This window comes from Petaurus breviceps, unplaced genomic scaffold, assembly GCF_028583685.1.
Source record: "Petaurus breviceps papuanus isolate PSGF00001 unplaced genomic scaffold, PetGlider_PUasm1.0 175, whole genome shotgun sequence".
In the NCBI taxonomy this organism is placed as follows: Eukaryota; Metazoa; Chordata; class Mammalia; order Diprotodontia; family Petauridae; genus Petaurus; species Petaurus breviceps.
The window spans coordinates 23,299,583-23,443,761 of NW_027185764.1; the positions used below are offsets into that span (position 1 = coordinate 23,299,583).

The following is a 144,179-nucleotide window of genomic DNA, read 5'->3' on the forward strand; positions in this document are numbered from 1 at the left end:
AACCAGAGCTATCCAGGCCAGTCTGGTGGTTCAACTCTAAACTTGGAATGAAATGAGATACTCATAGGTCATTCAACAATTAACAAAAGAAGGTTTACTTAGCCATAGCAGGGGAAAGACTTTGAGAACAGGGAAGTAACAGTCACTAAGAACATACATAGCCTTAATTCATCTAGGCTTAGCTCTCCAGTTCTGGTGTTACTGGTCGTTCTGATGGTATGTGGTTAGAATTCTAAGGGAGGAGCTCTAGCCCCTCTTGGATGTTTTTGTACTCAGGTGACCCGGAAGCTACATCAACAAGCCTGAGCCTTAGCCCCTTGAGCCAATTAAATCTTGAAGACAGTCTCAATATTTTTTAAGGAAAAATTAGACTAATCTGCATGGAGTGGGGTCATAGTATATTGTTCCCATCACATCCTACTCCTAGGTGGTAAGGTCCTAAAAGTCTTCTAGAGGATGTTCTACCACATAAATGACTTTAAAACTGTTGTTACTGGACAAATTTGACCTTGGAAATGCAAGAAGCCTAACATTGGTAGCACTGAAGAAGGAAAAGAAAAGCTAAAATAGAACAGCAACGAAAACAAATTCTTCAAGAGGCTTTTGAAGAGGAAATGACCAAATATGGAGGAATGAAGACCAGAGATCCCAGACTTAACCTCCCCCTTTTGAAAGGCTAGAGTCAAATCTTAACAATCTGGTGTGACTAATGTCAAACTTTGCAATTAATAGCGAGTTTCTCAATGTAAAGAGATGATGAGCAGGAGCAAAGTTCGCACATCAAAAATATAGCTCTGATGATGATACTTATGCAAAGTCACCACTTATTATCATGAGTCAGAGTCACCTGTAGGACGGTAGCAGACAAATCATTACCCCCTTGTATGAGGCTTGTCCCAGTACGAACCATTCTGTGGCCTCTGGGGTCGAAGTTGCACCCCCTTGTGCATGAACATGGCGACTACAGGGGCTGCTACTGTCTCTGTGCCAGGTTCTGCCACTGCTGAGACTTGACTCTGTCCCTATGCTGGAGTTAAGCATTGCCCAGGGCCTGACTCTGTCTAGAGTTTTATATAAATATATATGTATGTATATGTGTCTGTCTGTCTGTGTATATACACATATATTATATATGTGTAGATGTATATATACATACATACATACATATATCTGCATATATACACAACATATAAATCTATTTATCTATTATTATTGCTGAGTTGTTTCCGTCATGTTCAACTCTTTGTGACCCCATTTGGGGTTTTCTTGGCAAAGAAACTGGAGTGATTTGCCATTTCCTTCTCTAGCTCATTTTATAAATAAGGAAACTGAGGCAAGCAGGATTAAGTGACTTGCCCAGGGTCACACAGCTAGTAAGCATCTGAAGTCAGATTTTAACACAGGAAGATGAGTCTTCCTGACTCTAGATCTGGCACTCTATCCCCTACACCACCTAGCTGCTCTTATATAGCTATAGCCATAACTATACCTGTTCTTCTGAACTTGCCAGGGCATATAAGAAAGGCCACTTCTTCATGTGAGACAGCACTAAAAGAGGAGCCATCAGCAAGAGGCATCTTGGTGATATGAAATGAGGAGGGGAGGAAAGAGAGCTCATGGAAAATAGCCTTGGCCTTGTTTTGTTTTTTTTTTTTCAGTAAAACCTGAGGCAAGGGGGCGGCCAGGTAGCACAGCCAGTAAGAGCACCGTCTCCAGTGTCAGGGACGACCTGGGGGATAAAATCCGGGCTCAGACACTTAGCACCCAGCCAGAAACACCTGGCCGTGTAACCTTGAGCAAGTTACTTAACCCCGATTGCTTTAAAAAAAAAAAAAACATGAGGCAAGGTTCTTAGGGGAGAGAATGGGAGAGGGGGAAACATGGGAAGTCAAAGGAGGGATGAAAAGGTTTGGAAAAACCACTATGTGAGTAGGACAGTGAGTTAAAAAGATGTAAAAGGATTGCTTTACAAAGTGAGGGCCCAGTTTAGGTTATGTAACATAAGTTTGTAGTGGTCCCAGTCAACATGATTTTGAGATTTTCTCCAGATTCATTCAGCAACACATATGTAACAGCAAAGGCAGCACATGATGAGAATGATCCAAGCTGAGACTTTACAGGGTAAGATCAATAACATGATAAGAGGGCAAAGGATTCAAAAGAAGAGGACAGTGTAGAGTTAAACTGGTTTACCAAAGAGTCAGGATGGGGAAGGGAGGATAGTGTTAACTAGTGCAGGAATGATGACCTGAGAAAGAAGGAAGGGTTAAGGGACACAGCATCCCAATGTGGACAAAGAACAAATTTTGGGATTGCAAGGCAGAAGAAGTAGAGGTAGAATGACAACATATTGTGATCAGATACAGGAAGTTCATGAATGTGGAAGTGGTGAATTTGTGGGTGATGGCAAGATCAAGAGTGTGAATATCTTTGTGTATATCTGAGGTTGGGTGGAAGAATTGGTCATGTGAAATGAATTAGTTGAGAAACTGTGAGGTTAGGGTATTTGAAGGAGTGTCAATATGTAGTGTAGACACACTCCAGTGCCTAGCACATAGTAGGTGCTTAATAAATGTTTGCTGGATGACTGACTGAAGCCTCCTAGTATGAGAGCAGTAGCTGGGGAGGAGAGAAAGAGTGTGAGCCTGACACTGAATTCATTGAGGAAAGAAGGGGAATGATACACAATAGCTTCCAGAATAAGCAGTACTCTTACTGACCAATAAAGGCTGCAAAAGCTAAGCCACTATGCATAGTCAGGAAGTATGGGAGGACGTGACAAGGAAAGAAGAGAGGAGTGAAGAAAGAAGAAAAAATTAGGAAAGAAGGAAGCAGTAGCAAAAAGGGGGTTGGGGGGCAGAGTTCAGAAGCACTAATAGGGGACAGTGGAGAAGATGAAAGCTATAACCTCTCTGAGGCAACTAGGGGGTGTAGTGCACAGAGCATCAGGTCTGAAGTCAGGAAGACTCATCCTCTGGAGTTCAGATCAGGTCTCAGTAACTTACTAACAGACTAGTAATTGCTCTTCTCTTGGCCAGAAACAACCCTAAGGGTCTCCCCCTCCCAGTTTGATTTTTTTTTTTTATTTAAAGGGGCCATTCCTTGACTCACTACTTAAACAGCCCTAATCACCAAATGGGCATTGCCCATTAAAAGTGAGAACTCAAAAAAAATTAGTTAAAAAAGGTTAAGGTCTCCTACTACATCCTGGGCCATCTCTAGTTTTCCTGATCTATATCTGGCCACTGGACCCAGATGGCTCTGGAGGAGAAAGTGAGGCTGGTGACTTTGCACAGCCCCTCCCTCACTGTAATGCAAGTAACTTGCAAATAATGGCATCCTCTTCCCGATGTCATTGTCCTCTTCAAGAGCAAAGGACAAACCACACAACCAGTGACCCTGGGCAAATCACTTAATACTGCTTGCCTCAGTTTCCTCATTTGTAAAACTGAACTGGAGAAGGAAATGGCAAACCACTCCAGTATCTTTGCCAAGAAAACTCCAAATAGAGTCACAAGGCGTTGGACACAACTGAAACACCACAATAACTTCTCTATGGTTTATGGGAAGAAAATTATATTACTGTGATTCATCACAGCATGAAAGGGACCCTAGAGTATGGATTGGCAGTGAACGGTATTCCACCGTCTAAAGAGATGTATCCTTGGGTCTGTATTCAGAATTTTTCCAGCAGAGGACATAGGACAGCTTGACTCAACAAGCACTTCCCTTTGAAAACCCAGGGCAAAGCAATGGCTTTACCTAAGGCTGATGGGATTATGCCCTAGTTCTCGTTATGGGGGCTGAGAGGGTGACACTGTCTCCCCAGGAGGTGCCCTTCTCTCCAGCGCTGACCCACATAATTCTTTACTAGTCTGTGCAGCCATGAGGACTATAGAGCTCCTGGAGGGTCTTGACACAGTAGTCATTCCTCTCTCTGGCCCACCTTCAAAACCCAAACCCCACAAGGGTGAGAACCAAACTATTCCTCTCTTCTGATGTGACTACACTTCTCAGAGAACTGTCTCTGAGCACTCCTGCTGCCCCTTTACTGTTTTCACTCCAGCTAAAAACAATTCTAGTTACAGCTCTAACCTAGGGTTACCTCCATAACCGAGTAAGGAAAAAGAAAAAGACTTAGAAACAAATATATTTAACAAGGATCTGACATCCAAAATCTTAAGAAATTTATGCAAATTTATTAAAATAAGTTCCATTCCCTAAAGGATAAAGGGTCAAAAGATATGCATAGGTAGTTCTCAAATAAGGAAATACAACTTGTCAATAATCACCTTGAAGACTATTCAGCTCATTAATAATCAGAGAAATGCAAAGGAAAAGAACTCTTTGGTCCACCAATTTAATTGGCTAGGATGGTTAAAAAGGATAAAATTCAAAGTTAATGGGATGATGGAGAAATAGGCATACTATTTATTACATTGCTGCTGGAAGTATGAATGAGTACAATCTCTTATTTTAGTAAACAATAAGAATTATAAAACTGATCCCTTAGACCAGGCCACATGTATCATCAACTTGGGCCCTTTGACTGAATCTAAACTTCACAGAACAGATCTTCTTAATAAAAAGATTTGTTCTGTAAAACTTGGACTCAGTCAAAAGGCTGGCACCTGAGAATCTAGAAAATTGCATATGACCTTGAAACTGCAGGTTCCCCACCCTATCCTTAAATCTTGTGATCCTTCTAGTACAAAGTTTCTTAATCCGGAGTTCATTGATTTTTTTAATATATGTGTTATTTTAATAACTATATTTCTACATAATTGGTTTCCTTTGTAACCCTATGTATTTTATTTTATGCTCTTAAAAACATTCTTGTAATAAGGGGTCCATAGGTTCTACCACTGCCCAAGGAATTTGTGATGCAAAAAAGGTCAAGAAGCCCTGTTCTAGTCAAGATATTCCCTCACATTGTTATAAAAAAAGGAAAATAAAGATCTTTCTGAACAAAAGCAGATTTATATGTAATAGAAAAAATCTAGAAACAACATACATGTCCAAAGTATGGAGAGTAGCTGAAAAAGTTATGAAATATTCACATTACAAAATATGATTACACTAAAGGAAATAACAAATATGGAGGATACAAATACATATTAATGGATTTACATGAAACAATGTAGATTAAGAAAGAATCAGAACAAAGACTATGACTACATAAAGAATAACAAAAATTAGACAAAATATACCAAAAAAAGAATCAGAAAGCAACATGGATACATTTTGTTATGATTTAGCAAAATTGAATAGAGACATTTTGTAAATAAACTAAACTGAAACTTAGAGCTTTACATACTATTTCATTTTTGTTTTGCTTGTATGTGTTTTTCTTGTTTACTAAATTTAAGATGACATTTTAATAAGAAAAAGAAAATATGAGATGCTTTCCAAATGAAAATGATTAAAATTGATGCTCAAAATGACCCTGAGTCACCGACAAAAAGTTGAATTGTGGTCAAAATATGCAGTTTAAGAAGATAGAAGGGAATATGTTTTAGAATGATTTTCTTCCCCCAAAAATGTTAAAAATGGAAAGGACTGGTAAAGTGTTAAATTTCAGTTACATTAAAAATCCAGCTAATTCACTGATGGCACAGAACAATTAAGAATGTTGTACTATCACACATATATATGACAGTTATCCTTTTTCTTCCTCCATCCTTGTTCACCACCATCACAGTGTACCTTCTGTTCAAATATTGGTAAAAAACATAAGGGAAGCCAGGACATTCTATGATGACACATGCTCATGTCATGGCAGATTAGCTAGGAAATAACATCCTAATCTTGTGTTATCTGTCAGGGGCAGCTATTAGTCCTGGTAGAAAGAGCTTGTGTGTCTGAGTGCCTAAGTAGAGAGAATAAAAAAGATAACAACTTATATTTATAAGTGCTTCGTGGTTGTTTAGTCATGTCCAACTCTTTGTGACCCAATTTGGGGTTCTCTTAGCAAGTCATTTAACCTCTACTTGCCTTAGTTTTTCTCAAGTGTAAAATGGAGTTGATAGCACCTACTTCACAGGACTGTTGTGAGGATCAAAACGGATATTTGTAAAGCATGCTGAGCGTAGTCCCTGGCCTATATTAGGTGCTACTTAAATGCTAGCTAGCTAGCCTTATTGGTGCAATTTAAATTCTTGATGACATCAGTAGCAGTTAGCTAACCACCCTCTCTAAAAGTCTCATACATGTTTTACATTTAGAGTTATAGAATTTTAGAGGTAATAATAGTTTAACCCTTTTGTTTTCCAGACAAGGAAGCCCTAAGTATAAGGGTTAAAACTTCTCAGGGGAACTCAAAGTAAATTAATGGCAGTCCTGGAATTGACTTTGACCTCCCAACTCCTCATCCAATGTTCTTCTGTTCTCCAGAAAAGAAAATTGACAGAGTCTTCTCCATTCAGTTTAAACTTGTCTTTGGTTTGTGTTTTGATTTGTCTTTGATTAACTTTGTGTTGATTTGAATATATTGAACATGTCTTACATTATTATTTTATACTATTTTCACATTCATAAGCTATGTTTCCTCAACAAGATTACAGATGTCTCAGTGGCTGGGACCTATGTCTTATTATTCTGGGTATCTCCTAACCACTTTGCAGATATCTCAATAAATATTTGTGCACTGGATTAACAACTGAATAGACATATTTGTTAGTCTGCTAACTGTTTAAAGGACTAATGACCTGATCCTTTTCATTGGTTGGTTGGGTAATTTATTTCCTGAGGCTGGGGCTGAATACTCTGCTCCATGACCACAGAACACATTTCACGTAATTTACTAGGCAAACTCATCACTTAATCTACTGTACTTGACAGCATCAGGAGGGAGACCTGGGTTTAAATCTTAGTTTCCCCACTTACTGGTTGTATAACCTATGGGAAATGGCTTAAAGTCTCTGACCCTCACTTTTTCTCATTTGCAAAATGGGGATGATATTTATTTTACCTCAAAGGTTTGTTGTTAAGATTAAATGAGTTAATAGATGTGAAAAGACAAATATGTACAGACACTTTAGATAGGTCAGTGAAAACTTGTGACCACAAATGGAAAAACTCAAATGGTACATTCTACCGATGCTATCTTTACATATAAAGGACCATGTTGTAGATTATATCCATGAAGACTTCTTCTATAGCCCTGGGTGGATTTGTATCATTACTTTAGGGAATGAATCACCTGACCTGCTACATGTTGTATGCTGGAATAATATGTCTATGGTTACTTTTTTTAAACCATTCATAATCATATTTACCAATCATAACTTAGAGGTATAATCAATCAACCAACACACATTTATTAACTACCTATTATGTACAAGCCATTTTACTGTTAGGGACATAAAGATTAAAATGACATAGTTCTTGTTTTCAAAGATTTATTGGAGGGAAACATGTATGCATACAGAACATCTCCAAAGTCAGTGTAGTTTTAAGTTTTTAACAGAATAACAGAAAACTGCACTGTTTTGGGACATTCTATAAATATGCACCAAATAACAAGATGATTTTTGATGGGGTGTATTCCCTGGGGGAATCAGGAAAAGTCTAGTGTATGCTCTTCTTGAGAGCAGGAACTATTTTTCTTTTTGCTTATATCCCAAGCATTCAGCACAGTGTTTCACAGATAGTGTGGACTTAATAAGTGCTTAATTCCTCCCTTCCTCTTTTCCTCCCTCTCTCCCTTCTTTCCTTCTTTCATTCATTCTTTCCTTCCCTCCTTCCTTTCTTTCCTCCTTTTCTCCTTTTCTTCCTTATGAGATAGCCCTTGACTTGAACTTTGAGGAAAACTAGGGATTCTTTTTTTTTTTTGGAGGGGGAAATCAAGGCAATTGAGGTTGTGACTTGTTATAGGTCACAAACCTAGTGTGTTAAGTGTCTGAGGCCGAATTTGAACTCAGGTCCCCCTGATTCCAGGGCCAGTGCTCTATTCACTAAAACTAGAGATTCTTAAAGGGATAAGGGAGTGAGGAAGGAGTGCATTCCAGGCATAGAGGGCAACCTATACAAGGCATGGAGACAGGAGATGGCATAAGGAAAGGCAAGAAGGCCAGCTTGTCTGGAACATACAATTTGTGAATTGGGGTAAAATACAGGGTGCCCCATTGTTGTTGCTGTTTAGGCATTCAGTCATGTTCAACTCTTCATGACCCCATAGACTATTCAATGCCAGGCCCTTCTGTTCTCCACTATGTCTTAAAGTCTGTCCAAGTTCATGTTCATTGTTTCCATGACACTAACTATCTCTTCCTCTGCCATTCCCTTTTCCTTTTGCCTTTCAATCTTTCCCAACATCAGGGGCTTTTTCAATCAGTTCCATCATCTCATTATGTGCAAGCTATTATATGCAAGCCTATGTGATCTACTATGTGACCAAAGTATTTAAACTTCAGCATTAGTATTTGACCTTCCTGTGAATAGCCTGAATTAATTTCTTTAAATACCGACTGATTTGATCTCCTTGGTATTCAAGGGGCTCTCAGATGTTTTCTCCAGCACCACAATTTGAAAGCGTAAACTCTGTAGCACTCCATTTTCTTTATAGTCCAATTCTCACAGCCATACATTGCTACTGGAAAAAAAAAACAACAAACCATAGCTTTGACTATAGGCACCTTGCTGACACCTCTGCTTTTAAGTATGCTGTCCAGATTTGCCATAGCTTTCCTTTCCAAGGACCAAACATCCTTTATATTCATGGCTACAGTTGCCATCTGCAGTGATTTTTAAGCCCAAGAATATAAAAGCTGACACTGCTTCTCTATTTGCCAGGAAGTAATGGGACCAGTTTCAAAAAACTTAGGTGTTTTTTTTTTTTATGTTAAGCTTCAAGCCAGCTTTTACATTCTCTTCTTTTACCCTCATCAAGAGGCTTACTTCCTCTTCATTTTCTGCGATCAGAGTGGTACCACTTACATATCTGAGACTGTTGATATTTCTCATGGAAACTATAATTCCAGTTTTCGATTCATCCAGCCTGGCTTTTCACATGCTGTAGTCTGAATGTAAGTTAAACAAATAAGGTGACAATATACAGTCTTACCATACTCCTTTCCCAAATTAAACCAATTGGTTGTTCCATGTTTAGTTCTAACTGCTGCTTCTTGAACCACATACAGGTTCTTCAGGAGATACAAGTAAGGTGATGTGGTACTCCCATCTCTTTAAAGACTTGCCACATTTTGTGATGCACACAGTCAGAGGTTTTAATGAAGTCAATGAAGTAGAAGTAGATGACTTTCTGGAACTCCCTTGCTTTCTCCATAATCTAGTGAATGTTGGCAATTTCGTCCCTAATTCCTCTGCCTCCCTAAAAACCAGCCTGCTCCTCTACTAGTCCTTGGTTCACATATTGCTGTTGTCAACCTTGCAGAATCTATTTTTTTTAAAGCAGTTGGGGTTAAGTAACTTGCTCAAGGTTACACGGCCAGTTTTTGTGTGTGTGTGTGGGTAACCTTGCAGAATCTTAAGCATAACCTTGCTGGTATATGAAATAAGGGCAATTTGAACATTCCTTGGCATTGCCTTTCCTTAGGATTGGGATGTAGACAGATCTTTTCCAATCCAGTGGTCACTGTTGAGTTTTCCAAATTTGCTTGGCATAATGAGTGCAACACTTTAACATTATCATCTTTTAGTATTTTGAATAGCTCAGCTGGAATTCCATTACCTCCATTAGCCTTATTGTTAGCCATGCTTCCAAAAACCCACTTAATTTCATTTGCCAGGATATCTGGCTTTAGACCAACAACCACACCATGTATGTGTATTTTGTGTATTCTTGCCACTTTTTCTTAATCTCTTCTGTTTCTGTTAAGTCCCTACCATTTTTGTCTTTTATCATGCCCATTCTTCATGAAATTTTCCCTTCATATCCCTAATTTTCTTGAGGAGATCTCTTGTCTTTCTCATCCTATAGCTTTCTTCTTATTTCTTTGCATTTCCCATTTAAGAAAATCTTTTTATCTCTCCTTGCTATTCTCTGAAATTCTGCATTCAGTTGAGTATATCTTTCCTTTTCTCCTTTATCTCTTACTTTCCATCTTTCCTCAGCTATTTGTAAAGCCTCATCAGACAGACATCTTCTTCTTTTTCTTCTTCTTCTCCTCCTCCTCCTTCTCCTTTTCCTCCTCCTCCTCCTTCGAAATGTTTTTTATTGATGTCCTCTGTACAATATTGCAGACCTCTGTCAATAGTTCTTCAGGCACTCAATCTGCTAGATCTAATCCCTTAAATCTATTCATCACCTCTACTTCATAGTCATCAGGGATGTTATTTAGGTCACATCTATGTGGTTTTCCCTATTTTCTTCAATTTAAATCTGAATTTTGCAATAAGAAGCTCATGACCTGAACCACAGTCAGCTCCAGGTCTTGTTTTAACTGATTGTATAGAGCTTTCTCTACCCTTGGTTTTAAAGTATATAGTCAATATAATTTCTATATTGACTGTCTAGTGATGTCATGTTCAGAGTTGCCTTTTTGGCTCTTGAAAAAGTGTTTGCAGGGCGGCTAGGTGGCACAGTGAATTGAGCATCAGCTCTGGAGTCAGGAGGACCTGAGTTCAAATCTGGCCTCAGACACTTGACACTTATTAGCCGTGTGACTTTGGGCAAGTCACTTAACCCCAACTGCCCTCCAAAAAGCAAAAAAAAAAAAAGTGTTTGCTATGACCAGCAAGTTATCCTGACAAAATTTATTTGCCTTGCTTCATTTTGAACTCCAAGGCCAAGCTTGCCTGTTATTCCAATTATCTTTTGATTTCCTGCTTTAGCATTCCAAACCCCAATGATGAATGTGACGGGTTTTTTTTTTTTTGGTGTTATTTCTAGATGTTTTAGGTCTTCATAGAACTGATGGACTTTGACTTCTTCAGCATCAGCAGTTGGAGCATTGACTTGTATTACTGTGATGCTGAACGGTTTGCCTTGGATTTGAACTGATATCATTCTGTCATTTTAAATTTATATCCCAGTGCTGCTTTTCCCATTCTTGTATTGACTATAAGGGTTACTCCCTTTCTTCTAAGGGATTCTTCCCCACAGTAATATATGTATTGATCATATGAATTAAAATCAGCCATTCCTGTCCATTTAAGTTCACTGACACCCAAGATATCAATATTTAATCTTTTCATGTCCTGATTGACCACATCCACCTTACCTTGGTTCATAGATTATACATTCTAGGTTCCTATGTGATGCTATGTTTGCAGCACAGGACTTTCCTTTCATCACCAGATGCATTTGCAGCTAAGGTTCCTTTTGGCTTTGGCTTGGCAGCTTTGTTAATACTGGAGCTACTTGTAATTGTCCTTCACTCCCCAGTAGTGTATTGAATACCTTCTGACCTGAAGGGCTCATATTCTAATGTCATCTCTTTTATTATGTTAGTTATGTCCATGGTGTTTTCTAGGCAAAGACACTGGAGTGATGATTAAGCTATTAAAGCTTAAAACTACACTAAGACTTTTGGGACATCCTATATAATTGGGCTAGTGACGTAGGTTGAAGCCAGGTTGCAAATGATTTTAAATTCCAAACAGAGGAGTTTGTATATGATCCTAGAAGTAATAGGCAACCATGGGATCTTATTGATCAGTGGAATAATATAGACATGCTTTAGGACTGAATATTACCCTGTGTGGGATAGATTGGATGCAGAGGGAGAAGAACAATTACAGTGATCCCAGTTAGAAGTAATGAAGGCCTGAATGAGGGTGGTGGCCATGTTTTTAGGAGAGAAGTATGTGAGGAATGTGGATACAGAATCTATAAGACTTAATACTGGATTTGATGTGGGGGTGAGGTGAGAGTGGGAGAGGAACCAACCATTGTGGTATTCACTGAGGGGAAACACAAAGGAATTTAATATGAGGTCTCTGCCCTCAAAGAGGTCACCACCTAGATAGAGAAGCTATGGCTGGAAATGACAATTGAGTAAATCATAGAGAGTTTCATTGGATCAGTCCTTGACAATGTCTCACTTCAGCTAGACCAATTAAGTAGATACTTGAGATATCTTTCCTCAGAAAACTTTCAATTTTCTTCAGATCTTTAAAATGGTCTTGAGATTTTTTTTTAATGTGAACTCCCTTTCTGAAGAGATTTTTGGAGAGGATTTTGAGTCTCCTCCATAAAGTTAATGAGATACTCAACTGTTTTTCCAGTTTCTGCAAAGGGAAGGAAGTACTTTGTTTGCCAAGAGAAGCTCATTATGTCAACTCCATTGATCCTAGCTCAACTTGCCTATAGCAATGTAAAAATTTAGAAATGAGTTTTTATTTTCTAATTTCAAATGACTCATCTTGTATTTATGGTTTCCTGTTGATGGGGTGCTTGTGTGCCTGTGCTTGGACCCCAACTCCAAGATCACATTGCTTCAAAACACTATTCCTGACAGTTTCCTCCCCAGCCCAAGGACACTATGCTTAGCAATAACTCATGAGTGGGTCCCAGTAAGACAAACTATCTTTTCCCATTATAAGAACAAGCTGACCTCTTAAGAAACTCTCTTGTAAAAACAGGAATATCTTGTAACCATAGAATTATCATGTATTGATTCCCAAAGTTATCATATTTAATCCAAAGGTCAAGCTATAGACATCAATTCTCAAAGCAGAGGTCAAGCTATAGACATCAACTCTCAAAACTATCTTGCTACTGATGTAACAGACCAAAAATACACCCCTGAAAAACCACTTCCCCTGGTTTTCACTAGTGAATGATGCCTGTGACCAAGGTTGTGAGTTATCACCTAATTAGCATCTCTGTCAGATAATCCACTACTTTTCCTTTATAAGCTTTAGCATCATTCCTATTGAGTTGCAAGTTTCTTATGAAATACAAGTTCCCTAAGGAGCTTTGCCCACTATATTGGCATTACAATAAACTTGTACCTGCCACCTTGTCTTAAGGAATGTTTGAGTCTGTCCATGGATCATGAATTCATTCTAGATGACCCTCTCTTGTACTCTGGTCTTGGGAAGGGGGGTTCTTTGAACCCCTCAAATGGCATCACTTTTAAGAGTAGGAGTGACCCCATGGTTAGTTGACTCCATCTTCAGATCAGGTTACTCAGCTATTCACATTTTGCTATGAATAGGGTAGTATAATGGACTTTTAAAAAGCAACCCCTAAGAATGAATGAATGGATAAGCATTTATTAAATACCTGATACATGTCAGTCACTGTACTAAGTGCTAGGGATACAAATACAAAAAAATGAGATAGCTCTCTCCAAAAAAGGAAATTACATTTGAATGGAGGTGATATATATATATATACATACGTGGTATATCACATATATGTATGTATATATACACATATATACATATATAGTGATATGTATACCAAATATATACATATAAAAGAGGTGATATGTATACTATGATGTGTGTATGTGTGTGTGTGTAAAAAGAATTTTGGTCTGAGAAGTTACAGGGATTGTGAGTCATTACATTCTTTCATTCTTGTAGTAAAAGCAAGAAGTGAAAGGGATGGGGGAGGGGAAGAAAGGAAAATTGATTAGATGCCGGAATGGAGTAGGTTCTGCTTGGCGGTAGGACTGCTGGATGGGATGAGATAGATACAGAGGGGCCAGCTAGATACAGAGGATTAAGTCAGTTTTTACTCACCCAACCAAACAAGAGAGCTCAGCCTCAAGGCTGAATACCAAAGCTGAGTGGATTAATTCCCCAGTTTAGTTGGGTTTGGACCCCTCTGGAGGGTACCAGTTTCTGGTGAAGGGAGAAGAGGAGCAGAAATAGGTTAGACAGCAAGTCCATATTGGGTCGGCCCTGGTTTCCTGATGGATGGCTAGATGGGATATGAATACGGTCTAGGGTTAGCGAAATACAGTGTAAAGAGGCATTAGATACAACAACGATAATAATCCTCTTAGGTAAAAAGTTATTTGATACAAAAATAATGTGCTTTATATTTTAAATAAGATGAAGTTTATTTTTCCCCCATTGGTAGGGATGAATTGTGCTGAGACAGCAACACTTTCTCTCACCTAACTTGGCTTTGTAATCAGTGGAACTTACATACAAGAAGGCCAAAATAAGAGTCAAAAATGGACCCATTCAAAAACTGAATGGGTGCTCTGATGAAAGGGATGATTTACCTTTTTAGCTGAGCAGCCAAAAACGTATTTGACTTTTTAAAAACTGTTCTTCCCTAAAATCTACATGTTCAGGTCTAGCCCCCCACGATTTCTCTACAACCATGGAGGCAACTTGGAACTTACCATCTGTCAAAGAAGCAGTGAAATGGGGTGAAAGAATATTAGAAGGGGATTCTAGAGACCTGTTCAAGCAAGGGCTGTTTTCTCATTGAGTAAATAAGGGAATTGACCTAAGATGGCAGTTATAAGGCTAGAATGGACTTTGGAGGTCAGCTAGTATATTGGCTGTCAGAATGATCTGGGAACAGATAGGAGACCTCAATACCCTTTCAGGGGGTCCTTTAGTCCAAAACTATTTTCATAATAATATTAAGATATTTCAGTTTCTAATGTCTTAAATATCAAGAGCTATAACAAGGGGTGTGCAGTGCTAGCATTTACACTTTGGAAATTGGCAAACATTATAAATTGGGGCTTGCTTTATTTGTTTTGTTGAATGTTTAGAAGAAAGTTATGAAGAAAATTAAGATTAAAATTTATGGTAAGCATACATTCTTTTTGGGGGTTAAAGCAGGTTATTAAACATTTATCAGCATATTCATAGTTATAAAATAAAAGCCCTTTGGAGGAGGAAGTCCTCATTTATTTTTAAGAATGTAAAGAAGTAGATGATGTCTATGTTTCCATCTCAGTTTGCGGCTCTGAGACATATTTATGTCGAAAATGGAACTAAATTGAATTCCTGCCCAATTTGAAAAATATTGTGGACCTTCCCCTGGTCCTATAATTCTTCTACTCCCCTGGGCTCACAATTTTTAAATTATTTAGGTTTATTTTTTTAATTGTTCCTTTTCCTCTCTTCACCTTCCTTTCTTCCAAAATTATATGAGATTCTGCTTCTTTCACATCTTTTGGATTAACCCGTTTCCTTTCCTGAATTTATAGAGCCTCTTTATTTTCAAAGAACATAGACAATTTCTCTACATATTAATCTCTTTAAACATCTCACAGCATCAATCAGAGGTCCTTAAGGAGCAAGCATTTTACATTCCCAGAGAACTCTTTGACTCATGACTCACATTAGCCAATGACAGTTTATGAGATAATAACAAAAAGGCTAAAAAAAAGATGGACAAAAGTCTGTTCCTGTTTCGGGAATCTGGGATTCTAGCAATAGTCCAAGTCTGCCAAGACTGACAAATGTCTGTGCCTTCAGAAAAAAGATCAGTGAAAAGCAGAAAGCAAACTTGCAAAAAAAAAAAAAATTAAGTTAAAAGATAGATAGCAGGTATCCAGGCCAGCATCCAGCTCTCCTTTCCTTCTTACCTCTGGGATATTTCAGGAGAAAAAAATGTCTCCTTAAAGGAAAAAGAAGCCAGTTAATTCCAGAGCTCTTAAATCTTCAGAAAAGAAACCTCCGACCCAGAACAAGAGGGTTACAGTGTTTAATACACTATGGAAAAGTCTGGCATGGAGACTCAAGTTTCCTTTTCCTCCCTTATGAAGCTAGGTGGCACAATGGATAGAGTTCTGGCCCTGGAGTCAGGAAAAACTGAGTTCAAATCTAGCTTGTGACTTATACTAGCAGTGTGACCCTGGGCAAATTACTGTCTTCCTCAATTTCCTCAACTGTAAAATGGGGATAATAATAGAACCCACCTTCCAGGGCTTTTGTGAGGATAAAATGAGATAACATTTGTAAGGTAATTAGTACAGTGCCTGGCACATAGATGCTTAATAAATGTTTCTTTCTTCCCTATAAAATGAGGGGGTTGTACTAGGTCAGGGGTTCTTAACCTGGGATATGTAGGTTTATTTAAAAAATATTTTGATAACTATATTTCAATAGAATTATTTTCCTTTGCAAGTCTACATAGTTTATGTATTTAAAAATATTACTTGGTTAAGGGCTCCTCCACAGGTTTCGCCAGACTGCCAAAGGGGTCCATGACATAATAAGGCTAAGGACTCCTTCCTAACCTGGGTGATGGAGAAGGTTTGAAAGTTTGTTAAAAAGTCTATGATCCTATGATGGTCACCCTAAGTGCTACACTCAGGAGTTTTAGGTGTCCGTGAGCCACGTGATGCTTGCAGCTTCTACAGTTTCTGAGCCTGGTTATTTCCCTCCTCCCTCCCTTTTTTTCTGGATTCATTATCCTGAGTGGGGCAGGGCCACCTACCCTCAGTTCAAAGAAGGGGACATTTGATTAAGAAAGCAACACTTGAAGGGAACAGAGCACCAGCCCTGGAGTCAGGAGGACCTGAGTTCAAATCCAGCCTCAGACACTTTTCACTTACTAGCTGTGTGACCTTGGGCAAGTCACTTAACCCTAATTGTCCTGCCTTCTCCCCCCCAGAAATAAAAAAAAAAGAAAGCGACACTTGCCAGAGAATCGAAGTGATAGACTCAATATGTGACACGCAATTTTTACACATGTCCAAAGGGGGATTTTGTTTTGCTTGACTATGCATATTTGTTTACAGGGGTTTCATTTTTCATGTTTTTCTTCTCAGTGGAGAGGGTGGGATGGAAGAAGTGGAATGGAGGGAAAAGAAATACTTGTTAACTGAAAAAAAATTAATTATTTTTAAAAGAAAGCAACACAGTAAATCTGATGAAATTCCCCCAAAAGAGTGAACATCAGAGAATGCACTGGGATGTATTCACTTTTTCTTGCTCTGATTGCTTATGGAGGACCTTTCCCAACCCGGGGCCCCTCTCCCCTTCTTCCCAAACTCTGGTCTCCTCCCCTCTTCCAGCTTTAGCTTCCTTCCCTCTCTTCTTTTCCAAGCTCCAGCCTCCTCCTCCTTCCCCCTCCCTCAGCTCTGGCCCCTCCCCCTTTCTCAGCTATGTTCCCCGCCCCCCCTCCTCTCTCTCTCGGTCTCTCCCAGCGGTGGCCTTTCCCCCTCTCCCAGTTCCCGCCCTTTCTCCAGCTCTCCCAGGTCTGGCCCCGCCCCCTCCCCTGTTGTGACTCTCTCCCCTACTTCGCTCCCCCCCTCCCCGCAGTGCTCTGCTATCTCCCTCCCCTCCCCTCCCTCCGGGAGGCGGGGCGCTCGCGTTCCAAATGTTCCTCTTTGACGCAGCCTCCAGCTGAGCCAATCGCCTCGCACTTGCGGGCTGCGCCGGAGCGGAGGGCGACCAATCCGAGGGCCTCTAGGTCTCCTGCGGCTTCTTCTGCGAGCGGGGCCGGGCCTTTGCGTCGGGTCGGCGGCCGCGGGAGGGGAGGGTCCGAGGTCTGCGCCTGGGCGAGAACGGAGGGAGGGAGGGGGATCCTGACGGTCCCCGGAGTCGCCCCCGCCCCAGACCCTCCTTCGCCGCCCACCTCTGGATGGGCCGCGCAACGCTCGCAGCCTCTACTGAGGTGAATCCCGGGGTAGCACATCTGTTGGGGTGGGGGTGGGGAGGGGCGGCGGGGGCGGGGGCCTGATGAACATCTGGAAGGGGGCGGGACTCCCAAGCAGCTCCAGAGTCAGGTGTGTTGGTGCTGGGGAAGTCCGGGGAGGGGGCCTAGGGCAGCGTTCCGAGCACTGCAAGCACAGGTTTAGATGGAAGGGGTGGGGAGTGGAGCCGGGAGCTGAAGACATTCCCGTCTTCTGTGCTTCTGGATGACTTTGAAGAGGTAGGACTGGGGCTGGGGGGATGGAGAGGAGAGGGAGGGGGATGCTTGAGCTTTTTCACAACCGTCCCCATTTGCAGAGGACCTGGACCTGGTGCACGCAGGACTTTTTTTTTCTTCTTCAGTGATGGCTTTTCGGACTCTGAATTGGCTTCTTGGGAGGGGGGGGGGGGTAAGGGGCAGGGAGTACAGAACGAAGAGAAAGACGTCCCCTTTCCTTTTTTTCTGTGCATTCGGAGTCAGGGAATAGGATCACTCTCGTTCAGCTCCCACCTTCGGAGAGTGAAATGGCATTTACTAAACACCCATCATATGCCAGGCGCTCTCGGATGGGCAGCTGCAGCCGCAAGACCAGCTTATGAGTGACTCACATAAGTATTTGGACCTGGCATTTTACGTGCCATCTTGATAGAACCAGACATTTATTAAAGAATTGTGAGGATTTGGAGACATCTAACTCTTCAGTAACAGCGTGTTTCCTAGTCAGTCATGAGAAGTGGGTGTCAGGCACACCAGAATAAACCTGTTTGCAATGGGATTTACCATGGGCAGATGGTCAGGGGGCTGGGAGCTTTTCACATATGTTGCTTGTGACAATGCCATAAAACATACTGGTTCTCTCTCAGAGTGGCTGCAAACACATGTTGCCAAAGGAGAAAGAAACTTAATTAGAAACTTGGACTAACTTGTCTGTGATAGGAATAAGAGTTTATTTTAATTTGGCTGGTTGGTGCAGTCCTCAGTGTAGGGCAATTTTTACAGAAATAAGGTCAATTTTTAAAAGGAAATTTGAGTCACCCGTCAGTCAGGTTTAGTTTTCATTGTAACTGTTAACCTAAGGATCCTTAGTACCTAAAATGTAACTGCCTAATTATGCTTGGGCTTTTTACATAATAGATAGTAAATGTTGCATTGAATTCCAGGCAATAATTGGAATTGGCTGTGTTGTCCTAGAGTTCCCATGGTGTTTTCTGTACGTATATCTTAGGCTGAATGATGTATAATCTGTAGGCTTTTGATTGACAGATTGTATAAAGACTGAAGTGTCTTTTCATGCAACACTGCCCTAAGCAGAATTTAGCAGAAATGAATCCTGGGAAGTTCAGTTTAGCTAATCTTCTCTCCCTTTCCCCTACCCCCACCCCAATTCCATTTCCTGAGAGTCTGAAGCATCTTTTGACTTCTGAAAAGATTTGTGATTATAGTGGAAGAAGTTGTAATAGTGCTTATGAGTGTATGGCTTTCAGAGTGGCCACCAGAACACTCTTAATGGAATGATGGAAGGACTAAATGTTTTGCTGTGTACGTTTTTGGTTGTTTAGAGAGTAAAACTGTTCAGTTGTCCTGATTCTTCTGAGGAAGACTATTCCTTGGTGGTACCAATTCTTGTCCTCTCAAGGTGAAATAGGGAAAAGTAATGATTTATAAGACCTACTTTGAGAGGTGAGGGTTGTGGAAGAAAACTCTGTACTCTGAATTTTAAGCACAAGTTTTCTAGAAAAAAATTTGTTTATTTTTGATTACTCTGATCTAAGCATTTTTCTGCTTAGGAAGAAATAAACCCAAACTAGCAGTGTCTTCTGTCCTTAGAAATGTCTCCAACACAAGCCATTTCAAAGTCAAGGATTTATGGCATATCCAAGAAAAGGAAATTTTACTATTAATCTTGAGGAAGGGTCCAGTTGTTTAGATAACAGTTCAGTTCATTTAACACTTTGCTTCTTCAAACCAAAGAATAGTCATTTAAAATGTCTGGTATGTCCTAAAGGAATCATTTTGTGGCGCTTAAACTGGTTGGAGAGATATTTCTGGGTAATTTAATAGTTTTATTAATAAGGCCAGCATGTTTATTAATAAAATAGACCATCTCTCTTAGACCAAAGACCCCTAATTGGTAGTGGACTCACAGTTTACATGCCCTTCGAAGAGCAGGTGATGCTCAGGGTGGCAATCAACACTGTATTGGTTAACAGTTTATGAGAAAATTAATATTACAATGAGAGGGTGAGCTATATTACAACAAGATTTTTGGAGTATGTGACTTGGGTCACTCAAATCTTGGTCAGAGACACTTAACAATTTCCATATCACCTGTCTGACAAAAGGAGAATCTATACTTCCCAGACCTGTCTGAGCAAACACAAAGAACAGGAATGCACCCATTAGCCCAAACTTAGAATTTCTTTTTACTGTCTGATTAAAACTTGACCTGGGTAAATATTTACCCACACTGGTTGATTTCTAGATCAGGAAGTAGATAAGAGGAAAAACCTTAGTCATAATACAGTAATTAGTTATTAAATACAAGTGAAAAATAATTAATTTTTGACAATTTCTTAAATCATTTGATTCATCTAGAGTAGAGATAAATGACATTATGTTAAAATATTTCCAATTCTAAGTCTGATTACCACCCTTGATCCATTTTTCAGAACCTTAGAGTTTTCTTTAATAGTTTTCTGACAGAAAGTGTTTAGGCTTTGGAAAAGGGATTTTGTGGAAGGCATTGTTTTTAGAAGTTTATGTATTTGATAAAGGTTTCCTTCATTCTATTAAGTCTGGAAGGGAACTTTAGACTGCAGAATATTTTCATTAAGGAAATATTTTCATTTTCATTAAGGAAAAAGGAGACCTTAAAATGCTTGTAAGTAAGAATATATATATATAGTCAGCTAATGCTTGAAAGAATGTCTTGTAGGAACTGGGTGTTGAGTTATTTAATAGGGTAATTCTGTTTTCTTTCCATACAGACTTTCTTCCTTTCCAGTTTTCTCTTGTAGTATTGGGAATCCCTACAGCTCTAGGGATTCCTCTGTAGTCATTCTAAACATTTCATTGTTTTTACATGGTGATTACTGCTTATTTGTTTCCCCAAATGAGGTTTTATCAAATACTTGTAAAAATAGAAACCCAATCATAGACTATAGTACTACTTCACCAAGAAACACATAATTAGTTGCTTGCACAGTTAATAGTGAAGTAGGAGAGATATTGGAAGGCTCATTTATATAAAAATAACAGAAGTTGTTTCCTGGGAAAAACATTCTACAGATAATTTACACATTTGTAATTCTCTGTAATCTGTTTTCATTCAAATGATAACATCTATTTAGCCATTCCTTAGAAATAGGTTTAGCTATTTTTAGGTTTAGTCTTTTTTCTGCATTCTGAAATTTATCATCTACCCACAAGACTTGTGCAGATTTTCTAATCAGAGAGAAAGGATTATTTCACTTTATCCATCCATCTAGCTGTGTTCCCCTGTCTCTTCTCCATTTTTCCTTTCTTCCCATTCTTTTAACTTTCTATAGTCTGGTTGACGCTTCAGTATTCAACTGAACTGCTCTCTCCAGAGTTACGGATGATCTCTTATTTGCCAAACCTTGTGACCTCTTCTCAGTTCTCACACTTTACCTCTCCGAAGATTTTGACACTGTTTCCAGCCTCTTTTTGATACTTCCTTCAGGATTCCATGACCTTATTCTTTCCTGGTTCTCCTCCCTGATTCTTTTCACTCTCTTTTGCTGGATGTTCATCTAGGCTCATTAACTTGGGGGTTGTTCCTCTCTCTCCCTACCTCCCACCCCATCCTGGTCCTCTTCTCTTCCTCCTCTGGGGTATTTTGCTTGGTGTTCTCATCAGCTTTCATTAATTCAATTATCATCTCTATGCTAATGATTCTCAGATATACTTATCCAGCCCTAATCTCTCTCCTAACCTCCAGACTCCCATCTCCAGTTACTTATTGGACATCTCACATTGGATGTCCTATAGATATCTTAAATTTAACATTTCCAAAACTGAACTAATTTTTTCCCCCAACATCTCCCCTCTACCACACATCCTTATTACTATTTTACCATTCTCCCAGTCACCAAAGTTCACAATCTAGATGTCATCTGTGGCTTTTCACTCTTTTTTAAAGCACAGAGATTTTTTTGTTCTTCTTTTTTTTTTTTTTAGTTCCAAATTATCGCCCTTCCCCCATTCCCCCTTGGAAGAGGCAAGAAAAAAAATTGATTGCAAATATGTATAGTTATGCAAAACAGATTTCTGCATTTGTCATGTTCCAAAAAAGAAAGAAAACGAAAGAGAAAACAGATGCTTCAGTCTTTACTCTTGAGTTCATCAGTTCTCTATCAGGAGGTAGATAGCATGTTTCATCTTAAGTCTTTTGAGATTGTGTTGATCAGTTACTAAATTTTTCAGAGTTGACTGTCTTTATAATATTACTGTTACTGTGAAAATTATTCTTCTGGTTCTGTTCTCTTCACTTTGCATCATTTCATATAAATCTTCCCAGGTTTTACTGAAACTATCCTTTTTTATCACTTCTCACAGCACAGTGGTATTCCATTGCTTTCATATACCATCAGTTATTCAGTCATTTCTCAACCAATGGATCTCTTCCCAGTTTCAAAATCTTTGCCACCACAAAAAGATCTCTTTGAGGTATCGCCCTTGCACTTCACTCTTTCAAGCCCTCATTTATAATCTCTTGCTAAGTCTGTTGATTTTACCTTTATAATATCTCATGTTATATGATATGATGTGTATAATATTCCCTTCTCTTTTCTGACACTATGGCCATTCAGTTGTAGGCCCACCTCATCACAGAGCTGGACTGTTATAATAGCCTACTAACTTGTCTCTGCCTCAGTCTCTCTCCACTTCAGTCTGTTCTTCACTCAGATGTCAAAGTGTCACACACACTCCCAACACCCTCAGTAAACTCTTTTTTTAAAAAAAACAGTTATTTATTTATTTTTAGTTTTCAACATTCAAGATTTTGAATTCCCCCTCCCTCCTCTCCATAAGATGGCATGCAGTCTGATATAGGCTATGCATATACAGTCTTATTAAACATATTTCCACATTAGTCATGTTGTGAAAGAAAAATCAGAACAGAAGGGAAAAACCATGAGAAAAGAAAAAAAGAGAAAATATTTGTATGCTTCAATCTACATTCAGATTCCATAGTTCTTTCTCTGAATATGGATAATATTTTCCATCGTGAGTCTTTTGAAGTTGTCTTAGATCATTGCATTGCTCAGAAGACCTAAATCTGTCCAAGTTGGTCATTGCACAATGTTGCTGTTACTGTGTACAGTGTTTTCCTGGTTCTGCCCCCTTTACTCAGCATCAGTTCATGTAAATCTTTCCAGGTGTTTCTGAAGTCTGGCTGCTCACCATTTCTCATGGAACGATAGTATTCCATTACATTCACATACCATAACTTATTCAAGCCATTCCCCAGTTGATGGGCATCTCTTCAGTTTCCAATTCTTTACCACCACAAAAAGAGCTGCTATACGTATTTTTCTATATGTGGGTCCTTTTCCCTTTTTTATGGTCTCTTTGGGATACAGACCTAGTAGTGATATTGCTGGATCAAAGGGTATGCATAGTTTTATAGCCCTTTAGGTAGGTATACTTCCAAATTGCTCTCCAGAATGGTTGGATCACTTCATAATTCCACCAGTAATGCATTTGTGTTCCAGTTTTCCCACAGCTTCCGCAACATTTATCATTTCCCTTTTTTGTCAATTTAGCCAATCTGATAGGTGTGAGGTGGTATCTCAGAGTTGTTTTACTTTGCATCTCTCTAATCAGTAGTGATTTAGAGCATTTTTTCATAGAGTATAGATAGCTTTAATTTCTTTATTTGAAAACTCCCTGTTTACCTTTGACCATTTATCACTTAGGAAATGACTTGTATTCTTACAAATTTCACTCAGTTCTCTATATATTTTAGAATTAGGCCTTTATCAGAGACAATGGCTATAAAAATTGTTTCCTGGCTGAAAGCCCTTCTTAGTCTGGTTCTTTCCTACCTTTCTGGTGACACCCTACTACTCTCATGTATTGTGTGATACAATGACACTGGCTTCTTAATTGTTCCCTAAACAGGACACCCTTCCTTACTCCCTGGCTGTCTTAGTCCTTAGGACTTTTCCCCTCTTCCTCCCTACCTCCTGACCTCCTTGGGTTCTTTCATGTCCTAGTTGAAGTTCTACCTTCTACAAGAAATCTTTTCAGTCCCCTGTAATATTAGTGCCTTTCCTGTTGATTATTTCCAGTTAATCCTGTCTGTATCTTGTTTATACAGTTATTTTCATACCATCTCCTCCAGTAGACTGAGCTCCTTAAGAGCAGGGGCTGTTGTTTTTGCCTTTCTTTGAGATAATATTTCTAAAGTACTTTACATTGTAACTGGCACGTAATAAATACTGCTTTACCTAACTTGACAGATGTGTGTATATAAAAGCATTTATATATATATATATAGTTAGTTAGTTAGTTAGATAGTTAGTTAGAGATAAACAGTCAGCGCAAGGAAGCTGTAGCGGCAAGCACCCCAAGCGTCCTCAGGGTTGCTTCCACCACAGGTTCTTGGATCTACTTTGTTAAAGGAAAGCAACTCAAAATGGGTTAACAAGCTTACTTTAATCAGTCAGACATATATTGTTTACCTTGTTCAGGGGAAAAGGTCAGCACCCCGAACTTCAGAGTATACAGGCAGAATTATCAAGACAGAAACAGATCAAGTAGACAGATTTCCAAACTGTCCGACCCATTACATCCATACCCAGTCAACATCTGGGTTTCCACATCTGGGTTTTTCAAAGCGGGGGGGTGGGGGCTCCAGACAACGGCTTCCCAGAATCCATATCAAATCACAGAACACTTCTCAAAGTGAGCCCCCAAAACAAAGCCTCACATCAAGGCTTATATAGCCTTCTCCTGGCTCAGAGAATGTAACAACCTTATTGACCCACTAGCCAATCAAAAAGTATCTACTGAAAAACCAGCCTCCTACCCCAGGCTTCAGGTGCACTTTAGCCTAGGGGCAGGGAAGATCTTCCAAATTTGCATTCCCATTACAGAAGCAGTATGCTAGGTCTCAAATGAGTGATCTGTACAATAAATCAACACCTTCCCAATAAACAAAAAAGCAAAGGGGAAAGGGTTGCCAAATGCAGAATCAATAATTCCTTTCCCAAATAAATTCATAATTCCTTGCATCACTCTCATTTCTTTCCCCAGTTGTTGTTTTTTTTTCCTATCTCTCTTACATGATTTTTAGACTCCTTTTTGAGCTCTTCCATGAGATCTTTCTGGACTTGAAATCACTTCCTATTTTTCGTTGAGATTTTGCCCATAGGTGTTTTGACATTGGGCTTCCCTGTCACTATAATAACTTTCTATGGTCATATTCTTTTTTTGTTGTTTTCTACACATCCTTTTTTTTTTCTTTTTTTAAAATTTGAACTCTGCTCTCAGGCTGGCAGGAGTACTGTCTCCAGCTTCTTGTGTTAGTGACTGCAGGCCCTGACTGCCTAGTGCTGCTCTGATGTTTCCCTCTTGTCTGGTGCTGCACTGAAGACTTGGGTGAGGGTTGACTGGCTGGAGGCCGTAGGGGTCTGACAGCTTACCTGGTGCTAAGCTGGTGTCCTAGCGTCTGTGTCTGGTGTGTGCTGAGGCCCAGTGGGGTGTTTCTGTGTTCCATCCCCTGGCTGCACTGAAGCACATGGTGGTCAGGCTCTGGAGGCTACCTGTTTGCCCAGGGCTATGCTGAAACTTGGCAGGGTGGTGGCTGGCGCCTGCCTGTTTGTTTAGGCACCTGTAGAGTTGGCATCTACCTGTTTGCCTGGGACTGTACTGAAGCACCTGGAGATCTGGCCTCTGGAGGCAGCCTGTTTGCCTAGGGCTATGCTGAAGTGTGTATGCTAGCTGGCAGCTGCTTGTTTATTTAGGCATCTACCTGTTTACTGGGGGCTACACTGAAGTACATGGTGGTTCTCAGAGCTAGAGTCAGCTAATCTACTAGCAGATAAATGCCAACACCGGCCCCTCCCACCCACCGCTGTGTCCCTTGGCTATGCTAAGACACGTGTGTGGGGGGGCGGGGGGGGGTCCTAGTGTTGCCTGCTCCACCATGCTAGGGCTCAGGATTTCCTGCTGGTTTGCTGAGGTGGGGCTTGCTGCTGGCTCATTGGGATGCTTCCCATCCTGGGCTGTGTTCTCCTTTCATCCGTGTGAGATGGACCTTTCTTGTGGATCCTCCAAGTTTTTGGGGCTAAAAAATTGTTTCACCATGTCTTTTTGCTCATTCTGCTGTTCCAGGATTTGTATTGGGGCTCTATTTTATGATTGTTTGGAGGCGAGTATGGAGCAGTGGCAACAGTTTACTACTTACCCTGCCATCTTGGCTCCTAGAAGTCACTCCCCAAATGAATTTGACTTATCATTTTGACCTGTTGGTTGCTACTTAAGGAACTGTCATTCTTAGATTTGTTTCAAGGATGCTAGCTCATGGGACAGCTAGATGGTGCAATGAATAGAGCACTGGCTCTGGAGTCAGGAGGACCTGAGTTCAAATGCAGCCTCAGACACTTGACACACTTAATAGCTGTGTAAGCTTGGGCAAGTCACATAACTCTAATTGTCTTGCCTTCCCCCCTCCAAAAAAAAAAAAAAAAAGCCAAAACAAAACACAAGGATACTAGCCCAGAACTTGAAAGTAGATATCACCTTTCTAAAATACATCAAGAAAAATAGCATTTTTATTACTGACAGTTTTGAGTAAATGATCATGGAAATTTCAGAATGTAAATAAAGGTCTTTTTGTAAACTAGACGTTTTCATCTTTGGTATCTTTCCCCCGTGTTTTTTTTTTTGTGTGTGTGTGTTCTGCTTTTAATTTTCTCCTCCATTTCATTTCCTACATCCTCTTCTCTGTACATCTCCCACAGATTGACTCTTGATTTTATTAAGTTCCCTTGTTTCCTTCTTAATATGTCTCCCACCTTCGGGCATTTTAAAGACCTTTATTTTATGGAAAGATCTCTTTTACCAGCCTCTCAGGTTTTGAAAGACTTGAATTCCCGAAGTTTATTGAGTGGGGTGACACGGTAAGACCTAAGCATTAGAAAGATCACTTGAACAACTGAGTAAAGGATTAACTGGAGTGGGAAGAGATTTGAAGCAGGGAAACCAATGAGCAGGCTGTTGTAATAGTCCACGTGTGAGGTAAGGAGGGTATGCATCTTATCCCCTAAACTGGAACTGGCCTCTAACCTGTGGGTGGTCAAAGCCAAACAAACAGGACTGGCTAGAGACGGGAGAGTCAGGATACAAACAGAAGTTTAATTGATTTCATAGTGAGGAAAATGATGTATGCACAGAGTTCTGTGATGGGAACAGGAGTGTAGTACCTGTCAATGATGAGGAAGAGGGATTGTGAATATGTGATGGATGGCCCTGGGACATAGGGGGAACTAAATCCCTCAGTGAACACCTGGTTCTGGTCCCAGCAATACACTTTGCCAGAGGGTGATATCCTGAGTGCAAAGGATTATTGTTATGCCAAGCTCAGGACACAGCCTTCTTGGTGGACCTTAGCTCTGGAAAACTGGGTAACTTCAAAATATTTTGACAGTCTAGGTGGCTACAATGTCAGAAGAGAGAAGGGGATATATATGTGAGATATCTTAATTCCATAGTGTTCATAATTATTATTAAGCATATGCAAGTTTATACTTAGGCAGAATGGTCAGTTTCTCAGTAGGGTCAGCCTTCAGAAAAAAGGTAAACACAGAATTTTACTTACAGAATCACAGCCTCTAATAGTTGGAAGTAACCTTAGAGGCATCTAGTCCATTGTGTCCTTGAACAAAAATAGCTTCTATAGCAGATTCAGCACATAATCTGTAATTCCACTTTGGCTGAAAGAGTTCCAGTCAGGAGGATCCCAGTCTGTCCCCTTTGCCCCCCACTGTTCCCCTTCCCTCCATACCCTATATCATTTTGGGGTAGTCTGATTCATAGGATCTTTGGAAAGACTTCAGAGGCCATCTAGTAGTTGAACTGGCTCCTTTTGTAGAAGAAGAAACTTAACTTAAGTGATTTGCCCAAGGTGCCTTCCACAGGCACGGGACCAGAGTAAGCATCTGAGGCAGGATTTGAGCCCAAGTTCTCCGACTCCAGAGCAATTTTCATTTTCAAATTCCCCAAGTTTTTAGGGAGTTTTTCCTTACCTCAAGTCTGAATTTGTTTCCTTACAACTTCACAGCTTACTCCCAGTTTTGCCTTCTGGGGCCAACCAGAAGGATTCCCTCTGTCCAAGGACAGCCTTTGAAATCCTTAAAGATAATCTACTTTCCTCATGGCTGAATATCCCCAGTTCCTTCAGCTGATCCTCATTTGGCATGATTTTTGTAGCCAAAGCCTCGCATGGTACCTGGCACACAGTAGGCACTTAATAAGTGCCCACTGAATGAATCACCCTGATTGCCCTTCTCTGGATACTTTTTAGTTTATTGATATCTTTCCTTGAATGTAGTGTCTAAATTCTAGAAGGAAACACTTTATTCTAGATGTGGTTTGGTCAGGGCAGAGTACTGTAGGAATATCTGTTATCTTGCTTGCCCTCGATAATATTCAGTTGCAACTTGTCCATGCTGGTCCTTCCTATAGGAGTTTTTGTCTGTGTTTTCCCTAAAGTTTGGCATAAGAGATCTACTCAACATGGGGGTGGCCTTCCTCGCTTTCATCTGATATCCCAAGTAGACCAGTGGAGGACCTTACCTTTCCTTCTATCATCACTTTACAAGTGAACAGCTCGTCTTCTTTTCTTATCACACATTACCCTCATAACTTGTTTTACATCCTCAGGCTTCCTCATTAGTTATTGTTGAGGCCTGTGCTTTTCCATTGTCCACTATGATTTTTTTCTTTTCTTTTTGCTTCTCTCATTTCCCTTTTCCCTTTCTAAAATTTCTGTTGACAGCTTTTCAAAACATCACCTTCATTTCCCAATATATTCCTTCCTCCTTCCCTTTCCAGAAAGTTGTTGTGTGCAAAGAATAAAAAAAAATTCAACAAAACTGACCAGCATGGCCACCATGTCTGACATTGTACTTGGTGCTCTGCTATGAAGAGAATGAGGTACATCTTTTAAAAAATTATTATTTAATTTTTAGCATTTTTTTTCTTTTTAATTTTGAGTTCCAAATTCTCTCCCATTCTTCTACCCACTGAAAAGGCAAGCAACATACATGTGAAATCATGCAAAATATATTTCCCTGTTAGCCATATTTTTTTTTTTAAGTAAGAAAAATAAAGAAAATTTGCATTTAGAGTTCATCAATTCTCTGTGAAGGTGGATTACATTTTTCATCATGAGTCTTTTGGAATTATCTTGGATCATTGTATTGATCAGAGTACCGTGTTTCCCCGATAATAAGACACTGTCTTATTAATTTTTTGGACAGAAAAACACCAGAGGGCTTATTTTCAGGGGAGGGCTTATTTTAATGAACATTGACAGCAATTTTAATAAACAGGTAAATGTGAACAAAAAAATGTACCTTTATTCAATAATGATCATGTCATCTTCTTCAACAACATCGTCATAAGTGTCCATACCCTAATTCTGTCCTAGATGTCTTGCGCCTCCATTTCCTTCAGAAGAAGTGGACCCAATCTGTCATGTCCAGCAATATAGCTCTCTTTAAATGAATATGTCTTGTCCAGGTAACCTGCTCATAGTGCCTTGGCGACACAGCTGTCAGTAATTTTATCCCATGACTTCTTCACCCAAGTCACGACTTCTTGCAGACAGGGCTTCACAAAGTTTCCACGCTGATTTCTTTCCATTCTATTTTCAATGTAGTCATTGACTTCCATGCGCAAATGGTCCTTGAATGGCTTGTTTATTGCAATATCAAGGGTCTGGAGATAGGCAGTCATTCCTGCAGGAATCATTACTTGATCTACCGGTATTCTTCTCTCTGCAAGGAAGTTCTTCATTTCTTTAGTGCGGTGAGTGCTGGCTGAATCCCAGACTATCAGACCTCTTTAGTTACCTTGCATAACAAGTGGCAGCATTAAATCAACCCACTTTCTTATAACGGCTTGTGTACACCAGGCTTTTTCAGTTTCAAGAACGTAAATGCCAGATACACGTTCAATCTTATCTTTCTTGCCCTTACTGATGATTAGAGGTGTGGCTTTCTTTCCATCCAAACGAATTGCCAAAACACAGGTGACCCGTGCACTTTCATAGCCAGTGGTGGGAATGTAGGTTGACGTTGCACCCCTGTGATGAATTGTTGTTTGAGATCCTTGTCCCATAAACACTGCAGTTTCATCCATAGCAATCATATTGCAGGTTTGGTACTTGGAAATGTCGATCCTATCAATAAAGGACTTGAATGCAAGTGCACGTTTAATAACTTCAGCATCTTCCAGCTTAAACAGTGTTGTTGATCTTCTTAGGGACAGTTCATACCGTTGAAGGAAACCGTCCAACCAGTGTTGTGATGCTTTGAATCCTTCTGAGACCATTTCAAACTCTGGTGCCATTGAAAGGGCAAATGCTTGAGTATCAGCCCTGAGCACAACCAAGGCCTTTGCTCTCCTGTCAGCAATCCATTCACCAATGAGGATCTCCAAGTCAGGATATAAGGGCTGCCGACCTGATCCAGACCTGCGCTTTTTCCCTTTTCCCTCATCCACCTGTTGATTGAGGTTATTATAATCTGCTCTCCATTTTCTGACCATTCGAAGATCCAAAAGTTTTTCTTTACAGAAAACTGCAAGATTCTTGCCATGTGACTCCTCTACAATTGCTTTCTTATACTCAACAGTATAGCTCTTCCATTTTGTACTCATGTCTGGGGGTCAAAACAGACAGAATAATAAAATTATGACCATCAGTCCTTCTTTTCACTCCATCATGCCCCCTGAGTTCTTCTTTTTTCCTCCATCATGCCCTTTTTATCCTCCATCATGCCCCCTCACTCCCGCTTACATACCGGGTTTTTATGTTGTCCTGCCTCAGCTCTCCTCCGTGGCACTGCTCTCAATGGCGCCAGCAAGCAAATCACTGGGGAAGAACAGGATGACGCGCTCACTGCTGCAGCTCTGATTGGATGCAGCTCGGAGCGTGGTGTGCGTTTCACCCGGGGGAGGGGGGACGGTGCATACAGAGGGTACCGTAATGTAGCGTGTAGTGCAGGGGATCACCTTCACTACAGTAGCAATCTCAATAGGGCTTATTTTCGGGGGAGGGCTTATTTTAGAGGAATCTTATACAGTAAGGGGAGGGCTTATTTTCGGGAGAGGTCTTATTATCGGGGAAACACGGTAACAGTTGCTGTTACTGTGCACAATGATCTCCTGGTTCTTCTCACTTCACTTTGCATCAGCTAATACAACCATCCAGCTTGCCATTTCTTATAGCAAAATAGTACTCCACCACAGTCATATGCCCCAGCTTATTCAGCCATTACCCAATTGATGAGCCTACTTGATTTCCAGTTCTTTGCCACCACAGAAAGAGCTGCTATAGATGTTTTTTTGTACGTTTAGTTCCTTTTTCCTTGATCTCTTTGAGATACAGACCTAGAAATGATACTGCTGGGTCAGAGGATTTGCACAGTTTTATAGCTTTATGGGCATAGATTGTTCTCCAAGCTGATTGGACTAGTTCACTACACTATCAGCTTTTCATTACAGTAGCTGGTTTTCCTTCATCTTCTCCAACACTTGTTATTTCTGATAGGTGTGAGGTGATACCTCAGAGCTGTTTTAATTTCTCTAAATCAGTAGTGATTTAGAGCATTTTTTCGTATGACTTTGATTTTTTTCTTCTAAAAACTATTTCTATCCTTTGACCATTTCTCAATTGGGGAATGGCTTTTATTTTTGTAAATTTGACTGCATTCTATACATAGTATATATTTGAAAAATGAGACCTTTATCAGAGGAACTTCCTGTAAAATTTTTTGATATTACTTCATTATCTATGTTATCTTTTAGAATAATATAGTTTCCCTGGTTATCTCTCTTTTTTTGTTTGCTTTTTTGGAGGGCAGTTGGAGTTCAGTGACTTGCCCAAGGTCATGCGGCTAGCTGGTTATCTCTTTTAATTAGGTATGTTTTAAGTATGTTAAAAAAATCAGTTTTATTAATATCTTGTTTTTTAAAAATCACTTGTCACATTGAAAAAAGTCTGACATAGGGAGTGTTCCTTGATCCTCATGATCCTTGCCCCTGTAATGAAGTAATAAACAATGCCTTTTCCTTCCTTGGGTCAGACTTAATCATTGGGATGCTAAAGCATTCAATCTCAGTTTCTTTGTTGTGTCATTTACCTTGTGTATGTTGTTTTCCAGTTTCTTTTTATTTCACTTTGTATAAATTCACATAAGTCTTCCTGTGATAGAAAGAAATACCATATACACTTAAATATTTATTATACCTTTTGGTGTATGTGGAAGTCTTATTTTCCCCCATGGGAAGATTTATTGATGTCCATCAACTGTAGAATAGCTAAACAAGTTGTTGTTTTTTTTACCTGAAAGTAATTAAATATTATGGGGCGGTAAGAAATTATGGATATTATGAATGTGGAAAAATTTAGGAAATTCATATGAATTCATGCAAAGTGAAATAAGTAGAACCAGGAAAACAACATATGCAGCTGCAACATTATGAATGGAAAAAAACCAATAAAACAATTTGAACTGAATATGGTGGAGTAGTAACAACCAGGCTTAATCTATAAAAAGAAATATGAGAGGTCCTCTCTCCTGAGGTAGGGGACTATGGGTAGGGAACTGACTATAATGTCAGACTTTTTTGATATGTTGATTAGTTTTGCATAGCTTTCTTCCTCTTTATATTCTTTGTTCTAAGGGATAGCTCTCTGGGAAGGGAGAGGGGGTAGTATGTTGGGAAATGTAGGGAAAAGTAAAAGATATCAGTGTACTTTTAAAAAATAGAATATACTATTCATTCCTTCCTTTATTTATTTTGCTTTTTGGAGGGGGGAGGGCAGGGCAATTGGGGTTAAGTGACTTGCCCAAGGTCACACGGCTAGTACGTGTTAAGTATCTGAGGTCTGATTTGAACTCAGGTCCTCCTCCACTGTGCGACCTAGCCGCCCCCAGCATACTTAAAAAAAAAATCGTTCTATAATTCTCTGTATTCATCACTGTACTTGATTTTTATAATATAGTAATGTTCCATTATATTCAGGTTTGTTTAGCTAACTTCCAACTCATGAGCATCCATTTTGTTTTCAGTTCTTTGCCAGTACAAAATGCTACTTTAATATTTTATGTATGTAAGACCTGTATTTTTCATCTTTGACCTCCTTGGCGTCTGTGCCTCCTAGAAGGATTTCTAGGCCAAAGAGTATGAATAGTGTACTTTCTTAGCACAATTCCAAATTGCTTTTTAAATTCATTGGACCAGTTCACCGTTCAGCTAACAGTGAGCTAGTGTACCTTTCTTTCCACAGCTCTTCCAGCATTGACTCCTCCCATCTCTTGCTGGATTTGCCAGTTTTCTGGGTATGCAGCGGAACCTCAGAATTGTTTTGATCTGCATTTCTCTTATTATTAGTGTAGTCTTCAGTGCAGAGTAGTCTTTCATATTGTTGTTAATAGTGTTCTTCATTTGGGAACTGCTCATTGCCTTTGACCATTCGGGAATAATTTTTGGGTTTTGGGTTTGTTTTCATTCTCTTTGTATTTTGGATAACAGGTCCTTATCAGAAATACCTATTTTCTTTTTTTACCCCCTTAAATGACCACTTCCTTTCTTTATCCTGATTGCATTTGTTTTTTGTTTTTACAAAAGCTTTTCAGTTTCAGGTCATTGAAATGACCTATTTCATCTTCTGTGATTATCTTCATCTGTTGTTTGGTTAAGAACTCACTATCTAGCCTCAACTGTTAAAGATACTTGATCTGGGCCTCTTCTGGTTGTTTTTATGGTGTGGTTTTTGGTATTTAGGTCATGTGTTCATCTTGAGCTCATTAAATCAGGAGTTCTTAACCTGACATCAATGGACTTGTTTAAAAAAAAGAATAATTATATTTGTGTAGAATTTGGTTTTGTTTGCAGTGTTTCATGTTTCATTTTATGCATTTAAAAACATTCTGAATAGGGATCGACATACAGGCTTCACCAAATTGTTGAAGGAATTCATGTCACCAAAAATCTTAAGAACTCTTTGTCTCAGTCTAATTTCTACCCAATTGTTTTCCCATTTCCTAGAAATTTTTGTGATACTCATTTTCAGTTCTTTGGAACTGTTGTATTTCTTGCCTTACTCAATATAGCAACTCAGGTAGAGCGTTGGTCTTAAAAAAGACAGACCTTTATTTTCAGAGGAGTATTGGTATCTCTAAAAAGAGATTACTAGTTTCACAGAGGCAATCTAACCGTCTTTTCTTCTGTTCAACTCTGGGTAAAACTCCTTGTCCATTTGTAATTTTTGTCCCAGATGTACGTATTGATGGGCATAATCTGGGTGGTAGACATTCTTCATTCTGCTCTTTCCTACACAGATGGCCAGGGAAGCTTGTTTGAATGGTTATGGATCTTTTCCAGGAGACTCTGCAGAGTTTCAGGTCTTAATGAACTAGCATAATATCATGCTCCAGCTGGAGTACCTGGAGGTCCTTACCATCCATTTCTCCAGCTTGGACTCTGGGCTGCATCTCCTCCTTCACAGTGGAGATCACCTTTGGCAACCATTTCTCTGTTTTACCTCCTGATGTCTGTAATCAGAGAGTCATTGAGCAGGGTTATCTCTGTTGTTTCTTTCAAGGAAATTTGAATAATTTTGATGTATCAGTAGGAGATAATTTGTTGGAAGAGAGACTGTAAAGTGGAGTTTTATTATACTTTTTAAATACTTAACAAATATATGCAGTGAGATCCTGTGTTCTCAGCATCTTTGAGTCAGTTGTGAAATGGTAAAGATATAGTCCACTGCTGAATATTGCTAGCAAAAGCTTGTTTTCTTTTAGTATTGTCTTTGTGGATACCCTTGATTTATATGTTAATTAGGCGCAAGGAGTTTTTTTGTAGAAGTAGACATATAAGTTGATAGTAGTTTTCTTGTTTTCCCCCTATACCTTGAGTCTCCTCTTCTCGTGTGAATCAATGTCTTCACCATTCTGTCACTTCCAGGACAATCATCTCTGTATAGTCCGATGTGACTCCCCCTGTAGCCATCTTTATTTTCTTTAGTACCTCGCCTTCTAGGGACTGTGAGATTAGAACTCAAATGTGGTGATTCTGCTGTCCTTGATGGCAAAAACAGTTTGTTATTGTAATTTTTGCAAATATTTTCCATTTTTCTGTTTGTTGTTGTTTTCTTCCTTCTGTTTTTTTCCTTGAAATGACTTGACTTAATTGGATGTTTTGTCAAGCTTTTTCTGAACTGGTTTTATCCTCCACTGTTTATCTCTGCTTTATGAGATTATCATATTGAAATCATCCGTCATCCTTTTTAGTAAGATTTCAAACATAAGTTTATATTCTAAATTGATATTTGCCTTTGTTCATCATCCTTTCTCTGCTTGACAAATAAGTTGACAAATTGACAAATACTGACTAGTGTTTGGTCTTCCTGTGTTAATTAATTTATACCAATTAAATTTCCATATGAAATTATTATAATGGGTGTCTGTGTCATTTCTGTTACTTATTTAAATAGTTCAAGATTGAGTTGTTTTAATTGTATGCCATGTCTTTTTTTCATTATTATTCATTTTTCTAACTTTTTACTATTCTGATCTTTAATAAGTTGGTGGTCTGACTATACACAGATAACTGATTCAGGATAGACCCGCACAATAATAACATATCTTTACTTGTCTGTTAAAATGTAATCAAAGTCACCAAATATCATGTATGTGACACAGCATAAAGCCAAATATAAATTCCCAAGGACAGAGTCCATTGAATACCTTTATTCATTTAATAAGCATATATTAAGTACCTACCTTATGCTTTGTTATAGGGGATTCAGAGACAAAAAAAATAAAGTCTTTATCGTCATGGAGTTTACATTCCCTTGGAGCTCTTATATAGATAAGAAAACACTAAATATATGCAAAATAAATATTTTGGTGGCAAGGGTACTAACTGTCAAGGATATGTGTCTTGTAGAGAAAGTACCTCTTGAGCAGAGCCTTGAAGGAAGTGAGAGGTTAATGAGGCAGAAGGGAGAGAGTGAATTCCAGGCATGTGAGGAACAGCATGTAAGCCACTTTGTCTTAAAGTGTGTGAAGGGAAGTCATAAGTAATAAGTCTGCAGAAGTAGGCTGAAGCCCAATTGCAAAGGGCTTTATGTGTCATACAGAGGGTTTTGTATTTTTATCTTAAATGCAGTGGGGGGAGGGAGAGAGAGGCTGTGAGGTGGTGCAGTGAGTGGATAGAACACAGGCCCTGAAGTCAGGGGGACCTGAATGCAAATCAGGCCTCAGACACTTACTAGCTATGTGACCCTGGGCAAGTCACTTAACTTCAGTTGCCTCCCACAAACAAACAAATAAATAAATAAATGCAATAAGGAATCACTGGAGCTTCTTGAATGAATGAATGAATGGAAAAAGCATTGTGCTTACCATGAACCAGGCATAGTGCTACAAATAGAAATACAAATAAAAAAGCAACTAGGTGATTCAGATTTAGTGTATGGAATGCTAGAGTTGGAGTCAGAAAGAACTGAGATCAAATTCTATCTCAGACATTTACTAGCTGTGTGGCCCTGGGCAAGTCACTTAACTTTTGTCTCCCTCAGTTTTCTCATCTGTAAAATGGGGTTAATAGTACACCTTACTCACTAGGTTGTTTTGAGGATAAAATGAGATTGTATTTGTAAAGTGCTTTTTGGGGGTGGCCAGGTGGCTCAGCGAGTAAGAGCACTGGCCCCAATGTCGGAATGACCTGGGGATCAAATCCGGGCTCAGATACTTAGCACCACACCCAGAAATAACTGGCCGTGTAACCTTGAGCAAGTTACTTAACCCCAATTGCTTTAAAAAAAAAAGAAAAAGAAAAAAAGTGCTTTTTAAACCTTAAAGTACTACAAAAATGCTAGTGATGATGATGATGACGACAGTGATTGCCATGAAGATGATGATGCCAACAGTCCTTGCCCTCAAGTAACTTATGTTCTAATAAGATAAAACATACAGGGGAGATGTGGTCCTGGAGTGGTGTTTTGGTCTGGAGTGTAGCAGGAATGGAGAATAGAGAACCCAAAGGACAATTAATTGATTTGTTCTTTCCAGAAATGGTAGTGTTGATTGGATTATTGCGCATAGAGCTAGAGGGAAATTCAGTGGAGAGACTGCTGGAAAGATGTGTACGGTGGCATAGGATGAAGATGTCTGGGTCTAGGCTAGAACACAGGAGGAATTGGTTTGAAATGTAATGAGTTAGTTGATATTGAAACATTAATAGATATTCTTGGGTCTTAATCTCCCCTGCTGGATTATGATTTGGTCCATAACTTTCCATTGTTTTTGCAAAAATTAGTGACTTAGTCAAATGCTTTACTAAAACCTAAGTAAACTCTGACTACTTCATCCTCCTGGTCTTTCATTCTAGTGATTCTGTCAAGAAAGGAAATAAAGTCAGTTTGGCATGACCTGTTCTTGATGAAGTCTCTTTGTGATCAGTTTCCTGGTCGTTAGCTGTCCCTTGAATAATAATGTGTACTAGAATTTTTGAAGAAATGAAAGTTAGACTCACTGGTCTTTAGTCACTTTGGGCTTGTTCAGCCTTTTGATGCTTTCTTCGTTGAAGTTGAATTTAGTAGTAAGAATGTAGGTATTTCCCTCTGTATGAATGAATGAGCATCATTTATTAATTATTTATTAAAGCCTGCCTTCCACCTCTGAGTAATTCAGACTTTTTCACATGTAGGAGTTATTTAGCTGGATCCACAGTGAGGTGGGGAAGGCTCTGGAGGCACTGACTACCTTCTAATTTGGTGTTTCTTTTTCCCAGCTGCTGCCCAGCCATGCCAAATTCCTTACTGTGGGCTGTGGATATTTTTGGGAGAGTGTACACACTTGCCACAGCTGGCCAGTACTGGGAACTCTGCAAGGATGCCCATCTAGAGTTCAAGCGTGTCAGTGCAGTAAAGCAGTGCTGCTGGGGGATTGCTTGTGACAATCAAGTCTATGTGTACGTGTGCTCCAGTGATGTCCCCATTCGGCACCGGGAGGAGACCTACGAGAACCAGGTAGGGGCTTCCCAGAGTTCCATCCCTTCCATCCTCAGGGAGAGCCCAGAGCTATGTTAAAATTCACTTGCCTTCTGTATGATTAAATCGAACTTGGTTTGATTAAAAGTTAAAAAGGAAAAAAATGCAAGAGGAGGGGCATGGTGTAATGGAAAGATCCCTGGACTCCAAATCAGGAATAAGAGTCATGGTGTTGGGTGAATTTGGGCAAATCACTTCATCTTTCTAGACTTTAGATTCCTTCTCTGTAAAATGTGGGGGTTGGACTCCTTAATTGCTAAGGTTCCTTCCAGTACTAACAGTCTGTTTCTATGAAAAGCAGAATTGAGCAATAAATAATCCTTTATACTTTTGGCAGACAGAGAAAACAGTTCTTTCTTTTCTCTCTTCCTGTCTCCCTCTTTCTCCACTAGACCAAAGTTTAATTTCCTCTTTTATGTCCCAGGCTAAATAAATAAGAATCAAAATATCAGAAGGTAGAGTTTCTCATCAATCAATCTGTAGGTTTTATTAAAGCCTTACTATTTTCCAAACACTTTCTTAAGTGCCAGGGATACAAGGAAAGGCGAGTTAGATGTTTGAGGACTGGTCAGTTTCCTTTTTTTTTTTTTTGGCTGGTCAGTTTTCAAAAATGTTTGGAGCTGAGATTTAATTGTAAATGTAAACATTTCCTCTACTGGGACACGGCCAGAGAGAGACAGTCTCTGTGGAGCATCAAGTCCCTCTGTGCTCAGGCATAAGACTTGATCATTAGGATAGCTGGGTTCTAGTTCCAGCTCTGCTACCCACCAGTTGTGTGATTCTAGACAAGGTCCTTAATCTCTCGTTTATTCAGAATGTTATCTATCAAATGAGAGAAAACCTGTCCCACCTGCCTCACTCATAGAACTTTTGTGAGGATAAAGAGTTGCCACTAGGTAGCATAGTGGATAGAGTGCTTGACTTGGCATTGAGATGATCTGAATTAAAATTCTGCTTTAGACACTTAGTAGGTGTGTGACCTTGAGCAAGTCATTCTCTCAGTTGAGGAAATTGAGGCTGTGAAATAGGAATAATGATAGCACTTAGCTCACTTATTAGGATTAAGATTAAGTGAAATAACACATAAAATCTGTTGCTTGCAAATATTAAGGTGCTATATTAATGTTAACTATAATTTTATTTATTTAAAAAAATTTTTAATTATTTTTAGTTTACAACATTCAGTTCCACAAGCTTTTGAGTTCCAGATTTTCTCCCCTTATTACCCTCTTCCCGAAGACAGCATGCAATCTGATATAGGCTCTATATAAACATTCACATTAAATATATTTTCACATTAGTCATGTTATAAAGAAGGATTATGTCCAATGGTATAAACCATGAGAAAGAAGAAACAAAACAAAACAAAAAAGAGAGAGAGCAAGTAGTCTGCTTCGATCTGCATTCAGACTCAGTAATTCTTTCTCTGGATGTGGGCAGCATTTTCCATCATGAGCCTTTTGGAGTTGTCTTAGCACCTTGCATTGCTGAGAAGAGCCAAGTCTATCCAAGTTAGTCGTTGCACAATGTGGCTGTAACTGTGTACAAAGTTCTCCTGGTTCTGTTCCCCTCACTCAGCATCAGTTCATATAGGTCTTTCCAGGTTTTTGTGAAGTCCCCCTGATCCTCATTTCTTATAGCACAATAGTGTTCCATTACATTCATATACCACCCCAGTTGATGGGCATCCCCTCAATTTCCAGTTCTTCGCCACCACACAAAAAGCTACTATAAATATTTTTGTACGTGTGGGTCCTTTTCCCATTTTCATGATCTTTTTGGGATACAGCCCTAGAAGTGGATTGTTGGGTCTAAGGGTATGCACATTTTTATAGCCCTTTGGGAATAGTTTCAAATTGCTCTCCAGAATGGTTGGATCAGCTCACAATTCTACCTACAAAGCATTAGTGTTCCAATTTTCCCACATCTTCTCTAGCATTTATAATTTTCCTGTTTTGTCACGTTAGCCAATCTGACAAGTGTGATGTGGTACCTAAGAGTTGTTTTGATTTGCATTTCTCTAATCAATAGTGATTTAGAGCATTTTTTCATATGACTATAGATAGCTTTAATTTCTTCCTCTGAAAACTGCCTATTCATATCCCTTGATTATTAATCAGTTGGGGTATTATTTTAATATATGTAGAATTATTTTGGAAAAAAGTAAAAATGTTATATAACTGTAAATAATTATGATCCCAGAGGACACTGTACCTCCCTCTCCCTCCTAGAAAAGTACTCAGCTATAGGCTTCTCTTGTAGCTATCTCAGTCCAGAGCCCTGGTTAAACCATGGATTATTATTATCATCGTCATTAATAGCTGCCCCTATAATAGGGCTTTAAAGTTTACAAATTGCTTCTCACCTGTTATCCAGTGTAAACCTAGTAACAGTGTTGCTGAGGTTTGAGTACTACAGGTATTTATCCCTCTTTACAAATTGGAAAACTGAGGCTTAGAAGTGTTCAGTGACTTGTCTACTGTCATACAATTCTTAAGTGTTAGGAGGCAGGATTGAAACCACATTCTCTCCTGACTCCGAATCCCATACCCATTTGCTACTTTTTTCCCCCAAAGCACAGTTAAAGACTGTATTTTCCCTCTTTTCTTTCCTGAAAAGCGGTGGAATCCAGTTGGTGGTTTCTGTGAAAAGCTCATGCCCAGTGACCGCTGGCAGTGGAGCGACGTGAGTGGGCTCAAGCACCAACAGCTGGATAGTTTGGTGCTGCCATCACCACACTGGGAATGGGAATCTGACTGGTACGTGGATGAAAATTTTGGAGGGGAACCCACCGAGAAAGGGGTAGGTGACTCAAATACCCACCCACTTAGATTCCCTATAGGAAGTTGACGTCTTTGGCCAGGCTCCTCCTCTGAAATGCTGCTCTTCCCTCTGTACCACTTGGAATTAGCATCCCCAGCCCTGCCACCATCCCCACCACCACCCTGGCCACTGTTGGGTGTGCCATCCCTGCTTGCTCTGCTATGATTGATGTGCTTGTGTGTGATGTTGTCTCCTGGATACATCTTCCTTCTTCCCTCCCCATATCCTGAGCACCCACCCCAATGCTTTCTCTACATTCTTCCTCTGAACTTCATAAAGGAAAACTCCCTTCTTGTTTCAGGGATGGACATATGCCATGGACTTTCCCGCCACTTACACTAGGGACAAGAAATGGAACTCCTGCGTGCGGCGGCGGAAATGGATTCGCTACAGGAGATACAAATCCCGAGACACTTGGGCCAAGGTCTCCTTGTTCCAGTTTTTTTTTTTTTTCATCCATCACTTTGTGAATCAGAACTAGTTGAGTGGAGGTCACAGAAGGAAGTTATTTCCAGTTCCAAGAAGCATGATATTAAACATTGTATGTGGAAATAGTATAAATATTCCCAAATTCTCCACCTAGCCCATTTCTACTTCTTCACGGTAGCCCTTTGTGCCTCACAGTCTGCCCTGCCCCATTTATTCACACACAAAGATTGACCTGCCATCTGGATGTGGGTTTTTAAGTTGGGTGGAGTTTTTCTCCCCCACCGCTTTTTAAAAAAATGTTTTACTACTTGTGTTATATTTTTTGTTACATTGTTTACACACTGTGGATAAATACTATAACTTAGGAATTTCTTTATTTCACACCCCTGAGTTCTTTTTCTCTTCCTATGTATGTATGTGTGGGTGTGTGGGGAATGGGTTCTCATCTGTGGAGATGAGTTTGAATTAAGCCATCCATACTCTCTTAGCCATTTCCCCCTTTAGGTCACAGAATCATAGATTCAGAGTCCACATAGTCGAACCCTCTTCTTTTACAGATGAGGAAAATGAGGCCTAACTAAGGTTGTATGCTTGTCCAAGATCATACAGATAATAAGAGTCAGAGGTGGGATTTGAACTCCAGAGCCAGTGTTGTTTGAAGTGTAATGTCAAGATGGCAGGACTGGATGTGGGTTGCAGTCTGTGGCCGTAGAATTGAGCAAAACCATCGGGCCCATGTGGGGAACAAACTTATAACTTCAGTCTTATGAACATTGTACTCCAGGCAGCTGAACTAACTAGTCATAGTTACCCTTGATAAGTTAAATAAGAACAAAACTGTTAAATCCTGACTTGCCTTCAGTTTATCAGTTTGTTTCTTTCCTTGAGCTCATAGTTTCAGGCAGAAGATCATACTATTACCTTGTTCTAACAAGGCCGCATATGCCAAGTTTACACTTTCCTGCCATTCTCTATGCCCTCCCCCACCTCCACCTTCCAAAAAAAGATTAAATAGGATAAAACTACTTGATATCCACATGTACACTGGGGTCTAGTGACAGAGAGTACCTCACCCAAGCTGCTCTACCTTCTGACTCTTTATTTTTTTCCCTCATCCCTCAAATTCTCTCCATCTCCCCCTCCTGGCTTTCCTGGCTTCCTTCAAGCCCCACCTAAAGTCCCACCTTTTAAAAGAAGCCTTTTCCAGTCTCCCATAATGCTACTGCCTTTGCTCTGAGGCATCTCCAATTTATCCTGTACGTATCTTTTTTCTACATAGGTGTCTTTAGGTTGTCTCCCTCCTTGAGGGGAAGGACTGTTTTTTTTCTCTGTATCCTCTGTGCTTAGCACATAATAGGTACTTTATAAATAAATGCTTATTGACTGATTTGACCTAAAAGATCCTCTACAGCCCTTGTATATCCCTCATTCAAACATTTGCCACATCTGGATTGTTCATGTGACCCCAGAAGAGCCCTGGACTTGTCAGGGGCTCTGAATTTTGGTTCTGCCAATGTCACTGAGGGGCTCTGTGACTTTGAGCAAGCCCTCACACACATCTAAGTGTAGAGATGGGGAGCGCACTGGATTTGGAGTTGGGAGGGCTCCTGTTTGTGCACTTCCTGTTTCAGATACCTCATAGCCCTTTGGCCCTGGGCAAGTCTTTTGATCTCCAAGGCCTTCAATTTTCTCATTTCATCATGCAAATGAGGGGATTAGATGTAATGATCTCTCAGGTCCCTTCTAACTACATCTATTCTGGTCCAACCTCAAAGCATGGCTAGGAGATTCGGTGAGATAATAGGTGTGGAAATATTCTGCACATAGAAAGTCTTTTTATTATGAACTTAGCTTGTATAGAAAGAACTTAATGATCCCAAACTGTTCCTATACAACTCTGTTACCATCAGTTTGTTCCGTGTACACGTATAGGTTTTCATACATACTGTTGAAGTAGATGTGTAAATATTGCTTTGCATTCAACCCTTTTCACTTAACAGTTTTTCATACATGTGTTTCCATGTATTAGCAGAGGCTACATACTTGTTGTTTAAGATAATTGTATAGTAGGCTGCTGTAGCAGGAAGCAGCGTGGGTAGTAGATAAAGCCCCAGATGTGGAGGAAGGGATTCTGGGCTTTCAGTCTGGCACATACTGACTGTGTGAATGTGACCAAATCACTTAACCTCTCAGTGTCCCTAGGCAGCCAAAGACCAGGAGTTCTTAATCTGGGGTTTGTGAACTTTTTTTTTTTTTTTTTAACATTTTGTAGCTATATTTCATGTAATTAGTTTCTTTTGTAATTTTATTTTATTTATTTAAAAACATTCTTTTGAGAAGAGAAATAAAGTTTTTACTAGCCTGCCAAAGGGGTCCATGTCACAAAGAAAGTTAAGGACCCCTGAATCAAACTGTCCATTGCTAAGCAGCATCTTTGGAGGGAGTTTCCACAGCTGGAGTTCCTAACACTGATGAAATCAAAGCTTTAGACCAAAAAAAAGACCATTTGCCTAAGTGACCCCCCAGAAAAACTCTACATGGGAGTTGGTTGAACTGCTTCCCTCTTGTTATGGGTCAAACAAAAGCTCTTCAAAAAATGTAAGATCCGATACTATCAGACTTGGGTATTGTATTGGTTATTTTTGCTAAACTGTTATTTTTTTCCCGTCTTAGTCTTTATTCCAAGGTTGGCTCATGGGGATTGGGGTAGGGAAAGAAGGAAGAAATAAATGGAAGAGATAAAAAATAAATGTCATAGAGAATGCCGAGTTACAGAGTAAAGAGAGCTGATCAGGAAGCCAGGAAGATCTTTGCTCACCTCCTACTTCTGATAGTCACTGGCTCTGTGATGCCAGGCAAGGTCCTTAGGCCTTCAGTGCTCTGGCCTCTAGGCCTGTCTATAAAGAAGAGAAGCAGAGAAGGGGCTGACCTGTCCTGGTAAAGGAAATAGCCAATGAAATCACAAGTGTAGTCCCTATTTAAATTTTTTTTTTGTTCTGAATTTAATGAACACCAAAAGAGTGTTTTAGAATAAAAAGCAGAGCAGAAGATTGTATATGGTCTAGTCCTTTTTTCTTGTCCTTCTATCATATAGATATATAATTATATATGTATGTGTGTACATGTATATATAGTATTTATCAATGTTGCATTATATATGTGGTGTATAAATATAATATTATTTGTATATAATATGTTATATATATCACATTATGTAATGTACTATTTGTTGATGTTGTTCAGTCACGTCTGACTCTTCATGACCCTATTTGAGATTTTCTTGGCAAAGATACTAGAATAGTTTGCCATTTCCTTCTCCATCTCATTTTACAGATGAGGGAACTGAGGCAAACAGGATTAAATAACTTGAACAGGGTCACACAGCTAGGAAGTATCTGAGGCCAGATTTGAACTCAGGAAGAGGAGTCTTCCTAACTCCACGCCTGGTACTCTATCCCACTGTGCCACCTAGCTGCCCTTGGAATTCACTATACACAAATATAATATGTCCTTACATAATAATGAAATGGCCAAGTCTTTGTCTTGAAGAATCTTGGGCAAATGTATCGGCTGCATTATGACTGGTAGGGAATGGGGCAGGCATAGCTAATAGAAGAATGGAAGGTCAAGGAAGGATAGAAACTTTGGACCTTTTGGTAATGATGGTGATGTAAAATTTAAAAATAAACATGGAATAAAGGGTTTTGGGGAACAAATTAGAAATCCTTGGATATTGCATTCAACTGGAGGGTAGGAAGGAAGGTTTAAAAGTATTCATTCTTCATGGTCCCATTAGTTGGACTTGGGCTCTTCCTTCTTTGTTTCAGATTCCATCCCATGATGACCCTAAACAGCTGCCAGACCCTTTCAATGATCTCTCCATTGGAGGATGGGAAATCACAGATGAACCTGTAGGCCGACTCTCTGTTTGGGCGGTTTCTCTGCAAGGCAAGGTAGAACTATGGATTTTATTTTTACCCTTTTCTCACCTGGGGTAGGGAATGAGAGTTAGGGAAGGGGTAGGGGAGGTCCAGTCAGACTTCTTCTCATTGAGATCGGGTGATGGTTTCCATATTCTTGTGTAGGTAAAGAAAAGTGACGGAATGTTTTTCTTTTAAATTTCCCAGTAGTTGGCTTCAGTGTAAAGATGCCCAGTGCCTTGTCATCAGCAAGCCATTATTTATGGATCACCTACTGTGCGTAGTTCTGGTCTATGGCAGAACTTCCTCCTTAGTGTGCCATAATCCTCCAAAGTATTCTGTGCACACACTGTATTGTTGTCCTCGGAATCAGGCTGTAGTTCTTACTCTGTGGATGGACACCAAATCTGCCCTTGGCCTGTGTGCCCTGCATGTTCCCTTTTATCAACCCTTACCCTGAAATCTCTGGATGTTCCTGCTTTGTCTGTTCATCCTCCAAAATTAGAACCCAGATGAAGGCTTGGCCAGGTGTCTGTAGCATATAGTGTGAGGCCTGGTGGTTCAGCCTTCATTGTTGGTGGGCTTCTGGGGCCAAGTGCAAGACTTACTGTTTTCTCCATCATAATCATTGTCAGAGTTCTATCCTTGCATGTTTACACACGCCAGCATAGGGTTTTCAGTCTTCTCTTCCTGAGTTCACCCTGTATGTCAGTGTATTTATAAATGTTTGAGTATACCATGGTATTAAAGAGGTTGAAAAGTAATCTACTTATTTTTACCTGGCTGAACTCTTCCCCCCTCCATTTCCCCTCCCCCCAAACAAACAAAAAACAAGGCAAAATTTTACTCATTTTTCAAGGCCTAGCTAGTTATCACTTCCTTAGATTCTCACTCCTTTAGGATTTCCCCTTCTGAACTCCTGTGGCATTTACTGTTTATATTGTTTCATAGGAAGCTTACCATATATGCCTTACATCATTAATAATCTCTTTTTATGTGTATGCGATGTGTCCTCAGCTAGACTTGTAGGTTCCTTCAGCATAAGCATGACGCTTTATTCTTTTTTTATGTGCTTCTCAGGGCCTAGCACAATATTGGACACAGCAGATAATGGATTTTTTTTTTCAGATAGGTGATTAGGTCTTGTTATGCTAATGAACTTTTGGTCTGAGCAGAGAAGATGAGATCAGTTAGTCAGGAACAAAACAGGGGTATAAACGTGTGTGTGGGTATGTGTCCCCAGGTGTATTCACACTTCCTTGGAATAAATATACAGGATGACCACTAACCTTTAGCATCTACTGCAGTGAAGAAAAGCAGCAGCATAGAGAATGTCAAACAAGTGGCTGGTTTTTGTTGTTGTTTTTGTTTCATTTCTATTTTGATTTTGGAATGTGTCTGGTAATTTTCTCACAACATTTTGATTGTGCTTAATCCAGAAATCATTTTTGTTTAGAGTAGCTTGACTTCTAAATTGTAATTGTCTTAGACAAATATCAAAATTATGATTGCTTCCCTCTACACGTGCTGCTCAATGCCTGGCAGGTGGGCTGGGTTCAGGAATGTCATGAGGAGGGGTGGGGGGGAACCCAAGAACAAATGGCAAAGGTAAGGGGCAGCCTGATTGGGATCAGAAATTGGCCAAAATAATACATGAAATAGCGAAGCCAAATATGGATAATGAAAAATTGACTCTGTAAGTGTATGTAGAATTAGTGTTTATTAAGTTCATAGTAGCATAAATGTAAAGCAGGAAGGGATCTGAGGCCATCTAGTTCAACCTTCTCATTTTCTAGACAAGGAAACTGCTCAGAGAATTTAAATGAGTTACACAGGTCACACAGGTAACAACTGTCCAAGTTCGGATTTGAACCTAGTACGTGGGTGACTAAGAAGGACAGAAATCAGAGATGGATGTAGTAGTTGAATTCTTAGGAACTGGAGAAGGTAGAGTCACTAGTAGATGCCCACTTCAAGGACTACTTTTGGAAGCCCTTTTCATATCCTTTAAACTTCTGGGCAGGACCAGTAAATATGCTTCACATTTGCATATGACTAAGCCGAGACATTTCCTTTGCTCTTTCCAGAATCTCCTCTTTTCAGCCACCCTGTTCCTGGAGCCTTAGACTGGATTTGTCCCCCTCACCTCTCCTGAATGAGTTGGAAGCATCCCAGTACCATCCTCTTTCCCCCTCATTAACCTTCTCCCCTTCCCTTCTTTGCCTTGACTTGTCCTGACGTCCGGTTTCCTCTTCAGATAGGACTTCCTTTTCATTGCCCAGGGTTGCCTTAAGTATAGGCCTCCACTAGGGGGACATGCAGGACAAAATATGCTGCCACCATTTACAGTCTAGTCCCTGTCTGTCCTTGAACCATGGGCTATTTAAAAGCTGATATGTGCGTCTAGATTTGGGACATGGGCGCATATCTGTATTTGTATATACAGTTGTACTTATATGATTGCGTATGCATATGTGTATGTTGTATGTTATATGATTATGTATATGTTGCAACTGTATTTAACAGAGTGCTTAGTGTATCTTCTGCCTAGTATAGGCTGCCATAGACAAAGGCCAGCACTTTACACTTTGACCTTGAAAGCAGTCACAGTTAAGTTGAGATCTGGGGCGTGAGGAGCCACTTTCTGTTTAAAGATTCCAGTACTGCATGTGGGAGGCAGATCACTATGGAGCCAGAATGACTTCTTTCAGCCTTCCTCCCAAGCTTCAGGAACAGACTTTAAATCTTCTGGGTTAGACACTTCTGCAGAAGGCTGAGTCTCAGTGAAAGTCTGGAAGTGCTTGCTGAGTTTATTTAAAGTTTTGATGGTTGTATTTAATCCCAACTGGTTCTCTAAGTATCAAGGCAAACAGTGACAATTGTCCTGACCCTGGCATAGGCAGTTTATGTAGTCAAGGTGAATGTAAGAAAATATTAGTCTTCTTTTGACCCAAAGCAAAGTCACTGGGAATTGTCATAAACCTATAGTCTCTTACATAAATATTGTTTAAGGAATAGAGAGCATAGTCTCCATTGGAGGGGAAATTCTGTCCTGATTTAGAGCAATGGATCAGAAAGAGGTCATCACACTGGTGCACAACATACTTGAAGTTTTCCATTATGCATTTTTATTGATTTCTAGGTATGGTACAGAGAAGATGTCTGCCACCCAAATCCTGAGGGCTCTTCTTGGTCACTTGTGGAAACCCCTGGGGAAGCTGTACAAATCAGCTGTGGGCCCTATGATCTCCTTTGGGCCACCCTTTGGGAAGGACAAGCAATGGTTCGAGAAGGAATTGATAGAAATAACCCCAAAGGTAATGAGCTGGTGGTCTATAGCCCAGAGTCTCAGGTCCCCTGAAAGCTCAGAGAGCCCTAGGGCACTCTTGCCTGATCTTAGGTTTTTTTCTGTTTTTGTTTTGGATGCATATAGGCAGTTCCTGGTCAATAGTGGAACCACCGGTGCCTGAAAATGGGATAATGCACGTCTCTGTTGGTGTCAACGTGGTCTGGGCAGTCACTAAAGACAGAAAAGTAAGAGTTGGAGGGTATCTGAAGCCTAGATTTGTCTTTTTTCACTGATTTTGTGACTCCACTCTTGACATAGAATAAAGTAGACATTAGCCAAATAACTGCTGTCATCTGCTGAAATTGTAATTTCTGGGTCATGTGATAACTGCTCAGAAGTACTGTACAGTCTTCTGATGTAGCATGACCTCTGACCTCTCACTTAATATGTTTGACTTGTGGCTGCAGAAGCTTTTCCCATGCCCAGAGATGCCAAGATGAGAAACTGCTGTAGTGCAAAGTGACAGTGACCATTTGATTTAATAGAAAAAGGAACTTTTAATTAATTAGGACTGCCTAGAGATGCTTTGGGGTCAGTCTTCTCTTTTTCTTTATCCATATTTTCTTCCAGTTTCAGATACTGAAAATTCAAGTTTCCAGTCATGACTCTGGAAGCCAGTCAAGAACCACAGCCTTACAGCAAAGATGCCATTATGTTCCCTCTTTGTCAGTTCCAGAGAACTGAAAGTAGACTAAGGCATTTTAGAAAGTCTTTCCACAGAAAAGATGAATTTCTTACTCTTCAGCCAACCAGGGAATTCAATTAACCAGAACCCATAAGTGTTCTGGCTAATTGAGGTTGGTTTTTTTTTTTAAGGGGGGAAGGCAGGGTAATTGGGGTTAAGTGACTTGCCCAAGGTCACACATCTAGTAAGTGTCAAGTATCTGAGGCCATATTTGAACTCAGGTCCTCCTGACTCCAGGGCCGGTGCTCTATTTACTGTACCACCTAGCTGCTCCTGAGATTTTTTCTATATTCTTTGATATGCCTAAGCATTTGTGAGCACCAACAGAATTTAAATATATATATAGTCTCTGACCTTGGGTTACTCTCTCCATTTGACAGAGGAAACACCCATCAAGGGGAAAAGGGCAGTCACTACCCCGCCTGGCAATGGAGCAAGCGTCCTCCCTCTTTCATGCCTGCTGGTAATGCCTGCTGCGAAAGGGCACAGCCGTCAGTAGGCCAGCTACTGGCACCAGAATCAGGCTGGCATTGGCCCTAGGTCATTGCATGAGTTCTTTAACCTCTGAGCTACAGACTTTCCATCTGTAAAATCAACCCTGTAATACCTTTATCTTTAACAAGATGCTGTAAAGATAAATGAAATCACTCATCTCAGAGCTCTTGGGGAGGAAAGATCTTATAACAACAGTGTATATTTGAGAAGTGCCTACTAAAACACAAAGCCTCTGTCAGCCTCCGTTTCTTTTTCTGTAAAATGGGCATAATAATAGCACCTACGCCACTGGGGTGGTTTTCAGGTTCAAATGAGGTGATACCTGTAAAGTATCTGGCAAACCTTCAAGTGAAAATTAGCTGCCATTGTTGTTGTTGTGTGCCAGGGACACAAGGATAAAAATGAAGAAGCTTAAATTCTACTGGAGGAAAATAACCTGTACCCAGATAAAGAAATGCAACAGACAAAGTAATTTTGAGGAAGGATTTAAAATCGAGAAAGACTTTATGTAGAAGGTGGCCCTCGAGCCAAGCCTTGAAGGGAGGTGGGGATTCCAAGAGGAGGGGGTGAATAGGGGAGGCATTCTAGGCTTGGTGGGGGGCAGGCTGTACAAGGCACAGAAATAAGGGAAGGAATGTCATAGATAAGGAAGAGGACAGCAAGTTTAGCTGGAACATGGAACATGAAGGGGAGTAAGGAAGGACAAATGTGGAAGCATAGGGTAAAGCCAGATCACGAGGAGCTCTAAATGCCAAACAGAAGAGCTCACATTTTTATCTTAGTGTTACTAGGGAGCCACAGAAGTTTCTTAAGCCAGAGAATAGCATAGGCAGATTAGTGCTTTAGGAAGATGAATTTGGCACCTGTTTGGAGAGATAGATTAGAGAGGAGGAGGCTGGAGGCAGGCTAGCCTCTTAGGAGATATAAAAATACGTTAAAAAAAAAAGTGAATTATCAGTAGTCGCTCAATCACCCCTTCTACTGGAAAATAAATATACAAATATGTTTTTAAAAATTTAGAGACATCTCCACCCCAAATGTTCATGTGAACTATTTATGCCCGACCTGTGCCACAGTCAGACACGCTGCCCCTTGACTCTAACATAGTGATGTCATTTTGGTCCTCAGTGAGCATGAACCAACCAGCCAAATGTACAAATATATTTTTAAAAATAATAAGAATCCATGTTATCAGTAGTGGCTCAGCCAGCCTGTCTACTGGAGAGTTTGTGGGGTTTTTTTTTCTTCCCCTTGTAGTACCTCTAATAATTCTCTGATAAACAAATGTTCAGCTGTTCTAGAAATGGGGTAGGGTAATGAGAATTTACATTTGTCTTGCACTCTGTGGTTACAGCATGTGATAGACATTCTTGTCTGATCTTCACAACAATCCTTTAATGTAGGTTAGTGCAAATATTGTCATTTTAGGGAGGCCTTGCCAGCTGTTGTACACTTAGTTAGTAAGTGTCAGGATGGGGCTAGGGATGTCTGTACTGGTGGTGTCTATGATATGGGAGCTCTGGGGGGAGAAAGCTCCCTATGCCAATGCAGTTCAACCCCTTCCCTGAAACTCAAGTCATAGAGAGTTGCCTGGAGAACACTGAGAGGTTAAATGATTTGTGCAGGATCATCCAACCAGTTTGGGTCAGAGACAAGACTTAAGTCCAAGTCTTGCTGGCTTTGAGAACAGCTCTCAATCTACTATGCCATGCTTTTTGTCATGTCAATGAAAATTGCAGCCTTTTTTTTTAAGGACTTCTTGGATTGATTCGTGGTGTAACACCATTAGTTTACCTTTCCTGTGACTTTGTAAGGATGTATTTTTTTTCTCCTTTGGTTTCCCCAGGTCTGGTTCAGAAGAGGCGTCAACTCTCACAATCCCTGTGGCACTAGCTGGATTGAGATGGTTGGAGAAATGATGATGGTAAACGTAGGTTTAAATGACCAGGTAGGACTGCAGAATATGTTGGGATTATTTAGATTCTTGGGTGTTTGATTCAGTGTACAGATCAACAGCAGCTGTCTTACCATGAGGACACCTGGGTTAAATACTACCTTAATGCCTACCAGGCGAGGCAGCCTTCTTAGAGAAGATCAGGAAGATTGCCAAGATTCCAGGCCACTAGACAGGGTTTTTTTTAAGACTTCAGGCCATTGATTTTCCCCCTCCCCTCCTCTGGGAAAAAGTACGCAAGCAGAGTTGGCTTGCCCTTAGGCTCCTGGGCATATGCCCAATTACCCTCTAGAAGAGGCCACCCTGTATATACTTAGAGACACATAGATAGGTTGGGTTGGTTTTAGCTAGAGATTAGTACAGGTTTTGTTCATCATGAAAAGATATTGAATGAATTGTGCATTTTAAATTTAGATTAATAGGGAAAAAGGCGCTTTTCTAGTTAATGAAAAGAGATCATTTAAAAGTTCTGAACAAGCTGACTTTTAAAAATCTGACTAAATTCTGACTTCTTGAAAATGTCATGCAGAATATAGAGACATCTTTTATCATATATACCCACTGCTCAGAGGAGTGGAAGCTTGTTGAAATTCATGAAAAGTCTGAATTTGGGAGTATATTTTTTAAAATGTAACTTTTTTACTTTCTTAAACATTTGCCAGCTTTTGTAGGCATACATTTTTTGTAGACACCATTAGCAGGACAGGCACTTGGAGTATTTTCTAATATGGTGATGGATTTACACTGATTTATCTATGTATTCTCAAACATAGACCTCTTCCACTTTGTTGCTTGTATATATCTTCCGCTTAATGCTGTGTTTGTGGAAGAAAGTTTCAGTCTATAAACCCATCATTCTCTGACCAAGTGAGCTGAATAGCCACTGACTTAGGTTCATAGAATAAATTCATCCAAACTGCTTATATAACATTTTCTAGCTTCCACTTAGCTTCCTTGAATGTAGAGATGAAACTCATTTATAATTATTAACTGCATCCATGCAGTCCTAGAATCTCAGAGTTGGAATGGATGTCATAGTCAGTGAGCATTTATTAAGCACCTACTGTCTTCCAGGTACTATGCTAAGCATAGGAGATACAAAGAAAGTAAAAAAAAACAAAAAACAGGCCCTGCTTTCGGGTAGCTCAGAATTTAATTGGGCAGACAACATGCAAACAACTGTGTACAAATGGTATATACAAAGTTAGTTGGAGATAATCTCAGAGAGAAGGCACTAAGATTAAGGAAGACTGGGAAAGGCTTCTTATAGAAGGTAAGACTTTCGCTGAGATCTGAAGGGAGCCATGGAAGCTGGGAGGCAGAGATGAGGCAGGAGAGAGTTCCCAGTTTGAGGGACAGCCTGTGAAAATGCTCACATTTGGGAGATAGATTATTGTGTTTGAGGAACAGCAAGAAGACTAGTATCACCGGATTGCAAAGTATGTTAGGGTCATCTGATGCCACGAATACGAATCCCTCTCCTATATCCCCAACATGTGGTCATCTAGCTTCCTCTTAAGGACCTTCAGTGATGGAGACCACTCTGCCTCCTGAGGCAGGCCATTGCACCATTGGATAGTTCCACTTATTAAAAAACTTTTCTTGATATTAAACCTAAATTGCCTTCTTTGTAGTTTCTACCTATTCCTCCTTGACCTGGGGCCAAATAGGACAGATCTAATTCCTTCTCTAACCTAAAAAGCTCTTGAAATATTTGAAAACAGCTGTCCTATTTCTCTCTCTTCCTTCCATGCCTTCTTTTCCTCCAGCTTAAACACCTCCATTTATTCTGCAAGCCTTTGTATACCACAGTCTCTTGTCCACCATGTTGTTTTTCCCCTTCACCCCGCAACATGTTCCAGTTTGTCAGTGTTCTTCCTTCAGCATGATGCCCACTGCTGAGCTGCTACTTGGGATGTGTTCTGACCAGGGCAGAATATAGCAGATCATCACTTCTGTGTTATTTCTCTTAATGTGATGAAGTATTATCCAGCCATACCTCCCTCAGTAATTGTACAACAGATTGTTTTTTATTCTTAGTGTAGGAATTTACAAACAGTACACAAAGACCTAAAGTCCTGGGCAGCTTCTCTTCCTAATGCAGTAGTAAGAAAGGCTATCTACCGTGTTTCCCCGATAATAAGACCTATCCCGAAAATAAGCCCTCCCCTTACTGTGTAAGATTCCTCTAAAATAAGCCCTCCCCCGAAAATAAGCCCTATTGAGATTGCTACTGTAGTGATCCCCTGCGCTACACGCTACATTATGGTACCCTCTGTATGCACCGTTCCCCCCCACCCCCATGAAACGCATGCCGCGTTCCGGGCTGCATCCAATCAGAGCTGCAGCAGTGAGCGCGTCATCCTGTTCTTCCCCAGTGATTTGCTTATTGAATAAAGGTACATTTTTTTGTTCATATTTACCTGTTTATTAAAATTGCTGTCAATGTTCATTAAAATAAGCCCTCCCCTGAAAATAAGCCCTCTGGTGTTTTTCTGTCCAAAAAAATTAATAAGACAGTGTCTTATTATCGGGGAAACATGGTAGCTATTAATCAACATGGGGAATACACTAGGCAGGCCATGAGAGACTTCCTTTCAGGCTGACAATAATCCCTTACTCACTAGGCCCTGGATCTCATCATTCCACTGAGAAAGTGTTAGATTTAGAGTCAGTGGACCTGAATTCAAATCTGCTCTCTGCAACTTACTACCTGAATGACCTTGGGCAAGTTACTTAACTTCTTTGGCCTCAGTTTCCTAATCTGCAAAATGAGAGGAGTTAGAATAAATTACCTTAGAGGACCCTTCTTAGCTCTAAATCTGTGATTCTAGGTTGTGCCTCACCCATATCTTCAAAAGCAGTATGCAGTGGATATTGTGCCAGACTTAGAGTCAGAAAGACCTTCATTCAAATTCTGCTTTAGACCTTTATCAGTTGTATGACCCTGGACAAGTCACTTTATTTGTCACTTGGCCTGTTTCTCATCTTAAAAATTGAGGGAATTGGATTAGATGACCAGCAAAGTTCCTTCTGACTCTACATCTCTGATCCCATTATCTCCATCCTACAGGGGTGTCTTATGAAAAATGTATGCTTGGATTTCAGCAAGGCATTTGACAGTGTCTGTGGCATTCCACTGATCTACCTGTCTAGTAACCCTCTCTAAAAAACATACGCTGAGACTTCTTGTTTATGATGACTTGCAGGAATTCCTGCTTTACTTTCAAAAGGTTTGCTAACCATTCCTTTCATAAAATCCTTATAATTTTGCTAGGAAATGAAGTCAAACTCCCCTACTTATGATTTAGAGAATTCACCTTTGCTTTTTAAAAACTGAGGACTTTTGTCTTGTTTCTAACATTGTGGCACTTCTCCAGTTCTCTCTGATTTTTCAGATCGGCAGCTATTAGCATGCAATCAGTTCATACATTAAAGTTCTTTTAAAAACAATTTGTTTTCAAACTTTCTACCTCTTGGTTTCCCTATTCATGATTTAGCCTTCATCTTTCATTGAATTATCATGAGTGTCATCAATGCAGTCTAAGTGAATTTGGAAAATGAGAAGGAAATCTACAGCACCAACCAGCTGCCCAGATTGATTTGAGATCATTTTACAGCAAGTTGTTACAGTCCCTTAGCTTCCTTTCAGGAAAAATAGGAAAATTTAGATATGACCAGATTTTATGTCTCTAACATATAAGACTCAGTTCTCCTAGTCTTGGATCTCACTTCAGCTCCAGCCCCTTGAGAGATCCTGCATCCAGGCCCTGGGCCAGTGACTACTCCTGGGCACAGAACAGGAGGGGCAGTGGAACCCAAGACCCAATTAAATCATGTTCTTCCCTGGTCTTTCTACTCTTTAATTCTCTCCTTCTTCCCCCAGTGTGACAATAGCAACAACATTTTAGATCAAGTGGTGCCAGGAAGGTCAGCTTTGGGCAAAGTTGTTTTTTTGCAGTTTCTTCCCTCTTTACATTTATTTATGTGCTTTCCCAGCACCTGGTGCTCTAAGCAGCCCCTTGACCTGGGTTCAGGTGTTGATTCTGATGAACACTAGCTGTGTGACAGTGTGACTTTGGGAAAGTCACTCATCTTCTCAGGGCTGCCAAGTAACTAAGTCTGTAATTACAGAGCAGGGGCTGTTCTGATTGGCAGAGGGAGTTTGATTACCAGAAGTACCTCATGCTAATGAAATCACAAGTCCAGTCCATAATCCCCCCAAGACTTCTTCCTTTCTCTCATCTGACTGTACACCCTTTTGAGTCTGTTCTCGACTATCTACACAGCTGTCAGAATGATCCTCCTGAAGCGCAGTCCTGGGAACGTCACCTCCCTCTTCAGCAAACTCCAGGGACTCTGTTACTTTCAGGATCAAATATAAGTCTTCTGTTTGGTTTGTAAAGCCTTTCATAACCTGGCCCCCTCCCAGCCTTTCTCCTCTTCTTCCCTCCCTTCCGTGTATTAAAAGCGGCTGTAACACTGAATGCTTCCTTGCTGTTCCTTGCATAAGACTTTCCATTGTCCAACTCTGCATTTTTACTCGCTGTCCTCTGCTTAAAACTCTTATCCCTCTGCATCTCTAGCTCTTTTCTTCCCTTAAGTCCTACCTTCTGCAAGAAACCTTTCCAAGTCCTCTTTAACACTAGCACCTTCCCTCTGAGATCATCTCTTATTTGTGTTGTATATATCTTATTTGTACATAGTTGTTTACGTGTTTACTCCTCCATTGGACTTTGTGTCTCCTAGAGAGCAGGGACTCTTCTTTTCCTTTCTTTGCACCCCTGGTGCCTAGCACATGTTGTTGTCATTCAGGCGTGTCCAACTGTTAGTGACCCTGTGGACCATCGCACACCAATACTGTCCATGGGGTTTTCTTGGCAAAGATACTGGAGTGGTTTGCCTCTCCGATGCATTAAGGCAAACAGAGGTTAAGTAATTTGCCCAGGATCTCAGAGCTAGTAAGTATCCAAAGACAGATTTGAACTCAGGTCTTCCTGATGCAAGGCCCAGCACTCTATCCGCTGAGCTACCTAGCTGCAAGAATCCCCAGTGTCTGGTATGTATTAATAAATGCTTATTGACTGGACTCCAGACATCTTGTTTCCTCCTTGTTTTAGGTCTGGGGAATTGGATGTGATGATCGAGCTGTTTATTTCCGACAAGGTGTTACACCAAGTGAGCTTAGTGGAAAAACATGGAAGGCCATCATCGCAAACAGAGAAAATGACCGATCTCACACTGGCAGCTCATCCAGCCTCCTTAGGTAATCTCTGTGTGTGTCTGTGCGTCTGCAGTAAAAATGGGCTCTGGAGAATGGTGAGGATGTGATAGATATCTTCCAGGTTAAGGAGAAGACCTCTTCTTAGTTAGAAGGGTGTTAAGGTTCCACTATTTGAAAAGCATTAGATGAGACCCTCTGAGGTCTTCAGAGAAAAGAACTGACAGGGTCCTTATCTTCAGGGAATTTATAGTCTTAGGTGGAGAGTAGGATACAACCTCATGAAAAAGATTCAGAATAAATCTCCAAATAAACATGTGAAATAAAGTGCAAAATGTTTGTTGTGTCCTAAGGGAACGTAATTGCAGCAGTCCCTTGTCTGGTCCTCCTACCTCCAGACTCTCCTCCTTCTAGTGCATTACAAGCATCACTGCCAGTCCAGCCTTCCTAAAGCACTATTTTATCATGGTACTCTCCTGCTTCTGAATCAACAGTGGTTCCCTGTTGCCCATTATATCAAGTCCAGACTCTGCTGCCTAGTTTCCAGGCTGTCCATAATCTATCCCACCTTATCTATCCAAACTTATTTTCTCCTGTTCCTCAGCACTCACTGCTTATTCCATTCTGGTAGGTTTCCTCATTCTCCCTGCAGGTAAATCATGCTCATTCCCACATCTCTGCCTTTCCTCATACTTTCTCCCTACCCAGAGGGCCTGTCCTTTTACCTCCCATTCAGATCTTATCCATCCTTCTGGGCTTAGTACAAGCACTTTGTCATTCATGAAATCCTCAACTTCTCCAGCCACATCTGGTCTCCCCCTTCTCTGAAAGCACTTCGAGTTAGAGCCACATAGTGTAGCACTCATTTCATTTCTGCTGCTCTCATCCCCCCAGGTTATAAGCTGCTTGTGAGCAGGGACCATGTCCTATATTTATCTCCCACAGCCTTTAGCACAGTCTTGGATCCTTAGTCAGTCCTGGTAAGTTGGAGGTAGGTGACATAACCCTAGGATTCATAGAAGGGGTAAGTCTTGAGCAGGGTTTTGAAGGAAGGGAAAAACATAGATTAGAGGAAAGAAGAGCATGAGTGAGAGCCGGGTGCCAAGAAAGCTATCGTAGGATCAGAATGCAAGAGACAAAAGGGACCTTAGTGGTCCAACTGTGTTGTTGCCTAGGTGAGTATACTGAGGCATGGGGTGGTTGAGTGACTTATTCAAGGCCACATCGTTGGTAAGGGGCAGAGATGAGACTCAAAGCCAGGTCTCCCGGCTCAGTGACTGACTCAGTGAAGGTAACCCTTGGCATTCCTCTCTGAGCAGAGTTGCACTGCTTCCATCAGACTGAGACACCCTTCCTCCACAGAGTGGGGACAAGATGAGTCTCAGACTTCCCTGAATTCTGGCCCTACCTCCATTCTTCAGTTCCCCCCAGAGTCCAATAGGGATCTGTCTTCCTGCTGACCTCTAAGGACAAGGTTGAAGGAACTGAGTTATTCAGGTTATTTGACGTGTGTATAAACAGTAACTTTGTTGTGTTTTCATACCCAGTGCTGGCTGTTTCTTTGGTGATGAAGTGAGAGGCAGTGGTGACTCCTTGGCTCCAAGTGACACTGATACTTCCTCTGAGGCTGAGAGACCAGGGCTGATGTCTGAGTATGAGCCATCTTTAGGCAACAGCAGGGGCTGCCCTGAGAGCTCTCCTGTGGCCTCAGGGGCTCAGGCAGACTCCAGTGAAGAGGAGGCAGCCTCATCTGTAACCAGAGAGGGAAAGGCTCAGGTCACAGCACCAGCTCCCAGGCCAGACACTGCTCCAGCTGAGCTCCCTTGGACCAACATTGACCTGAAGGAAACTCGGAAAATCTCTGCCCACTCAGCAGCCTGCTATGCCGAGACCGCCAGCCTCTCTTCTCTAGGGCTCTTTCCTATGGGTTTGGAGGAGGGCTATGGAGCTGATGATCACCCACTGTGGGCCTGGGTGTCTGGTGGAGGCTGCACAGTGGACACACACACAGTTCTGAAGTGGTTCACTATTCAGTCAGGTATTTACCTTCTTGGGCTGGGTGGGTAGGGTTAAGAGTTGATGAGATCTGACTTGACATAGGCATGGGAATGATCACAGAAGAAATGAAGGTCGGGATGAGCTGAGGCAGGCCAGGCTGTGCACGGGGATCCTAGAAGTGAAAGTGATCTCAGAGGTCATCAAGTACAACCCTCTCATTTTATATATGAGATAATTGAGGCCTAGAGGGGTTAAGTGACTTATCCAGAATAATTTAGCTGGTAAGAATCTGAGCCAGGATTTGAATTGATGTCTGACTTCAAGTCTAGTGCTATGTCTACTATAATAGACTTGATCAGCATCAGGATCCTTATTGTACCCAAAATATGTAGATTGTTATGCGCATGCCCCAGGCTTAGAAAAGAAGCCTGGTGAGTCAGTTGACAGTACACTGTTGGGGGGGTGATTCAGGGGAAGAGAAATACGTTATTGTCTAAACTAATCTAATTTTCTGGGTATGACAGGGAATTTCTTGTAGCATAGGTTGGCAAGAAAAAGACAGCATCAGTCCTAAAAACAGACTGGTCTTTGCTGGCAGGAAAGTAAGGGAGCTTCCAGCTGTAGTGTGGAGCTCTAAATGTACTGGTTGAAACATCTGTAGTGTTGACTCACCTTAAGGGCTCTCTGTTTCTGTTTGGGGAACATTTTAGAAACCAAGATTTGGGACCTGCTATTCAATTCATGTACCTTGTCATGGGATCTCTGAGGCAGGGGCCTCAGAGCACACTGGCCAGCTAACCTCAGGTGTCCCCTGTGTTTGTTAGACAAGGGAAAAGGCATTTGAGGGAGAGGGCCCTAACATTCTTGAATGGGTTGCCATTAACTTGCATGGCATATCACTTTTTGAGACATGGCTAAGTGGACTTTTAGGGCATTGTTTCCATAGAACTCTCTACAGGGCAATTCTCCCCACCCCCTTTCCTGGCTTTGAAAGGCAAAGAGAGCAGGTTACATGTAAAACAGATGCTGTGAATAGCTTGAGGAGAGTCCTTTCGGATTCCTTTTTCCCCAGGAGCCAGAAATGTGACTTTGTAAGCAGGTGCTGCATAACAAAACTCTGGGTAGCATAAAGTGGTGGGCGACCAAGATTGGAGGGACAGACAGATTCTCTCTTCTGCCATGGTGTTTAGCCATTCTCATCAATCTCATGAGTGCTGTTCCTCATCCTCAAGGAATCCTTACACTGGGAACTTGCTTCATTGCAAATATTACTCCTGTGCCTTCCCTGTTCTCTCCCCCACTTCTTCCCGACTTTTAAAGTAGGATGTGAAGATGACCTCCCCCCCTCCCCACTGTCCAGGCCCGGAGATCTTTGCCTAGTGGTGGGGATGGGTTGCACAGAACCATTCATATTCCTTTTCCCAGGCCCTCTTGTGACCAGCAGCACACACCTGCGTAATGGTAGGCCAAGGTTACAGGTGCAGTCTGTGGCCATCAACTTGAAACAGTAAACATGCCATAAATGGTTCATATCAGCATTGCACCTGTGACTCTGGATCTGTTGGCACTCTTCCCTAGCCAACTGTGCTAACTAGCTTTTTAATCTAATTTCCTGAAGCTCAAGTGTGTGTATGGATTTTAGAAACTAGCTCCCGGGTGATGAATTCAAGATGCAGAATTAGATATACATTTTTGGATATGGACAATTTGGGAATTTGCTTTACTAAATTATGTATATTTTTTACAAGGGTTTGTTTTTCTTTTTTTTGTTGGAGGTAGGATGGAAGGGAGAGAAAAGAAATTGAAAAATAAAATAACATTAAAAAAAACTATCTCCCACAGTATTGGGTAACAGAAATGGTCTGAGGTCCTTTCCCCTCTTTCCTGCTCTTCCCCAACTCCTCCCCCCAGCCCCAATCCATTCTCACTCTTCTGATGAGATTAACTTGTTAGGAAAACAGGTTAAGGGAAAGGCATTAACTTTGAATGCATTCCTTTCAGAGATAGTATGGTACACTGGAGAGAGCTCTGGCTCTGGAGTGATAGGACTTGAATTCAAATCTTACCTCTCATAATTACTGCCTATGTGACCTTAACCTTCTTGGGTCTTGGTTTTTGTTTAAAATGAGTGGTTTGGATTAGGTATGAACTCTCAAGTCCCTCCCACCTCCAGAGCTATGGTGCTATGATGCAATCAAGACTTAACCATCAAGTAATGGTCTTGGACAAGTGAAGAAGAGTGGTTTTGTTTGTTTTTCTATTTTTGTGATTCTTGGGAAAAGCAAAGCCTCATTTTTTTTAAAAAGGGGGTTGGGGAATGTGTGCCTTTCTCTGCCACCCTGCATTTTATAGGCTTGACATCTCTCTTTTGAACCAAGCTGCTTACCCTTGACATAGTCAGGACCATCATGTCTCTCTGGCTTTCAGGTCTCTCCACCTCCATGCAGACATTGTCCTTGTCCATCACTCCGGCCCAGACGGCAGCGTGGAGAAAGCAGATTTTCCAGCAGCTCACTGAAAGGACTAAGCGAGAACTAGAGAATTTCAGACATTATGAGCAGGCTGTGGAGCAGGTAAGTATGGATTCTTCTTGACTCTTCTAACTGGTTAATACCATGGTTGCTTTTTCACTGTCAGAAAAACAAAGCTTGTACCAGTGTCACTGAGCCTTGAATTTTAAGTTGGTGGTGGTGGTGTTGAGTCTCCGGACCATCAGATTCATCAGTCACTTGAAGCCTTGTCCTGAGTCTGAAACCAGCCGCTGCTCAGTCAGCCCTTTATTGGCCTAAATCCTAAACTCAAGGAATATGATCATTTTCTAATAGTAATAATGAATAATGATGATTACATTATACTTTAAGGCATCCATGGATTAGTGGATGGAGAGCTGACCTTGGAGCTAAGAAGCTCTGAGTTTGAGTCCTGCCTCTGATCCTTACTGTCTGTGTGACACTGGACAGGTCCTTAAGCCTCTCAGTGCTCTAGGCAACTCTAAAGCTTTAAGTTGCAGAATATGGGTCCATTTGCCAGTGGTAAAGGGAATTTCCTTAACTGAAAGTTACCTGGGTCTGATCCCTGTCCCTGCTCTGCTTACAGAACGCTTTCCTCACAATGCCTTTTCAGTGCAGGTATTGCAATATGACAAGTCCTAGTTTACAGACAGAGAAGTCAAGATTTCCATGGTCATCCAGTGAATAAGTGGCAAAACCAGGAATCAGCTCCCAGTCCTGTGTTCTCCTACAGCAGGCTGCCTCCTCCTTTCTGTAGAGAGAGCTCTGCCCAGAGAATGATCCCTTCAACACTGATGACCCAACACCTGATCTGAGAACTAATTAGGCCCTGTGTCCTGGGCCCTTTCTCTGTAAAATGGGCATTCCAGAGCTTGCTTCTTCCTGTTTCATAGAGATAGGGCAAGGAGAAGTGAGGGACAAGAAAGCACATGGAGCTCTTGGGGGGCTTTGAAAGGTATGGCCTAACTCAGAAGGAATATGCATGTGGTTCACTTATGGTATGTGGATCCCTTTCAGAAGGTATCTGTTCACATCCATGTAAGGCTCCTTAGGCTTTTCACGTTTTTTGCCATTAACCCTGCTTTGTGTTTACACTCTCTGGGTGCCTCTTGAAGTCGGTGTGGGTAAAGACTGGTACACTGCAGTGGTGGGCAGATTGGAAGCCCCACAAGTGGATCGATGTCCGGGTGGCACTGGAGCAGTTCACTGGCAATGATGGGACTCGAGACAGCATCCTTTTTGTCTACTACATGTTCCATGAGGAAAAGAAGGTACTGTAGCAGATGGTGAGGGAGAAGAAGGGTGTGGGGGCCAGGGAAAGCCCTGGAAGGCACACAAAGGAAGCTGGGATAAAAAATAAGGGTGTTAGGCTGCCCTTGGCAAATCTATTTTGGGAAGAAAGAAAGTATCCGAAAGAATCCTACTCTGAGACTTTGAAATACAAGCACCCTAGCCATAGGAATTTTTAGGAGCAAAATTTGTTATCAGAAAGGCTTTTATGAAATTTAACTGTATATGTTTGAGAAGATAGAGTGACTAGAGAAGAGTAGTGTCAAATTCAAATAGGAAGGTATCCCTTCAGCCAGAGTATTGACTTAGAAAACCACAGATTATTATGATGTTGTTATTTTTTATTTATTTTGTTTAACATTTCCCAGTTACATTTTTAATTTGGTTCCTGTTTTGGAGTTTTGCAGTCTGTGGCCGTGAGTTTGACAACGCTGGTGTAGAGGATAGAGTTGGCCTGGTCATCAGGAAGGCTTGGTTCTAGTCCCATTTCTGCCACATACTTGTTGCATGAGTCTGGGCAAATCACTTTACTTTAAAGTGCCCCAGGCACCTCTGTAAGACTAGATATTGCAGAGAAGGCTTTTGGTAAAGAAAGAAATTCTTTCCTGGTTGCTTCTTACACCAGTGGAATTATAGATCTATTTTTTGTTTTGTTTTTTTTTGCTTTTTAGAGGTGGGGAAGGTAGGGCAATTGGGGTTAAGTAAATTGTGCACTGGGTCACACGGCTAGTTTTGTGGTAAGTGTCTGAGGCCAGATTTGAATGCAAGTCCTCCTGACTCCAGGGCTGGTGCTCTATTCACTGCCCCTAGCCACCCCTAGATCTGGTTTGTTTTTTTTTTTTTCCAAAAAAATTGTAAGTCTGGTTTAAAAAAAATTATTAAATACCTAATTGTTTAACATTGTTTTGAGTGTAAAGCCTTAGTTCTTATATTCTGGGAGCTTCCCATCTCTCGACAGACACCTGCTGGCTTTAAGTGACATGTGTGGGCCATATTGTCCAGGATGCTAGTACTGATTAAGAAGCTGGGCACTAATGGCTAGTCAAGCTGTTGGTTCTGAGACCTTGTCCCCACTCTGAGATATGAGCTTCATTGGGTGACTTAGATTAGTCACATATATGGTAGTGGAGAGCACAGGGTCTATCTGCTTCCCTGGCTTGTCCCTCCAAGAGAAGGGTGTTGGTAAGGACGGGAACACAGCTGAGTAATAAGAGATCTGATTCTGCTGCTGAATGAACAAAAAGCATTTTTTAAGTACTTACTATATGCCAAGGATTGTGCTAAGTGCTTGGGATACAGATAGGAAACAGTTGCTGCTCTCCTTGAGCTTATGTCCTCATGGGGGAGGATCATGCATGCATGCAGGGGAACTGTGGACAGGTGACAGAGTCCAGGAAGTCCTGACCTGCCTGAATTTCACTAAGATGGTGAGTGGAACACTAGAGCAGTCCATTAACACACCCTTTCTAGGGGCCAGAGGTGATTTGATTACAATTCTCAGAGAAGGAGGTAGAAGGTGGAAAGGAGAGGGAGAGAAGGGACATGTCGTAGTAGAGAAGAAAATGGTTAAGGTGAAGAGGAAGACATATGGTCCCAGGGCATACAGAGCCAAATGGCTTAGTTCCTCTCAGGCATGACCTTCTGTGGTTAAGAATACTGGGTGGAGCACAAGTAGCGTCTGTGCCTAGTTCCCTTGACATTGACAAAGGGTACAAATTGAACCCAAAGGAAGGAAATGTTAATGGAAGACTTAAGGTTTTTTTCCTGCCCTCTCTGCACAGTACATCCATATATTTCTCAATGAGGTGACGGTGCTGGTTCCCGTGCTAAATGAGGCCAAACATTCGTTTGCCCTTTATACCCCAGAGAAAACCAAACAGAGGTGGCCCATCCGTCTCGCTGCTGCTACTGAGCAAGAAATGTATGATTGGGTGAGTGTTAAGCCTCTTGGGCATGGTGATTTGGCCAAGGTGAATCTTTCAGGGTGAGGGTTTCAATGACCTATTCCCAGATTTCATAAATCAGAATGGTAAAATCCCCCAAACACCAGCCTGCCATTAGGATGAATCTCCATGAGCAAAGGCTATTCTTCCTTTCTCCCTCATAAAAATGTGCAGGTTACTTCCCTTCACTCCCTGGAAATTGTCCTCTGGGATTCTTGTGAGTTTTCTTGCTATTCTTCTGGGTCAGTTACTTGCCATCTGTCTCGTGTTCACAGCTTGCTCTACTCAGTACGTCATGCTCCGAAAGCCGAAGGATCCAAGGCCGCCCTTCCCCCCAGGCCATCTGGTCTGTCACTTGCAAAGGAGACATTTTTGTGAGTGAGCCCAGTGCGGACCTGGAGGCACTTGTGCATCCAATGCCATGTGACCAAATGTAAGCAATTCCCAGAAAACCTGCTCTCTGGTCCATATGTCAGAGCTGTCTGTTGTCCCTTCAGCTTAATGTATTGCTTTACCTCTTGGCTCCAGGAGGATAAGTATACCTGAGAGCTTCCTGCTGAGAGACCAAACCCTAGAGATTGATTTGTTTACATTTTGATGTGTAAATGGATGAATTAGAGCTAATTTCCCAGGAGGAAAGGTGGAGTGGGGTACTTCCTAAGGAAAGAGGTGTTTTAGAATATCCAGTGTGAGATCTGTAGGAAGAAATAAATGTCTGCTGACAGGCGAAGCAGGCAGCTTGTCTTTCTTCATTGTCTTTCCACTAATCCTCTGGGACTTTGGCCTTCCTATATCCTATATCCTTGGTTCTTTTGTTTGTTTTGTTTTTCAAATTACCAAGCATTTATCTTCTCTCCCCACTCTCCTACCAGTTGAAAAAGAGAAAAAAGAAAAACAAAGGCCACATAAGAAGTATTCATAGTCAAATAAATTATCACATTGGTCATGTCATTGGTCACATCGAAACACATCTCATTCTGCATCTTGAGTCCATCACCTGTCAGAAGGTGGATGACATTCTTCATCATTTTTCTTGTAGAATAATTTTTACTCTGTGTCATTTCATGTAAATGGTACCAAGTTTTTCTTCAACCATCCTTTTTATCATTTCATATGGCCCAGTGATGTTTCATTACATTTCAAATGCCATAATTTGTCCTGCTGTTCTCCAAATGATGGCCCTTCCCTTAGTTTGCAGTTCTTTGCCATTACAAAAAGAACTGCTATCAGTATTTTTGTATATATGGATCCTTTTCCTCCTTCTTTGCTCTCTTGAGTGTACAGGCCTAATAATGGTATCCCTATGTCAAAGGACATACGTGGTTAGTTTGGGACATAGTTCTAATTTGCTTTCCAGAAGAGCTGACCCAGTAATTCACCATTCTTTCTCTGCAAAACCATCCAACATTTGTCATTTTCCTTTTTGGTCAACTTTGCCAATCTAAGGGGTGTGAGGTGGAACCTAATAGTTGCTTTAATTTTCATTCCTCTAATTAGTTTAGTGGTTTGGAGTATTTTTTTCATGACCATGGATAACTTGAATTTTTTCTTTTGAAAACTGTTTACTTATATCCTTTGACAGTTTATTAATTAAGGAATGACTCTTGTTCTTATCATTTTGAATAAATCCATTATATATTCTGAAAATGAAACCTTTATCAGAGAAACTTGCTGTAAGAATTTTTTTGAGTTAACGGCTTTCCTTCTCATCATTGCTTCTTTTAACCTACACCCATGTTTTAAAAAAGAAAAGAAATTAATTTGTTTTTTTCAACTGATAAAAAAAATCTTCTCTTCCTCTCTCCTACCTCCTCATTTAAAAATGCCTGTTTGCGGGGTACCTAGGTGGCGCAGTGAATAGAGCACTGGCCCTGGAGTCAGGAGGACCTGAGTTCAAATCCGGCCTCAGACAGTTAACACTTACTAGCCATGTGACCATGAGTAAGTCACTTAACCCCAATTGCCCTGCATTCTCCCCTCCAAAAAAGCAAAAAAAAAAATTAAAAAATAAAAATGCCCATGTGCTTAGGATCCTCTGCTGTCTCCAGGCACTCAGGGCCCTTGCTTTGTCACATGGCTGCCAGGGCCCCTCAGTGCTGTCATACTGCAGGAAGCATTGATTGCTGTCTATATTATAGCTTACTCTATTATAGAATCAGGCTCAACAGCTAGAGGGGACCTCAGAGATCATTTAGTCCAACCCTTTCATTTTATAGTCCCAGAATTGCTCTAAATAGCAGAGCTGGGATTTGAACCTAGGTCCTAAAAACTCCAAATCCAGTGCTTTTTCTGCTGTACCAGCTGCCCCCTGCTTCTTCCCTTATTCTCAAGGGACAGAAGATATAGAGAGAAAATAAACATGGTGTCCTCTTTATATATTGTCTTTATTTTCTATGTACTTATATAAACTTATGTTTATGTGTTGTACATGATGTCTTCCTCTATAGAATGTAAGCCCTTTGAGCCCAGGGTCTGTTTCATTTTTGTCTTTGTATTCAGAGTCCAGGACACTGCCCAGTACATAATATAGTAGGCGTTCAACAAATGTTTGTCGATTGATTAGAAAATCGACTGACCTGGTAGGCCAAAGATCTGGGTTCTGGTCTTTGTCCTTTGCATCCAGCCTTGGGCCCTTTAAAAGGCAAGTTAAAATTAAAATATGGATCATTCTTACTTAAATTAAATTAAAATTATATTAAAATTAACTAAAATAATATTAATCCTTCCTACTTAAGATAGGGATCATGATAACTCCTCCGCGGGATGCTTTTGAGAATCAAATGATTTAGTGTATAGGCAGCCATAAACAATGTATAAAATACAGCTTGATTATTATGTGCTTAAATTTGAGCCACAAGGTAGAGTTGGAAGGGACCTTAGAAATGAGCTAGTTCAACCTCCTCGTTTTTCAGATGCAGAAACTGAAGCTCAGAGAGGGGAAGGGACTGCCTTGATCATGTCCCTGGGCCTGAAAGGGCTCTCTCTCATAGGCCACTAGCTCCCTTCCCACCCCCCTCATTTTACAGAACTGGGGAGACGAAGCAGCTTGCCCAAGATCACCAGGCCCTCTGATACCAGAGTCATGTGGCTTTTTTTCCATTGTACTATGCTTGCTATAGAGTCAGGGTCCAAACTCAGCTTTCTGTCCTTATTCCAAACCTGTGTTTGTTTCATAATACCACAGTTCCCAAGACATTCATCAGATAGACTGATTCCTACTGATATGTTCTTGAGACTCTCTGTTACCCCATTAGGTTGCTGATTAATTGCAATAACCTGCTGTGGGTGAGGTGGAGTGGTTAGTGTGGTGGGGGGTACAAAGGCAAATCAGATGTCATCTTCTCTTTGTAAAGCTGCTGCGATGTGGGAGTTCACAAGACAAAGGTCGCTGGCATTTAATGGAGCAGTTAGTGGAGTATTCTAGTGGGTCTTGCTTTGGGCTCCAAAGGATCCAGTAGGACTTGAATAGGCAGTGAGGAGGAGAGAGGGAATTCTAGGCAGGAAAACAACGTGCAAGAGCATGGAGGTGGGAACATGCAGGGCACAGTCACCGGGAGAGTTGACATTGCTTTGTCCTGCAATACACCCCAGAGTAATCTCTGACCTTGCTCACTGGTAGTGCCTCTCAGGACTGGTTGTCACTGGGGCAGCAGAATCCGAGACTAGCCATTCCTTCCTTCCCTCTCTGTCTCTCAGTAGTCTCTGCATAGCAAGAGACAGACTCCTCATTATTCTGGTTAGTTGTTTTCCTTTAGTGTTTTAAGTTTTGCAAAGCACTGTGTATTGATTCTTACCACAATCCTATAAGGTTAGTGCTGTTATTATTATTATCCATGTTTTACAAATGGGGAAATTGAGGTGACTTGCCCAGAATCACACAGCTATCAAGCATCTGATCTGAACTCCGGTCTCCCTGACTCCAAGTCCAGCACCTTTACATACTGCCATTTAGGTGGTTAGTGTTTTTGGTAAACTAAATGTACATTTATTCAACATCTGCTGCTTGCCACCCCTACTAAGTGATTCAGTACATCGAAAAGTAAAAGCTATAGTATGTCTCCTTTAGGGGCATATAGTTTAGCTAGGACCATAGCATTACAGATTTAAACCTGAAAGGGATGTTAGAGACCATCGAGTCCAGTTCTTCTGTTTTATAGATGAGAAAATGGAGGTACAAAGAGACAGCTAGGTGGCAAATGGATAGGGTGCTGGGCCTGGACTCAGCAAGACCTGAGTTCAAATGCAGCCTCAGACACTTACTAGCTGCGAGACCCTGGGTGAGTCACTTAACCTCTCTTCTACTTAGTTTCCTTAACTATATAATGGGGATAATAAGAGCACCTGTCTTGCAGCGTTGTTCTGAGGATCAGATAGTGATTGTGAAATGTTTAGCACAGTGCCTGGCTCAGAGTAAGCACTGTCCAAATGCTTATTCTCTTCCCTCTTTTCCAGGGTCAGGCCTGCTCTAATAGTGAGGCACTCTCGAATTGTGAGATTGGTCTTGTCCAGTTCATAGGAGCTAATAGGCACCCCCCAAAAATGTTGCTTGCCTCTTCCTCATCTCCTTCCACCTCTTTTTTGTCACCCTGTTTGCACTTTCAAGAGCCAATTGTATGTCCTTTAAGAACAAGGACGTCAAACTCATGTGAATTTACCACTTAGTTCTCAGAGTACTTTGAAAACATGACACCATTTCATTTTTTTAAAAGCTTTGATTCCATGTTTTGTGAAATAATATTAATCCATCACGTGGTATTTTCATAAGGAGAATTTTGGCCTATCTGTAAATTGGATACCATTGTGTTTGACATTCATGGCCTGAGCCCAAATCACCCTTCTAAACTGTGCGTCCTAACCAAGCCCCTGTCACGGATTCATATTGGGTGTTTCCTGCTTGCCCAGACTCCTGGGATCTTGGCTGACAGGTTAAGGATGTTAGGAGGTTAAAATGTGTATCTTGTCACCCCTTCTCTCTTAGGTTTTGGCGTCAGATTGGGGGCCACCTTCGGATGGTGGAGTGTAACAGCCATGGTGTTGTATGGGGCATCGGTTATGATCACACAGCCTGGGTGTACACTGGGGGTTATGGTGGAGGCTTTTTTCAAGGTAAGCAAGGACTCATCTCCAGGCTGTTCAGTGTGGGTCACCAAGGTCCTATCTTCTGTTTGCTGATGAAGCCATGCAGCTTACCATGTCCCTTTTTAACTGGTCTGTTTGTTCCCTGGTTTAATCCCCATTTTGTTTTCCTACAAATGCCTGAACTCTTGCTGCTGCTGTGATGTTTGCTCTCTAGCAAACAGCTGGTTGACAGGTGACCTTCAGAGATGCCAACCTCCTGGCTGAGATAAGGGAAGGGAAAAGAAACAGAGTCCCAGTGTCATGGCATTTGCTGCCTGGGGCCTCTCAGGGCCTCTCCTCACCCCTTCTTCTGTCCTATCAGGGGAGCCCCCTCTGCAGCCAGCCCGTCACTGCTCCTTCAGTCTGCCTGACTGGGCATGTTTCTGGAAAGAACTGTGAAGAATGACTTTATTTTTTGCTTCCCAGCCAGTAGGGCAAGTCTTTGCTTTCAGATACTTTGATATGCTGAGTAAAAGTAAGCATTTTAGGAACGCACAATTTTAGAGTGGAAAAGGGACTTTAGAAGTTCTCTAGTACAACTTTCTCCTTTCCTAATAGGTGAGGGGATTGAGGCACAGAGAGCTCAGGTGACTTGCCCAAGGGTGAACAGCAAGCAGGTGACTGAGCTGGCCCTAGACACCCAGTCCCTAGCTCCCAGGCCATTGTTATTTCCACTGCTCCACACTGCCTTGGTTAGGTGGGCTCGGACCTGTAGCTTTGAACTTGAACTTACTAGGTACTAATTGTGTGCCCAGTGTTCTGGGCTGGATATGGGGTGGGGGGAGGAAAGAATACATGTAAGGCATAGACCCTGTCCTCTGTCTGGGACACATGTAAAACAAAACATGTTATTTGCAGCTAAGCACCAGCAAGCCTGTAGCCTTGGCTGGCTTTGAAATGAAGAAAACCTGAGAATAGAACCTTATGTTCTTAGCAGTAGCAGGTTAAGCCTGTTTTCCATTGGCAGGTATCCGTCAGTGGACCTGAACTGGGGGGGGGGAGGTGGGGGTGGCAGGGAGTGTTGCCTGACACTTGATTCACAGAGGACATTTCCTCTTCAGGCCTGGCTAGCAGTACCAGTAACATCTACATGCAGTCTGATGTCAAATGCGTTTACATCTATGAAAACCAGCGCTGGAATCCTGTCACGGGCTACACCAGCAGGTGAGATAGAGGTACAGCCACCACAGACTTCCAGGCAGGGGTTAGGGATGCCAGCTAGGGATCCCTGGGGTGCATTTCTCCTCTTCTCTGAGATCCAAGGTTTGTCTTCAGGTTTGCAAGGACTGCACCTGTGTTTTCAGTGGTGTAGGGTACTTCCAGGTAAGCAAACTCTCTCTACCAAAGTAGATCTGAACCTTCTTTGCCATGTACGGTCTTAGAGTTGTGTAGATCCTGGAGTGCCCAAGCGATTTGCTCACGGTCACTTAGCCAGTGTGCGTGAGAAGAAAGACTTTGCATAGGGGCCCAGCAACAGACTGTACTTTCCTTTTAGGCCTCAATAAGAACAGAAAAGACTATCATGAGGGTGACCATGGGGTGAAGAATTTTTTGGTCACTGAAACTCTCAAAGACCATCTACCAAGTCATAGAGGGACTCTGATATATATATTTTGGTGGAAAGAGGACACACACAAAGTCATGGCAGCATTATTAAACAAATCCTTCAAAGATCTCTGATTTAATCCTTTTGAGAACTTTAATGTGGGAAGTCCCTTCACTAAAACAGATTGCTACATAAATATTTGTGACTTAGTAGATGAGTCTTAGGGAAACCAAAATACATAGAATTTAAGTGATTTACATAGCTAGTAATATATCTGAAACTAAATTTGAACCCAGGTTTTCTTGAGTCCAAGTTTAACACTTGATTGATTATACCATGCTGTCCTGGAAGTATTATTACATGATATATTTCTGTCACTTCCTCTGAAATTTATTTGGGTGGTGGGTGGAGGGAGGGAGGTGATCCAGAACTATGATTCTGTTGGTATGAGGAACTCCCTCGTGTGGAAATTCCCTCTGCTGATGCAGACAGGGAATTGAGCTGTAACTTTATGCCTTTAGAGACATATGTAGAGCCTCTGAAAGGTTAAGTGACTTGCTTGTGGTCACACATCCAGTGTATGTCAGAGGCAGGATTTGAATCTAGCTCTTTTCGCCTTGAATACCGACCGTCTATCCCCTACACCATGCTGTGTGCTATCTTTATACAGGGTGTCTCAAAAGTCTTAGTAGGTTTAGTCTATTAAGACGTTTGGACATTTGGGACACCCTGTACAAGAAAGATGGTGTTATCCATAACTGTTTGAGCTATCCCCATCACCAGTGTTAGAAATGGGTTCTTCTGCAACTTAGATTCCTGTAATACATGACTTTTTTAAAGAGTTAAAAACAGGGGCTTTTTTTTTTTTTTTTTTGCTTTTTGGAGGGGGAAAGCAGATGAAATTCAGGTTAAGTGACTTGCCCAAGGTCACACGGCTAGTAAGTGTTAAGTGTCTGAGGCCGGATTTTAACTCAGGTCCTCCTGCCTCCAGGGCAGTGCTTTATTCACTGCGCCACTTTGCCACCCCCATAGGTGCTTTTTTAAAAATCAAATTTTACTTTTTTTTCCTCTCCTCATACCTCAGGGGACCCCTGAGTGATATTTTTAGCTCTCCCCATTTAAAAAAAGAAAAGAAAAAAATCCCTTGTACATACATAGTCGAGCAAACAGCTTCCTGCACTAGTCATTTCTAAATTTTGTGTCTCGTCTCTTCTTGCTGCCTCGTTGCAGGGGTCTGCCTACTGACCGCTACATGTGGAGTGATGTGACCGGGCTGCAAGAATGCACAAAGGCCAACACCAAGCCTCCATCCCTGCATTGGATGTGGGTGAGTCCTGGGCACTGGCTTAGGGGAGTAATGCTGGTGCAAGGAGGAATCTTTAAAAATTAATTTTAATTTTTAGGGGTGGCCAGGTGTCATGGCGGGTAGGAGTGCCGGGCCCAGAGTCGGGATGACCTGGGGATCGAATCCAGGCTCAGACACTTAGCACCCACCCAGAAACACCTGGCCATATGACCTTGAGCAAGTTACTTAACCTCAATTGCTTAGGGGCGACCAGGTGGCTCAGCGAGTAAGAGCACCAGCCCCAGAGTCAGGATGACTTGGGATTGAATCCAGGCTCAGACACTCAGCACCACACCCAGAAACACCTGGCCATGTGACCTTGAGCAAGTTACTTAACCCCGATTGCTTTAAAAAAAAATAATTTTAATTTTTAAATTAAGAAGCATACATCTTGTCCCCTTCCCACTCACCCCAGTTGAAAAAACAGCAACAACAAAAGCCAAAAAAAAGAAAAAACAACACAATCCTTATAATTGTAGCAAATGCTCACAGGCCAGCAAAACAGTTCTCTACGGGCCGTGTCCAAAATGTCTATCTTATCTTTCATTTTAGATCCATTACCTCCCAGTCATGAGGTGGGGAGCATTCTTCATCATGAGTCATCAGGGATTGTCGTTAGTCATTGCACTGATCAGAATTAAGTCCTTCGAAGTTGTTTATCTTTATTTAATTTTTCTTAAACAACAAAAATCTATTTTCCCTCCCATCTTGCCCTCCTCCCTTCATTGAAAAAAAAAAACCCCAACAAATTCTTTTAACAAGTATTTGTGTCAAACAAAACAAATACCCCCCAGTGGCCAGGTCAAAAAAGCCCCCTTATTCTACACCCTGAGCTTACAGTAACTCTTGTCAGGAAGTGGGGGTAGAATGCTTCAGCATCTGTCTTCTGGAATCATGGTTGGTCATTGCATTGATTAGAGTTCTCAACTCTTTGTTTGTCAGGGTGGCTAGGTCAGGAGGACCAGAGTTCAAATCCAGCTTCAGACACTTAACACTTACTAGCCATGTGACCTTGGGTGAGTCAGTTAACCCCAATTGCCCTCCAAAAAGCAAAAAAAAAAAAAGTTGTCTTTACAATGTTGTTACTATATAAATTGTTCTTATTCTACTCGCTTCACTTGGCATCAGTTCACACCAGTGTTCCAGGTTTCTCTGAAACCATCCTTTTCATTTTTTTTTTTTGGCTTTTTGGAGCGGGGGAAGGCAGGGCAATTGAGGTTAAGTGACTTGCCCAAGGTCACACAACTAGTAAGTGTATCACATATCATAAATTGTTCATTCTCTCTTCAGTTGATGGGGTACCCTGTACAGGAAGGACTTGAGGAAGGGAGGAGAAAGAGCTCCTGACAGCATTCTCTTTCTACTCTAGGTTTCTGACTGGTATATTGATTTCAACATTTCTGGTGGAACTGATCGAGAAGGATGGCAGTATGCAAGTGACTTTCCATCGTGAGCATTTTCCATTTCTAGATGGGTATAGTGAAGTGTTATTGGGAAACCATTGATTTAAGGCTGAAAGGCAGCTGATTGACTAAATCTTCCCTTATTAAAGATGCCTGGGGAGGCAGAGTTGGGCTTCAGAGGCTCCATACTTTTACCCAGATGCCCATCCTAGTATATTTTCCTCCGATTGTCATGAACTTCCTCCTTTTGTGTAACCAAAATTTCTCCAGATTCAATTTAAGTCCATTTCTCCTTGTTCATGCTTTCATGAGCATAAAAAACAAACTGGTCAACAGACTTTTAATATCTAGCATTTTTATAGCTCTTTAAGGTTTTCAAAATACTTTGTGTAAATTATCTCATTTGTGACTTCTCATAAAACTCCTTCATGTAGGGGCAGCTAGGTGGCACAGTGAATAGAGCACTGGCCCTGGAGTCAGGAGGACCTGAATTCAGATCCGGCCTCAGACACTTGACCCTTGCTGGCCGTGTGACTTTGGGCAAGTCACTTAACCCCAGTTGCCCTGCCTTTCCCCCTCCAAAAAGAAAAAAAAAAACCTTCATGCAGTTAAATATTGAATATTTATGTAACTAAGTCAACACTTATTCCTCCTCCCCCCTTCCTTCGAAGTCCAGTGTCATCATGGGAGTTGTGATTTCCTGCTATTTAAAGGCCTCAGATAGTCACTGTATGCCTAGAAGGTAGGAAACATTTTGGGATCTTCCTTAAATGCCATATTATTAGTGGCATGTGTGTTAACCTTTTAAGGTTTAAAAAAGAAACCCCAACTCATTCCCCCCCACCCCACGACTGTCAAAGGAGCAGCTGTGAACAGTTACAGTTTGTAATAAGCTAGTATGGGAGCAAGACTTGTGCTGGTGTGATCACCCATTGGTGGATTTAGATTGCTTTAGCAGGAAACTGGGGAAGCCCTACAGCTTCGGCTGTACAGAGGAGGGTGGAGAAAGAAACCTCTGTTTATACAGAAACGAGTATTCAAGATTTCCTGCACGCGCCCATCAGTTGGTACTTTTTGATATGTGGTAGTGTCTATTAGGTGGTCCTCACATGTGTTACCTGGTAGAGTGCAGGGTGAAATCGAAATTAAATACTGCATAGGGAAAAACAGAAATGAGTATTAGACAGAAAGGCCTATTTGAAAAGAGCTGCCTTAGTCTGAATGCAGACTCTCTTCTCTTTTTTGTTTTCTCTTTCTTGTGGTTTTTCCCTTTGGTTTTGATTCTTCTTTAACAACTTGACTAATGTGGAAGTGTGTTTAATATGATTGTACAAGTATAGTCTATATCAGATTGCATGCCATCTTGGGGAGTGGGGAGGAGAGGGAAGGGGAATATTTGGAACTCAAAATCTTGTAAAAGTGAATGTTGAAAACTAAAAATTTTAAAAGAGCTGCCTTAAAGAAGACCTGGTCACAGTTCTGAAGGAGCTTTCTAGTAGAAGAGGTTTCCTATGAGAATCATCACTGTCGTCGCTGCCATAGTCAGTGAGTAGTCAGTATCCATCCACAATATAGAAAAATAGGGGGTGGCTAGGTGGCGCAGTGAACAGAGCACTGACCCTGGAGTCAGGAGGACCTGAGTTCAAATGTGGCCTCAGACACTTGACATACTTACTAGCTGTGTGACCGTGGGCAAGTCACTTAACCCCAATTACCTTGCCTTCCCTCCACAAAAAAAAGTAGGTTAGGAATAGGACCTCTGGTTTCATTGGTAGAGAGATGGCCCAGGTGAGGAAATTCTCTCTCCCAGTGCAGCTCAGCACCTTCAGTGCAACATAGAGTCCTAGAACGTGGCCTTATACTCTGAGATTAAGTGAGCCTGGAATGACAAAGACAGTGTGTGTCAGCATTGGGACTTGAACCCAGTTCTTCCTGGTTTTGGTGCCAGCTCTATTGATAGTGCCAAAATACTTCTTGTCCAAAAATAACACGAGCTTTTCTTTGTAATGTACACCTTTGACCCACTCTCCGTAAAAACATATTCTTTGAGGCATTTTCCCCCTTGTGGGGCTGACTCATTCCAAATCTCTCACTTTTCACTTTATAACCAAGATGGTCAATAAGGGATTGAGGCTGCAGTCTGTGGCCATGGAATCGAATGAATTCATTGAGTATTATTAAGAATCTGCGATGTGCAAGGCACCTTTGTTAGGCACTGGGCATACAAGTACAAAGAGTAAGACAGTCCCTTCCAGCTTACAAGGAGCTAACATGTCCATAGAAAAGACTCCACATACATAGATAAATAGAGACTGCATACATACAAATATATCCAGATTAGTTAAGTACTAGGTATTTGGGGAGGAGGGTATTAGTATTTGGGGAGATCAGGAAGAACCAAGATGATGCTTGAGTGTCTGTATCTTAAAGGAACAGAGGGACTTGATGAGATGGAGGAGGAGGGGGACATTCTAAGCATGGATGATCAAGGGCTCAGAGTGATGGAATTGTGAGTGAGAGGAACATGACACATACCATTTTGCCTGGATTGCAGAGTGCAGGAAGAGAGGCTGGAAAGATAAACTGGGGACAGGTAGTATAGGGCTTAAAAGCTAAACAGAGTTTGTATTTTATCCTAGAGGCAGTAGGAAGCTGCTGGAGTTGGTTGAACTGCTGTCTTTTGGGATTGGGCTCAAAACCTTGGTCCTCATTAACACTGTGCATAAACCAACTAAGCTAACTCAGATTATTAGATCTCCCTATTGGACATCTTCCCCACCACCACTCCCGCCCCTTAAGAGGCTAATTTTTTTCTCAAAAGTGTCTAGTTATCTTAGGGTTCCTGGATTTGCAGATAGGTCACAAAGCAAGACTTTGTGTGAAAGAAAAATAAAACTCCATTCCTGATTAATAATAATATTCTACATTGCAGTAACACTATATTTTGCAAAGCATTTTTCTTACATGAAAACCCTGTGATGAAGGCATATGTTCTTCTGTGTGTACACATTGTCTCCCTACTGGAATGTCAGCTCTGTTCTGCTATACCTAGTTCCTAGGGCAGTGTGGCACACAGTAGGAGCTTAAGTAAGTGATTGTTGATTGATTCCTATTCTGCAGATTATGAAATCAAATTTCTTTCTTTTTTTTGCTTTTTTTGGGGGGAGGGCAATTGGGGTTAAGTGACTTTCCCAAGGTCACACAGCTAGTTTTTGTGTTAAGTGTCTGAGACCAGATTTGAACTCAGGTCCTCCTGACTTAAGGGCCGGTGCTCTATTCACTGCACCACCTAGGTGCCCCTTTTAAAATCAGATTTCAAGAGAATTTAAATGACTTGTCTACAGTCGTACAGCTAGGAAGAGTTCGGGTTCAGACTCAAGCCTCCATCTTCTGATTCTTTGTCCACCTCACCATACTAACCTACATGGACAAATAGTGAATTGAGCCAATTGAATATACAAATGGTGGTAACTGAAGGTTGAGGCTGGCCCAAAGGAATAGTCCATTGGCTTTTCAGGTGAGTGAATTGGACCAGAGAGGGAGCTCGTTAAGAGAAAGGACTCCTGTCACTTTGGCAGCCCCAGAGCCAGAGTTTTCAAATTCTCCGATGTGAACCTTATTCATTTTTTTAAGTTAATTTATTTGTTTTTAGTTTTCATCTTTCACTTCTATAAGTTTTAAATTTTCTCCCCTTCCCCAAGATGGCATGCAATATGATATTGGCTCTACATATACAATCCTATTAAACATTGTCACATTAGTCATGTTGTATAGAGGAATTATAAAGAATGGGAGAAAAAATGAGAAACAAAAAAAGCAAACAAAAAAAAAAAAGAAAATAGTCTGCTTTGCCCTGCATTCAGACTCCATAGTTCTTTCTCAGGATGCAGATGGCATTTTCCATCATGAGTCCTTTGGAATTGTTTTAGGTCCTTGCATTGCTGAGAATGGCTAAGTGTATCAAAATCAGTTATTGCAGACTATGACTGTGTACAGTGTTCTACTGGTTCTGCTCACTTCATTCAGCACCAGTTCATCCAGGTTTCTCTGAAGTCCGCCTGTTCATCATTTTTTATAGCACAGTAGTGTTCCATTACATTCATATACCACAGCTTGTTCAGCCGTTCCCCAGTGGATGGGCATCCCCTCAATTTCCAGTTCTTGGCCAACACAAAAAAGAGCTGCTATGAATATTTTTGTACATGTGGGTCCTTTTCCCAATTTTATAATGTTTTTGGGATACAGCCCTTGGAGTGGTGTTGCTGGGTAAAGGGTATGCACATTTTTATAGCCCTTTGGGCATAGTTCCAAATTGCTCTTCAGAATGGTTGGATCAGCTCACAGTTCCACTGACAATGTATGAGTGAATCTTACTCATTTCAGTAAATATTTATTAAGCGCCTCCTGTGTGCCAATAACTGTGTTAGACTCTGGGCATCCAAAGATAAAATTAAGATGGCCCCTTCCCTTCAGGAGCAGACTTTAATAACTTTCCTTTAGGTTCTAAGGATAGATGTAAGGATTGCAGAATGGTCCCCCTTCCTAAGTTTAAAAGGACCCTTAAAGCTTCCTAGGAAAAAAGAGAATCGCTTCTTCACTTATCTTTGTTTTCTACCATGAAGCTATAGCACTTGAACACTGTTTGGATTTTGTCATTTTTGTGCTTATGGAAATGTTGGCATTCTCATAGCATTAAATGAGTATCTTCCCCTTACACGTATAGATTGTAAGCATCTTAAAGGCAAGGATCATGTCTTCTTACTTCAGTCTCCCACAGGAGTTAGAGCAGGGCTCTGCCCATAGACATACTCAGCAAGTGATTATTAATTAGCCAGCTGACTGAGGGAGGGGGAAAGCGTATAGGCTTGTAGGAGCAGTATCTCACAATCACCACGTTGCCTGGGGGAGATGGACTTGATTAAAAATTCTCCTTCTGTTCACAGGTCTTATCACGGATACAAAACCATGAAGGATTTTGTCAGACGAAGACGATGGTCAAGGTAATAGTGGGGAACCAAAGAAGAATGGGTAGCATCTTCTGCTCCGACTGCTGGAAATTCTTGAGGGTATTCTCTGACTTTTGGAAGAAACCTTTTGACCAGGAGAGAACAAATCAGAGGCGGAAATAGAATCAAAGTAAATGTCAAACCAGGAAATGCCCTCAGGTCCCCAGTGCTCTGTTGTTTTCTCAAGTGTTTATTTTCAAGAACAAATAGGAGAAATGTCACTGTCTGACGGTGCTCTTTGTGGGCAGAGCAGGGTTGGGGCTCCTGGAGTAGTTGAGAGCTCTCTAGAGGCAGGAGCAAATTAGAGAACAGCAACAAAACCTTGAGTGTCTGATCCCAAGGTTTCCTTAATCAGTCAAGCACCTACTATGTGCTAGGTGGAGTCAACTTAATGGCTCTGGATAAAAGCACTGGGGCCAGGAGTCAGGAAGACCTGAGTTCAAGTCTGTCCTGAGACACTCACTAGCTGCCTGACCTCGGACAAGTCACTTAATCTCTGTTTGCCTTAATCCACTGGAAAAAGAAATGGCAAACTACTCCAGTATCTTTGCCAAGAAAACCCTATGGACAGTATTGGTGTGCGATGGTCTACAGAGTCACAGAGTCAGACATGACTGAACAAGAACAGCACTGTGCCAGGCGCTGGGGCGATAGCTCCTACTATGTCTTCGTTGCTTCCCTTACGTGATATTAATTGGAAGAGCCAGGAGGTCCAACGAAAGGGACAGAATCCAGTTTGACCAACTTGCCTAGGCGTGGCCTATGACTGAGCGACCTCGTCTTCCCTGGTAGTAAGCTTGTAGATTCTGGCCCAAACCATTAAACAGTAAAAAACCCAACTTACTTTTCTTTCTCATCGTTTCTCCCATTTGTTGTAATTCAGATTCTATGCAACATGACTAATGTGAAAATGTGTTCAATAGGAATGTATGTGTAGAGCCCATACCAGATTGCATTCCATCTTGGGGAGGGAGGGGGAGAAAATTTAAAACTTATGGAAGCATATCTTGAAAACTAAAAACAAATAATTTTTTAAAAAGCCCGGCATGCAGTAACATTGTAACATTAGTAACATTGAGCCCTCCTTTGTAAGTCATGGTTTTTAGGGTAGAGATTGAACCTTTAACTTCACTGATATAGTGAAGAACCTTTTCTACCAATACCAATCAGTATCTTCTCTGCAACTGGTAGTCTTAGAGAGTTACCCGATGTCTTTAGAGGTTGGGACCCAACCCAGGATGATGTAGTTGGTATGTGCCAAAGGCAGGACTTGAACCCTGATCTTCCTGGGCCGACTCTACTACACCATGCTGCCTCTCTCATGGTTCTTATGTTGAGGTTAAAAAATGAAATAGACTAACACAATTCCAAAGGACACACGATGGAAAATGCCAGCCATGTCCAGAGGAAAAACCATGGAGTCGGAATGCAGACAAAAGAAGCAGATCTTTGTTTTATTTTATTTTTTTTTCTTTCTCGTGGTTTTTCCCATTTGTTATAATTCTATGCTATATGACTAATGTGAAAATGTGTTTATTAGGAATGTATGTGTAGAGCCCATATTGGATTGCATGCTGTCTTGGGGAGGGAGGAGGAGAACATTTAAAACTTATGGAAGTGAATGTTGAAAACTAAAGATAAATAATTTAATAAAAAGAAATTAAATGGACCTTCAGAGGTCCATGTATTTGCAATACAGGGGACTTGGACTTCATGATTCTGGTGTTTGTTTTTTCTTTGATGCTCAGGAAATGCAAGCTGGTGACCAGTGGGCCCTGGTTGGAAGTCGCCCCCATCTCTCTCTGGGATGTGTCTATCATCCCTGGTTGTGAGGAAGGCAGCAAGGATTCAATTGCCCTTTGGGCCATCAGTGACAAGGGAGATGTTCTCTGTCGGTTGGGTGTGTCTGAGCTCAATCCAGCGGTAAGATACTTTCTCCTCCCTTCGGTTCATTTTTCTCTGTTCATTTTCTGTTTCACAAATGGGGCTGTCCCTTTTAGCGATTCTGGCTTGATGTCCTGGGCTTTCTTCTGGAGAAGTCTAGATGTCAAGTTTGGGGGCAGGCTTTTCAAATACGCCCCACAAGAAGATCTGTTGAACCAAGTAGATTACAGAAAGCGATGGCAGCTCTCTGTCCTAGGCTCTCGCTGGGTTTAGATAGAGTTATGAGAGTTACAGCTGAGAGGCATCTTACATATTGTCTGGACCAGTCCTCATCTCACCAGTCCTGAGGTAATGGAAGCCCAGAGAGATGAAGGGCCAAGATCACACAGCTAGTTAGAGCAAGGAGTGGGCCTCGAATACAGACTTTCATTCCTGGGCCACAGTTCTTTCTGCTACCACACACAGGCCTAATGCATCTGGAGTGTGTCGGCCAGTGAATGAGGGAATTTTGTAATGATAGGCAGTTCCTCTTTTTAAAAATGATTCAGTAGAACAAAGAAGCTTCAGGAATACAGCAGGAAAACTGATAAAGCTTGTAGTCAAACGTAGGTGCCCACTTGTAGGCTCTGCCTCAAGGCCTTGTGCTGGAAGTGGTGGAGGAGAAAAGGGGACATCAGTTTGGAGGTCTGAATATAAGATTTTTCACTGGAAGGAAAATCTTCTAAACCTTCTAAACCAATCAAAAATGGTTTCCAAGAAAGGACAAGGACTTAGTTTAATAATGTTCCTAGGATCATACTTGACAGGTCTCATCCCTCACAGTTGGATAGGCCCTGTACTTTTCCAAGTGACAGGAGGAATAATGGTGACCTGTTTAACCCCTGGAAATTCTGCATTAGTGAACTAGCATTGAGCGAGTTTTCCTTGACCTCCTTGGGAGAAGCTGTCCCACTGTGACTAGGTATCTCACAGACGGCTCTGATGCTACCTCACCTGCAACCTGCATGCCTTGGTGATCCTCAGTCCCTGTGGGTTAGACTCCCCTTGGGTCTTGTCTCTTTCAAAAACATTCTTTTTCTCGAATTACCCAGGGTTCGTCCTGGCTGCATGTTGGCACAGATCAGCCCTTCATTTCAGTCTCTGTCGGAGCTTTTTACCAGGTCTGGGCCGTGGCCAGAGATGGCTCAGCATTCTACAGGGGCTCTGTGTCCCCCAAGCAGCCAGCTGGTAAGTGAAGCTGTGCCCCGAGCAGGGCCAGAGTACAATCAGCTGTCGTCTTGGGTCCTCCTCCTTATCACACAGTAGGTGTAGCCACCAAGGCTCAGAAAGCCTCTTGGAATGGATGCTGTTTTAGCTTAAGGAAATCCTTTTGTCCCCTACCCAATTTTGTAGATAGATGTTTCCCACATAATCTGAAAATTGCTCCCAAACTTTGCCCACTCAGATCATACCAGCCTGGCCCCTGATTTTTTTATAAGGTAGAGAGAATAGTGTTTTGATAGTAATAACTTGTCAGAGAGTAGTCATTCATTCAGTAGATATTTATTGAGTACCGACTGTCGATAGGTGCTGTGTGGTAGGACCCCAAAAGGGAATCCAAGGCTGACTAAGAGATGATACCTCCCCATAAGGAGCTTATAATCTAGTAAAGTAATACCTGTGTACATAACCAAATACAGTTCAAAGCAACGTGTACTTAATGTATGAGAGAGGTCCAAAGTGCTGCAGGATTTCAGAGGAGAGGAAATTTGACTTAGCTGGAAGCATCTCAGAGACTTCTTGGGGACAAGAAGTAGCATTTAAGCTGGGCTTTCAAAGCAGGAGGGCAGTAAGCATTGTTGGTGGGCATAGGCATTCTAGGGATAGGCAGCAAGAGAAAAAAAGCACAAATGCAGGCCACTGCAGGATGTTTTCAGAGAATGCAAGTAGTTCAGTTTGGCTGGAGTGTTGGATATATAAGGGCCTGTTCTGGGTTGGGCCTCACTCAGGCCACTTCCCCAGTAGCTTATATTTGATATTGGAATGAATGAGACACTTAAAGGTCATGCAGCAGTTAACAAAAAATGTACTTAGCCATAACAGGATATTCAGCAAGTCTTCGCATTGATGACACCCAGAGGAGATTAAGCTGATCAAAGCTCCCCTGTCTGGGTTAGGTGCTCATAGGCTCCAGCAGCCCGGCGTCAGAGCATTCTTGGAACTCCTCTCGGCTATTTTGTACTCAGATGACCAGAAGGCGATGTCAGTGGCCTGAGCCTTTAGTCCCCTGAGCCAGTCAAGTCTTAAGGATGTTTTCAATACCTTTTAAAGAAAAATCAGCTTAACTTGCAGTAGGGTGAGGGGAAGGGGAGAAGTGGAAGGGGAAGAGTGAAAGGTGCCTATGACCACAGAGTCACAGCGGGGCCAGAAATGTCATTTGGAGCCAAAGTGTGGTGGATCTAGAATGCCAGGCCCTCTGCAGTCTGGCCATCTCTTTAGTTTGGGAGGCAATTGAAAGCCAGTTAAGGATTTTAAAGAGGAAAGTTGTATGATCAGTTATTTATTACAAAGACTAGTCTGGCATAAGTGTATGTAGGATAGAATACCAATGGAAAGACTGGAGGTGAGTTGGTAATCTATTGTAGTCTTCCAAAGGTAATGGGGACTCTACTAAGGCAGTGACAGAGAGAGTGGACAGTACTGTAAAGAGAAAATTGAAAAGACTTTAGTGTCTCATTGGACATCCAGGGAGTGAGAATTGAGAACTGAGAGTTCAAGCATAAGCAAGGGTACCGCCTGGGAGGTAGGATCCTGAAAAGTCACCATCACACTGACATTCGGTTAGTCCATGCTAGGCACTATACAAGGCTCTAAGCATACAAAGATAAAACTAGAAAGTCCCTGTTTTCAGGGAGCTTATTGTCTACTGGGTGGACGTACCGTGTTTGTAGGTAAGTAAATGTAGGATACATACAAGATAACTACCCAGTAACTGGGGACTACATCGTTTCCTCCAAAAACAATTGAGGGATGAACTGGGCCTTGAAAGCTAGAGATTCCAAGAGACAGAGGTGAGGAGGGAGAGCATTCCAGGGGTGGGGGGCTCTGGGTAAAGGCACAAAGGGGAGAGATGGAATCTATGTCTGGAGAATCGCAAGTAGGCTGCAGCATGGGGTGTTCTGTGGGGAGTAATGGAAAGAAGGGTTGGGGCCCAGTTATGAAGAGCTTTCAATGCCAAACCAAGAGGAATTTATACTTTTATCATAAAAGCAATGGGGAGCCCCTGAAGCTTCTTGAGCTGAGGAATACTGGGGTCACACCTGTGCTTTAGGAATATCTTTTGGCAGCCATGTGGAAGATAAGTTGAAGGAGGGAGAGACTGAGGCAAGGAGACCAATGAAGTGATGAGGGCCTTATCTTTGGTGGCTGCAGTGTGGGGAGAGGGAAGGGGATGACTCTAAGGGACGTTGTGAGGGTGAACTTGATGAGACCTGGACACTGACTGGACATTGAGGCGTGATGAGGGAAAATTCTGATTATAACCTTAAGGCTGGTTTATTCTGTAAGCTTCGTTCTTACCTAGTATTATTTCCCTTGCCCTGTGTTAACAAGTTCTAACCTCCTTGTCCCCTACTCCCTAACACTCAACACCTTGTATTCTGACTCCCATCTGTCTCAGCATTTGTCAGACCCTGTCATTGCTCTGTGCTTTCCAGTGCACTCCCTGGAACCTTGATCCATTAGATTTTTGTTCTGTTTTCATATTTCCCCCCATATGTCCTTCCCCTCCCAGGGATCCCTGAGAGTAGGGACTACTTATGTTTTTGTATCTCCTGCACCAAACCCAGTGCCTGGCCTATTATAGGAGCTTGTTAGGTGATCTCTGACTACTTCCAGGCTTCCGATCCAATCATAACAATAAAGCGCTTTGTCTGGTTCTCTGCTTGGCCCTTCCTTGTGACATACTTACACGTGTACATCCCGTATGTCCACAGTTAGACTCTAAGGGCCTTGAGGGTAGGCACTCTTGTCATTTCTCGGCATAGGTTATACTAGGGACCTAATAAATGTTTACTAAATTAAATTGGTATCATTAATAGAAATAGGGAAGTCAGGAGGAAGAGCAGACTGAAGAAAGATGATGACTTCAGTATTTGACACATTAAGGTGCCGGTAATGCAAATCTGGAGATTTGGGTGCCCTACACTTACCTGAAACCATGGATGAGTGAGTGAGATCACTGAGAAAGAACACAAGAGGCTTACGGAGAGAGTCTCATGGAGGTCTTTAGTAAGGATGTGGGAAGAGGAAGACCAGTGAAGGAGACAAGAGACAGAAAGAGTCAGGGAGGTAGGGGAAGAACGATGAAGCCCACACATGCTGCCTTGAGGGAGGAGAGCAAGGTCTGAAGGTGATCCAGGACCACTGTTGACAGGAGGGAACTGCCTCTTGGAGTCAGCAGAACCAAGACTTGAACAGAACTTGGTTTAAGGCCTCCAGATATCACCACATGCAGCTTTCCTCTTTGCCCCTGCTTTTTTATACCTGCCCACCCTCACCCATGCCTTCCACTCCATGCCTGTGAATTCCACGGAGAGAGACTTGTTGGCTGAAGAGTAGGGAATCACTGGGACCTGAAAGAGCAGGTTCAGTCAAATGGTAGGGACAGAAATCAACTTGGAAGGAAAGCCTAGACCCTGGAATTAATGCCTAATTTGTACCTCTTTCCCCTTTTCCATTTTTCTGAGGTCAAGGACAAGCAGATAGCTTTAAATCATTTGACTTTGACAAGGCTACCTTCTTAGTGATTTTTAGTAATATTGTATGGGGATAGGAATGGGGTAGTAGAACTGTGTGTCTGTTATTTCTCAACTGCAGTTTACAAGATGAGTTTCTGGTTTTAGGTGATTGTTGGTACCACATTCCTTCTCCTCCAAAGCAGAAATTAAAGCAGGTGTCAGTGGGACAGACATCAGTATATGCACTGGATGAAAATGGTAAGTTGTTTTTGATTCATCTTAACTGTTAAATGGTTCGCCAAAGTGTGATAGGCCTTTGAGAGGAAATAGGATCTTTTATAAAGAGCTGCAGACTGGGAATTAGGAGACTGAGAATTTAAGTTCTACTCTGCCCACACTAACTGATGACTTGAGTAGGTAAATCACTTAAGTGGTATTATTCCCATTTCACAGGTGAGGAAATCGAGGTCTTAATTTCCTTAATTCCCTAAATTCCCTTAAATGGGAATGTCTACCTGCCTTATCTACATTATAGGATCAGATGAGATATTAGATGGAAAAGTGCTTTCGAAAAAATCAAAAGCATGCTTTAAATGTATGTTATTATTTCTATCTGCATAGTTGTTGGGAAAAACAATTTAAAAAATATTTTTCCTCAATTACATGTTACAACAATTTTTTACATATTTTTTTAAAAAGTTTTGCCTTTCAAATTCTGTCCGTCCCTTTCCTCTCCCTGAGACAGTAAACAATTCAGTATAGGTTATACATGTGCAATCATATAAAACATTTCCATATTAGTCATTTTGTATAAGAAAACTTGAACAAAAAAAAAGAAAAAGAGAAAGAAAGAAAAGTAATATGCTTCAATCTGCATTCAGACAGTATCAGTTCTTTCCCTGGAGAAGAATAGCACATTTCATCATGATTCCTTTGGGATTGTCTTGGATCATGTATTGCTGAGAGTAGTTAAGTCATTCACAGTTCTTCATCGGACAATATTGCTGTTACCATATGCAACATCTCACTTCGTGTTGTATCAGTTCATGCATGTCTTTCCAGGTTTTTCTGAAATTCATCTGCTTGTTATTTCTTATAGCAAGGTAGTATTCCATCACAATCATACACCACAGCTTGTTCAGCCATTCCACAACTGATAGACATCTCTCAGTTGTCAATTCTTAGCCACCACAAAAAGAGTTGCTATAAATATTGAAGAAAACAGTTCTTTATTGTCAGAAATTATTGATTATCCATGTTGCCAGCAGAGTCAAAAGTACTCCAGACTGACCATATGACAAGAAAACTACTCGAGTGACTGTGAAACTTTATTTTAGTTGGACTCTACCTAGCAAGCTTCTTTCTAATGGACAGTCATAATTATGGCCAGTCTAACCTCTGTGATGCTGAATGGCTTAGTTACTCCTCAGATTTTAGTGAGTGCTCCAAAGCACTGATTCTCACAGTCACCAGTGGATCAGGTCACTGATAAGGTGTGGTCCTGAGAAAGACCCAAATGTTGGCAGAGTATCACCTAATGACAGGTATTGTTATGCTTGTTTCTGTACAATGGCAGATCTTCAAGTTCATTATAAATCAGGAAAGGCCCAATTTTTAAAAAATACATTTTATTGAAATCCTCTGACTTTTCATCAGTCATTTGTCGTTCCACCTCTCCGTCTCCCCCTTCATCAGTTATCCCTTGTACAAAGAAAAACAGTTGAACAAAATTTGTGTTTGACAATGTAAACAATGCAAATTGTCCCAGAAGTTTTAGGGCAGCTAGCTTTGAGCTTTCATAAGGTAAGATGGCACTGAGACTTTGGGGACATCTTGTATTCTGTTCTAGGAGTATCCCACCTCTTTGTTTGAGGGAAAAGCTGTGTTTTGTTATCTCTTCTCTAGGACCACCTTTTTTTTCCCCTGTTGCTCAGAGTTTAACCTCCCCTTAGTAATCTCTCCACTTCCATTGTTGTAGTCATTGTGTATATTGTTCCCTTGGTGGTTCTCATTTCACTCAGTAGCATGGTACAATGGAAGACTGGATTTGGAATCAGTAGTCTTGAATTCACATCCCACCTCTGTCACTTTTATATCCTTGGACAAATCTCTTCTTCATCTGCAAAACAAAGGAATTGGACTAGATGGCTTCTAAGGTTCCTTCTGGTTATAAATCTTTGATCCTGTGATCCTTTCATACAGGTCTTCCCATATTTCTTTAAATTCCTAGTATTTAACATTTTTTCCTGCATAATAATCCTTGACATTAAAAAAATAAAACACACACAAAAATTTTACTGGGTCTGATGGTACATCCCTATGATCCCAGTTACCAGGGAGGCTGGGGCTAATGGGTTTCTTGAACTCAGAAGTGATGAGCAACAGCAGATATACACTTCTCAGTGGGCAAGTGAGATCTAGGTTCTGCGTCAATAAAGAGAGAGACTGTTGCTGGGTGTAGGTTGCCTATGGAGGGGTAAACCAGCCCATGTCAGAAATGATCACAGCTCCCATGGCAATAAGTAGTGGGATCAGTCTCCTGAGTAGTCCCTGAACTTTCAGGCTGGATTGAGCCTTTTCCTTCTTTGACTTTTTTGGGATGTATGCTCAGGCATGAGATTGTCGGGTTAAAAGAATGGACAATTTAGTCACTTTTCCTGCATAAATTATAGATCATTTGACCACTATAGAATTCACCAGTAATGTGCCTATTTCCCCATAGCCCGTTAGAAATGGACTGTTAGCGTATTTTTTCATCTTTGCCGATTTGCATGGAGTGAATTGTGACCTAAGGGTTGTTTTCATTTGTATTTTTCTCCTTAGTTATTTGGAGCATGTTTTCATGTGGTCATTTGTAATTTGTGAATAATATTTTGAGAACTGTTCATATTCTTTGGCACTTTATCAAGGAGTGATTCTTAGTATATTAGTGTCAATTCCCTATACATTTTGTACATCAGATTTTGGAATCGGATATTTTCCCATTCTATTTCTGTCTGCATTGAGTATTCCTGCAAAAGACTTTTAAGTTTATGCAGTCAAAATTATCTTTTACTTTTTGTGTTTATTTATGCCTTGTTTGGTTAAGAATTCTACCATTAAACTATGCCCAAAGGGCTATAAAACTGAATATCCTTTGATCCAGCAATACCACAACTAGTCTATATACCAAAGATATATATTAAAAAAAAGAGGAAAAGTACCTATTTGTACAAAAAGATTTATAGCAGCTTTTTTTATAGTTGCTAAGAATTAGAAATCAAGAGGATGCCCATCAACTGAGGAATGGCTAAACAAGCTGTGATATATAACTGTGATAGAATATTATTGTGCTGTAAGAAGTGACAAGCAGGATGATTTCAGAAAAACCTGGAAAGACTTACATGAACTGATGCAAAGTGAAGTGAGCAGAACCAGGAATGTCGTACACAGTAACAGTATGATTGTACAATGAAGAACTGTGAATGATTTAGCTATTCTCAGCAGTACAATGATCCAAGACGGTCCCAAAGGACTAATGATGAAGCATGCTATACACCTCCAGAGAAAGAACCAATTTTGTTTGAATACAGACTGAAACAGGCTATTTTCCACTTTCTTTCATTCTCTTTCTTTTATTCAAGTCTTCTTGTACATAACTAATATGAAAATGTTTTACATGATTGCACACATATAATCCTCTGATTGCTTACCATCTCAGGGAGGGGAGAGAGAAGAGAGGGAGGAATACAATTTGGAAATCAAAACTTTTTTTAAAGTTTAAAAATTGTTTTAACACGTAATTGGGGAAAAATGAGATATATTTTTAAAAATTCTCACCTTAACATTAATTTTGAATTTTGTTGTTCTTGTTCCTTCATTTTTTTTTATGGTATGACTTGTAGATCCAATTCATGTGTCCATTTAGAGCTTATTGTGGTAAATGGTGTAAGGTGCTGGTCTAAACCTATTTTCTGCCAAAGTGCTTTCTGTTTTTCTAGCTGTTATTTTGAAAAGGGTTCCTCCTCCTATAATTTATTTACTTGGGTTAATCAGTTACTGGATTACTGTTTTTTACTTCTGTTTCTTGCCTGCATTTGTTCCACTGATCTTTTTTTCTGTACCAATACCAAATAGTTCTGATGGCTACTGCTTTATTTCCCTTGAGATTCTAGACTTTTTATTCTTCCAAGTGAAGTTCATTTCTTTGTAACTTGTAACCTTTGGTAATTCAGCACAAAATATTTATTTATTTTTTATAAGTTAATTTATTTATTTTTGGTTTTTAAATTACTAAATAAATTTTAAATTTTCTCCCCGTCCTTCCTTCCTCCTTCCCCAAGACAGCATTCAGTCTGATATAGGCTCTACACATATATTCCTGTTAAACACATTTTCACATTAGTCATGTTGTGTAGAAGAATTATAATGGATAAAAGAAACCATGAGAAAGAAAAAGAAAATGACAAAAATAATAGTTTGCTTCACTCTGCATTCCGACTCCATAGTTCTTTCTCTGGATGTGGATGGCATCTTCCATCATGTGTCCTTTGGAATTATTTTAGGTTCCTACATTGCTGAGAAGGGCTGAGTCTATTGAAATCAGTCATCACACACTGTGGCTATTACTGTAGCACAAAATATTTAAATTAATTTAGGGAGTATTATTTTATTCTATTAGTATGGTCCCACCATGTGCAGTAAATTTCTCTTCAATTATTTGACAATCTTTTAAAAAATTCTGTAATTGTATTTATTTTAAATTTTGTGTATACCTTTGTATATAAACATTCACATATATTAATAACTTTATAGTTATTTTGAATGGAATTTCTCTTATTATTTCTTCATGGATTTTGCTAGTACTTTAAAGAAATGCTGATGATCTTCCTGAATTTATTTTGTGTTTTGTATCCCTGCAGTAGCTATTTGTTTTATCAGTTTCTTTGCTGATTCTCTAGGGTATTCTAAGTATACCGTTGTCTTATCTATATAGGTAATTTTGCATCCTCTTTGCCAATGTTTATTCCTATGATTTTGTTATCTTGTCTGAGGATTGTAACTAGCATTGCTAGAACTGTGCTAATTAATGTGGGAAGAAGAGTGTGAGGAGCCCCATTTATATTTCCTGAAGGTTTAACTTACAGTCAGAGTTAGTGGGGTTTCTGGGTAGAGCAGTAGAAGACAAAGGCAGTTTTCCCTCCAGTCTGTCATCTCCCTATGAAATGAGATTATTATGTTTTTGCTCTATCATATGTACTAGAATAATGGAGTCAGGCATTAATTCTAGGACACTGTCAGAAGGAGGGCTGGATCCTACCACTGACCCAGCAAAGTGACTCACATACTGTCTGGCACAGTGTATGGTAGCAGAAGAAAAGCAACCCAGTGCTAGAATTTAGCAGATCTAAACCCTAGTTGAGCATGTGTCTTTAGAAGTTGTTTGACCTTGGACAGATCACTTAATTTCTTTGTGCCTCAGTTTCTTTACTTGTAGAATCAGTGTAATACTACTTAGCCAGGTGTGTTGGCACATGCCTGGCATCCCTGCTACTGGGAAGAGGTGGAGACTGGTGGGTCACTTGAGCTTTGAGCTGCAGTAGTCCTAAAGTCCCTGGGAGCAGAGGTCCACGTAGCTGCCCAGTTTGGAAAAACAGCGGGTCAAAACTTCTCTGCTGATCAAGGCCCACAAATATCAGTTGTGCTTCCAGCTTAGGCAATGTAGGGTAAACAAGTTCCCCCCAAAAATAAGTCTAACGTGCTATAAAAAACTACCTGGTTTGCTTAAGTCTGTTAAAGCCAAAAGCATAAAGCTGGAAGAAGGGAGCAACTTTCCTGCTCGTCCATAAGCAACCTCAGTGGGTCTGGATTTGGCTTTTGTTGTCCAGGTGATGGAGAGCAGCACCTTTTGTAAGTGGCACGTTCCTCATACTAACTGCTTACTTATTCTTCCTAGGCAACTTGTGGTACCGACAGGGAATCACCCCCAGCTACCCACAAGGATCCAGCTGGGACCACGTCTCTAATAACGTCCGCAAAGTTTCTGTTGGCCCCCTGGACCAGGTTGGCATGTGCTTTCCCTGATGTAAGGTCATTGAGAACCCTTCAGTTAGACTCTTGCTCCTGGCGTGTGTTAGAGGAAGCTAAAACCTGAACCCAGAGGATCTGAATCTCCTCTGCCGTCTTGTGGCCTCCCTACCCAAGATAGGCTCCCTGAACTGGTCATGGTTTCCTTTATTTCTAGCTGAGCTATGCCCCTGCCTTCTGTCTTTTTTTGCTCTGTATTTACACCCCTCAGGATATTTCACTCTGGCCTAGGTTTTTCCAGTATAGTCAGCGATTTCATTCTGTCTTCCATTTCAGGTCTGGGTCATTGCCAATAAGGTTCAAGGAAGCCACAGCCTGAGCTGTGGAACTGTGTGTCACAGAACAGGAGTGCAGCCCCGGGAGCCAAAAGGGCAAGGATGGGATTATGGCATTGGGGTGAGTGTGAACGCCTTCTTTTGGGGTCAAGATGAGGGAGCATGCAGCAGTGTCCCTGCGGAGGATGGAAGGCAAGCTGCTTCTGCTGCCTTGGTCAGTGCTGGGACTCAGCAGTCCAGTGTCACACGGCCACAGGGTGCCCAGTTATGTTGTCAGACATGGTACCTTTGTGTACAATTCTGAGTTCCACCACATGGAATTAGTGTATGTTTAGCTTCCTCAGCCACTTGAGGGCAAAGCTTTGTGTGTGATAATGTATTTTCCCTGAGTACCTGGCAGAGATTCAAAAGCTGAGTTACCCTCTAAAATGTTTACTCACCATACTTAGCTGGTGAAGAAGGGAGGGGGTGGAGGACATTATGGTTGCCAGGTGCCACCTTCCCAGATGAAACCTTGACAAAACCGAGAGAGAGATGGGGGGTGGGAGGGATATCTTTCTGAAGACATCTCTTAGAAATTGGCATTTGGGAACCACCAGATACCCAAAGTATCTGGGACCCTCCCCCTTCTCTCCACCCTAAGACACTTGGGTGGCAGCTTTTCCAGTAGGACCATAAAGATCCCTTTCCACACCTATTCCCCCCAGCCTTTAAATCTGGTGAGTTCGGGGGCATCTGTGGCATGGCCAGACGCAGTAATCCTTCCCATTTAATAATTTGCCTCTGTATGGGGTAGCTAGGTGGCACAGTGAATAGAGCACCGGCCCTGGAGCCAGGAGGACCTGAGTTCAAATCTGGCCTCAGACACTTAACACAAAACTAGCTGTGTGACCTTGGGCAATTCACTTAACCCCAATTGGCCTCCAAGAAGCAAAAAAAAAAATAAAAATAATTTGCCTCTGTACCTGCTGTTAGTCAAGAGGAATGCCCGGTGTGGAGTAGGAGAAAGCAAAGAGTGAAGAGCCCTTCTCTTCTATTCACAATTGGAGAACCTCATATTTGATTTCATAGTTGTCCCAGTTGTAATTTTGCCTGTGGACAAACAATCTCCCTTTCACATGTGCCTCACTTTAAGCCTAATCACTATAGTTCTTGAGAATATGTGGTCATCTGGGCTCAGAAATCCTTATTATTTCATATTTGTCACTTCATGTGAACTGAGTTAATTAGCCTAAAGAAGAAAAGACCAAGCCTATCAAGAAGTTTTATTTTTGGATTAGTTTTTTTCTGTTTGCAAAGGAGAAATAGGTTTAAATTAAAGCAGAAGGGATTTGGACCAGAAAATCCCTGGGATGCTGAAGTACTACAGTGAGCTATAGAGTGTGGGTGTGAAGTTCACCTTTCCTAGAGGTTTAGACAGCTTATCTAAAGGCAGTGAGTGGGCTTCTTAGAATCCTTAAGTGCTAGGATAATTTTTTAGAAAAAGGAAAGAGCTTAATATGTTGCCAATCAGTACTTGCCAAATGACAATTGAAGGTGAAATTTATGAAAAGAAGAAAAAAATTTAGTCCACATCCTAAATCTTAATTCTTTATTGATGCATTTTGTTTTGACTCATTATTCACTTCCCAGTAAACATCATCACATTGTAATCATCCCATAAAACAGTGTAAGTAAAAATAGTTTTGAAAGACATAAGAACTCTGGTCAATTCTGTGACCAACCACAACCTCCTGACAGAGGTAATAGAATCAAATGCAGGAGACATACATTTTTGGACATAGACAATATGTGAATCGATTGGTTTGGGGTTTTTTTGGTGAATATTACAAAGTTTTGTTTCTCTTTTTTTATTGGGGAAAGATGGAGAATACCACAATATTGCCCAAGAATAGAAAGAAGTGTCATTGAGGCATTTAAAAGGGGGGAAGCTAGGGAGTACAGTGAATAGAACACCGGCCCTGGAGTCAGGAAGACCTGAGTTCAAATACAGCTTCAGACACTTGACACTAGCCATGTGACCTTGGGCAAGTCACTTAACTCCAATTGCCTTGCCTTCTCCCTTTCAAAAAAAAGAACATAGGAGAAAATAGAAGAAAGTTCAGAGGAAACAGACAAACCAGGATAGCATTGAAAGCAACATAGAGAATTTATTATACTTTTTAAAAAGCAAGCTGTACATAATTAATAGAGATTTGCAAATTCAGATGTAATATTTTTTTCTGTTCTTCTGGAAATTCTAATTTTTTTTCTTTTGATGATTAACTGCAGAATAATTTCCTTAAAAAGCTAAGTAACACCAAAATATAGTGATTTTGATCGACAGTTCATATAACTTTCAAGTTTTAGTTTTTCATTCCTTAATAGAAAGGAAATATGTTTTAACCTTACTCATATGGAACAGATATTAGCCAATCATTTGGTGAGAAAGTATTTGTTAAGTATCTTCTGTATATCAGACACTGTGCTGGCCTCTGGGAGCACAAATGCAGCGGACGGAACAGTCCCTACTCACAGTGAGCTTAGAGTCTAATGAGACAGCAAGCACATCTCCAAATGTGTACAGATGAAATATAAGTGAGTACGTGCAAATATATGCAAAGGAGTTAAAGCACGTGGTTCCCTGCAGAAGCTGGGCTGGAGCTGCTGCGTCTTAAAGGAGAAAGCAACCCTGAGATGGAGGGGATGAGGGAATGCTCTTCAGCCATGGAGCATGTGAGGGGCAGAAGGAAGGAGCTCGGCTGGATTGCAGCTGTGGTAGAGGAAGTAATGTCCAGTGAAGCCGGAAATACAGGTTGGAGCAAGGCTGGGTAGGATTTAAAAGCTAAACAGAGGAGTTGATATTTCACTCTACAAGCAGAAGATGGCCACTGCAGTTGACTAAGCAGGGGAATAATGTCATTAGATCTGTGTCTACAGTGACCAAGAAGAAGGCCAAATAAGTGGCTGTTGCAGTAATCTAAGCAAAGAAAGGGTGGATGAGTCAAAGTGGGAGCATGTGCATGGAGACAAGGGGTAGGGAGTAAAAGCTGTGAATGCAGAAATAGCAAGATTTGGCAACTGATTGGATGTGGGTGAGGACTGTGGTACTTCTGACTAAAAGGAAGTCTGGCAGAGGGGAGGGCTTAGGGGATAAGGTAATGACTTGAGTCTAAAACTCTTGAGTTTCTCTCTGGGAGGCAACTGATAATCAGGACTGAAGTTCAGAGGAGAGACTGAGGCTGGATACGTAGATCTGAGTCATCTGCATAGAGGTGACAGTTAAACTCATGGGACCTAATTAGGAAACCGAGCGAGTGTAGAGGGAGAAGAGGGCCTAGGACAGAAGTTTGGGAACACTCACAATTATGGGGCATGGTGGGTGATGAGTCAGCAAAGAAGGTCGAGGTGGAGCAGTTCTGTAGACAGGAAGACCAGGAAAGAGTAGTGGCATGAAAACCCAGAGGAGAGGATGGTCAGCAGCATTCAATGCAGCAGACAGATCTGGAAGAACTACACCTTAGAAAAGACTGCAGTTTTGGGGCAGCTAGGTGGCACAGTGAATAGAGCACCAGCCCTGGAGTCAAGAGGACCTGAGTTCAAATCCGGCCTCAGACACTTAACACAAAAACTAGCCGTGTGACCTTGGGCAAGTCACTTAACCCCAATTGCCCTCCAAAAAGCAAAAAAAAGAAGACTGCAGTTTGGCAATTAAGAGATTGTTGGTGGCTTTGAAGAGAGCAATTTCAGCCTTATTGTGGTGTCTTATTGCAATCACTGTATATAGTTATTTTGCTTCCACTTTTTTCACTCAGCATAAGTTTGTATATCTTCCCGCGTTTCTCTCAGTTCTTCCTGTTTGTCATTCCTTATGAAATGGTGAGACTCTTACATTCATTTACCATACTTTATTCAACTATACCCCATTCGTTGGACACATGATTTGTTTCTAGCTTTTTGCTATTAAAAATGATGTTGCTATGAATATGTGGGTATATATAGGACCCTTGTTTCTGTCTTTGGCCCGAGGAGGTGGATACCCTCTGACCTATGGAGATATGTATGGGATCACACACAGGGTCAAAGGATAACTCTTCTCACATTGTTTTCCACAGTAGTCGGGCCAATTTTCACAATTCCATGAACAGTAGATGGGTGTGTTTGGCTTCCCACAGCCCTTCTGTCATTGATGTTTTCCATCTTTGTCAGTTTGACAAATGTGAATGAGATGATATCTGAGATTTGTTTTAATTTACCTGTATTTTATTGTTCAGATGTGGAGCATTTTTTCATATGGTTTTCAATGGCTTATGGTCCTTTTGAAAACTATTTATATCTTTTGACTACTCATCTGATGGAGAATGACTATCTCTTACAGGTTTTTGTTAATTCCTTATATATTTTGGATCTTAGATTTTTGTCAGAGATGTTCAGATTTTTCCCCCAATATAGCTTTCTATTCTAACTGTATCAAATTTTTTTATTCTAAATTGAACAGTCATCCCCCGAATATTTTTATATACGTGGTAAAATAGAAAAGTTATGTGACTCTCTGGTTTACAAACAACTTGCTTTTAAAAGTCTGTAGTAAATTTAATGTTACTTTCAAAGCTATCTCACATGTTTTCTTCTGAACCTTCTTCTGTTCTCTTTTGTTCATTCTAATAAAATGTTTCAATGACCCTGTCTTTGTTTTTTTTCCTTTCCTTCCTTCTCTCTTTCCTTCTTTCTTTTTGGTAACACTATTTTTGGCTCCTGTTTCTTCCTCCAAATTCTCCTTTTCCCAATAAAAAAAATAAAAACTGTAAGTCACATAAGACAAGCATAGCTTTTTTCAAGCTTTTGCAAAAGAAATCCACAAATTTGCTATGTCCAGAATGAATAAAGTGAGACTTTGTTCTGTTTTGCCGTGCATATTTGTTTTTTGTTGTTATTGTTGTTTTGGGCTTGTTTGGGGTTTTTTGAGACCAGATCTCCTTAACTTGCCCAGTTGAAAGTGTAGTGGCCACTCAAGGGCTCCATCTCACCACTGACTGGCGTGGGAGTTTTGGTTTCCAACCTCAGCCAACTTGGGCAGCCTAGAGACCCTCAGCTCCCAGGGGCCCATCATAACTCCTGAGCTCAATCGATCCAGCAGCCTCATCCTCCTTGGGTAACAGGGATTACACACTTGGCTGCCATATCTGCTGCAAGGAGACACACACACACACACACACACACACACACACACACACACACAGGCGTACTGGAGGGGCGATGAAAGGAAGAAAAAATAAGTTATTGTAATTATTAAAAATAAATGTTTTTTAAGTAGGTCTCATTCTGTACCTTAAATCTAGTACCCCTCTGTCAGGAGGTTCATAATCTGCACTTGATTCCTTCATTTTTTTTAATAATTTTTTTTTTATTTTTGGAGGGGGGAGGGCAGGGCAGTTGGGATTAAGTGTTAAGTTTCTGAGGCCGGACTTGAACTCAGATCCTCCTGACTCCAGGACTGGTGCTCTATTCACGGCACCACCCAGCCACCCTGATTCCTTCATTTTTACTAGCTCTTCTTACCCCTGCCCCTCCCTGGGAACTCAGCCCCAGCCTGGGGGGAGGTACATTGGTAGTGCCACTTTCCTGGCACCAGTTGTTGCTGCTTCCCCTGAAGGAGTAGTCAGGCTGCCCTCGCTTCTCTTTATGTGTCCTCCTTTTCTTACAGGGAGGATGGGACCATATTTCAGTCCGGGCCAATACCACCAAAGCCCTGAAGAGTGTGTCACAGGAGACAGTGGACGGCAATTTCTCTAGGACAACAGACCTGGAAGAGGCAGATGGGAGTGGAGAAGGCAGCTTCTTTAACACGACCATGCTTGTTATGAATTCAATCCAAGAGGTCAGTGGCCCTGCAGTGACCTGCTAAGGAGTCAAGACACCTTCTGCCCACTGCAGGGGACTTGAAACAGGAGACTGTCTCATCAGCAGCAGTTCCCTGTTGCTGCTAGATTTTGTAGGGTCTAGATTTGCTATGTGAGCCTTTTACAATTAAATTTATTTTATTCTTGTATTGGAATATTACTCTTTGTTCAGGAAGAGAAGATAGGCGTAGAGCCTGTGCGAGGTTTGAGGGAGGTGGCCATTTCAGAGGCTACCCCACCACCTCAGAAATGTGAATTTTTGTGTCCTTGCACTTTTGTCTTTAATCTTCTCTTTCCATGTCCCATGGAGTGTCCTACACCTACATCCTTGGCCTGGTCGGGTCCCCTTCCACAGCCCTGGGAAATAGCTCCTTTGGTCCCTCCTGAGTCCTGGTTTGGGAGCCTGTCATGTTGGTAATAGCAAAGAGGAGCAGAGCCCTGGGCCCTGAGCAGCCTCCTTACTGCCGACAGGCCTAGCTGAAGACAAAGGGGAAGAGATTCAAGGGTTGGAGGAAAGAGTTTGGGAGGACTCCTCCTTCCCAGAAGGTAAAGGAAAGGGAGCTGTTAGCACTGACCCATCCCTTTGTCTCTGTCTGTGACTGAATCATTTCTGAGCTGGGAACCCCAGAGTCCTCTCTTGAACTGCCCTCTTACTCCCCCAGGAAGCAATGATCATGATAGTTTTTGTGCTCACGCAGTTCACCTATGCCCCTAGTATTTCTTAGAGCCTAACCTTGGACTTCAGTGGAGAAGGAAGGTCAGGAGAGTTGTGAGATTGAAGGCAACAACCAGACAGCAGGACCTCCCTCACTTACAGTTGTCTTATTTCATTTTTCTTTTCCCTTGTTTTTTCCCTTTCACTTAGACTGTATCTCCATATAAAGTGGGATTTAAAAACAGAACAAAAAAATTGATAGATTTAATCCAACAACAAACAGTTAATGAAGTGGTTGTTTAAAAAAAAATAGTTGGACTGAATTCAGTCATGTCTGTGTGTAGACATAATACTACTGAATTTTCCTTATTTTGTTGCCGTTTATTTGTATTGCAAAGGAATGTGCTGCCATGTTTAGAAAGACTTAATTTGATATGACATTAGATTAAAAAGAGATGAATTTTAGGAAATTGTAGTTTGTCCAGAAAACTTGAATTGACATTGTTCTAAGTAGTCTTTAACTTATATTATTGTAACCAAATAACACAAAGGCCAGGGAAGGAAGACTGTGTAAATTTTAGGACTAGGCACTTTGGGGGGAGAGGGGAGTTGTTTTTCTTAGCCCATCTCCCTATGAGATTCAGTAATACTTGTTTTTGAGTTCTTCAGTGAACTGCCCTTATGAGATAAGGCTTGCTGTTCCACTCAGAAAAACCACTGCCCCCATTCCATCAGCTCAATCAAAATGCACTTTGTTAAACTGATGAATCAGTTAAATCAGTTTATTAAGTTGCCCTTGGTTTGATCTGTTTTCACAGGGGCAAATGATAATTCTTCTATCGTTTTATTGCCAGATTTACATCCTCTTGGTGAAACATTCTCTAGTTTGTCTTTCCAAACTAGGGACCCTTGCATGTGCTGTGAATCAAAAACAAATGCCCATTCTCTTATTATTTTAAGATGAGATAGAAGCTGATTTATAATTAGCTTTACCCAGAATCATCATTTTTTTAGTTTGATCAGTTTTCTTCTGTTGTTAGGAGAGAGGACAGGCATATATTTAATTATATTCCTCTATATTGTGTTTTATTACACATGAACAGGATTTTGAATGGAAAGTTGCTTTATGACTTCATCTCATGAACCAGATTTGAAGTCCTGAAGTGAATGGTTTTTTTGGCATGTATTGTGTCTTCTGGCATTTTTGACACCAGGGTTGTAGAGTTTGGATGTCCCAAAGGGAAAACTATTCAAGATAGTTTGCTTAAAAAAAGAAAAAAGACAGAAGCTTGTTTACTTACAGTGGGTCGATTTCCTATCTTGTTTACATGTTGCATTTCAAGATTTCCTTGTAAATGGGCATTATGTTCTGTATTTTCCTAAAAATTACTTCCAGGTTATGCTATCAATTTCTATTTGTTCTCCAAACAAACTCCTTTAGGGGTTTTAACTCTGCACTCACTCAAAGGGTGGACTTGTTCTTTTTCCCTTTTGAGAATCAAATGTTTACATGTTCAACATTACCAAATTCTCTCAAATTTCCAGGATTCTTTGAGTCAATAAAATATATTCCAAAATAAAATGGTTGTACACTTTATTTTGTTCATCAAGGCCCCTTCCTTTATTATACATATTATTATATAAAGTGTAGAGGGCCTATGTACTTTTGTGCACTATGGGGAACATTAAAATGATTGAAAAACTACCTTTTTCTGCATTTATGCTATTATGTCAGATATTTTCAGAAAAGAAATGGCTCCAAAAACAGTGTTTTTGTTAGGAAGATTTTCTAATTTGATTTCAGATGGTTTCCTCTAATTATATAGCTGCTTATTTGTATGAGGAAGCTTGTAGCTTAAGCATCAGAGAAAATGGGCATATACCTCTTAGGAAATGGACATTAATGCTGTAAATCTGAGGGAAGTAGTTATACACCTACCCAAGGATCAGTTATCTGTCTATACATAAGAAAGAGGTGGTTCAGATGAGTGATTGAGCTATTTACAGCCTGGGATTCTGTGCTTCTAACAGGCTGTGAAAGCTGGCTTCAGAAAACATTTACAATCCCCAAATACAACCCATGCCCTACAACCAGAATTTTCTGTGACAGCATTAAGTTGAAGCAACCGGGAATGTTCAGCTTAAGAAAAGAAGGTCACCTTTGAAGGTTACAGGTCAGAGGGATTAGATTTATTCTGCATGACCCCAGAGGGCAGGATATTAGTGGGTAGAAGTTAGGCAGGTAAAAATGATAGGCCTCCCAACAGAGCTATCTCAAAATGAATAGGCTGGCTCCGGAAGTTGTGCGTTCCCTTTTCCTGAGGTCATCCCTCGTCAGGTGTGTTGAGCAGCATATTCTCCATCAGTTGTACTAAGTAGCTTTTGAAGTTCCCTCCAATTCTATCCTGTCCCCTCCTGCCGCCCCCCCCCCCCACACACACAAAAAGAGGTTCCAAGGGTTGTTTTTATTGTGTATCTGTCTAAGGAATCAGTATTCAGGTCAAAATTCTGGGAAGAGGGAATAGAAAGTCAAAGCTGAAGCTACCCTCTGAGTTGTTTTCAGCACCTCACCCCTATTTCATTTACACTTACAGTCTGAGTGTAGTTCAACCCTCCCTTGTCATTTCATATTTATTAGATTGAAAGTCATGGATTTACAGTTTCTTAAATAATTAAATGAAATCTCCAAATAAATAATAGGTAGCCTAGGAAAGCTGCCCTGAGCATCTTGTGTTGCAAGGTGGATGGAGCTGACCCTGCTTGCTTGTACGTCACCCCTCAGCTTGCATACACATGCACAGAACAGATTTCATGATGATTGAAGACATCCTTTTAAGTTTCTTTTGCCTAACAAGGACAAATGACTTCTGATGTCTTTGGGGAATTTGTTTTGCTCAATTGCATATTTGCCTACAAGGGTTTCATTTGTAATTTTTCCTAGTTTGGGAGATTGGTAGAAGGAGAGAATATCAATTTTTGCTCATGGGAATAATAAAAAATAAAAAAAGAAACGACTGTAGCTATGTGCTGCCCTCTGAGAATCAAGGGAATGAGTTTACCAAGTTGCATCAGAAAGGACGGGAAGAGTTAAGGAGGGGAAGTAACCTGTCTTCTTGTTTCCCAGGGGATATTTGCGTCAAGATACAGCATGCAAGAGAGAATGTGAGCACAAGTAGCTGAATTTATTGCATCCAATACAGAATTTACTACTTATGTAAGCAGTACTTTCCACTGTCCATCTGCCTTTGGGTTTCACAGCAGTGTTGGATTTCAAAGTTCTTGTACTGGAAACATGCCTTTCTTTCAAAATCCAGGACAATGGCAGCACCCACCCTGGAGGTGTCCTTGGCAGGCAGGAACAAGGTGGTCCCATTGACCAGGAAATGCATTCTCTCTGGGCAGTCCAACCCTTTCCAGAATTGGCCACCCAAAATCCTGAACTGGCATGCTCACCCATCCAAATACATTTTCAAAAAGTAACCCAACAGTCCAAAGAGTTCTTTTAAAGTCCTGCTAGTTTTAAGATCCCAGGTAGATCCTCCTTTCCAGTCCCATTCATAGCATGAGTCAAAAATCTGACTGGACACACACAGCAGCAAACGTGTCTGATGCTATTTATGGCGAAACTAAGAATTATGTTTAGAGTGTAACTTGTATAAATCACACATAAGATGCAAAGGAAGAAAACCTTGTACTTCTGGGGGCAATCTTTCATTTCATCCAAGGCCCACCTCCAGAAATTCCAAACGCTTGGACTAGGAAAGGAACTCTATGACACACCCTTGTTTCTGTGAGGACAAAGAACTCCATTATCTGCCTTACTTTTGTATAACACGCTTAATGATTTTCAAAGTGCTTTCACATCCACTCTAACTCACTTGGGCCTCACAATCACCCTGGGAGGGAGGTAGGACAAGTATTATCACTCCCCACTGGAAGAAGAACTAGACAGAGAAAGGTAAATTGGCTTGCCTCATGTGGCATATAGTGTGGTTCAGTGGATAGTGCTGGAGTCAAGATTCAGACATTGATTAGCTGTGTGACCCAGAGCAGGACACAACCTCTGTGAACCTCAGTTTCCTCATCTGTAAAATGAGAATCGCTTCTAGCTCTACATCCATGCCCCTATGAAGTAATATTTGTGAGATCTTAGGTGTCATTTAATTTCTCAGTGTCCCAGACAACTCTCTCAGTTGCCGGGCAGGTGCTGGTCAGCATTGGTGGAGGGAGGTTCCTCACTGGGAGTTCCCTGTACCAATAAAACGATAGGTCTGGTTCATGTATATGTATAGATAGATCTGCCTGTATCATACACTGTAAAAACGGTAAAACTGGGACTAAAAGCTTATCTCCTGAACTACCCCAGGTCATCCTGCCTCTGTTTGACTAAGCAGCATTAATATGGGAATATCTGAAATGCCGACAGATTGCACCTCCGCATTTGGCTTTGTGAGCGATATGAGTTGGGGCAAGGAGGACTGTTACAGCAAGTTCCTGTGACCAGTATTTGATCAGCAAAGTTAAGACTCACACTCAAAGTCATTATCTGTACCTTGGGGTGCTGGACACTGCTGTTTCATGCCCTTTTTTGTATGTAAACAGGGCTGTTTGCCAAACTCCAAGATATTTCATAATGCTTCTATTTGCCTGAAGTATTGCCCAAGTCTAAACTAGCTAGTTAGAACAACAGCAGCTTCCTCTCACTCCTGTGCCCAGCCCATCAAGGTGAATTAGGAAAGATTGACTGTGGCACCCTAAGGAAATCTCCACTCTTGGAAACGGTGTCCCAATGGGGCATCCCGGCCTCCAGAGCCTCTTCGAGACTGACTCATTCCACCATTATTTTCCTATTTGTGTAAATAGTACTTGAAATTGTGGCAAAAATATTAGGTCAGAACAGAAAGATCCCAGAGCTTCTATGCCGTAGTACTTCTTAAGAGTGGGGAAATGGAGTGGAAGAGATGAATGTTTTGAGCAAATCATGTCTGATTTTTCTCAAAACTTTAAAAAAATTTTTTTTGTAGTTTATGGAAAAAAATATATTAACATGTAATACAACTAAGCACTCAGACAAGAAATTAGAATTCTCCTAGTCCCAAGTGTCAGGATTCCTAGCCTCCTTTAAGTGGAAGTCTGACCACATTACTCACCTGTCCACAAACTTCAGTAGCCTCCTATTGCCTGTAGAATAAAATATAAACTCCTAGGTCAGCTCTTGAAGCCCTTCCCGACCTTGTTCCAACCCATCTCTCTGGTCTCACAGAACATTAACTTGATTCCTGTCCTCTACAATCCAAGCCCGGCCTTTCCTCTAAATTCATCACATGCCATCTTCCTTCTGTCTCTTCAACTCTGCCCTGGTCATCAAGGGCTGTCCTTCATGCCTGGAATACAGTCCCCACTCCCCACTCCCCACTCCCCACTTTGTCCTTCAAGACAGTTTAGGCATCATCGAATACATGGAGCCTTTCTTGAGCGGTCTAAATCCCTGTGCCTTTCCTCCCAAACTACCCTTGTTATATGTCCTTTCCTTATATATTTATCACAAGGCCCGAGCAGATACTTAATAAATATCCACTAGTTGATGGATGGATTAATGCACCCTGATGTAAGTCCCTCACCCTTAACTTTATGATCCCCTTATATTATATACATATATATACACAATATCCTTTATGGCTAGAATTGCACTAAGACTTGGGACACCATGTATCTGTGTGTCTGTGTGTGTTTAGGAAATTAAAAGGAAGAAAGGTGTGCTGAGAGTTAAGCTCCTTTTCTTCCTCTAAAATATTATGTAAGTGAAGAAATATCTGGTTTTTTTTTTTAAAGATCTATGATCCTCTTATATAAAATATATATAACATCCCTTAGTTCTGGAACTGCACTAAAGGCTTTTGGGACACCATGTGTGTTGTGTGAGAGTTTAGGAAATTAAAAGGAAGAAAAAATGTGCTGAGTTAAGCTCCTTTCTTCCTCTAAAATATTATATAAATGAAGAAGTATCTGGGTTTTTTTTTTTAAAAAAAGATCATCTGTTTATATAAAATGTATACAACATTCCTTAGTTCTGGAACTGCACTAAGACTTTTGGGACACTGTGTCTGTGTGTGTGTGTGTGTGTGTGTGTGTGAGTGTTTAGAAAATTAAAAGGAAGAAAAAATGTGCTGAGTTAAGCTCCTTTCTTCCTCTAAAATATTATATAAATGAAGAAGTATCTGGTTTTTTTTAAAAAAAGATCATCTGTTTATATAAAATATATACAACATTCCTTAGTTCTGGAACTGCACTAAGACTTTTGGGGCACTGTGTGTGTGTGTGTGTGTTTAGGAAATTAAAAGGAAGAAAGATGTGCTGAGAGTTAAGCTCTTTTTCTTCCTCCAAAATAATATATAGATGAAGAAATATCTATGTTGTTGGGGTTTTTTAAAGACCTTATAGCTCAGATTCTATCTATAAAGTAACATTCATCTTGGGTACGTCAGTCTCTGGGGTTTGCTCCTTTATAAAATGAGGTTATTGAACTCTGGCTTCTAAAGTCGCTTCTTTCTCTAAAGGGCTTTCTTTGCAATAACCCCATGAGGGGCTATTACAGGAAGTGGAGGCTTCATTGCCCCCGATGAGAGAAAGCATGATGTAGGGCACAGGGCGCTAGCCTCGGCATCAGGTGACCAGTACTCAAACGGCAGCTCTGTGATCAGAGGCAAATGATTGAACTTCTCTGGGTCAGTTTCCTCATCTGAAAGACAGGTTTAACAAGAGCTGCCTAATTAACTATCTCATAGGGTTGTTGTGAGGAAGGTACTTTGAAAACTTCAAAGGGCCATATAAATGTGAAATAAATGTACATTTTACACTAGGCCAATGGAGATTCAGAGAGGCTGTGACTTAGCCTGAAGTCACACAACTATCTGCATATCTGAGGCAATATTTGTACCTAGCTCGCTAGACTAATCCTCATTCACTTTGTTAAGTTTTTTTTTTGCTTTTTGGAGGGCAATTGGGGTTAAGTGACTTGCCCAAGGTCACACGGCTAGGTTTTTTGTGTGTGTGTGTGTTAAGTGTCTGAGGCTGGATTTGATCTCAGATCCTCCTGACTCCAGGGCTGGTGCTCTATTCACTGCACCACCTAACCACCCCGACTTTATTAAGTTTTGCCCCATGAACCTGGTCAGTGGGAAGAAAGGGAAGTTGTGAAGGATTATCTGGTAGACCTCCAGTAAGATGTTGACTAGAAATAGTAACAAAATACCTACCGAGTGTCCAAACGGCATAATTCAGCACTAGACAAAACAGAGAATTTCTTGAAAAGGAGTCAATATACCCAGGACCCGTGATTTTGAGGTATGAGGTGGGAAGCAGATCTCTCCATAACTGTCTTGGAGACAGAGTTGTCTGAGGCTGAGAGGTTGTGATTTGCTCATGGTCAAGTTTCATCAAGGACCTGAAAACAATGCTGACTAGAAAGAGATTGTGTGTGGGACACATACTGCATACACCCTGTTTTTAGCCCTCTACTAAAAACATTCCACTCCTAACATCATAAAACAGATCTTTTGTCGTTCAGTTGTTTCACTCGTATGAGATTTGGTGACCCCATTTGGGGTTTTCTTGGAAAATTCTAGAGTGGTTTGCCATTTCCTTCTCCAGCTCATTTTACAGATGAGAAAACTAAGGCAAACAAGGTTAAGTGACTTGTCCAGGGTCACACAGCTAGTAAATGTCTGAGGCTACATTTGAAACCAGGCCTTCCTGACTCCAGGCCTGGTGTGTCATCCACTGCACCATCCAGCTGCCCCTTGCCGCAAAAAACAGATATAGAATTGTATTTTAAGTTTGCAACTTTAACCAGCAATCTGCAAAAAACCAGCACATTTCCCTGATGATTGCATAGAGCTCTCAGTGATCACATGTCATATTACATAATTATACGATAACACAATTAAATAACATTTTAACATTTATCAGCTCTCCTCTTGCTCAGGGACACTAAAGGCTCCCATAAGCTTTACAATTCTCCTGAATTCTCCTGAAGATCTTCCTCTGTCCTTCCAAAGGGAATCATACCAAGAATTCCAGCTCTCCCTGAACGAGCATGTCGTATTTATGGAGTCTACTTTGTGCCAAGCAGAAAATGCAATCTTACATTATTCTCTCCTATGCAAGAAACACTTTTGTTTTCATTAGGCACCCCTGTGTCATCCCTCCTGTCTTTCAGTTCCCAACCTCCCTCTTCCATGAGACACAAGGAAATGTATCTGAGGGTGACGGGCCAAATGAACAAAAGGACGGTGTCCCCTCTTACTGACTACCCAACTTCAGACCCATCTGGGAGTGGGAGGGAGTCAAGGGAAGTGTGCATTTTCCCCCATCATCCCTCACCTGGAACAAGGCACAACACACAAACAACTATTCGAAGAATTGTTGTTAGTAGATTCATCCCAACCAGCAAAGGGAGTAGAATGGATCTTGGCAAAACTCTGGGCCCTTGGGAGAACAGGACAATCTGACTCCAAGGGAAAGCCAGCATTTCTGCATGGAGAAAAGCAACAGATTTTTCTTCTGTAAGGACGGATGCACATGAAGAAGAAACTTTAAAACATTTAAGGTCTGTATGCTAACACTTAAGAGTGACCTAGTGCCCAGGACCTAGAGGATTTTCTCCCCAACCCTGCATAAAGTATGCTTTTTGTACCAAGTACACAAAGTCCTTTCCAAGGCACTGCCCAATGATTTTTGTGTTTAGATTAGCAAATTGCAAAAATTTCAGCACAGATCTCACCAACAATGTGTTTCACAAACTTGCAGGATTTGGTTCCAAATTTCTTTTCCCGGGAGAGTCTTTTAGAAAACCATAAGAAGGAGATAAAAGATATAAAACCCGCCTTCCTAGCAAAACTCCCTCTAGCACAAGAGTTTTTAACCTGGAATCCAAAGACGCTAAAGGGGCCTTTAGATAGATTCTGGGAAGGTATGTGAATTTGGATTAAGGGGGAAAATTGCTTTATTTTCCTTCTAACTAAAATTGAGCATGTCCTTCAATTATTTAAAAACATTCTTCTGAGAAGGGGTTCATGGGCTTCACTAGACTGCCAAAGGGGTCCATAGCATTAAAAAGGTTAAGAGCTCCAGCTCTGGAGTTTTAGAGGATTTCTATTCATTCCATCACTGATCAGCTAGAAGCAAAAAACTAACTACAACCTCACCCTGCTACACTCTAGATAGGTGAGCCCTTTACCTATCTAAGCCTCAAGTTTCCTTATCTGCAAAATGAGAGAATTGAATCAAATAATTATGAGAGTCCCTTCTAGAACTCAAATACTATAACATACCAATAATCATAGGATAATATTTGATTGAAGTTGGCAGCATGGCATTGTGGGTAGAGGGTTGGCCTTGGAGTCAGGAAGATGGGTTCATATATTAACTGTGTGACTGTGGTCAAGTCACTAACACTATAAGGTATTGAATTATAGAGTTACCATTTGCATTAGTGGAGTTCCCTACATAAATCAAATAAATCACAGTTCCTGACCAAAAAAAAAAAGGATTCATTGCAAAAAGGTAGATTGAGGCTTTAACTTCGGTTGGCGATATTTACAAAAAACAATCTCTTAGAAGATTATCTGTCTCCCAAGAAAGGGTTAGAAATGATTCAGTTGCAAAGGTCAAAATGTTTATGGGAAGAATACACCACCCCAGTCACTACAAGCTACAGTGGAGCCAATTCTGTTTCCATTTCCTACCCCTCAGGGCACATTTCAAATGGATGATACAAGAATTGGGTCTTGGACACCTGTTTGAGGACACCCAGGTTTCTAGAGACAAAGGGGAGTCGAGAGTCTGTGCCTGAGGCTGAGGGGTGGAAAATGCCCTCTGGGGACAGTGATTGAGCAAGGGGCTGTCAGTTCAAGTTTTTCTTAGTAGTAATTGGCTATTTTTTAGAAGGAAGATAAACCACTTTTACTCTTTCTGTATAGGAAAAAAAAAATCACTCAGTAAGTCTGTGTGATAATTTGAGATGTTGGCCAAAACGTTAACAGCCCATAAAAATCGGGTGATGGTCCAGTTACACCTTTTCGGAGTCCATTACTCCATGCCTGAAGATGTCACGATGTTGGTCCAGGGGGAAGGGGTCCCTCTAGCTCCCTTCCCTAAAACTGTGGATCTGGGTGGAATATTTCTTGAGGTGGTCTTCACTCTCCTCATCTCCTCGCTGCTGCTGATAGTGCTGGTAGAACTTAGAGTTGTGAGCAGATCCTTCCCCCTCCAGGGCAGGGAGACAACCATTGGACATGTTGAGGATGGTGGAGGTCAGACATTTGATATAGTTCTTGGCCAGAGTGAGGGTCTCGATTTTGGAGAGTTTCTTCTCTGCCCTGACATGGGGAATGACTTCTCGCAGCGCCTGGAAGGCATTGTTGAGTTTATGCATCCTCTGTCTCTCCCTTTCATTACTCTCCAGTCTCCTCAAATTGCTTTCCCGGCTGCCTGAGGATGACTTCTTCCTGGCAGTCCCTACCTTGCTGCCCTCAGTCTTCTCCCCCTTCCGCCTGTCCCTGCTCCTCAAACATTTCTCCAGGTCCTGCTTACTGGATGTTGGCTCACCATGAAATGTCTCTTTGTCCGCCAAAATCCTGCGCTTTGTGGGCTTGGTTTTGGTCTTCATATTTCAGTAGAAGATGGGAAATGGCAACCCAGGCTTATCTCCAATTTTTTTTTTTCCTCCTAAAAATAAAAGGGCTTTTTAAAAATCTTTGGGCACCAATCATGTATGGGTTGTTAACAATAAGACACAGACGGTTCACAGTGTTGGAATGAATGACCACACTTGTCAAGGAGGGCTCAACACCATTAGAAAGACACAGTGAAGCCAATAACTGAACTCTTTCATTTTTACTGCCTTTTCTTCTAAGTATCTTTTATCTACTCTGTATTTATTGTGATTGTGCTAATATGTTGTCTCCCACAATGACTGTTACTGCATTTTCTTTGTGTCTCAAGTGTTTAGCACAGTATCTACACATATATATTGACTGATGGATAATGGGAAATGTTTAGATTTATTCAGTGAGATCAGTAGGGCTCCCTACTAGTACTTTTGTGTCTTATTCTGTAGGACCTCTTTTGGGTCTATGTGACTTTCACCTTTTTGCCCTCTCCAAGACAAGATGCTCTGAGTTTTCACTTTTTAAATAAAATGTAAATTTTTAGTTTTCCAATTAAATGTCAAGACAATTTTCAGCATTCGTTTTTTTGTAAGATTTTGAGATACAAATTTTTCTCCCTCCCTCACTTCCCTTCTCCCTCTTCCTTTCCCCCCTCCTCAAGACAGCAAGCAATCTGATATAGGTCATACATGTCTCACTTTCTTTAAACTCTGGACATTCATTCCTGAAGTTGACATCTCTGAAGTCCCACTGACTGCTGACCTCAAAGAGAAGTCACTGTCCTCAGATCCCTGTGTGTCCTGGACACATCATCTCATTCCCCCATGTTCCCAAGTGAAAGCATATACAAAGAACCCCCTCCCCACCTTTAAGCCCTGGTCCTCATAAACATGCCAAGGGAAGACCACAAAAACAGAGTGGAGTCCAAGTTCTAAGAAGAATGCAACAGCAGCTCTGACGACAGCAGCGCAGCCAGGAAGGTTTTAGACATTAGGGGGCATAAATTACAAGGGAGAGGAGTCAAGACGTTCAAAGGCTCGGTTGTACGGGCAGCTCTGGCCCCAGCCTCCCGACCCCACCAAGAAACCTGTCAAGATGTGCCACTCCCCCCCCCCCCCCCCGCCCCACGCAGCCCTCCCGTCCCCGAACAATAAATACTCGAGACTCGGCTGGGGAGCATGAACTCCCAGAGATAGCTTCTAGCGAGTGGGGACCCTGCCTTCTCCCTCCGTGACCCACTATGGGCAGGGGAGTGGGACTGGGAGCCTTCGCAAATGCCCTGCCAGGGTCAGCAGCAGGGAGAAGGAAACAGAATAGCAAGCGAGGGCTGCCAGTAGGACCAGCGCTAACTCAGAAAGCAGCTTCTCCCGTGCGCCCATCCACAAGTGTGAGGACAAGGACGACCAAGCCTCCTTCCCCCCACCCCCACCCCCCCAGCCCCAGGTGACGCGCGCGACCCCCGCCCTCACCCCTTTACCTGCGGATCAGAGGCGTGGGGCCGGGACAGGTGCTGGGCCGGGACAGGTGCGCGGGGCCAGCGGGCTCGGGCTGCCCATGGGGGACAAGGACACGTCGCTTTAGTTCGGGCCCTGGCGGGGCGGGGCAGGGCTGGGCCAGCGGCCCCGGGATGTAAATGGGCCGGGGGGGGGGGGTGGCATGGGAGGGGAAAGGTTGGGGGATGCTGGGGAGAAGTGGAGGGGGAAGTCTGCTGGGGGGAGGGGAGGAGGGAGAGGAGGCGGGAGCTGGATTCGAGGGGTGGGACGGGAGTGGGGGGGGGGGGGGCCGTTCCGGAATCCCCCCCCCGCCTAAAAAGGGAGGGGGAAAACCCTTTGGTCTGGGGGGGGGGGGGGGCGGTGTCTGTCCCGAATCTCCCTCCCGCCTAAAAAGGGAGGGGGAAAACCCTTTGGTCTGCGGGAGGGGGAGCAGAGGAAGAGACAGAGACTGGCAGGTGGATCGGGCTTCACCCCCCGCCCCCAGCCTAGGGGAGGGAGGGAGGGACGTCCAGCAGCCCGGAGGCAGGGGGAGGAACAGAACGGGCATTGTCTGCCGGAGTTTAAGGAGGAAACCTAGTCCCGAGCCGTTACCTGACCGGCTGGGCCACCTCGGGGTGGACTTGGCATGACTTTCTTTCTTTAAAAATTTTCAATGAACAGACGTTGATTTTCTTTCTCTCTCCCACCTCTCCCCACCTCCCGTCGGGGGAAAAAAATTACTATGTGTTAATCGAGCCCGGCAGATCCCCGACCTAAAGGGCACGTCCCATTCAGCACCCGGGACGGGTCACCAGCCTTCTGGCGGAGCGGGGATTACTTCTGCTCTGAGCCTCGTCTGCGCATCGCTCGAGTCTTTACAGCTGGTGGCTACAATGTTGCCGTTATTGTAGCAATCGGTTCTGCCCCCTCGATTCTCCGTCAGTTTCATACAAGTCATTCTAGGCTTCTCCCTTTCTTCGTGTCTTACCACATGACACTATTCCTTTACATTCATGTACATACGTTCATAAATAATTTGCTCAGCAGTTGCCCAGTGGATGCCCTTCCCCCCGTAGTTTCCAGGTCTTTGCCACCTCAAAAAAGAGTAACTATAAATATTTTCGTACACGTGGATCCTTCCCTTTCATTGAGCTCTGTGGGGTACAGACCTAGTAGGGGTATCCGGAGCAGGCAGTTTCACAACCAGATTCTTTCTCTTCTCTTAGGTTTAGGAAGAGACTATTAACAGAAAAGGGTAAAAAAAAAAAAGGTGAAGAAAAAGTAAGTCTGGTGGGAGAAAATGGACTAAATTCACAGCAGATCTGAAGGCAGAGAGAAAAACGGTGAAAGAGAAAACTCTTTAGAAACTACATAAATCTTTTTTTTTTTTTGACCTGGATCTGTGATTTTATTGGCATTGGTACCTCCCAAAGACGAAACTCCCTCTCCCCATACAGATCTGCATTTCTTCTGATATTTATAGGTCTGACACACTATTACAGCTAGAGTTGGAAGGGACTTCTGTGTCATTTTACAGATGAAGAAACTGAGGCCGAGGAAAATTAAGTGACTTGTCCAAGGTTATATAAGTGTAAGCATCCAGAGTTGGGACCTCTCCCTCTAGAACCATTACTTTTTTCCCACGCAGCTCTGCTTCTGACTCTTGGGACTTTGCCATCCTACATCTGCTGCCTTCTTACCAGGGAACAGTCCTTCCTCTCTGTCTCCTCTGTCTCCTTTGGGTGAGTTTCTTCCAGGGGCTCCAGTGGTGGCCACTCCAGCCTTCCTCCCTTGTCTCTCCTTCTGACACTCCAGAATTCACCACTGTACCCTTGGGGGCAGGAGGGAGCACACGCCTCCCTCTTCAGTTCTCTTTGGTGTATTGTCTTCCTGCATAATAACAATGTGAGCTACTTTTCTTTTTTTTCCTTCTTGTATTTGTATCCCTGGTGCTTAAGCGCAGGGCCGGGCACAAGACAAATGCTTATTAAAATGCTTGCTGACTGCCTGAGTTTTCACTGAATCATACCTCCCACATGTAACGGATATTTGCCAAAGGCAGAACTTGAACCCAGGTCTTCCTCATTAAAGTAGGTACCCTGTTCTGGGGCGACTTGTTGGCACAGTGAGTGGCTTAGAGCATTGGGCCTGGAGTCCAGAAGACCTGAGTTCAAATCTACCCTTAGACACTAGCTGTGTCATCTTGGGCAAGTCACTTAACCTTTGATTTCCTCATTAGTAAAATGAAATTAATAAATAGTATCTCCTTTCCAGGGATGGTGTGAGGATCAAATGAGATATAATTGTACAGTACTTAGCACAGTGCTCATCCAGTGGGACAGGCTCTATTCTTGGGCAGCTAGGTGGTGGTGTGGATAGAGCACTGGGACTGGAGTCAAAAAGACCAGAGTTCAAATTTGACCACAAACATTTACTAGCCGTGTGACCCTGAGCAAGTCACTTAACATCTTCCTGCCTTAGTTACCTCATCTGTGAAATGGGTGTAAGCATAGCATGCACCTCCCACAGTTGTTGAGTGAGGATCAAGAGAGAGAATATTTACAAAGGGCTTAGCACAGTGCCTGGAACATAGTAGGTGCCATGTAAATGCTAACTATTAAGCTATGCTTGGTGATACGTTAGATAAATGTAAATATAAATTGAAGTTAATAATAAAACAGTAACCTTTGATATGATCAATTATTAGTCATAGTTAATATTAATAACCATTGTTAAAGGACGGAGAGCTGGAAGGGATAGGCCTGGGGGAAAGGCCCTTCATTTTACAGAAGGAGAGCCTGAAGTCCAGAACGGCACAATAACCCTTCCCAAGGAGACAGAGTTGGTAAGTAATGGAGCCAGGATCTGAATATAGGTCTGACTCCAAGTTCAATGTTCTTCTCAGGTCATTACAGTTGCTGAAGGCAGGTAGGTGGTGTGGATAGAGTGCTGGACCAGGAGTTAGGAAAACCTCAGACACTTCCTAGCTATGTGACCCTAGGCAAGTCACTTAACCCTGTTTGCTTCAGTTTCCTCATCTGTCAGAACTGGAGAAGGAAATGGCAAACCACTCCAACATCTTTGCCAGGAAAACTCCAAATGGGATCACAAAGAGTCAGACACTACTGAAAAAACTGAACAGCAATGCTGAGGCACTAATCCTTGGCAATGAAGTCCCAGGGGAGTAAAATCACTTCCCTACGATCACAGAACTAGTAAATGGCCAAGCCAGGATGTGAACCTTACCTGCAATAATCTTCCCTCCAAACCAAACCCTCCTCTGCTATGATTTTAACATGGCAGACAGAGATCGGGAAGTGGGCCATTGGCTCCCAGGCTTGTCTAAGAAATCAGCTCTTCTGGGTTGGTGAAGAAGGCACCAGAGAGAAGAGTGGGAATGAACGGGAAGCAACGGATGAAAAGGCAGGAAAGAACTGTGGGACGGTAATTCCAAATCCTTGCCTTTCCCCTAGACTACCATTCGTATGTTTGAGACCTCTCTGGGTGATTAAGATTGTTGCACATAGTGTGAAGTGGGTAGTGAGGATACATAATATGTAAGTGAATGTCACAGCACATTTTGCACATTGGAAGTGGTGTGGACCTAGATTCAAGAAGACCTGAAATTCAAATTTGACCTCAGTCACTTCCTAGCTGTGTGACCCTGGGCAAGTCACTTAACCTCTGATGTCTCTAGTTTCTTCAACTGTAAAATGGTGGTTATTATAGCACCTATCTCCCAGGGTTGTTGTGAGGATAAAATGAGATAATATTTGTAAAGCAAAATGCTACATAAATGCTATTGTTATTATTATTAATTTAGTGAATACATGGTAGTCCTCTATACCATGAATCAGGTGTCTGCTAGGTGGCACAGTGGATAGAGACTCAGGCCTAGAAAAAGAGAGATTCATCTTCCTGAACTCAAATCTAGCCTCAGAGACTTACTCATTGTGTGACCCTGGGCAAGTCACTTAGCCCTCTTTGCCTCAGTTTCCTCACCTGTAAAATGATCTGGAGAAGGAAATGGCAAATCATTCCAGTAGCTCCGCAAAGGAAGTCCCACATGGGATCGTGAAGAGTAAGACACAATGGAAACAACTAAACAGCAGCAGCACAAATCTCTATTGGGGAGATCTCAGGAAAGAAGATGATTTTGAAACACTGGCAATCAGTCAGCTTGGTAGTAGTTACATACGTGTGGCATATGTGTGAAATATGTATAATGAAAGAGTGTGTGCGTGTGTGTGTGTGTGTGTGTGTGCCCAGAACAGGACACCCTGCAAACAGCATTTCCTTCCCCTTTTCCAAAGAACATGGAAAGGAAGGGGCAAAAAAGCACTTGGGGAAAATGAGTTTGGGAACCAGGTGTGCAGAAGGAAGCTTTGGATTCCCCACCAGGAAGGTGCCAATTCGGGCACTATGGAAAGCCCCCCTTTAGGAAAAGTGAGTTTCCCGCTAAGGTCCACAGTTCTTGTTGGTAAGAGGGCTCAAAGGTAGGATGCACCCGAGATGGAAGAAAAGTTGAAATTGTTTCAAAAAAGCTCATCCTTGGAAAAATGAGGACTTTGTAAGGCAGCTGATTTCAGGAAGCACTCCAGTTATCTTCTTAGGATTGCTTGAGCCTGTTATCTTCCTTAAACTCAACTCCAGTCAGAGGACTGAAAATGATACATGGTCTATGCCCATCTGTTTGCTGTCTTTAGGGGCACTTGTTATTGGCAGCTGAGAATTATGAGTTCCTGGTCTAAATAATTAAACCAACAAAATATTTTGTGGTTTGATCTCTTTCCTTGCTTCCCCTACAAAGTGTTCAGGAATGGAAACATATGGATCAATGAATACTTTATTTGCACATTTTTCATTGTAATCTGTCAGTCAAACCCTGCCCTTCTGCTTCTCTTCTCTCTCTCTCTATTTTTTTTTTTTTTGCTTTTTGGAGGGCAATTGCAGTTAAGAGACTTGCCCAAGGTCACATGACTAGTAAGTGTTAAGTGTCTGAGGCTGGATTTGAACTCAGGTCCTCCAGACTCCAGGGCCCATGCTCTGTTCACCGTACCACCTAGCCGTACCTCTCTTCTCTCTTTTTATTTCATCTCCCATCCCCAATCCCAGACTGAAAGTTGAGAACTCAAAAAGATAGACTGGTTAAAAATTTGTTGTTGTTGCTGTCAAATGACAGAATGTTGGATCACCTCAAACTTAAGCCACTCTGAGTGCTGCTTGAAGAGGAAGAACCTGTTTTCAATTAAACATTATAACACAAAGCAGGTAAAATCCAGACGTTGGGGAGCCAGACTTTCTTCCATCACAGTGTTTCTACATATCACAACTTCTTTCTCATGTAAGACTTTGAGTGCACTTATGATGAAGATGTTTCTATAGGAACATTCTGCATTCATTGACAGCATCAGGAAAAGATAAACCAAATCTCAGTTTGCACTTGAAAATTTTATGATTTCTGGAAATACAGAAATATGTTTTGCATGATTTCCTATTTGGAATGGATATCATATTACTTTACTTCTCATTGGTTGGGGGAAGACTTGGAGGAAGGGAGAGAACTCAAAAAATTTTTAAATGTTAAGAAATAAACATTAAATTTTTTTAAAATAAATTTTTTAAAAGAAAAATAACATTTTAGTAAAAAAAATTATATTTTCATCATTTTTGTAGATGCCTTTTAAGAAACCAAAAAAACCCAGCAGTGATGGCTAAAGAATCATATCTAAATTAACCATATTCTGACCTCCACAATCCATATAAAAATAGCTCAATTTCACTTTATAATAATTCACACTTGCAAAATTATTTTCTCACAGACATCCTGTGAGATAAGTGGCATAAACATTTTTAGACCTATTCCTCAAAAAAACTACAGTATTTAGGAGAAGAATGGTCAAGAAAGGATTAAAAGTAAAGGAAGAAAGGATAAAAAGCTGGGACCTAAGGTGGAGAAAGAAGAAGAGAAGAAGGGTAACAGAAAGAGAATGAACTAAATAGCATTTATAGATCACAGAAGTCAGGCATGCTTTCTCTCTTTTACCACTTTTTTTAATTTATAAGGAGGGAGTTGGTTAGGAGCAAAGCCGGGGGGGGGGGGGGGGGGAAGTACAAGACGATAGGATAGACAGAAACACACAATTAACAATCATAACTGTGAATGTAGGTAGGATAAATTTATGCATAAAGCAGAATGGATTAGAAAACAGAATCAAATAATATGTGGTTTATAAGATACACACTTGATATATAAATATTCACAGAGAGTTAAAATGAGAAACTAGAACAAAATCTGTAATGCTTTAGCTGAACTTGAAAAAGCAAGTGTATCAATTACTATTTCAGATAAAGCTATAGTAAATATAGACACAATAAAAAGAGATAAGCAGGGAAACTACATTATGCCTAAAAACACCAGAAAAAAATGAATCAATATCAATATTTAACATATACACACCAAATAACAGCAGCTACATAAAGAAAAGTTGGTCAAATTGGAAGGAGAAATAGACAGTAAAACTGTAATAGTGAAGGACCTTAATGTACCTATTTCAGACTTAGACAAATTTAACCTAAAGGTGAACAAGAAAGAAGTTAAGAAACTGATGGAACCTTAAAAATATTAGAGATAATAGATTACTGGTGATTTCTGAATGGGAATAGAAAGTAATTTACATATTTCTCAACTGTTCATAGAACCTTTACAAACACTGATCATGTATTAGGGCATAAAAACATCACTAAAAAAATAGAAAAGCAGAACTACTAAACATATCATTTATTGCTTATAATACGATAATAATAGATTCAAGAAAGAGACTTTAAGGAAATAAAAAAAAAATATTTGGTGACCATAATTCTACAAAATTAGTGTAACAAAGAACAAATTATAGAATAGAAAATTTCATTCAAATAAGTGACAATAATGAGACAATATACTGAAACTTATGGGATGCAACTAAATCAGTTCTTAGGGGAAATTTTTCATATCTAAATATTTTCATTAAGAAAAGAATAGGGGGCGGCTAGGTGGCACAGTGAATAGAGCACTGATCCTGGAGTCAGGAGGACCTGAGTTCAAATTTTACCTTAGACACTTGACACACTTACTAGCTGTGTGACTTTGGGCAAGTCACTTCATCCCAAATGCCCTCCAAAAAGTAAAAAAAAAAACACAAAAGAAAAGAAAAGAACAGGACAATAAATTGGGCATTGAACTATAAAGAACTAGAACATTAGCAAGTAAAGAATCCCTAATTCAATAATAAAGCAGAAATTTTGAAAATAAAAAAGAAGTAAAATTTAAAGCAAAAAAACTTAAAAAAAATTTAAAGCATTGAAATAATGACTAAAACAAGAAGCTGAGTTTTTTAAACTAATAAAATAGATAAACCGTTGGCTAATTTGACTTATAGCAAAAGGGAAAGGAAAACCAAAGTGTTCATGTTAAAAATGGAAAAGATGATTTCACAACAATTGAAGAAGAAATAAAGGAAATAATCAAACTATTTCACCCAAACATATGCTAACAAAACTGGTAACTTACAGAAAATGAACCAATTCTTTGAAAATATAAAATAACCAAATTAACAAAGAATGGAGTTAAATAACCTAATTTCAGAAAAAGAAATTGAACAAGTCATAAGTGAACTTCTAAAGGAAAAAGTTACAGTAGCTTCAGATGGAATTACAAAGTGAATTCTATCAAATGTTCAAATAATTAATTCCAATATTACATAAGAAAAAAAGGACAGGATATAAACGCCATATAAACAGAATATAAATATAATGCCTAAAACAGGAAGATACAAAACAAAGAAAGAAAAGTATAAACCATTATCACTGATGGATGTGGATACAAAATGTTTAAATAAAATATTAGTAAGTAGGCTATAATAACACATTAGAAAGGTTATATATTATGACTAGTCTGGATTTAAAATAGGAATGCAGAGGTGGTTTAAAATAAAGATTATAAATATAACAAACCATGTTACTAATATAAATAATAGAACCCATACAATTATATCAATAGATGCTTAAAAAAATCTTTTGACAAAATTCAACACTTATTTCTATTAAAAACACTAGAAAGCATAGGAATAAATAGACCTTTCCTTAATACAGTAAATGGTAAATTCAAGAGCCAATATTATATGTAAAGGAGAAATGTTAGAGGCCTTTTAAGTAAGAAAAGGGATAAAGCTATGATGCCCATTATCTCTACTACTATTTAACATAGTCCTAGAAATTCTAGCTATAGTAACAAAGAAAAAAAGAGAAATTTAACAAATAAGTATAGGTAAATAAGAAATAAAATGACCGACTTTTTGCAGATGATGTGATGATTTACTTAGCAAAATCTAAAGAGTCAACTAAAAATTAATTGAAACAATAACTTTAACAAAGTTATAGGATATAAAATAAATCCATATAAATCATCAGCATTCCTCTTTAGTACTAATAAAAATGAGCAGGAGAAGTCAGAAAGAGAAATTCCATTCAAAATAAGTAAAGAAGATATAAAATTTGGGGAAAGTCCTTTATGCTTCCCTTGATATTAATCAAAGCCTTATCGAACAAAGTTTTCTCTGTTACATCTTTCAAGGAATCTTACATAATTTGGCATAGATTTGGAAGAAACCTTGTTAGAGAAAAAAAAAAGTTAAGGAAGCATGTTGTTCTACAAATTAAGTGCTTTGTTATAGTCAACAAATCAAAAGTAGAGGGGTCTTGTATTCTCTATACCTTTCAGTCAGTTGCCTAAGTGTAAAGATGTGTTCAGTTGCAGAATATTGCTTGCAAAAGTCTGCCTTTTTTCTTCTCAAACCTTTTTCAAGGGTTACCTTGATGCATGTAATAGTAATGACAAGGTCCAACCAAGTTTGGTCCCAGAGAAGAATTGAGAAAATGTACCTCCTTCCCTTCTTTGCAGATTTAGGATTATGGTTGAGGAATATTACATATACTACCAGACACAGTTGATGTGTTAGTGATTTTGTTGAACTGTTTTTTTCTTCCCTCTCTTTTTAAAGTCTTTGTTACAGACTAGGTGGGGGAGGAAAGATGTATTTGCTAATGAATGTGATATTAAAATAAGAGGTATCAGTAAAAAGGAGATAAAATCATTTAAAAGTTTGAAATTCTTTCTGCTTAGTAATTGGTACCCTTCTCCTCTTTTATTTTTCTTGGGACTCAATTCCTCAATTCCCTCAAAACTGGTTTTACTCCAGAACAAAAGTTCATTTGTCCAATCTTATCCAGATTCCCTTTCCATCTTCTTTGGTGCCATTTTCGTTTCTGTATATAGTACATCTGTGACTATGGTGGTACAGTCCCAAATGGGAGCCCATTTATCATTGAAGGAGAAAGTATTTGCCATGTAAATATTTCTAGATCTTTTCCATATTTTTGCCTGTTTATATTCTAAACTTCCTTTTGCACATATATACCTTTATATATCCACTTGTCAATTTAACATTATCAAATGCTTATGATCCGGGTCAGATGTTAGGTGCTAGGGAAAATAAGATTGAAGCAAGATAGTTTCTGCTATCTAAAAGCTTATAAAGGGTATTCCAAAAGTCTTAATGCAGCCATCAAAACATAAAATTACACTAAGAATTTTTGGTCACCCTATAGTCTACTGATGTGAAACACCATGTACATAGATAAATAAATAAATATAAGTTAAATATAAAATAATTTTGAGGGGAGCACGAACAGACTTCGAGAATAGTAAAAGACCTCTTGTAGGAGTAAGTTGAGTTAAAACTAAGCTGGAGCTAGAAATTTTAGGAGCCGGAGGTAAGAAAGCATTCTAGGCATGGGGAACAGTGAAGGTGTGGAGAAAAGAGATGGAATGTTGTAGATGGTAAGCAACAAGGATGTTGGTTTGGCTGGAATGTAGTGGGCTTGAGGGGATGTAATGTGTCAGATGCCAAGCAGGATAAGTTTGAGCCAGGTTGTAAAGGGCTGTAAAGTGTCAAACAATGAGGTTTGTATTTTATGCCAGAGGGAATGGGGTTAGTGGTGGAATTGTCAGATATGTGGAAGATGAATTGGAGAAGGGAAAGGCTAAATTTGGGACAGCCAATTAGGAATCTGCTGAGGTAGATCAGGCAAGATTGCCACACAACTTTTGTTAGCGATATCTTTCAGTTTGGCAAGTTGATCAAATGTTTGCTGGGCTGAGGGTGGTTTCTCAGCTCTTTGGTCTGCTCATGGCAATGGATTTTACATTGGTTAAAATTTCTCAGAAAATGGTGATGGTCTATATTGAATGTCTGTTTTCATATATCTCCCATTTTCAGTGTCAATATCTTATTTAAAGAGGTCAAGTTGGAGATGCCTCAACTGTTTCATGTAACTTCTCATTTTTGCTCTTTCTTTTAATTTGGTATTGATTTTGAATTTTTTTCCCCAAGAAGTTAATGATTTGTCTTTATATGGTTAGCTTATTTAGAAATGATTCTCAGGGGCGGCTAGTTGGCAGTGAATAGACTACCGGCCCTGGAGTCAGGAGGACCTGGGTTCAGATCCAGCCTCAGATACTTAACACACACACACACACACACACACACACACACAAACCTAACTGTGTGACCTTGGGCAAGTCACTTAACCCCAATTGCCCCCCCCCAAAAAAAACAAATGATTCTCAAATTGATGACTAGTCATTTACTATCTACTAAAATCTAATCAATTTGCTTTTTTTTTTTTTAACTGTTCATCATACCCAGCACCTTTCAGCTCTCTTCTTGAAAAAAAAATACTCATGTCATATAGGAGTTAGGCTTCTTTGAGATCATGGATCTATCTCACCTAAGCTCCTTAGGACAAAGAGTGTTTTGATTTTGTTTTTATTATTGCCAGTGCTTAGCGCAGTGCTTACATATAATAAGCTCTTGATAAATGCTTTTTAGATTTAATGTCTTTGGCATGAATGATAAAACCAATTTCACCAATATTTTTTGCTATACTGTGCTGATTAAATATTTGCTGAGTTGAATATCTACTTACTATGCACAAGACTGGGTCTTTCTCAGTACCCAGCACTGTGCTTTTCTTTTTCGCAAGATTCTGACCAGAATTCAATTCCTGCGTAAACTTCTAGCCAATATAATGGAGCCTGAGGAATTAGGGATGTTGTTGGAGATGATGGTAGTTGCAGAGAAAATATCCTAAGTACAGATTATCAAAAGAGATTTTGTTGTTGTTTTTGTGTCCTACATTTTGTGACTCTGTTTTGGGGTTTTCGTGGCAAGAATTCTGAAAAGGTTTGTCATTTCCTTCTCTAGCCCATTTTACAGATGAGACAAACAGGGTGAAGTGACTCGTCCAGGTTCACACAGCTAGTAAGTGTTTAAGGTCAGATTTGAATTCATGAAGATGAGTGTTCCTGATTCCAAGATCAAGAGAGAGATATTGCAATAAAATGTCATAGATAGAATCATGGAATCTTGGAGTTGAAAGTTACCTTAAAGATCAATTAGTCCAGCCTCCTTATTTATAGATGAAGTAATAAGGCCTGAAGAAATGAAATGACTTGTTGAAGGTTGCTATCTGATCACAAGCCAGTGCTCTTTTTTTTCTGACCTCAGTGACCAGTCATGTGATCTTTGGGTGGGGAAACTACAACATACAGCAGGAGTCAGGTTGAGTAGGAGAACTTGATTATTTTACTCAGAGCTGCAACTGGCATGGGGTAAGGGGGTTTTGTCCCAGGGTACTCTAATTTACAGGTGCATGCTGCCTACATGGGAAGTCTGGCTTCTATGATTGCCCCTCAAGGACCGTCATCCCTGGAGGCAGGAAACTTGTCTTTTCCTGGTAACTGTTCACAGGTGGGACTGTCCTCTGGAACTGGAACTGGAATTCTGACTTATTGTACTACTTTCACTCCCACCCCACCCTCCAACATGTTGGACTATTTTCTATTTTCTTCCATCCCCTCATCTTAGTTTTTTTTTTTTATTAAATTTTGTTTATTTTTAGTTTACATCATTCATTTCCACAAGATTTTGAGTTACAAATTTTCTCCCCATCTTTCGCCTACCCACCACCCCAGAACAGCGATCCCACTGTATACCCCTCCCCCAATCTGCTCCCTCCTATATCCTCCCTCATCCCCCCTTGGACTTTCTGGTAGGGCAAGATGGATCTCCATACCCCAGTGCCTGTATGTCTTATTTCCCAGTTGCACCCTCATCTTAGTTTTTAGCAGTTTCAATTATTTACAATTCCAGTTTTACAAACCTAAAATAATAACCAGTCAGGAAAACAGACATTATCTTTGTTACATGCACTAACGATTCCTGTCATCTTTCTCACTTCTATTCTAGAAATATGAGATTCTTGAAGGAAAAAACAGACAACAAACCTCTCTATCAAAAACAAGCATGTCTCAACAATAACTAATGAATGCGCCATTTCCAGACACCAGCTCAGCTGAGTAACCTTACCTTAACAAAGAAAACTCAATTATCTTTCTCTCTGAAAGGTACTAATCACTCCAAGCAATATAATCTTCAAGACTGATTTTTCTGTTTTGTGACTATGGATGTAGCCACCTCATAAACATGAACTTATCGATCACAAGGAACATTTGTACCAGATAGCATGAGTAACCAAAATATAAACTACCACCACTATTGGAAAGGTTGACACTGAAAAAAATGCCTTATTAATATTAGATCATCTTTATATGTGAATGACATATTTGCATATAGTATAATTTTATATGGGATGCCAACTTTAATGTCCAATAGTGTCTGCAGACAGTGACAATAGACATGATCTGTGGAAAGAAAATAAGAATGAAGAAAGAGGAAATATCTGAGTTTTAGTCTCAGTTCCACTATTAAGCTGTTTTTCTTTGGAAAAATCACAATTTCACATTTTTCTCATCTGGAATAATTTCTACCCTCAAAGGACTATTGTGAAGATAAAATGGGAATATAGATTAGAAGGTATTTTGGATAAGTAAAATCTACATGTACTATGTATTTACTTTTCTGTGTATATCTTGTATCTTCCTAGTAGAATATAAGCTCCTCGAGGGCAGGAACTATTTCAGTTTTTGATTGTGTGTTCCCAGAATTTGCATAGTGCCTGGCACATGGTATTTATTATGCATGCCTGCAAAGATTTTTACAAGCTCTTTTCACCATAGAGGAATGTAAAGCCACCGAGCTTGGGCTCTGAACTTTGAACTCTTGGATATTCTTATAAAGGAGGAAGAAAAAGGCACTAAAGAGAATATGAGAAAAGCAGCTAGGTTGGCTCAAGTGTACATAAAATAGGTCTGTGTAGGGGATGACCCAATGGTATGGGTGGTAAGGGAACAAGTTACAAGGAAACCAAAGGAGCTGAAGATACCAATAGTGTGTGTTGGGGGGGTGGGGTGGGGTGGAAATCTTAACTGAGATTATTAAAGAAAAAAGGTGAATGAGGAAACATTAACTACCAGCCTATCTATGTGCCTATTTGTCAGTCGGTCAACATTTATTAAGTGCCTACTGCTTGTGAGGCACTGTACTAAGTTCTTAGGATACAAAAGAAGGCCAAAGACAGCCCTTGCCCTCAAGAAGCTTACAGTCTTTTGGGGGAGACAACATACAAATAGCTATGCACAAACAAGATATACATGGGATAAATTGGAAGGCATTAGCATTAAGAAGGATTGTAAAAGTCTGGAAAACAATGAAGCAAAAAATGAGGAGGGAAAGAATTCCAGGCATAGGGGACAATCAGAGAAAATGTAAGCAGTCAGGAGACTTCATTAAATTATTAGGGCATCTTATCACTTACTTTTGAGGAAGTATGCTGACTTGATTGAAATACTCTATTAACCATATGAGCAAATCCAGTCCAGAGTTCAAGCTGAGGAGGGATTACCAACAGGCAGTGAGGTCCTCTAAGATGCTAGATAATATCTACTCTAGTAACATCATACTATCACTCTACAACATTGCAGAGACTTCAAGAAGTGATCCATATTAATCAAAAGACTTTAGCTTGACCGTCCATATCAGACAGACCAAGCAGATAAAGAATATCTATTATAAAGGTTAGAATACTATTTTTTTAAATTAAATTTATTTATTTACTTTTAGTTTACAACAATCAGTTCTACAATCCCTTGAGTTTCAAATTTTCTCCTCCTCCCTCTCCTCCCCACCATGGCAGCATGTAATCAAATATAGGTTCTAAAAATACCTTCATATTAAACATTAGTCAAGTTGTAAAGAAGGATTATAACCAATGGAATGAAAAATGAGAAAGAAGGAACAAAACAAAACGAAACAAAGAAGAGAGATGACAGGTAATTTGCTTCAATCTGCATTCAGACTCTGTAGTTCTTCCTCTGGATGTGGATAGCCCTTCCCATTTTGAGTCTTTTGGAGTTGTCTTATAACCTTGCATTGCTGAGGGGAGCCCAGTCTATCAAAGTTAGTCATCACAGATAAAATATGTCTGTAACTATGTACAAAGTTCTTCCAGTTCTGCTCTCCTCACTCAGCCTCAGTTTGTATGAGTCTCTCCAGGTTATTATGAAGTCTGTCTGCTCCTCATTTCTTATAGCACAATAGTATCCCATTACATTCATATACCACAACTTGTTTAGTCATTCCCCACTTGATGGGCATCCCCTTGATTTCCAGTTCTTTGCCACCACAAAAAGAACTGCTATAAATATTTTTGTGCATACAGGTCTAGAATACTCTTTTCTTTTTTTTTTTAAAAGAAAATACAATATTCTACTGTTTTTGCATGGCCTCTGAAGATATGAAAATAAATATCAAACAATGGGAACATACACAGAAAGGCAGATGGTGGGTATGAACAGACAACACAAAATAAATGAAGAATGGAGTAAAAATTGTCATCAGGGAAAAATGTGATAACAAAAGGGTGGGCTGGTCAGGTGTTAAAAGATGACTGTGGACATGCTGAGTACAATGACAGGAGGAAGCAAGGGAGGCTTCTAATACACTGGACAGCCAACATATGGGAAAACATGGGAAGGAGCTTCATAGGATAGTGTAATGGGAATGTAAATTTTAAAGATCTTCCCTGCCCCTAGGCTAAAGTGCACCTGGAGCCTGGGGTGGGAGGCTTGTTTTTCAGTAGATACTTTTTGATTGGCCAGTGGGTCCAAAAGGTTGTTACATTCTCTGAGCCAGGAGAAGGCTATATAAGCCCTGATGTGTAGCTTTGTTTTGGGGGCTCACTTTGAGAAGTGTTCTGTGATTTGATATGGATTCTGGGAAGCCGTTGTCCTGAGCCCCCCCCCCCCTTTGAAAAAACCCAGATGTTGAAACCCAGATGTTGACTGGGTATGGATGTAATGGTAGGACAGTTTGAAATCTGTCTACTAGATCTGTTTCTGTCTTGATAATTCTGTCTGTGTACTTTGAAGTTCGGGGTGCTGACCTTTTCCCCTGAACAAGGTAAATGATATATGTCTGACTGATTAAAGTAAGCTTGTTAACCCATTTTGAGTTGCTTTCCTTTATCAAAGCAGATCCAAGAACCTGTGGCGGCAGCGACCCTGAGGACGCTTGGGGTGCTTGCTGCTACAGATAGGTGGGCATGGCTAGGTGATGATCTGCACGTTTGGAAGGAGTATCCATTGATGTGTCTGTTCACAGAGATCATGGATCCATTTGGGTATCTCCAGCACCCAGTCCAGTGCCTGGCATATTATAGAAATAAGCACTTAGTGAATGTTTTTTGAATTGTATTTATTACATAGATTAGGTTGGTCTTAGAAAGCTTACTTCCTAGTTTTAGATAGCATCATCCTTTCCAATGGGATTTGCCTATATAATTTTGAAACAATTCTTGATTATTCAAAAACAGAACATACTTTGACCATTTTATTCAACAAAAAGAGCTGCTATAAATATTTTTGTACAAATAGGTCCTTTTCCCCTTTTGAGTTGTGCTTTTAACAATGGATAGGGTTTGGAAAGAATGGTGGGAGGAGGAGAGAACTATGATCAAAGGAACAGACGAGAGATGAGAAAAGTGCAAGAACCATGGGATGATGAGTGTCTCAGCCTGATTGGAGTGGAATAATGGAAAGAATACTGACCTTAGAGTCAAAGGACCTGGATTCAAATCCTACTTCTATCATTTACTACCTGTATAACTTTGGGCAAGTCTCTAGGCCAAGTTAGCTTCCTCATCTGTAAAATAAAATGTACAGGTTGTATTTGATGGCCTCTTAGGTAGGTCCCCTCTGGTTCAAAATCTACGATCCTTTAAAAGGGAAGTGCCCCCAGCTCAGTAATAGTGGGGCATTAGGCTGCAAAGCTAATTCAGATCAGACTTGGAAGTCAGGATTAAGGAGGTTTGAAGGTCCACTTCTAGGCAATGGAAACTTTCCAAAAATTTGGGGGGAGAATTACATGAAAATGGTGTTGTAAGGAGACTAATTTGCTAGACCATGTGAAGAATAGATTTATTTCTGCAGGAGGGGAGAAAAAGAGAGTGAGAGATTGGCCTAAGCTCTAGGTCTGAGCCAATAAGGACATGGAGATTAAAAGTAGGCAATATGTTGGATAGATATATCAAAGAATCAATATCAATAGATAATCAATAGGATTCATTTACTCATAGTGAGCCTCCTTATATCAGAAACTTTAAATGAGTCACATTAATAATTTGGGTTTCCTCTAATATGTGAAATGTACTTATCCGAAGGGCCTAACTATGTGAGAGCCTGAAGTTGAGAATCAGAAGGGAATATTTCATGGAAAAACCTGTCTGCTGTGTTAACATTATCTTAGGCAAACAGAGGCATAGGCTAAAGACTAATTTATTCCATTGTCTAGTATGACCAAAGATGTTTGTTTTTTGATTAAAGGGAAAAATTGAGTACATTTCTAGTCTTTAAACTTCACAGTATTTTCAAGTCTGATGGAAAGGTTTTAGGACAATGAAAACTAATTGCTTTCAGTTTATTCTGTGTGCCGAAGTCACCACCTATCTAAAACAAAAAAGATTTGGACACAATAGCTGAATTTGTGGTTGCATAGCAACAGATTATACCCAACTGAAGACAATCTTTGTGGCTCCCTCTTGCACAGGTCACTGGAAAACATTCATCTAACTTTGTCCACCTTTTGAGTTTTAAAAGATTCCTTTGCTGCAGATTTCTTACATGTATGTACAAAGTGTCTATGAAGCCCACAGCAAAGTCCAATAGAAGTTAAAGCAGTGACCTGGACTATATAGACATAAATCCCTAGATGACCCAATGGAGGGGACAAGTGAGGCCTCATATGTATTACTGAGACTTACTGGAGTGTAACCCATGTGACTGAACTATAATTCTGGTTGGGAATACTTTATTCAAAGGAAACAAGATGGGTTGACAGGGTGGGATGTGGTGGCATTATATATTAAGAAGGTATCGTCATGGGAGGAAATCCAAGAATTAGAGAGGGGGAAGCAGAGTGGAGAACATTTGGGTGAAGATCAATGGAGGGAGAAGCAGAAATCATTGTCATTGGAGCAAAGAAATAAATGAGAAGCTTGGCAAATATCACAAACTTGGCACTGAAGCACGATGTAATAGTGACAACAGACCAGTTATTTAGACATCTGCAGTGTTCTCTTCCTGTCAAAAGGAGAGTAGTTAATAATTTCTTGATTTGTTTCAAATGTAATTTCATCATTCAAATGTTGAGGAATCAACAGGAGAAAATACTGGATCTGATTTTCAGTAACAAGGTTGCTGGGGTAAAAATAATTAAAACTGGGGCAGGTAGGTGGCACAGTGAATAGAGTACCGGCCCTGGAGTCAGGAGGACCTGAGTTCAAATCCGGCCTCAGACACTTAACACAAAAACTAGTCATGTGACCTTGGGCAAGTCACTTAACCCCAATTGCCCTCCAAAAAGCAAATAATAATAATAATAATTAGAACTTCAGGAGTGTCTACTCCTTCTTAAAGTTTTTTGCAGAGAGAAAAAAGGAAGTAAGTCATTGTCAGGGATCTACCCTAAATTTTGGGATAACAGATTTCAAAGGATTCAGAAGAGTAGGCAGCATCCTATGGACTAAGATTCCTATGGAAAGTTCACCCAGAGGGGTTGGAAAACTCAAGAATGAAATTCTGAAGATGAAAAAGGAAACAATTCTAATGGGGAGGAAAAATGGGGCCAATTTGAGCAAATTAAAAAAAAAAAACAAATCCTTCAACACATATCTACCCAGTCCAGCAAAACAAATTCCCACAAGGGCAATGTCTGAAAATGCATTTTAAATTTATCACCTTTTTGTCAGGAGGTGAATAACATGTTTCATCTTCATTCTTTGGACTTTTGAGGTATTGTTGCCCAACTTAGATTTTTTAAAAGATATATAATATAAAATAAATGTGATATAAAGGTGTGTGATGGAGGATGAATCTGAAAACATTGCACTGTGTCAGGAGTTCTAAAACTCAGAACGCGCTGAGGCTAGCAAGGCAAGCTAAGGACACCATGAAGAGCTGTTTGGTGTTTTTTTAAAGGTACGATGGGGAGGAGGATGATCAAGAAAGGAATAAGATTGCTGCTTCGGGTAGGTGGAATGACACCACAGTTAGAACAGTTGGGAAGAGGGATGGTTGTTTTTTTGTTTTTGTTTGGTTTGGTTTTGTGTGGTTGTGTTTTGTTTTTTTGGGGGAAAGACAACAAGTTCTGTTTTGTACAAGTTGAGCTTGAGATGCCTATGGGATATTCAGTTTCAAATGTCCAATGCCCCAACATTGTGCATTAGACTGTGAACTCTTAGGAGGCAGGGGTTGTTTTTTGAAGGTTTTTTGTTTGTTGTTGCCTTTTATTCATATCCTCAGTGCTTAGCATAGTGTCTGGTACATAGCAGTCACTTACTAAATGTTAGCTGGTTGATTAGTATGAGTTTGAAGTTTAGGAGAGATTAGAACTAGATGTTCTATCTATGTATCTATCTGGGAGTCATCTGTGAGACAAATCTATGGGAGGTGATGAAAGTCACCCAGTAAGAATGAAAAAAGAAGGGGCGGCCAGGTGGCTCAGCGAGTAAGAGCACCGGCTCCAGTGTCGGGATGACCTGGGGATCAAATCTGGGCTCAGATACTTAGCACCATGCCCAGAAATAACTAACCTTGAGCAAGTTACTTAACCCTGATTGCTTTAGAAAAAAAAAGAATGAAAAAAGAAAAGAGGAGTGCAGGACAGAGCTTTGGGGTATGACCACAGTTAGTGGGCATTACATAGCTGATAATCCAGCAAAAGTGACTGAAGTGGTTTGGTCCATCAGATAAGAGAACCAGGAAAGAACAGCATCATAAAAACTCAGAGATAAGAGAGAAGAAGAGGGGTGGACAAGTTCTCATGTTAAGAAGGTAAGGAATAAAAAAATGGCCACTTAGGTTTGGCCACATAATGAGAAGATAGGGTCGCCTTGGAAAAGACCCTGATGTTAGGAAAAATTAGGGAAAGGGAAAGTGGATGAGATGGACAGATAGCATCATGGAAATAATGAACATGAAATTGGACAGACTGAGAGATTGTAAGAGGATAGAAGGGCCTGGCACAGTATGGCCCATGGTATCACAAAGCTTTAGACACGACTGAACAACATGTTTTCTGTTCCTTGAGGTCAAGATTGTCTTTTGTTTCTATTTTTTTTTTTTGCGTCTCTAGTAGTTAGCACAGTGACTGGCACACAGTAGATGTTCAATAAGTATTGATTAATTAATTGATTGATTTGCTAGCATGGATAATTAAGAGATGCACTGGAAGACTGGAGAAGCACAAATGTCTCAATTCTTTAAAAATTCAAGAGCATGCTTTGAAAACCTAGAGGCCAACATGTTGATTTTGGTCCCTGGCAAAATTCTAGGACAGGCCCTTTGATCCAGCAATACTACTACTAGGTCTGTATTCCAAAAAGTTCATAAAAAAGAGAAAAGAACCCACATGTACAAAAATATTTATAGCAGCTCTTTGTGGTGGCCAAGAACTGGAAATCAAGGGGATGCCCATCAGTTGGGGAGTGGCTGAACAAATTGTGGTATAGGAATGTAATGGAATACTACTGTGCTATAAGAAATGAGGAGCAGGCGGACTTCAGAAAAACCTGGGAAGACTTATATGAACTGATGCTGAGTGAGGGGAGCAGAACCAGGAGAACTTTGTACACAGAGACAGCCACATTGTGTGAGGATCAACCATGATAGACTTAGGTCTTCTCAGCAATACAATGATCCAAAACAATTCCAAAAGACCCATGATGGGTAATGCTGCACACATCCAGAAAAAGAACTACAGATTCTGAATGCAGATCAATGCATATACTATGTTCACTTTTTTCTTCCTTGTGGTTTTTCCCTTTTGTTCTCTTCTTTCACAACATGACTAACGTGGAAATGCTTAACATGATTGTACATGTATAACCTATAGTAGGTTCCTTGCTGCCTTGGGAAAAGAGGAGAGAGGGGAGAGAAAGAGAAAAATTTGGAACTCAAAATCTTACAAAGATGAATCTTGAAAACTATCTTTACATGTAATGGGGATAAAAAATAAAATACTATTAAGTATAAAAAAATCTAGGACAGGTTGTTTTTTTTGTTTTTTTGTTTTTGCAGGGCAATTGGGGTTGAGTGACTTGCCCAAGGTCACATGGCTAGTTTGTGTGTATGTCAAGTGTCTGAGGCTGGATTTGAACTCAGGTTCTCCTGACTTCAGGGCCGGTGCTCCATTCACTGTGCCACCTAGTCACCCCAACAGGTTGTTAAAGAACAGGGTGGTAACCATTTAGAAAATGAAGTAGTCTTTTTTTCCCCCCTTTTTTGACAGGGTTATTAAACTGCTAGATCAAGGAATGCTAGAGATCAAATTAACCTAGCTATATGGACAGCACTTGATTAAAACACCTCATACTCTTCCTGTGGAAAAGATGTAGAGATGATACATAAATGGATTTGGAAGTTGTTGAATGTCTGGATTCAGGATCAGTTGGGAGAGAGGTTTCTAACTGAGAATCACTCCTCCATCCTTTCATATGTAGATGGCCCCATGCTGTTTAATAGTTATTTTTATTAATAACCTGGAAAAAGGCATAACTTGCCAAAAATGAAGATAACTCAAAGCTGAAAGGGATAGTTAAGAGATTCAGTGTCAGGGTAAGGATCCCAAAAGATCTTGACAAGCTTGAGCATCAGGCTGAATATAAAAAGGTGGCATTCAACAGGACTAAATGGGAAGTTTTACATGGATTCAAAAAATTAACTTCACAAATATAAGATGGTGGTGGTTGGAATATGGTTAGATGGTTTGTCTGGAAAAGATGTGGGGAGCTGAGTGGACTGCAAGCTCAATAATTTAGCAGTTATTGTAGTCAAAAAAAGCCAATGCAACCTTGGGATACATAGGAAACAAGTGAGTCCTATACTCTTGTCATGGTCAGACCACGTCTGGAAGGAATATTCTATTCTGGGAGCATAATTTAAGAATGTTGATAAGCCAGAGATTGTCCAGAGGGAGGCAACTGTTTGTCACATGAGGATTTGTTAAAAGAACCAGGCTTGAAGATTCAGCAGAGCATGAGGACTGTCCTCAAGTATTGAAATGGCTGTAAAGTTCAGAGGTTAGACCGTTCTGTTTGGCTCCAGATAGGATTGAAGTCTGGAAAAACTTCTTAACATTTAGAACTGTCCAAAGTGAAATTGGCTGCTTCAAAAGGTAATCCCCATTGGAAATCTTTAAACAGATCGGAAGTTTTAATTCGTCTGCACATTGTAGTGGACTATTTGTGCCCGATCTATGGTAGAGCCTGCTGAGCTTGTATTGATCTGATCAGCCACGGTTCGACACACGGGACCTTAACTTCGACATAGCGCTGTCATTTTGGTCTTCTCCAAGAATCAAGGAAAAAAAGACGACTTTTGGTTGTGGGTTAGATTAGGAAGCGGCTGAGGACCCTTTTAGCTCTGAAATCCTGTGATTTTGTGATGTCTGTAGTACAAAAGAATACTTAGAGTGCATAAAGGACCTCTTTAAGCCATCATTCCCATTTTCTTTCAAGTGACTGAGAATGAAAGCTATACAATGCTGCTTTAAGTATTGGGAACAAAAAAAAAATTGGTAGCATCACAAATCTATAACCCATCTAAGTAATAAGACAAAGTCTGATGAAGAGATTCAGGTTTCTATAGAACTTTGGGTATGTCCTGATTTGAGTCAATGAGAAAGTAGGTAATCACTCAGAGGAGTTTGGCCAGTTCATATGCAGAGGAAAGAATGGGTGAAGAATGCCAATTGCCTAGATTTCAACCCTCGTTTGTATGGTCACTCTATATAGCTTATCCAATAGTCTGTCTGGGATGGACAGTCCAGATGGGTAATAAACTCAGGCCTAGAGTTGAACAGGAAGAGAGCGGACTGGACTGTTTTCAGAAAATTGAATTTCTCCTTTACTGACCCCCAAGATTCCCATGAAAGCAAAGGCCCATCTTTTCAACACTAACATACCACTGAGAATTCTCTATGGCAAGAAGGCACATGGAATACTATTGTTTCTGAAATAAAAATGAGTATTCCAAGAGAGGTCCACAGTGGGTGTGAGCAGGCTGCAACACATCCCTAGGAAGGAATGAAGAGGGGTGCAAGAAGTCAAAAAGGAATTGAAGGATAGGAATAGGAAATGGGCTGGTCATGTGGCAAGAATGAAGGATGATGGATGGACAGCCAGGGTGCTCTATCCCTCTAATGTCAGGAGAAAGCAAAGGAGGCCTCTGGCACATTGGATAGACCCTCTGGGGCAAACTTTTAGGGGAGACAGGGACAGGAGTTGCACAAGATGGACAGACGTGAATAAGTTGTGTTTATTGCTGGAGGAAATTCCCAAATTAATGAGATAAAAATCTAGTTTAGTATTTAAATTAGTAGTTAACTAATGTCAACATGAATTAGTAGTTAACGAATGTCAACATGAACATATACCTACTGGGTTATATAAGTATTTCATAGTATAGGAATTGTAGGGCCGTGACAAAAGATAAGGAGAGGACTCGCCATCCTGAAAAGCATTACCATTACCCGGGGATACAGAAACTTTCTGATGAGTTCCTGAAAAATAGGATAGATTCTTAATTCAACAAGGACAATTTAGATGCTATCCTATTTAAGGGGTCGGGGATGGACCATTCAGGACCACTGTCACCTCCATGAATCTACATGTTCTTTTTCTCTCTTATGGTGAAGATGCAGTAAATGACCACAGAAACAGAGATTATAAATATATAACTATATTTTTATTTTGAATATTAAATAATTTTTAAATTACAAGCAATTTATTGAATCACACTATGCATGATCAATATACAGTAGAAATCTTATAATTTAAAAATGTACACAATTTAAAGACAATTTGACCTGAAATTTCATTAACTATGATATTGCCATAAACCTCATATACCTGTATTAAATTACAATATGAAAACCCTCATACCTATGATTTTATTACATAATTCCTCATTTACAAACATAATTCAACATTATATATACATGAGTACCATTAAGTTACACCTAGGCCTGTGCAAATCTGAATAACTTATTAAACAAAACCAAATTATTTGAAGTCATTCAAACCTATCTTTAACAGGCTGCTGGTATCACAAATACTGTCAACATATCTTTAAGGTCCTTTTTTATTACAGAAATTTTGTTTTTCAAATCAAAGACTTGAACTAATACCATTAATATCTTAGAATATTGTTGTTGTGACTTAAAGCTGAAATTATTTTGTACACCCCATTCTTATTTTAAGGCTGTTTCTCATAAGGCTAATATATTTTGATGCTACCCATCACTATATCCAAACAATTGGATTTATAACACTTGATTCACTTCCGAAGTTTTAAATGAAGTGCTTACTATATAATTCAAAACTAAAAGTTCTTCTCTTTAGCCAAGCCCCTCAATAAACACTCAAAAAATTCATTAAATCTTATAAATTTACTCTTCAAAATAGTAATAAAAGGAGGTGGCCTGAAAGGATTTTTAGTGCAGCAGAAATATACAATAACCTTTCCTAGATAAGCCCATTTCTACAAAAATGGTTACCCAATCATCTGTACATATCTAAAAGCCAGATTACTGAAGGTTTTGTTTCAAATCAAACACATTTGTGGCTCATTTACCCTGAAGGCCTAATTTATAAACATTAAATCAGGTTGTCAGAGATTTTGGAAGCTCTTTTCATGCATTTCTATTTTAGGCTGATGATGGGGTCATGTAAGAAAATCAGTTAACTGCTTTGGATAGACAACAAAGGCAATTTTAAACAATATGGGGTTCACTTGATTAGAATCCAGCTATTCAGCAATAAACCACTGAAAAAATAAGATGTAACCTAAAATCAGATACTTTCTGAACTATCAAAGGGAAGTTTAGGAATGAACATTTGTTGTGGATCAAGTATTATAAACCAATTCTATTTAATCTGAAGAATCCCAATGATTTACTTTCAATTGCATAATCTGTTTTAGAACAAATAACATTAAAATAGAATCATACTGCTTGTAAAAAAAAACCCTAAATTTGAACAATGAACTACACGCTAATATTCCCAAACACAGAATTGACAATTATAAATCTATTTTATTGAACCATCTACTGTGTATTGCTTGAAATTTCAAAAGACTATGCTAACACATTTAGTAAATAAATTCTACCTTCCATATCCTAATAGAGTAAGATTTTTCCATAAATTCCAATCTAAATTGATCATATAAAGATGCATGTTTGGCAACTAGTTACATGTCATTTAGACTCAAAGAAGTAACTCTTTATTGAGGCTCAGGGTAGTACTAATTAAAAAAAATCTATTAAATGGAAGCTTATGTGGCTAATCTCTTTATATATGGTAAAAAAGAAATTGCCTAAAAGTTTGAAGAAAACCTTGCTGGGCTGACCGTGGGGAGAGGGGAGGGGCAGTTTTTTTGTGTGATCTTTGAATTCTCAGCACCTACTGCAATGTATTAGTAGGTGCTTAATTAATATCTGTTGAATCTATCTGACGTCAGAAGCATCAGCTGAATCTCCATAGTTACAGCCATCTCACTTTTTACTCAGTTTAGGTCAGTGATTAGCTATAAAACATATCATTCACTAATACTCAAGGAGTCTCCATAGCAAGAAATTCAGAGTTGAGGTTTAATTTTGGCATAATCATACTCTAATGCCCTGTGATTTAAAAAGAAAAAAAAACACACACAATCACATAGATTTGAATATGGTTTCTGAAACAGGATTTCATGCTCTTTGGGGACTCCTGCAAATAAATATTTAGTGTACACAACAAAGTGGTTTTAAAAAGGGTCGCAGTCTCTACTTTGAATTTTTTTTCCCCTGTGGAAATTTAATGCAACTACAAGAAATTAGTCAATGTGTACATGTAGTAAGTAGGTCCTAATTTTACTACATAAACTTAGATTTTATAAAAATTTGCATTACTGAACTGAAACCATAAGTTTTAAGGTGCTGTGGTCTACTGGTCTTAACTATTTTTTAACCTTTAATCAAAGACTGTGACCTACATTTTCAGCGCTATGAGAGTAGTGGAGACCGTAAAACATACTTACTAAAGAGAGTAAGGCTTTTTATACTTGGGTCTTAGGAGTGCTCACTGACATAAAGAACAATGCTCTATGGCATCGATTAACCCACTGATTGGCAAACTTTCCCTTATCATAAATGGCTTCACCATGAACTTGATTCTTCACTCAGCACAATATCACTGCATCTTTTTGGCAACTGTAAACATTGTATTTGGGGAAGCTGAACAGTAGGCTTACCTGTGGCCACTATCAGTTTTAAAAAATAAACATTGTATGTTTTAGAGTAAATCCCTTTCCCCCTTCTCTGCACAATCACAAAGCTGTTTCTCAAGCATTCCAGTCTCTTTTAAAATTGAGTGCTTTTAAATAATAAAAAAGCAGCACCATGACTTAATCCAGGAGGAAATATCCAGTCCCATGAGCACTGGGGCCAGCTTATGGTCATGCCTGTCTAGTGGCAAATTTCCCCAAATCCCTGCTTTAAGAGAGAAAGAAAGGAAGAAAGAGAAAGTAAGAAAAAGAAAAGAAAGAAGGGAGGAAAGAAAGAGAAAGAAAGAAAGAAAGAAAGAAAAAGAAAATGACTTCTGTGTCCTCAGGCCAATAACAGAAACATCTGAAGGGTCTGTAAGATCCAGCTAACACAATTTTAAAGCTAGCCACCACCTTAAATTGCAACACATTACTCATTTCATGGACCGACCACATCCAGGAGAACTATTTGGAGTCAACCAGGTTCATTCTGGGAGGCTGTTGATTTATTCAACTGCTCTCATCAACCAACAATGGAAATCTAGGTAAGCAGCAATTAACTTTTACTTATTTTAAAGCAGATAGACTTTAGGGGTAGTATTTTCCCATTTTCAGTTTTGGTATCACTGCTTTTTAAAGCAAAGGAGAATGAAACTATGAAAGTCTGATTTTTTAAAATTAATTTCTGAGAAAACTTCATGACATTATGAAGTGTCTGACTTAATAATCCCATATGTAGTTAATACAAGCTAAGAAATTTTATTTGGGTCAACCTTTATAGTTACTTTATTTTTTAATCCAGGGAATTCAGGAGCTAAATCATTTTTGTATCCCTTTAAAAACAAAAAAGTAAGAATCACTGGTTGAAAGACCCTTCAATTATTTGGAAAGAAGCCTGATATCCTTAAGTCACTCTAAGAGAAGAAAAGTAAATGCATTTGATTCATTTGAGCAATCCAGATCAGTGTTTTCAGACTCCTCAAAAATATTTCCTATAAAAACATGAACACTGTAACATTCAGAATCATTTATCATTTTGAAAAATGGTACTGGGTTTAAGATTCCAGCAAATTCTACAACAGCATAACACTCATTTAAATTTTACAAGTACCATGCATAGCAAACAAAATATAAAAACAGGAGAAATCAAACTAGTGAACAGCCCTAGCTTGACCTGCTTTATTTTCCTTGAATAATTTACGATTCTGATTCTGTACAATGCTGGGGACTCTGGGAACATATATCCATAGTGCAATTACAGAAAGCAAGGTAATATGTATTGAGTGATCTTTCCCCCCCAAGAATAAATATGGCTCGCTACTGACCAACTATCATTCATACGGTTTCAGTGACACAGCCACCTGTTGTACAGACACAATTTTATATAATTCTATGACAGGTGTAGGTTCAAATAGAATAAACTACATGGAAAAATATAAAAAGAATATGATACAATCCCATACATAACCAGAAGGTTGTGTAATTGCTTTACAAGTTTATTACAAATAACAATTGCCTGAAGAATTAATACTTCAAGTTTTTTTAAAACAGCTGTAGATTCATCTCTTCCAAATGAAAAGCAAATTGCACTGATTAAAAACACACATTACAAATACACATCGAAAGTCCTGATGGAACATTTCTTTGCTGTGTTTCTTGATTCTCCTCTTCTTTACTCCAGAAGAAGCCTACAGTGGCTCTCTGAACACAGCTGTGTTCATCAGTATATACACTGTGGGCATGCTGTCTTGTACGAGCAGTTTTTGATTTTTAAAAAGAGTCTTTTACCCACTTAATCTTTTTCTCCATCTTCACTGCTTCCTATATGGTGAAAAGACAATAAGATGAGATGAAGATAATTTTTGTAGGGTAAAAATTTTCTAGTACAAATTCAACACAAATGCATTCCATAGAAAAGTAAGCAGTTGAGAACTTAACACTTGACTGATTTTTCTCCTTTAAAGCAACACCTGCCATACTCTCATGCAGAAGAAACACATCTGTTTAACTCACACATCTAGTTCAATGCTACAGGTTGAAGCATGTGAAAAAGCTGGGTAGATTTCTCTAAACATCTGCCTATTTGTAGGACTACTGGGTAACTGGTATTATCTAATCAGAGCAAGTAAAATATAGTGCAAGTACAAACAAAAGTTCTTTATATTACTTTTAATTTATTTGATTTATAAATCTCAATTGCCAGAGTACCTATTAACATTTATCTTTAAATCTAGCTATGAAAGAAGGTGATATTTATTCTAAGATACTATTTAATATGTATCCTGTCCCTTCACCTCTACCCCTATTGACCACACATTGACATTATTAAAAAAAAAAAAAAAGCAAAAAACTCAAACAACCCCACAAAACACTTTATGGCAAATGAGAATTCTAAGAGGAGGTGCCTCAAATGCCACTGTGGCAAAGTGTGATCTGTTACCAAAAACATGAATTCAGGAACTTAAACCAATCCTTTGTATTCTTCTTTCTGTAGGCAAAGGGCAGGGAGAGAAGGAAAGATTTTTAAGGGCAAGAGAATATCATGTCCCATCTGTCAATGATTCACAGCTATTTCTAAAACTCAAAAATCAGACAGACACTGGGGAGGAACAGGTCATTGCTCCTTCAGGGAGCTCTGTTCATTCTGGTAAAGGGAACCTACAAATCCCCAGCAGACATTCAGCATGTCTGGTTTCAGTGAACACACTCGACTTGTGTTATGGAACAGATGTGATAAAAAGAAGTTAGCTCGTGGAATACAATCTAAGGCTTGTGATTATCTGATTGAGAGCTTTCTATAATGGATGGAGGGGACAAGATACTCTGAAATGGGGCTTGCCTTCTTGAACGAAGAGCTGACATCTCCCCAAATCTCTCCCCACCCCTACGGACCCAAGTGTTTGCACATGTATCCACTGTCACACAGGCACTCACCTCCTTGTTCAATATCTGAATCAGTGAGATGTGTAAGAGAAAAACTTGCAATGTTGGCAGGAGAGATAGAAAACCTGGAATAAGGCGATGCATGTGACCAACTTTGTTCAATACTTCTAGATGGTGGTGGAGGAGAAAAGTACTTTGATGTCTGAAGAGAGGGCTTGGAACCAAGGCTATCTGCCGTTTTGGACATAAAAGACTCCTGGGAGAAGTCGTCATCCCATTCAAAACCTCCACCTAAAGAAAAAAGTAATAAATTCTGGTTTTAGAATTGCTTCTTTCAGGGGGGCCAAGTGGCGCAGTAAGAGTGCCGGCCGCAGGGTCGGGAGACCTGGGATTGGTTCTGGCCACAGATACTCGGCACCCACACAAAAATAACTGGCCACGTAACCTTGAGCAAATTACTTAACCCCGATTGCTTTAAAAAAAAAAAAAAAGAATTGCTTCTTTCAAAAGAAAAGACTCCAAATACATAGTACTCTGATATTACACACAAGAAAATTTGCTGACAATAATTAACAACAAAAACTTGAACTGAAGTGAAAATTCTCTGCAGCAGAGATAAAGTGTCAGGCAACAATAAGTATTTGTAAGAATACAAATCGAATGGATAAATACTACATTTTCAAGCTTGTCTCAGATTTTCAAAATATTCAAAATACCTTCTTCATCGGTTGAACTTTCTGAGTTTGTAAACCTGTTCAAGTAATTGGGACCTAATGATGGTGCTGCACTGTTAGACTCTGGATTGTTTGCTTCTGCTCCTCGGTGTCCCAGCTCTTTGGTTGGTGTTTCCTAAGAAAATAAAAATCCTGATTATATACTATGTGGAAGAAAGGAGAAAAAAATCATGTTAGTTATCAGTTTCAGCCAACAACCTGGCCTATAACATTTGTTTATGTGTTTTCTTCTCTACCCTGTCTTTCACCCCTTCATCCCCCAAAAAGCCCTTTCTTCTGTTTTGTCTGTGCCTATCTACCTGGAATATGTGTCTTCTCTCTTCAACTAAATTGTAAGGTTCTGGAGGTCAGGAATTGCATTTTACAATGCTTTGAATCTCCATAGCATCTAATAAAATGCTTTAGATGTGTAGGTGTTCAACAAAGACTTGTTGATTAAATAATTCCATTATTTACTTATCAGAATTTTGCTTGAGCCCTTTATGACAAGAGAGTTAAGATAAGCCTGCCATTCACACACAGAATATAATGGAGAAATTTGAATTTTTGTTGGATATCTAATGAAATGAGTCCTTCAGACCAGGTCTAAGTTTTCTTTCTACTCCTTAAAAGAAAAAAGAATTTCATTTTACCAGGATTCTTTAGTTAACTAAAAACCAAAGAAGGGAAAACTGCAAGGGGATGTATAATAGGTCAAATAAATAATAGCAAATTAAACTAGTTAATGAAACCTGGCCGGACAAACCAGGAACAAAAAAGGAATCACAAGAACTAGAGAATACTCTATCTGTTGGGGCAGCTAGGGGGCGCAGTGAGTAAAGCGCCGGCCCGCGGTCAGGAGGACCCGAGTTGGGTTTCAGCCTCAGACACTTAACACACACACACACACACAAAATCTAACCATGTAACCTTGGGCAAGTTACTTAACCCCAATTGCCCTCCAAAAAAAAAGAATATTCTATTTTGTCATAATTTCTAAACTCCCTAGTTAATTTCCTCTATCATAGCACTTCATTATGCTACTATATGACATCATGTGATTTTTCTGTATTTTTAAGACCCATTAACATAACCTTCAATCTCAAGTGAAATGCTTTGTATAGTGCTCACTGGCATCTTTTTTTTTTTTTTTTACACTTGAAAAGTTACACGTAGTTTTCTAAGCTTAAAAACGAATAAAGGTGATAGGAAATATGAATCACAGAAACAGAATTTCAAAGTTGGAAGGGTCCAACCCATACTTGAAAGGAATCCTGACTATACTGTAACCGTTAAGTCATTGTCTAGCCTATGCCAGAAGGCCTTTGAAGAAGTTTTAAAACCAAATATTAAAAATTGTTTTTACAAGCAACTGGAATGTAAGACATACTGGCAACGGGGTAGAGAAATCTATCTTGCCCTACAAGAAAATAAGGGGACAGGGGATAAGAGAGGGGGATATGATAGAAGGGAGGGCAGATTGGGTAATCAGAATGCATGCCATGTTGGGGTGGAGGGAGGGGGAAGATGGGAAGAATATTTGGAACTCAAAACCTTGTGGAAATGAATGTTGAAAACTAAAAAAAAAAAAAAAACATTCGAGGAAGGAAAACTTAACCGCCTCTTAAGGCAGCCACAGACACTTTTGGACTTTTCTAATTGCTAGGGAAGCTTTTCTTGCATCAAACCTAAATTTGCTTCTCTTCAATGTCTACCCATTTCCTGGGCCTGCCTCTACATAACCATTTTGGCCCTTCCTCCACATGGCGGCCTCTTACATTATGAAAGGCAGCTGTCATCCCCCCCACCCCCAACTACTCCTCAAATGACATGAACTCAAGACCCTTTGCATTGTCCTTATATCACGTTTGTATTCACACTTAAAGTAGGCAGAAATCAGAAAAAATTTAAAAGGCAGCAATCATATTTGTAAAACTAGTACTATGAGAGAGATTTGAATTCAGACACCATCATTTGCTAGTTCTAGCATCTTGAACAGATTAAACTCTTTGAGAAAGGATTCTGTGAAGATGGTGGAATAGGTCAGAAAATTCCAAGCTCTCCAGACTTCCCCTACAAACAAGACAAAATAACACCTCAGGGTGAATGCAGAGCATTTTGTAAAAATAAACAAGAGTGGGGGCAGAACAGTGGTCCTCCTGGGACAATCTGGAGAAGTTCTGAAGAAAAATCTCAGGACTAAGCTTTGATCCCTGTGAAGAATAAACACCTCCAGGCTAGTTCTGTTGAAACAGAAAACTGGAAGCCCTGGGGCTAGCTGGGCTGGGAGGTAGCCTTGGCCCCAGTCACAGAATTTTCACCTCTTGGACAGTGTGGGGAGATGAGCTGGGGAGACCAGTGTCTGAGCAAAGAAAGATTATTGAGGGAACCTCTGCTGATAAGGGACACAAGGCCCAGCCGTGCAGGCAAAACAGAGCCCTGGGTGAGAGGGAATCAGTACCCGCCTGGTGAGTGCAGAAGCAGTGGGACAGGACACCTGGCAGGGTGGAGGTCTTGATTTGGTTCCAGGCCACAGGGGAGAACTGAAGGAGGACCTGAGGCCAGAGGTACTATTCCCTATACCCCAAACTGCAGGACTACAGGCGATGTCAAATGGTCACCTACCCAAAAAGAATTCACATATGAACTTAAAAAAGACTTCAAAAATCAAATGAGAAAGACTGAGGAAAAATTAAAAAAGTAAGAACAATCCAAGAAACACAAAAAGATTATGAAAAGTCAGCCAACTAGAAGAAGAGATTCAGAATCTTAAGGAAGAAAATAACAACTTGAAAATTAGAATTGGACAAGGAGAAGCCAGCAAAGTTATGAGACCAAGAAATAAAACAAAATATAAAGAGCGAAAAAACAGAAGAGAAAGTAAAATATCTCATGAGAAACGCAATTGCTCTGGAGAACAAATCAAGAGGAGAAATATAAGAACAATCAGACTACCCAAATACTTTGATCCAAAAAAGAATCTTGATAACAATAATACGAGAAATAATTTTTTTAAGGTGTTATTTTCTTCAGTCAGGTTGTTGACTCGCTTTTCATAATTTTCTTGCATCATTCTCATTTCTCTTCCCAATTTTTCTTCCACTTGTCTTACTTGGTTTTCAAAATCCTTCTTAAGGTCCTCCATGGCCTGTAACCAGCTCATATTTTTCTTGGAAGCCTTTGGAGCAGGAGTTCTGACTCTGTTGTCTTCCTCCTGTTCCATGCTTTGATTTTTTTTTGTCCCCAAAATAGGCATCTAAGGTTTGACTGTTCTGCTTGCTTTGCTTCCTCATGTTGCCACTAAATTACTTGATTTTTGAGCTTCTTGCCACAGTAGAACTCTACTTCCAGAGAGGAGAGCTTTGTCCCAGATCACTTGGGGTTTTCACAGCTGCCGGAGCTATTAGTTGGGTGCTCTCTCTGAAGCCTCCATAGGCTCTGGCACCTGGTCACACACCCATGACCTCCACCCAAGACAGCAATCCAGATCCAAGCAGGTTAAAGCAAGAGTGATTACCCCTCAGAATGGTCGCTTGGTCCCTTTATGATCTACAAGCCAGGAGCTCTGAAGTAGCCACACGGCGGCAGCTCCAGGGCTACCACACCTCTGGCACTTCTTGCCCCAGGGGGCAGGGGCTGGACCGCCCTGTCCCCCCCAGTTTCACCAGAGTTCTACACTGACCTTTTATTTTGTTGTTGGTATATTTTGGTGTGATAATTCTGGAAACCACCACTGCTGGTGATCCACTCTACCGAAGTCCATTCTAGCCACTGCTGGTGGGGGCTGACCCTTGGGCTAAAACCATGGGCTCATGCGGGCCTCTGTTCAGCTCCCAGTGTACTGCAATGGACCCTTCCTGCTGGGCTGCCTTCAATGCGAGATTTGTTTCTGTCACTTTGTGGGTTGTATAGCTCTAAAATTTGTTTAGTCATATTTTATAGGTATTTGAGGTGGTTATGGGGGGAGCTCATAGAGTTTTCCTGCTTCTATGACGCCATCTTGGCTCCGCCCCCTCAATACAAGAAATAATTAAAGAAAAGTGTCCTGAAGTGTTAGAACAAGAGGGGAAAGTAGAAATAGAAAAAATCCCCAAAAGAGATCCTACAGGGAAAACCTACAGGGAGATCATAGCTAGATTCCGAAACCCCCAGCTCAAGGAGAAAATATTACATGCAACAGAATAAAACAAATATGGCAGACAATTACAATCTCATAAAACCTAG

The 144,179-nt window shown here is 40.6% G+C and overlaps 3 protein-coding genes and 1 long non-coding RNA gene across 6 annotated transcripts in view; 2 read left to right on the forward strand and 2 right to left on the reverse strand.

The window, feature by feature from the left end:
* Positions 1 to 6,636, forward strand: part of LOC138158728 (uncharacterized) — a 28,888-nt gene extending 22,252 nt beyond the window's left edge. The window contains exon 5 of the long non-coding RNA XR_011167717.1: positions 6,274 to 6,636. This is a non-coding gene — a long non-coding RNA (uncharacterized lncRNA). The remainder of the gene's footprint in view (positions 1 to 6,273) is intronic.
* A 10,649-nt stretch (positions 6,637 to 17,285) lies between these two features.
* TECPR1 (tectonin beta-propeller repeat containing 1) lies at positions 17,286 to 99,944 on the forward strand. 3 transcript variants are annotated; one of them, XM_069084887.1, is made up of 25 exons: positions 17,286 to 17,509; positions 37,592 to 37,829; positions 40,470 to 40,652; positions 40,975 to 41,097; positions 44,930 to 45,055; positions 48,165 to 48,339; positions 48,456 to 48,556; positions 51,398 to 51,499; positions 56,626 to 56,771; positions 58,274 to 58,764; positions 61,152 to 61,297; positions 62,350 to 62,505; positions 64,306 to 64,455; positions 64,743 to 64,900; positions 69,446 to 69,573; positions 70,647 to 70,749; positions 72,362 to 72,458; positions 73,846 to 73,925; positions 78,823 to 78,879; positions 80,634 to 80,808; positions 81,861 to 81,996; positions 85,653 to 85,745; positions 91,423 to 91,529; positions 91,830 to 91,949; positions 97,512 to 99,944. In XM_069084887.1, the coding sequence occupies exons 2-25, from the start codon at positions 37,605 to 37,607 to the stop codon at positions 97,710 to 97,712; spliced, it is 3,579 nt and encodes a 1,192-aa protein (XP_068940988.1). In that variant the 5' UTR covers positions 17,286 to 17,509; positions 37,592 to 37,604; the 3' UTR covers positions 97,713 to 99,944. The 3 variants fall into 3 exon arrangements, with proteins under 3 accessions (XP_068940988.1, XP_068940987.1, XP_068940990.1); XM_069084886.1 differs by having other exon boundaries at positions 17,382 to 17,521; XM_069084889.1 differs by lacking the exons at positions 17,286 to 17,509; positions 37,592 to 37,829 and having other exon boundaries at positions 40,471 to 40,609.
* Positions 99,945 to 106,258: 6,314 nt separating this feature from the next.
* BHLHA15 (basic helix-loop-helix family member a15) lies at positions 106,259 to 109,778 on the reverse strand. Its single transcript, XM_069085393.1, has one exon. It carries the CDS (start codon positions 109,029 to 109,031, stop codon positions 108,504 to 108,506), a length of 528 nt encoding a protein of 175 aa, XP_068941494.1. The 5' UTR covers positions 109,032 to 109,778; the 3' UTR covers positions 106,259 to 108,503.
* A 24,003-nt stretch (positions 109,779 to 133,781) lies between these two features.
* Positions 133,782 to 144,179, reverse strand: part of LMTK2 (lemur tyrosine kinase 2) — a 115,563-nt gene continuing 105,165 nt past the window's right edge. Inside the window, exons 12-14 of the mRNA XM_069084890.1 lie at positions 139,959 to 140,091; positions 139,294 to 139,533; positions 133,782 to 138,180 (exon numbers count right to left, since the gene is read on the reverse strand). Of these exons, the coding sequence (XP_068940991.1) occupies positions 138,152 to 138,180; positions 139,294 to 139,533; positions 139,959 to 140,091 (402 nt within the window). The 3' untranslated portion in view covers positions 133,782 to 138,151. The remainder of the gene's footprint in view (positions 138,181 to 139,293; positions 139,534 to 139,958; positions 140,092 to 144,179) is intronic.

What these genes read in the sequence shown, in the direction of transcription:
- TECPR1 (XM_069084887.1), top strand. Translation starts at nt 37,605, where the DNA reads ATGCCAAATTCCTTACTGTGGGCTGTGGATATTTTTGGGAGAGTGTAC. An exon ending in CCAATGCCATGTGACCAAAT is followed by an intron (nt 64,901 to 69,445) that starts GTAAGCAATTCC and finishes CTTCTCTCTTAG; the next exon opens with GTTTTGGCGTCAGATTGGGG. An exon ending in TGTCTGAGCTCAATCCAGCG is followed by an intron (nt 80,809 to 81,860) that starts GTAAGATACTTT and finishes CGAATTACCCAG; the next exon opens with GGTTCGTCCTGGCTGCATGT.
- BHLHA15 (XM_069085393.1), bottom strand. Translation starts at nt 109,031, where the DNA reads ATGAAGACCAAAACCAAGCCCACAAAGCGCAGGATTTTGGCGGACAAA.